At 42.1% G+C, this 129,393-nt stretch overlaps 5 protein-coding genes and 2 long non-coding RNA genes across 15 annotated transcripts; 3 read left to right on the plus strand and 4 right to left on the minus strand.

Moving 5' to 3' along the window:
- Positions 1-381: 381 nt before the first annotated feature.
- On the minus strand, positions 382-13,426 carry VDAC2 (voltage dependent anion channel 2). Of its 2 annotated transcripts, XM_087765109.1 has the most exons (10): positions 13,266-13,417; positions 12,603-12,657; positions 9,081-9,152; positions 7,975-8,024; positions 5,484-5,636; positions 5,343-5,395; positions 4,662-4,889; positions 3,293-3,443; positions 2,280-2,337; positions 382-1,450 (listed from the first exon to the last, which is right to left on the minus strand). In XM_087765109.1, the coding sequence occupies exons 2-10, from the start codon at positions 12,634-12,636 to the stop codon at positions 1,359-1,361; spliced, it is 891 nt and encodes a 296-aa protein (XP_087621235.1). In that variant the 5' UTR covers positions 12,637-12,657; positions 13,266-13,417; the 3' UTR covers positions 382-1,358. The 2 variants fall into 2 exon arrangements, with proteins under 2 accessions (XP_087621235.1, XP_087621236.1); XM_087765110.1 differs by lacking the exon at positions 12,603-12,657 and having other exon boundaries at positions 13,266-13,426.
- A 20,598-nt stretch (positions 13,427-34,024) lies between these two features.
- SAMD8 (sterile alpha motif domain containing 8) lies at positions 34,025-49,717 on the minus strand. Of its 4 annotated transcripts, none has more exons than XM_087765555.1 (6): positions 49,554-49,717; positions 41,326-41,933; positions 39,457-39,552; positions 38,630-38,747; positions 37,699-37,849; positions 34,025-36,745 (listed from the first exon to the last, which is right to left on the minus strand). In XM_087765555.1, exons 2-6 carry the CDS (start codon positions 41,904-41,906, stop codon positions 36,441-36,443), a joined length of 1,251 nt encoding a protein of 416 aa, XP_087621681.1. In that variant the 5' UTR covers positions 41,907-41,933; positions 49,554-49,717; the 3' UTR covers positions 34,025-36,440. The 4 variants fall into 4 exon arrangements, with proteins under 4 accessions (XP_087621681.1, XP_087621680.1, XP_087621678.1 ...); XM_087765554.1 differs by lacking the exon at positions 49,554-49,717 and adding an exon at positions 49,223-49,500; XM_087765552.1 differs by lacking the exon at positions 49,554-49,717 and adding an exon at positions 48,845-49,500.
- A 1,186-nt stretch (positions 49,718-50,903) lies between these two features.
- Positions 50,904-84,814, minus strand: LOC148054805 (uncharacterized). Its single transcript, XR_015706487.1, has 5 exons — positions 84,648-84,814; positions 79,785-79,929; positions 77,336-77,418; positions 56,546-56,629; positions 50,904-51,490 (listed from the first exon to the last, which is right to left on the minus strand). It is a non-coding gene; the product is annotated as an uncharacterized LOC148054805 (long non-coding RNA).
- On the plus strand, positions 57,412-59,428 carry DUSP13A (dual specificity phosphatase 13A). The gene is made up of 3 exons (XM_009469098.1): positions 57,412-57,572; positions 57,869-58,086; positions 59,229-59,428. Exons 1-3 carry the CDS (start codon positions 57,412-57,414, stop codon positions 59,426-59,428), a joined length of 579 nt encoding a protein of 192 aa, XP_009467373.1.
- On the plus strand, positions 63,035-85,709 carry LOC104016319 (dual specificity protein phosphatase 13B-like). 3 transcript variants are annotated; one of them, XM_087765735.1, is made up of 7 exons: positions 63,035-63,475; positions 66,175-66,381; positions 68,477-68,686; positions 69,425-69,449; positions 81,996-82,203; positions 83,317-83,537; positions 84,674-85,709. In XM_087765735.1, the coding sequence occupies exons 5-7, from the start codon at positions 82,043-82,045 to the stop codon at positions 84,898-84,900; spliced, it is 609 nt and encodes a 202-aa protein (XP_087621861.1). In that variant the 5' UTR covers positions 63,035-63,475; positions 66,175-66,381; positions 68,477-68,686; positions 69,425-69,449; positions 81,996-82,042; the 3' UTR covers positions 84,901-85,709. The 3 variants fall into 3 exon arrangements, with proteins under 3 accessions (XP_087621861.1, XP_087621862.1, XP_009467565.1); XM_087765736.1 differs by lacking the exons at positions 63,035-63,475; positions 66,175-66,381; positions 68,477-68,686; positions 69,425-69,449 and adding an exon at positions 71,324-71,450; XM_009469290.2 differs by lacking the exons at positions 63,035-63,475; positions 66,175-66,381; positions 68,477-68,686; positions 69,425-69,449 and adding an exon at positions 75,239-75,362.
- A 2,007-nt stretch (positions 85,710-87,716) lies between these two features.
- On the plus strand, positions 87,717-111,743 carry LOC104016475 (dual specificity protein phosphatase 13B-like). Of its 2 annotated transcripts, none has more exons than XM_087765734.1 (4): positions 87,717-87,797; positions 102,505-102,696; positions 103,248-103,468; positions 111,316-111,743. In XM_087765734.1, the coding sequence occupies exons 2-4, from the start codon at positions 102,506-102,508 to the stop codon at positions 111,528-111,530; spliced, it is 627 nt and encodes a 208-aa protein (XP_087621860.1). In that variant the 5' UTR covers positions 87,717-87,797; position 102,505; the 3' UTR covers positions 111,531-111,743. The 2 variants fall into 2 exon arrangements, with proteins under 2 accessions (XP_087621860.1, XP_009467681.1); XM_009469406.2 differs by having other exon boundaries at positions 87,726-87,966.
- Positions 101,987-108,339, minus strand: LOC148054806 (uncharacterized). 2 transcript variants are annotated; one of them, XR_015706489.1, is made up of 4 exons: positions 107,833-108,339; positions 106,367-106,696; positions 102,540-102,694; positions 101,987-102,014 (listed from the first exon to the last, which is right to left on the minus strand). It is a non-coding gene; the product is annotated as an uncharacterized LOC148054806 (long non-coding RNA). The 2 variants fall into 2 exon arrangements; XR_015706488.1 differs by having other exon boundaries at positions 106,367-108,339.
- Positions 111,744-129,393: the final 17,650 nt, after the last annotated feature.

The following is a 129,393-nucleotide window of genomic DNA, read 5'->3' on the forward strand; positions in this document are numbered from 1 at the left end:
ATCATTAAGGTTGGAAAGGACCTCCGAGATCATCAAGTCCAACCTGTTAACCTAACTGCCTGGTCCACCTCTAAACCATGTCCCTAAGCACCACATCCACACGTTTTCTGAATACTTCCAGGGACTGTGATTGTACCGCTTCCCTGGGCAGTCTGTTTTTTAATATATTCCACATTAAAAGCATTCACAGCTAGTTATGTTTGACCTTAAGGGATGTTATGTTCACAGACCAAATATCCCTTATACTTCTATTCTCTCTTAATTCTATCCTGGAAAAACATGGGAGTTTTTCCATTATTCTGCACGTTTCTGGACTTTATAGGTATCTGCCAAGACTTATTAGTCAAAGGGAAAGCAAAATCGCATGCATTTTCCTTGGTCTCCATTTAAAATTAAGCCTTTATTTCAGTCAGTTTAAGCAGAAACCTCTCACAGCAGTTGGGTAAGCAGGCTGTTATACACTGTTACATTCAGTTGCAGATACACGTCTCACTTCATAGAAATATAAGCAAAAAGTGTGTGTGTGGTGAGGTTTTTCACCCCTTGGAGCAAAAGCATCAAGGAGCAGTTCTTAAATGTTTCAGTGTGCCAAGTACACCATTCTGCAGTCTTTGCATCAGGAGGCCAACTAGTAATGCAGTAAATTTCACCCGTGGAACACAGGGAGAATTAAACCATTGCGTTATGACAAATCTTACCTGACAGAAAAGCACATTCAACTTGCTTGAGGAATCCAACTGTTCAGTGAAAACCACCTATATTCAGTGTTGTCATGGGTGGGGTGAGGATCCTTAATCGCACAAAGGTATAGAGCACTACTTCTTGGATCATTTTATGTTAAAAGTTAAAACTTAACTGAGCACTACCCTCATATCTTAACTCTTAAAATATCTGAGGCACAAGTATGTGTGTGTACTTGTTTTATTCATAATTTGTCTTGGGATACCAAATGTATTTCTACTTCAGGTGATTTAACAAAATTGTTGACCTCATTTCAAAACATCCACTGATCCATTTTTCATTCAATGGCAATATCAAATGTTAAAAGGAACATAAAAACAAACATGCACACAATTGTACAGTTTTCATAAATGTCTATTTCATTATTTGTGGGTAGCGCATTAAACAGTTAAATACATTTAAATAATGTTTAAGTGACTGCACTAATGCAGAATTTTAACTAGATGGGTAACCAATTTAACTAGAAACCAGCTAACAAGTAACTGTCTAAATACTTCAAATACAGCTCTTGTTCTAGGTCATCCTTCTTTGAAAAAAAGCCTGCTGGTCACATTGGAATTACATTTTAAGGCCAAATTCTTCCGATATCCCTTCTCTGCAGCAGTTTCTTCGCCTTTTTAAGCCTCCAATTCCAGGCCAAGACCAAGTTTATGGCCACCAGCATTGATGCTCTTTCCATCTATCAGGGCAGACAGTGTAAGCTTCACACCTGTAAGATTTTTAAACAGCATGTTTACAACATACAATCAGAGTAGCTTTCGTGCAACTCAACCTCCATCATTACAAGTCCCAGTTGTAGCTCTTTTTCTATTTCATTACTTTCCTCTAAAGATTTCTACAGAAGAATACATTTACCCACTAAATCTGTTGAAAGCTAGTCACGTGAATCGAGCTAGATGCTTTTTGTAAATACCGTGTTATAAAGTGGATATACCAAGTCTCCAATTGTTAAGTACACAAGAGCTCTCTTTTTCTACATGCAGGTGTGCAAAGAAGGAGGAAAATTATGCATAGAAAGACAGACAGTTGTACCAAGGAAGGGATGGAACGAAACTACAATTTTTATTGGTTTTCAAATAAGGAACTAAGCAATGGTAATATAGCATTAACAGGTGTTTTCATATTTAAGCAGAACAAGTTAAGTTCTGGAGGCTTTTTTACTAAATACGAAGAGCAGGAAGGTTTTTTGATAATTAATCATTATTTCTCAACCTGCTATCATTCAGTATGATATGACTGGAGAAAGCAATGCTAAAAAAAGACTGCTTTGCACAGCCTAACACTAAACTATCAAACACAATACAGTCCACTCCTACAAGAATCAATAAAGAATACCATTGGATACAATGGAATTTGTCTTGTTTAGATAAAGGTTTGATGTGCAACATAAGCTACTGTAAAACATGTACTTTGCCTTCAAGATAAAATTATTCTGAAGAAGGGAAACAGTTACATATAAATGCACAGATCTCAAAGATTTTCTTTGTGATGCATAAAAAAAGGTATGTATGTGATGTAATTCATGTGATACTACTTACCTGGCCTCAGGGTCTGGGTGTAACCCACTCCAACTAGACTAGAATTGTTCACTTTTGCCTGAAAAAAAAACAAGACAAAAGCAATTGAAATGTTGTAACTGATAGGTTCTTCGTCATCATTCAGAAGCTAGAATAACTATGGCAACACTGCCATTATCAACTTAACCATTTTACTTGTTCTTTCAATATCTCTATGCTTACCGGATTCTCTCTTCCCAACTATGCCCTTGCTCCCTAACTTACAGCTGAAGTAGTAACATATTTAAGAGCAGACAGAATGTAAGGACAGCGAGAACTGTTACTGGAATGTAGTTTGGCAGGTGAACTTCCCCATTTCCCCCTTTTCACAAGGCCATAGCAATTTACCACCACAGTCTCACAAAACAAGCCACTTCAGAAGAATCCTCTATATTCATATCATTACAAAAGAATTAGTATCTTGCAGCTCCAATCAGTCAAGCAGCAAACATTTCATAATACCATCATAAACAATATGTGCAGAATTATTTACCTCACTTTGCATCACTTCCTCTATAGGATGATTCTAACAATCCAGGTTCAATTCTAACTTTATAATATACAGAAAACTTTTCTGCATATCGCCTTTTTAAGCAGTATTGCCAGAGTTCTTGCCATGAGAATGTGACAGAGCTCCCCAAAAACTGGTTTTAAAAAAATTCTGTAAACTTATGGAACCAGACATGAAGGGTTTTTTCCAGTTTGTTTTTTTGTTTTGTTTTGTTTTTTGTTTTGGTTGGTTGGTTTTTTTTTTAAATAAATACATTAAGTCCTCTAGAGTAGCACATTTGACAGTCAGATTCTAAAAGAGACTTTGCTATATGCAACATTCCAGAATTTAAATGCTGCTGGTTTAATTATAACTGCCTGGATTGCAAGAGTAATTCCTACAAGACTTCCTGACCTATTACCTTCTTTTGTACTCATAAAACACAGACTCGCAGAAACTGAAAATACGCACTTAGCAGAACCTTTTTGGTTAGAGCCATACTTACAGAGATAGAAGCAGTGGAATCCAACTTGTATTTAGCAGCAATGCCAAAGCGAGTGCTGTTGCTACCTGCTGTCCAAGCCAGGTTTACAGCAGTTTCAAGGTTGTCACTCACTTTCTGGTAAATTGAACCACCAAATTCTGAACCGTCATTGCTGCACAAATTAAGAAAAAAAATTAGTTTCCTATATTTACATAATCGCGACTTTTTTTTTTTTTAACTACTTTAAGTTTTTATTCAAATGAGAATTCCAAAAGTTTGAGTTGTTTCACATTTTTTCACAGGAGAAGGGAAGATGAACAAAGGTTTTGGGGCAAAATTAAACTGCAATAATTCATGGGAAAAAAAAAAAAAGAGATATTCCAGAGTGCTACAGCTAATTCTCACACTAATGTTGAACTAAGTACTTGAATGTAATTCCAGATCACATCCTTACAAAACTAACAGATAAATGTTAATAGTTAGGAAACAGGCATTCTGAATTCTGTGATTATTGAAAACATACGATATTACTAAAGAATTAGATGACCTTTTTAAAAATCTTCACAATGTCTGACATTAGTAAACTGAAATGGAATTCTTACAGCCCAGACTAAAGTGTTTTGTAGCATCCTCCCATACCCCTCAACTTCCACAAATCCAGAGAGATGCAATCCCCATCCTCCCCCTCCAAAAGGACAAACTTCTACCTCAAAAATCAAGTTAGTTATTTCCTAAATAAACACACTAGAACAATGCCAATTTTTATTAACTTAGGTTGAAAACACCATGTTCTTTAGTAGGTTTTGATCAGCTTGCTCTGAAGAACATTCAGGATCTAAAGGCAGCAAGTCTGAAGAAAGTTCATAAACAAGATGTCTTACACTTGTTTAGTTACACTCTAAGTGTTTCACACACTCTTCATCCCAAACAGGCAAGATGATGAACCTACTCAAAAGACCAAAAGCAAAGCTCTAGTTTTGCTCCAGAAACTACTACTGGCCTACTTAAACAGTGCAATGCTAATTACTACCTCTAACAAATCTACTGCCCTTAAATTATAGTCAGGTACAATTCAATGTAATGCAAAAGCTGGAGAAAGCATTATGATCAGCTCTGCGTAACTGAACTACTGCACTTCCAAATTTGGATGTACTTCAGTATTTGATAAGGTGTAGCATATATTATGCTGTAAGTGTTAACAAGCCACAGGTATTTACTTTTTGAAAAAGAGAGATACAAGGTAACATTTATCATTTCTTTAGAGTTTCCTATGGAAAAATGCAATGGCCTTGCAAGCACCTCTTGGTATTTCAAGCACTTGTATTCTGATTAGAAGGAAAGGTAGAGAAAGCCTGCTTCTGTAAATCTAGACACAATTTTCAATACTTACACATTAGTGTGCAGTTGGAAGTCTCCAGTCTTGTAACCCACAGAGAAGTTATTTCTTGTCAATTTTGATTTGGCACTATCAAAAGTCATCTGATAACCAGCAAGCCAGCCTTCATAACCGAAGACAGCTGAACCATGGATTGCAGGTCCAGCAAAATCAAAGTCAACATCACAACCTAGGTTTAGGCATTCACGTTTATAAGCTGACTTAATTTTACCACTTTTCTTTCTGAAAGAGAGAAACAGTTATCTTAAGACAAGGCTTGATCTCCTCAATGAACTGTCAAATTTGAGCCATATGACTCTACACAATGTATCTAAATGCCATGCACATGCATCCTCTAGACTGGGCCAAAGCACAGCTAGCCCATCAAAAAAGCACAGGCTACCGCAAACAGGCATTTTGTGATAAATGTAGAGGCATTTTCATACCTCCTGCAATCTTCCAAGTATTTCTATCCCAGAAAATAAGAAAAAAGGGCTGTTGTAAAATGTCCAGTACTAATCCCATAGAATAAGATGTGATGCTAAAGAGCAGAAGCCTTTAGCATTGGGATTTGCTGATTTGGATCAATAGCAAGCCATACAAACATCACTGTCAATACAACAAACCAGATGAACATTTACTGACCGTGGGTGTTGTTACTGCCCTAAATAAGGTAAAAAGATTAACAATTCTTACCCTGTATTTGGTGAGAAAGTTGTATCAAATGTCAACTTCAAGCCTTTGGCAATCTAATTGAAGGGGGAGAAGATAAGATAAAGCTATAAATTCAGTTCTGCTAGTTAGGTAAAACAAATAAATACTCTCCCAATCTATTACCTGATCTTCAATTGCAATTTCTGTTCCCAGAGTGTTATCTGTGTTCCATTTTTCTGTGAAAGTCAGCCCATACTCAGCCCACTTGTATTTGGTCTCCAAGCTACCATTCACTTTTCCAGTGTCTGTGTTCGATGAACCCGATGTTGTGAATTCCTAAAAAGGACAGTGTCCATGTTATACAGAAGATACATGTGATCCTGAAAGCATTACAGAGTGTCAAAAGAGAAAAGACTTTTCTTCAGCAAACACTAAGATCTTGTTATTCTGTGCAACAAGTTCAGCAACATTAGACAACTTGGGGGGGAAAGGGTTGTGGACAAAATGAACTAGATGATTCATGCCCACATGGAGGCCTCCCCCACTCCTCATCTCAACTGCAGTGTTTCTGCCACTATTACGAAATGTACAGGTTTGCAACATAACTCAGAAGCAAGACAGTAGTTACCGTAAGTATTCTCCTTAAAAGCAGAAACAAGTTCTTGAAATATAAGGTTAGGTCCGATACTCCTAACGAGCAAATTAAAAATCAAACCAAGAGCCAAGAACTCTATAAGGTACATCATGCAACTCGAATAACGTTCTTTAAGGATCACATATGTATTTTCATTATTCCAGCCAACCACCTCCAAAGATAAATTATGCGCAACTACAGAATGTCATAGAATGGCATAATTTTTCAAATTGGGGGTGGGTGGTAGTTTGGTTTCTTCTTTGTTTGAGGGGGGTTTTTTCTGCTTTTTAAGAGAGTTCTCAGCCTAACCAATGCACCAGCCTTTCACATAAGCCATAGGCACATGTGTTTTTACTGACATCTATAAAATTTCTATTCCCCTGACACTTTGGTTTAATGACAAACAGGAAGAACATTCACGTTTCAATTGTGAGCTAAGGCAACAGTCTGATTTTAGGCTTCTGGCAGTCTTCCTTGGAATTCTTGAAAGTATTTAAAAGTTAGCAATACCACTCACATCTCCTTATTTAAGTAGTCCCTGATGTGTCTCACTATTTGGATTCTCACAAAAAACAGAATGAATAATTTCTGTGCACCACTATTCAGAAACTAAAGGCAATACCTAGTAGAAGTGGAAGTTTGGTTTGCAAATACACGTTAAGGAGCTTAAAATATTAATAAATATTATTAAATATTAAATTATTAAATATTATTGCCCTTATGGTTTTAAAAGTTTATTATTTCAACTTTTTAAAACATATAAATCAAAATTTTGATCTCTGACTTCCTTCATGCACAGTATTATTTTTCAAATCAACTCCTCACACTCACCTCCCCCAGAAGGAAACATCGATTTGAAATCACAAGTACTTAAGCATTCGTATTCTCACAGCCCAAGACCTACTGCACATCACAAGCACGCATGAGACTGTTCTTTAATGGTGGCTGATCAAATTTAACCATGGCCAAGACATTTACTTGCGTTTAGGTTACTGAACCACTAAACCATCCACACAGTTGCACAATTCTAGGAAGGTCTGTTTCTTGGCAAGTGACATGGACTACACAACTTCAAGTCCAAATACCTTCAGCTTCAACTTCTTGCTTTGTGCTATTCCTACTGCACAGGGTATAGGCAACTGCAACCATTGTGGTAATAGCTTCAGAAGCAGAAAGTTATTACATTATCTCTTATCTCTGCTTTAAAACATCTGCAGCACATACATGCCAGCACTTTCGCCTCCTGGGAAGGATGTCTTATAACCGATATGGGATTCACATGAGGGCTTGGATTTTTCAGAGAGTGGTACCAGTATTACTGGTAGTCCTCAAAAGAAACAAGCTAAAATAAGAACAACTGCATCTATAATAGGGCTCTTGCAAACTGTGCTTCAGCTGGGATACAGACTTCTAGAAAAAACAGAGCATATAACCTACAAACCTTGTTTCTAACAGCCAGTTATACTGTTAAAGCTTCCAGTTATTGGGGGAAGGGGGAATCTACCTTTATATCTTGCAAAGTCTGCTCTAGAAATAGACAAAAAGTTACAGGAGGCACTGCTTGCATGACCAAGACATCTTGCATGGAACATTACTGGAACACTTTAATACCTTTAAAGAGGAGTCAAAGCTTCAACGTGCTGATTCACTGCGAACTACTTCACACAAGTATCAAAATGCCAGAAATTTCCACAAAATACAAACAGTATCACAAGGTACTTCAGAAATAAATTCTGTGTACTATGATTGATATATTAAAATACTTCAAAAATGTGTCAGCTATTTGTCCACCTTCTAAGTTTAAGACAAGGGACAACTAATAAACCTTTTTATTTTATGAATATTACTAAACAGTGCGGTACCCCTGTTACATTCAGAATAAAGTCAGATCTTTAGGGGCTTCTGAAATTATTTTACGCCAAAAGCTTATCATTCATATAACCTATAAACTACTTCAGAGCATCTGGAAGGTGTCCTTTCTAATTAAATATCAGAACATATCCAGAAAAAATGTAATGAATAAAAGGTATTTAAACTCACCACTCCGCTTGCAGATTTTGTTTTCACATCCAGTTTCACCAACCCAAAACCTTAACAAACAGAAGTCAAAGTTACACCAGTAGGCTTTAAGCAAGACCATGCACATTTTCCAAGTGGCTGGCTTTCCAAGCAGTCTCAGCAGTGTGCCATGTATATACATATATAAAAACAACGACAGACTGACTTCAGTAACACTCAAAGTTGTTTAGATGCCACAGCAGGTAGAGGCAGCCATTCTAGAACAAGCCAGGAGTTCTGTTCTATCATCACCACATAGATAGGGGGGAGTAGCCTCTCAGTTGTACCCTGTACATTTAACTACCAAACACTGATTTCCAAGAGTAAATTTAGTGACAGAAAAAAAAAGCATTCCTTTCTGTTCCCAGGATGTCATCAGCTTTGTAGTCAATGCCATTTGAAGAGCCATCTGAATGCATAAATTTTTTCTCTCAGCACCAAGAAGAAATATGTCCAACTAGAAAACTGTAAAAGTGAAGTCGCTGGGAAATACATAGCCATTGGAACTGTAATATAAGTAGGTTTTATGGGAGCGTCAATTCACATTGTTACTCTTAGAGCTGAGCAATAGACTTGGTGAAAAAGCCCCCACATGCATTCCCAAAGACCAGAAAGAAACAGCACTGGAACAAGGTAGAATTCAACTATGCAACTGCCTGGTATTAAAGCATTTTAAATTGCTGAAAGATTCTTTATCCCAATAGCTATTCTTCTTTCTATTCAAAAAAAGGCTATAATGTTACAGTGGTATAGATCCCTTTCTATATCAAGAAATGTTGTGGCACAGATAGATTGGTAAACAAAGTGTACTCCTAAGTTAAATTACACTTGATGCTTACATTCTTGCAAACTTGTACACCTCTGACATTTATGTGACTAAAGCAGTAAGACTGAACAGACTTCACATCAAAACAGCCCACAAAAAGCCTTCAATGATCTGTTAGCTGACAGTAATGATATAAAAACAACACACCTTCCCCCTCCCCAGAAACACAGGCATTTGAGCATGCAATTTTACATACAGGCTTAAAAAGGCAATTCATTGCTGCACCACAAACACTACGTTTTATAAAAGGTACTATTCTTACCATATCCTTTATTGAAGATATCTCTGGCAGATTTGCCAAGGTCTACATATGACGGAGGAATCGCCATTGGAGCTGAAAGGTAATGGGCTAATTAATAGCGAACCTCTTACCATTGCGCGCACATAAAAAATGCTACTGTACAACTCTTTAAAGATACTCTTTTAGGCAGATTCATATATGAAGGCAGTTAATAGACAGATGGCTCAAACCATTATGGTATTCTGTGAAACACCTACAGATTTTCAGTGATGGTCACTGTGAACACTGAATGTTTTCTTGGCTTAGGTAATCTGCTTTTAGAGAAGAGGCATTACAAGACCACCCAGTTCTTAATTTTTCAAGTAGATTTCTCCGTACATCTTTAATTACTAGAAATCAACTAATATCTCACATTTCCAGAGTTGGCAGTTACCACCAAAAACCAGAAAACTGGAAATTTGAAAAACTATAATGCAGACAGTTATTTCCTGAAGTTCCACAAAGTCAAATTTGACAGATGCTTACGAAAATTACCTGAAAGGACCCACAAGGTTTTATTTTCAAAATGTAAAAAGAGTGCGTATCTGGTTTGCAACATCATTTGCCCCATATTTTAAACGCTAGACATACAATTTAAAAGGAATGTCTAATGCCATTAACTAGCAATCTGATAAAGAGTTTAAGTTTGGGGGGTTGTCTTGTTAGTTTAACACAAGTAGTAGGAGTGCTAGGTCAGCGAGAAACGCTCTCTTTACAAGTCCCTTTCTCAGACGGGGAGCCTCTGGCAATCTCACTGTTAAAGAACCTGTCATTCAAGACTGGCTATGACCCAGCCTCCCTGGCCCAATGGACAGATATCAACCTAAGGTCTCACACAGGCCTGCATGGTTCTCCTCCCTGTGAAGATACAGTCTATCTGTACCTTCCTTTGGTGACTGTTTTCCCATTATTTCAATGCAAAAGGCCACTGTTACAGAGGCACTGTATTTTAAAGTTTTAAAATACAGAAAACAGAGCATATTTCAGAGAGTTAATAACTCCCCCCATGCTGTGAAGGGGGGTGGGGGGGCGGCGGGGGCAAGGAGACTAGGTAAGCACCATAAAAAGGCTAAACACAAGCAAACAAAAATCTTATCTTTTCAAACTGATTGGTCACATTTGTTTTGCAGAGAAAGTCAGATTAACATAATCGACTGTTTATCTTGCTCTTATGTGGGGTTTTTTTGTTTTTGTTTTGAAGTAAATGGAAAAATATCTTCAGAACCTTAAAAGTAACAAGGGCAGTACCCTCACATGTTAACTTTCAACTGAAAGCAGAAAAGATTACTTTTATTTTTTATAGTACTTTTAACCAATATTTAAATTTTCAACACATGGCTATAGAATTACTTATCTTCTGCAGATCTCCACAAGATCATAAGTGTATTCAATGATACAGGATGAAGGCAAGCTTTTTTTAGTTCCCCTCTCAAAAAAGTTTCCTTCCATCTTTTCATGGCCTTTATCTACATAAAGGGAAAACTTTCCTGGAACACCCAATTCAGAAAAATTTCCTTTAGGGCACCATTCCACTAAACAGACTGTTGTTTCAGAATAGCATCCACATTAAACAAGCGTGCCCCCCCCCCCTTATTACACCTGCCATATACAGCCTAATTATATGAACTGCTACTATTTAAAAAAAAAAAAAAACCAAACATATTTTAGTAAGCAACGGTAAGGCACAAGACTGTTTCTTATCTTTCTACAGTTTCTAATGCAGGTTTCCAGAGTACCTTACTCCACCCCCCTAAGCCATAAGAGGATAGCTTCAACCTCCTCTGAGCAAAAAACATTTACATTCACAGTTTAACAAACAAACTTCTTTAGTAAGGAGTTCTATATTCTACAACCAGGTCACTACAGCAAGACATCCATCGCTTGCTCAAGAATATAAAACAAGTCTGTTTTTCCATAGAGTTAATGTAAACTGTCTCTTAAAATAAAAGACATGAAAATTACTTGGAGCATTTGAATCCTAATAAGGCTTAGCCCAAGTTCAAGTCCGTAATAAAAAGCGTAAGTCTTGAGAAAAAAAATTCTATAGCAGAACAGATACTAATCCCAGTGACAAGACAGTAAATGGTTCCTATTATTTATTCAGTAAAAAGAAGCAGGTGGTAGACCAAATTACAAGAAGGTGTGGGAACATTGCTCTTTCCCCTCTAAATTTCTGCTGTTCAGCAACCATACAATTCATTAGCAATTTAAAGTAATTTAGAGAAGGTTTAGCTATGTTTTTTTCCTTTAATGAATAGCTCTAACTTCTAACTAGCATCTTCAGAATAATAATTATTTCTAGTTCTGAAGTTTTATACTAGCCTTTAGCACAGACATGCTTTTACAGTATAAATAAACAAGCTTTTCACTTTTGTTTTCAATGTTTCCAATCTGACTAGACAACCATTACAGACAAGAGATTTATGCTAAGCAGTAATGTCCTGAGAAGTTAACAAACTGGTATCTGTGACTAAATTCAAAGAATTACTACAGTAAAAAGGACGTTGTCATTTTATCTGGTCTAGTTAAGCATCCTTCCCATTGCAAGGAAACGAACCAGTATTTGTCAGACATTCCAGCCTACAGATACAAATTTTGTGATAAAAAGTTAAAACAGGTCACAACTGTCACACTGCTGTTCTAATCCTATACTAACAGGGATGGATAAGGACAAAAGGGGAAACCAATTTTGTGTATACTAAATACCTAATAAGCCAGAGCCATCATCAGAATGCTTATTAAATGAAAACGGGGCCAAAAAAAAAAAAATTCCTGGGTCCTCCAATGTTGGCAAGTTAGCTAGGTTTGCAAATTCTTAAAATCAGGAGTAATTTTCTTTTAACCCTATTTTGAAGTGTCTTTCACTTAAGAAGTACTAACGAGAAGTGACTAAAATATAAGTACCATTTAACAACAAGAGGTTTGTTGTGAAAGCAACTATCAGATAATCTTATTTCTCATTTCAAAAACACAGAATCTACTTGAATCAAGTGGGAGCTCCACCTTGACCTTTGTTTCATGCCACCCTAAAAAACAGTTTAATTAATCTGTTACTGAAGAGCCACAAACATGCTTTCTTCTTCTGTAAAAAGAAAAAAAAAAAATCCCAAAACCAGAAAAATGTATTAACATTATCAGAATTATTACATCACAGTTTTCCTTCGAGGTAATATTTCAAAACTCTCTCACACCCTACAATTAAAGGAGTGCCAAGGACTTCCTATGAAGATTTCTAACAATTTTAAGATCTCAGGATATTGAATATCAGGCTATAATAAAAAAAACTAAGGATGCATGCAATCTAAAAAAAATAGCAATAACTACACCGAAATTGTATTCCAGTAGTGTAAACAGCAACAAAGAAATTAATATTATTCAAAAAAATACTTTGTTAAAATATACTGGGCACCCCACTGACCTTTAGACTTACACTGCTACTAAAGCTTAAAACAAAAAAAAAACCCAAAACCTCATTACCCTTGCTTCAACTGTCTCCCTACTTACATCTCGGAGGTGGACACGCTAGTTTAGTAGCCATAGCTAGGCCAATTTAGAGACTCTACGGAGAAGGGAAAGAGAATTAAACATCTGAAAAAGAGCTACGTGTTCAGAAACCGAAAGCAGGGGTAAAGCAGAGCTTCCCAGAGGAGAAGGACACCGACAGGGAAAACGGGGATGCGAAAAAGCCAGGCCGGGACGCACGGGGAGGCGGCACACCCTTCCAGGGAAGGGCCCGGGCGGCGGCGCCCAGGCCCGCCGCTCCCGCCAGGCCCGCCGCCAGGGCCAGCGGCGCCCGCTGCCGCTGCAAGGTGAACTCCTCCACGCGGCCATCTTGGGCATCCCGGCCTGACCCCCTCCCTCCCGCCGCGCCCTCCCCGCCGCCCCTTATGTAACCGCGGCCCGGCCCGGGCCCGCACGCCGAGGAGGGCGCGGCGCCCGCGGAACCACGCGGGGAGGCGGAAGGGGGCAACGCGTGCGGAGAACCCCCCCACACCCCCCGCCCGCCCCGCCGTTCGCCCGGGCGCTGGGGAAGGCGCCCCCGGCCCCGTCGACCCCGACCCCGTGCGGCCCCCGACCCCGCCCGCCTCCCCTCCGCCCCGTCGCACACGGGCGAGCCCCGCCCGCCTCCCCTGCTCCCGCGGGGCCGGTCGCGGCCCGGACCGGCACCTGGCTAGCGCGAGAGGGCGGCGGGGCCGGGCGGAGCGGGACCGGGGGCGCGGGCGGGTCTCGCCGTGAGGAGGCCGCGCTGCTGCAGCCGCTGGCACTGGAGGGCGAAGTGAAGGAGACACCGATCCGCCCGCCCGCCGCCGCCGCGCAGGACCCCAACGAGCCGGGGCCGCCCCGCCCGCCGCCTTCCCCGCCCGCGGCACCGCGCCGCTGCCCGGCCGGCGGGAGGGGCTGCCGCCTGGGGTCCAGAGCTGGGGGGCGGCGGGAGACGCCGCGCCCCCGAGCGAGGAGCCGGGCGGGGGCGCCGCGGGCCGGCAGGCACTCGGAGGGGCAGCCCCGGCGGCGGCGAAGGGTCCTGCCGGAGGGCGGGGCCGCCCGGCGTGGGAGGGCGGTAACGGCCGCGCCAGGCGCCCGCGGGGCGGGAGGGCGAGGCCTCCTGAGGCGTAAGGGAGGGAGGGGCTGCTCGGGCCGGAGCGGCCTTCGGGTGCCGTTTTTCGGGGGAGCGGAGCTCGGGAGCGACAGAAAGGGCTAGGGGAGCCAGCGCCGCCCGGGGGGACGGCGGGGCGGAGGGCGCCGCAGGTACCGGCTCCTCAGCGGGCCTGTGGCGGCCACACCCAAGGAGGGAGCATTTCTCCTTGGGAGAGGCGAAGTAGATAGACGTTTTCCTCCACCTGGGGATAGGAGGCTGGAGTGCGGCTCTCGGCAGTACCTGGGGCCGCTGCCCTTCCCGAGAAGCTGCTAGTCTTTCCTTCCAGGGCCCACCTGCTTCCAGTCTCGGCACAGCGGCTTGTGAAGTCCTTCACCCAGGAACAGCCGCAGACACCAGCTCCGCAGCCAACCGAGGTGGTGGTGGTGGCATTTCCCCAGAGAGCGCATGTTGGAGGCAGCCCTTGCTCCCCACATCCCCCAAGACCCCCACGTTGGCCAGCCCTTGCAGAGCACTGGATGCAACACACTGCCCAGCACCCCTCCACAGGGATGCTCGCTTTCGCTCTCCCCACAACTTTTGGAACACGTTGCACCTAACATGCTCTCTGGTCGCTACCTTAAAGCCCACAGGCACACAGCAACATCCAGTAGCGAGGCTGTCCCACAGCCTATCTGACAGCTTGTACTCTGTCTAACAAGGTTTGCTACCTCTTTCAGAGAAGTGCCACAGTATCTCCAATTGCCTAAACTCCATTTTAACCTTGCAGTCACCTCCCACCAGAAGGCCCCCCACAACAGAAGACAGCGTATCTCAGGTCAGGAGAAACAGCCTCAGGAAGCTTTCTTAGTGCTGTCCTGATCATAAATAAAACCTCTTGCAGAAAACAGTCAAATGACTGTTCTGCAGCAGTCGCTGCACGACTGCAGCAGGAATCACTGAGTCACCAATGCAGACCATTGCTAGGCCAAGGAACTACAGGATGGGCATTTCTGAAATTCATCGTTCTCCCCTGCTTACTTGGATGATGACATGATCAAAATTCCTCAAGAAAGTAAAAATAATTTACAAGTTTAAATTATATTTGCATAGTATGAAAAATACATATTATCATCCAACACTACCAATTTACCAGAACACATGGTACCACAGTAATTTTCCAGGTTATTAGAAAGAGAGCAGATTAGCAGCAAGGCCCAACCTAATGCCAGTCAGCACCTGCTAGTTATATCAAAAGATAAGCAACTGATTTTTTTTTTTTTTTTTGTGCAAGTCCAGTACTTTCACATCAGAAGACCCAACAGGTTAGTGTGTTTCATTTTGATATTTTTAAATAAGACAGCTTGGCATTCCACAGAAGGATATGTATTGGTGAATCAAGAAGGAAAACCACATGCTGAGAGAATAAATAGCAGTAGGAAAAGAAAATTAGTATATCTTATTGTGCATGGGAACATACATTAGGAATAAATAGAGGTCTGATTAAGTAAAAAAAGATTGTGGCATAAGTTGTTCAGTATCTAAAGACATGTATTTATTATTCATACCCATGGTATAAATTCATTCTGAATAAAAGTTCAGTTACATGAGACATCAGCTTTTTGCTTTTCTTTTTTTCTTTTAAAGATTAATATTTTAGTCATGGTTCAACTTTTTTTTTTAGCAATCCAGGAAACTAATTACTGCCCCACCCTGAGCAAAAAAAAAAAAAAAAAAAAAGCAAGCTATGAATCACTTGCTTTGTGAGACAAAGCAGAGACATAATCTGAGGCAGACAACAGCACACAAACTCCTCTGCATTAACATTCCATCCAAGCTTCTGTAGCAACAGCCTCTGCCTGTCAGTGTTTTTCACTCTCACTCTCCCCATTCCTCACCCCTACAGCCATGCCTTATTTCTCACAGCGCCAAGAAAGGCACACCTTCAGGCCTGCAATAGCAAGCCATCTAAATTATTCTGGACCTTTCTTCTTAGCGCTCCCCTCATACCATTCAGCGCACACACTTCCTGTGCGAGTGCGCTCACTCTCAGTGGGCTGGTTTTCCATTGAAACCAAGCAGCGCTCAGTTTTTGTGCCACTTGCAGTTTAACTATTACAGCTTCATATGAATACAGCCATGCGTATGTGTAACTGACATCATGGAGTCATATGTTTTACTGGTACCACTTGGAAAAAAAAAACCCCACACATCACTACATAAGTTTACTACAAGAACATGCCATTTGAACAGAAACTCTGCTTATCTCTGCATATATTATAACCATAATTACTTAAGTAAGGTATGTGACCAACAAAAAGGGAGCAAGTGGCTACAGTGCATATCAGTGTCCACCAAACAGATAAGTTTATGTTCACTTCTAACACGAGCCTGAAGTCGTTGTCTGCTGTCCCCTCCAGATGCAGACCTTCAAGTTGAAGATTTGGTGGAGAAGAAACCTTAGCGGAAGTCTAGCAATGAACAACTAAGTAAATTAGGACTCCTTATTCTGAAACAAGTTGACCTAAGGGATATAGCAGAGATTATGAAAGTATAACCAGCAGGGAAAGGGTGGAAAAGAGTTGAAGCTACCAAGTTCAAGTTCAGAACAAGCAAAACAAAGTTTTTTTCCACCAAAGGAGTGCCATTCAGTGGAATTACCTGGCACCTGAAGCTAAATATTTATATGGGCTCCAGGGGAAACTAGACAGGTTTGTGGAAGGGAAATCCAGTGAGGATTACTAATTATTAATCCATTCAACCATTACATATGACTATATGGCCTCTTTGGAGTCAGAAAATCCCTGAGCTTCAAATGTAAGTATCATTTAAGCTTACTCTGTTCTTACACTCTTAATTTAGGCATGCGTTGCTTAAGGCGTTGCTTAATTCATCGTCTCAGAGGCAGGAATATTAGGCTAGCTACACCTTTTGTTTGATACCATGCAACTGACCTGATGCAAACCAGACAGCTGGAAAGCCCTAAGAGGGCAACCAGAAGAGGCCCATACTGCCAGGGTCCTTTAGGCTGACGGACTTAATGCCTTTTACTTTTTTTCCCAGGCAGTTTTAAGTAGCCTTCTTTCAGTTTAGCTTAAACAATTGGGAGGAAGTTTAACTTGAACCAGATTCTAAGATACACTTAAAACAACAGGTACACACAGAAGCCAACACATTTAAATCATCTGATGCAGATACATATGCAGATAATCTCTTAGCTCAGAGGAATACCAACGAATATTAGCCTGCGATTCTAGAGCTGAGAAGGCAAACAGAAAGCAAATTTGAGAAAGCCAACAAGGGAACCAACTTGTTTGCAGGCCCTACTAAGGCTAATGCAGACACAGATCACCTTACAGCTACATAGCTAACAAAAGGTGATTGCCCATAGCTCCACAGCCAAAGCAAACTAAAAATTCAGTCCTTCTTGTTATGGCCTGTGGAGACACTGCACACTCTTCTAGTACATGTTCAATGCTAAAGCACCCTATTCCCAAATAAACAATAAAAGGGATGGTGAAAAGGTTCTGTTAAAGAGCAAGGAGAAACTGAAATTAAAACCAATGCACACAGAAAAGCCTGTACTTATTCTTTCTTCTGTAGTAATCTTTGGTTGATCATAAGTTCTTTCCTTCATTTTTCTTTATGTTACAGTTTCCATTGCCTCAGGATTTTTTTTTATCCTCAGTAGCTCAAGGAATAAGCAACTCTTTAACAAAGCTGACTACTACCTGACAGATCTACAAACCATCACGTTTCCTGACAGCCTGAAATAAGTAAATTAATAGGCTTCATTCCTTGGAGGAGATACCTCCTGGAAAGGGAGGGGCAATTAAGTAATCAAATGCTGATTTGTAAGCAAAACAGAACTATTCATGCAAAACTCACTGAGAAACTCAGAGATATGCCCAGTGTTCCTAAATCACTTAGGCGGAGCAATAGGTTTGAGTGATTGGTGCAACAATTCTCACCTGAAGTAAATATGAGAACAACTACTTATTTCTGCTTATTGTTGACATTTCTCATGCTCATGGTATAGCAGTTACTGTGCCAGATGGATGCATGGCACTCAGTTTTAGAGGCTGCAAATTTTTCAATTACCTCAAGTTTTTCATAAGAAGTTGAATGAGGATTACATGCCTCAGAAAACTCAGTCCATTTTACACCAAAGAAATTACTTTGCAGAGCAACAGGCCTCCAAGAGTCTACTCACCTAGCTGAAAACAATTTGGTTGCCTCCATCAAACTGATTGCTTCTCTCATTGCAAAGCTTGACCTGGTGAGGGACACAGGTGCACAGGATGCTGAACAATGTTTTTATGGCCATGTCTCTCACTGAAGCCACTCCAGGGTTAAACCTAAATTCTGCAAATAACACTGTGAAGGTGTGGGGGGAACAAAACAAAGCTGAGCCAGGGAGGAGGAGGAACACCCGGAGGGCTGTGCCCAAGCCATTGCAAGTTGTGTACTGTGTTCAAAAGTGCTAACAGGGGGCTTGGGGAGGGGGAATGCACATCCTTCCCTGACAAAAAAAAAAAAAAAAAAAGTGTTTCCCTGGCATCACAACCTTTTACATTATATATAAGGTGTCCTTATTATGCTCAGAGTATTCAGATGATGGTTTTTATTGTAAACTGCTCTGGATGTGCAGCTCCAAACCTGAAAATGTCTCTACAGTAACAGCACATGTTGTTGGCCATTTGATTTTTGAGAGACTAAGTTTTCTTCTTCAACACATAAACAATGTAAAAATCTTAATTATATTTGCTGTCATTCCAACCTGCACTTCAATCAGTTTCTCCCTGAAGGTAAGTCTTCCTTAAGGTCACCTCTCTTTCTAGGGTGCCTGTTTGTAGCAGGCTTTACAAACATAGCAAGTGATGGATGGCCATTTGCAATAGTCAGGCTGCTGTAACCTGAGCTCCTGCCCCAAATGGCCTCGGACTTCGAGGAAGCTGCAGCTGGGGACAGGCTGGCTGAGGTCTGACATGGTGCATGCCTTGGCTCCCAGAGGCTGTCCCCTCTGGGTAGGTAAGGCAGGGTGACTCGGGGTAGGGCCACACTGTGGGACATGGGTCTTTAAACAAGTGGAAAACAGCAGATTTCTGGAAGTAGACATGTTAGGGGTAGGTCAATGGTGCTGAGCAACAGGATGAGGCTGAGCTGGTCAGCAGGGCCCCGCACTGTGCTGCGGTGGTCGCTTTTTGGTTCTGGGTGCACCGTTTGGCTGCGGTGGATGGACTCAATGCCAGTGACCCCTGAGCAAGCTCAGGACTAGCCATCACCCACCCTTAAAGAGAGTGGGGTGGCCTCGATTTTATCCTATAGGCACACAGGAATAAAGTGTCTGCTGCATATGTCCACTCTGTTCTTCAGCCCCAGCCGTCAAGATTCTTTGCTGAACAATTAATTCCCTGGCTGCTGCCTTTCAGGAGCACAGGCAGTGGAGGGCAGGCTTTCCCGGCTGGTTGTAGGAAGGAAACTGAGCTATAGATGCTGATAAAGCCCAGAGTTTCACAAAAGGACCAGGAGGAAGAAAAAAGGCAGGGGGGTGTTTCTGCCACCGTTTGTAAAAGCAAACTGACATCCTATATTACACCGAGTGCTCATCGGTAGCTCCCGCACCACCCAGCAGCACATCCCATGGGGAAACAGCAACATAAACAGAGTTGGCCTAAAACTGATTGATCTGTGAACAGCTAGAGTTTCACCAGAGCAATCTGACACAGCTAGTTATCTGGGAGGAGAGGCTTATCTTGATAGGACAAACCTGTACTAAAACCTACAAGAAGTGATTTATCTACAGATCTATTTTGACAGCTCTCATGCTAACAAATACAAAAGTAGTGAATGAACTACCTTTTCCACCTCTGTGATTTCCTTTGAAAACTGTGTAGACCACACCCTCATGTGGCATGGGCATGTGCGAAGTGAGCAACCTTTGCCAACACATGTGAATTCTCCAGTCCTTCAAGCATTTGCATTTTCATCCGAATAGAAGATACTAGAACACAAAAAAAAGGACCTGCAGGGTAATCTACTCTCTATGGCAGATTTTTCCTCTTTTGCAGAAATTTGGCTATGTATATGTACAATCATGTTGTAGTTAGTTGCCAGATGCTCAGTGCAGGTCATTAGAGCTGCTGATAGTGATTCTCATAATTAGGTTTGCCTAACAACCCCCAGTAAAATGTCATATTTTAGTAATACATTATTTCATTGATTCCTTTTTATTTGCTCAGAGTAGAGGTTCTAGTCCAGACATTTGTGTCAGCCTGAATGTTTTTCAAAAGTTTTGATTAAAATGTTCAGTGCTTTATAAGGGAAAAATGGTGTTTACCCAATTGAAATAGTTCTTATTACGGTCTAATTGAGAACACTCTCTGCTTTTCTTGTTGAAACAGGTATTTCAGGACTGCCCTTTTGCTGTCTAGTAAAACTCACCCATTCAATCTATAACCTTCAGAAGGATGGTATGATTTGGCAATTGATTTCTCCAAAGGGTGTATTGATGGAGCATGCTTAATCTTTGCACTTAATGTAATTGGTCTAAGCCATCTCCCAGGAGCAACAGTGCATACTTCATCCCACAGCTGAAGAAGTGGGATGAGATTTCTTACATTCTTTTAACTCGGTATTGTAAACCTGACTGTGATTCTGAGCAGAACAGAAAGTCCCTACAGGTAACCATTCAGGAGCGTAAGAACCCCAAATGCCTCCTATGCTGAGAAGCAAAGAACAGAAAAGGGTATAGAAACAAAAGGCAAAACAGACAGAAGCACAAGTACTAACACAAGGGGATAATGAACTGTGACAGGAACAAAGGCTGTTTTGTGTCTGTTGACAAGAATGAAGAAATTGGGGCTTTACTGCAGATTTACCTGCAGCAATTAATTTCACTTCTCTTTAAGAGTCTTTGCCCTTCTGCAAAAAGGGAGTAATGATATTGACCTCTTTTGTAGAGCCCAGCACAAAGTGAATGTTGAAAAAAAATTGTCCTGCTTTCCAACAGTTACATAACTACAACTTTTTTTTTTAATGTCACATTGAAAAACTTGCACACCCAGGCGTAAAACAAACAGAGCACGTAATAAGACGGATAAGATATTGTTTAAAAATCTAAACAGAAAAAAGTCCTCCACATATAAAGGTGACGAGATAGGTACAATAAATGTGGCCTATCACAGTCTAAAGAGGCAATATTAGTTGTATACAACCAAACTACCTGGAGAAATCATGCACCATTCTAAATAAAACTAAACAACTTCTTAGCTGTCCCCTTTTCTTTCTGTTTGGAAGGAAAATGTGTCTAGGCATACCTATTTCATACCCTGAGAACACATTCACCACATTCTTAGAATTCAGGTATTTAAAAAATTTCTCCTGCACTATGGTTTGGAGAGACATTTGTCTGGCACTGCTGCATATTTGTTTTAAAATATATTCCCAGTGTTTATAACACAAATGCTGAGCAATTTCTAGAATAATGAAGTGTTAAGATAAATTTTAGGTCATCCAAGAGTTCAAGCATAGCAGAGGATGGACATACAGACGTGCTGCCTTATTAGAGCCACAAAGAGCTCCATCTCTCTGAGCTGGGAGTAGAGAGAAATGGTGGTGTTCCTGTGGTAGTAAGCTGCCATGGATAATCTGGACACTCACAAGCACGCACCACATGAAGGCTGATCCTTGGATCCTGTCACTGTCCCTCCTCATTTTCACTGCAGATTCCATTATAGTAAAACAATAAATAAAACAAGGGTAACATCTTAAAGGTATTAACCAAAATAGAGGACCCCATCTTTTACACCTGATGCTTTGGTTTAAATATGCACATGACTACTTTGGGTTAAATATTCACAAACGTAAGGTGAAAATTGACATTTACTCAGGATATACTTTATATAACCTTTGCCCAAGCACCCAGAAAAAGCAATTTTATTGTATAAGTGACTATGATCAAAGAGCATAAAGCTTGGTACATTGTAAGATTAAAAAAGGGCAAATTTTGCAAATTTGTATTTTCATGGAGGAACAGGAAGAAATACTTTTTATAAAGTACATATATTTTTATAAAGCGTGTATATATATATAGACAGACATATATATATATATGCCTGTATATAAATACGTTTTGAAAACTAGCCTAGACAGTATGCATTGACCTAGGAAAAATATCAAGAACTATTCTAATGACCACATTATTGTCTATGTGGCCTAGAAGGCTATAGGCATTAACGTTGTTTCAAAAAGTTATCTTGCGTTAGCTAGATATGTCATATGCAACATAAAACTAAGTATGAGCAGTCATTGCTAAAAATGACTGGCTTTCAGAGACGTTGTGATGTGGAGACTTGAAAAGCCTGTGTTGGGGAAAATGGATGGTATGTGTTTGCAGATGGGCTCACAGGTGCAGGTTGTGGAAAAATTCAATGTCACTTGCTTCATCAGTGTCAGTTACAACTGGAACCAAAGACAAATCTTTAGAACAAAGACCTGCAAGTAATGACCCACGAAATACATATTTCTTAAAAATAACATCACTGATGACTGGCATGCAAACAGACCTCTGTCACTTGATGGGTATTCACAGCAGGACACAGGCCAACAGTTCAATTAACCCAGCAACAGATTAAGGAAGTAATAAACATTAAGGGGTTAGCTAGGATCTATATAGAGAAATAGCACATGGCTCATTAATCATAAGGAGTGATCACAAGGAAAGAGTCCTTTCAGAGAGAGAAGTGAGCCTTTGCTTCATTTTTGTCATGTAGAGATAAGTTTTCTAGAAGGATGTTTTCAGACCCAGGAGGAAAGTCTCCAGTCTTCCACATAACTCACGTGATTCAAGAAGAAAATGTAACCTTAAGAAATAGAATATAACATAGAACTACAATTCAATTAAATGTATTTTAATACACATTTAAACTCCACATTTCCAGCTGCATTTTGATTAAAACTTAGGTACACACTACATATTTTAAGTTTATGCATGCAGTAAAAAAAGTTGCCTTGAAACAAGTTTAATACTTTTACTGGAATAACTTCCCACATTCTAGAAAATTATTGGAACATATTTTAAATCATATTGGTTTATACTGCTTGTCTACAAATGTATTATCAAGGTGAACATCAACAGCTGAGTAATGCTTCCTAAGTGACACTGAGCTTGGAGTATCACAGTCCTCCACTGCATCCATGGCTCTCCTTGTGTGACTCCACACACTTTTGTCTGACAGGAACTGTGAAATTGAGAAGTAGAAAGGTTTTTGATGCTTCAGTTACTAGATATCTTAGTGCATTTCAGAAGTTTACAAAACCAGAAGCTTTCCTTTCTGTTGTGTATTTGCGCTAAATCTGGCTTCTTATGTGTCTTTTGTTTTCAGTCCCATTTGCCAAACTGCTTTAAGTTACCGCAGGTATCCCTGTGGAAAGGATTAAACAAAATTCTCTTACTTTACTTCAACACTTCCATTCTTCTTGAAGGCAGCCTTGAAGATTCAACCAAACCAGAATAATAATAGTTCTGAGTCAGGCTTGGACTGTGATGCTTTCTTTATCAGTACAGTCTCTCTCTATTTCCCCTGGTAATAGGGATAAAATTCAAAATTTTTTATGAATGAAATAGAAAGCTACTAATTAGAATAACCTAGATATATGGCTACAAATGTGATATATTCATTCCTTCAGAGATTAAAAAAAAAAGATTATGCTGTACCAAGGTTGCAAATAATAGCAGTAATAGAGATTTAGCTATGCAGGAAGTCTCATGGCTGGTGTTCGCAATCCTGCCTTTCCAGTATTATTAAATCAGCAGGTACCTAAAAGTCATCCTTCAATATGTTAGGTTCATCTGCCAAGATTAGAAATTCATAGGAGAAAGCTGTAATGAGATCAGGAGATAATCATATACAATTTATTATACACTACGCTAAAAAAGAAGTTACATAATGACAAAGATTGTAAGATGCTTGTACATGGAGATCTCTCTTCTGTTTGGCCACAGGAAATCGGTCCATCAAGCAGCAGCCTAACATGCCTTAGCTTGATAACATCATCATCCAGGGTTATGCCATCACTGAAAATTCACCCAGCAGCAGTAAACAGAAACATCTACACTTTGGAAATGTGAACTCCACCCAACAAGAAGTTCTTTTTTTTTTTTTTTTTCAAACTCTCTTAAGCCAGGAAGGGCAGGGTAATCCAAGCTTTTTGATAGTATCTCAGGTTGGGAAAAAGTAGTAACAAACCCCAGAATAAAAATCCTAAAATAAAGATGACCCTTGCATTAATAAAACTGCAGTTTCAGACTGTATACCCACCAACACAGTCCAGGACAACTGACTCAGTGATATGATGGACTTCTGAACTTTGTGCTATTATATGGCTGTTAACATTTGTTCAGTACTACAGCATAAGATTAACAGCACTAAGTGGCAAATATGGCAAGGGTCATCTTGTGTACAACTTCACCCTGTCCTGGGGGATCTTAGCCGAGCTCTGGTCTTTCCCATGAGGGATACATTCTGTCTCCAGGCTTTTATGGTTCCAGCACCATTTTCAATATACTTGGCAGCTTTCTTCTGACACAGGCTGCAGTTAGTAGTATGAAGTGATGCTGTGGATGCTTTCAGATGCATCTGCCTCCCTGCATTTTCTCTGCAGTACACAATATGCCAATCAATACACAGCCTCGCCTTCTCCATGCTTCTATGACTGGCACTGCCAGCAGCTCTTAAGGTTTTTGTGAGCTGGCTTATGTAGACTGCTAGATGCATGGGACCAAGAATAATTGTGCACACATTGTTTTTATCTTTTTTTTTTTTTTTTTTTGTGGTTTTGGTCAGCTGTTCATTGCGGGCACAAACAGGGAGTTTTACTAGAAGCATGTTTATTTTCTTTGACTGCAGTTCTGATTTCCTGCTGCTCAGATAATTTATAGATAGGAGACTATGATTTGAAGATACTTTAGCTGTTTTAAATAAGCTCTCTGAGAAGCCAGATGCAGTATAATAGGTTTGTCTGATTAAGCCCATTGCAATCTTTGGCATGCCTGAGACTACTTCAGTGCTTTCATTTTCCAGGAAGATGAATTTCAAATGTGCTTTGAAATCCTCTGAGCAGGATACAGATTGTCCTGGTTTCAGCTGGGATAGTTAATTTTCTTCCTAGTAGCTGGTATAGTGCTGTGTTTTGGATTTGGTATGAGAATAATGTTGATAATACACTGATGTTTTGGTTGTTGCTAAGTAGTGCTTACAGTAAATCAAAAACTTTTCAGCTTCTCATGCTCTACCAACTGAGAAAGCTGGAGATGCACAAGAAGCTGGGAGGGGTCGCAGCCAGGACAGCTGACCCAAATCGGCCAAAGGGATATTCCATACCATATGACATCATGCTCAGTATATAAACCAGGGGAAAGCTGGCTGGGGGGCCGCTGCTCAGGGACGGGCTGGGCATCGAGCGGCAGGCAGCACGCAATTGCCTCGTGCATCACTTGCTTTGTATATTCTTTATTATTACTATTTTATTTTATTTCAAGTATTAAACTGTTCTTATCTCAACCCGTGAATTTTCTCACTTTTACTCTTCTGATTCTCTCCCCTGTCCCACTGCAGGGGGGAATGAGTAAGTGGCTGTGTGGTGCTCAGTTGCCGGCTGGGGTTAAACCACGACACAGATGTTCAAGTGACAAAAGCCGGTGCTCATTAATCTTAATGCACAAACATACTTCTTTTAGCAGGATTCTGGCACTCCAGCTGGCCTGCTGGTCGGCTGCTTTCCATTAATCACTTCTGGCAGAAGAAAAGGCCTTCCAAAAATCTTTCACCTTTGGCCTATACTCAAGCAGCAAAAAAGATGCTGCAACATATAAGTCTTGTGCCAGAAGGGATCATCAGCCTAATAGAGAGCAGGATTCTGAGTTTTTTTGCCATGAGATTCCCCACAGGTCCATCCTAGAAGACTCGGCAGTCTTGTCAGCCACACCACATCTTCAGTTTCTATATCTAAATAGGGTGTTAGTCCTCAGTTACCCTGCCTGTGTTTGTAGCTAGCTGACAAGTTAGTTCATGCCTAGCACAGATCTGGCAAGACAGTATTCACAGAGATGATGATTAGAAGACTGATAATGCAGCACAAGCTTTTTAAGACTTCTGTGGTTGAAGGGGAAAAAAAGGAGGAAAAGGAATCAAGAAGATATGGAGGTGAATCCAAGTCAGCTTCAGCCCTTTCTGCCCTGCATTTGGGAACATTAATGTACAGAAATCCTTAGACAACACTAAATTCCTCCTAGTGACCTAAAAAGGAGAAAACTTTTCAAGAACAGTACATTTCACTGAACATTAAGATTAAATGTTTAAGAAAGTCAGTGCACTCAATTAAGGAACCCAAACTACCTTTATTCTGCTTCTGATAAATGCCCTCAGAAACACTGATAAGTTTGTCTGTCAGTGCACTCTCATTAAGGTCCATCATTTCTTATCAAGGGAGGTAAGAAAGCCTTCTTCCTAAGCCAGCATCTCTCTTACCTGTCTCAGGATGAATTCTCACAGTTCTTCCACTGTTAGACTGGAGTTTGGGATACCAGGGATCTGCATGCCAACCACCTACTGCCCCAGGATCCAACTGGGTTTAAATTCCCACATCTTACACATCTGGAGACTGGGGACAAGTGCTCCCTCTTAAGAGCTGAAACAAAGAATGATATTGAAAAATATATATGCATTTAGTCTCATTTGGGGGATTTCTTAAGATCAAGTCAAAGAGCTGAGCCAGTTTCTCTAGGGTTGCTTAGTCTTTTTGCAACTCTAGGTGTAAACTCTTCCTGCATCTGATATGGTAGCATTTATTAGTATTGGATTAGTTGTCATTGGACTTTGAACGCCCAGATGGAATGTGAATACGTACACCAGGTAGCCACAGGTAAGCTCAGGCTACTGTATTCTCATGGATAATGTGCTCACCACACCACATGCTGGTAGGGAAGATCCTGTGACTTCCTTTTGTGCTATCATTCCTTGCCAGTTCCCCCATGCCGTAGGAAAAGTGAAGAGGGGATTTGTGCATATAAATAGTACGTGGAAAATCAAGGGCAAATCAATAGCCATCAGATGATACAGTCTACATTCCCCACTGAAAACCCAAAGTGAAAACAACACAAGTTGTGAACCATCCCTCAACTACCCCAGCTAGCGCAGGTTTGAATTTAACTCAGATGCGTTTGGACATAGTAGAGCTAACTCCTGAGTGGGAGCCTAACTATGGATTTAGCTGCTGGTATAACTCTGTCTTGTGGGCATCTATTCCTGGAATAAAATAAGTTAATTCTGGCATATAAACCCCCAGTCCACTCCCGGTGAGTGTGCACACCACATTAGTGGGACTAGCGCTGCTGTAACTCAGTTACGCCGTCACACCAGCCCATCCCTGCTTTGGCAATCTGAGTCTGAAGCAGTACCGGGACAGAGATGGCACCCGAGTGGTCTTTCATCTCGCCAGCTGGCCAGAAGCAGGCACCAACCTTCTGCTAAAGCTCTGCATTTCAATTACTGCAATCCTCAGCTTGGAGAAACAGCCTGGTTCAGAGAAAACCAGAACAACTAAATAGAAGACCACCTTTGTGAAAAGCCACTTTTGTGAAGGAGTCATCTTAGGAATGGAGGCCTTCAGCAAGGCCTACATTTAGCAGAGCCTGTTGCAAACCACTCTCCCTCTTCCTCTCCTGTCTCCTCTTGCTTATTTAATGCAGCCTGCAGTAGAGCAAATGCTTTTCTAGGTATTTCCAGTCTCATGATTGACGGCTTGCGATTGTCACATGAGGGGCTGTTGCGCCCCTTGGCATTAGCCAGGGGGATTATTTTTAGTAGGCAGCACAGAAACAGAGGTAGAGCCTTCAGCTGAGTACAACACAACCCTCTATTACTCACAGATTGAGTCACCTTCTGGCACTCTCATTAAGCATTTGGCTAACAAACTCTGCTTTCCTCTTCAGAAACACAAGTATCAGCAAGCAGTTCCCCCTGTAATACACTAGAGTACGGTCTTATCCTGGGGTGGGGAGCAGGAGAGCGCACCGTGCAGTCTCATCCATCAGAGCACCGTTAACTGAGGCGGCATCCCGCAGAGTCAAGTTAGTATCTCGCAAGAGAAGGCAGAGCTGGCTAAGATACACTGAAACCTACCAAGAAGCAAAATAAGGTCTGCAAGAATCTAGGCCTAATTTGGGCATCGACTACAGTTTAGTTTGGCCAGAGCCTGATCTGGTACAAAATAACATTTGCGGTTTTACAGAAGCTGGAGCTAGTGCTTTATGTTTTTATTGCCTTCTCTCTCCATAACTTTGGCTCTTGTTTCTAGGACAAACTGTCACTTCGTGCAAACAATTCAAGCGTGCCTCCAAAGGCCTCTTGGAGCCATAACCCTGCTCCTCAGGCAGGACCTACTCTTCTCTGCTTCCCGCCATAACACGAAGCACAGCTTGTGCTTACCCTGGAGCACAGGAGGATGAGGAGAACATTACTCACCTTATTTCTGGCAGAAGCATGCACAAAGTAGTTTTTGTGATGTGTAACTTTTTATGCATGTGTAAACAACAGCCAGATCAGGTTATTGTTCTGTACATAGTTGGTATTACGGGCCTCCCCCCAGTATTAAAAAGACAACTGAGGAATCTTTTAAAAAGTGCCATTAGGATATAGAAGTCTTAGCTTTGCCAAAAAACCCCCCCAAAACCCTAACATCATGAAATAATTTGAATCCAAAAACTTAAGCTCTGGAGGGGGGCTTTGTGACGAGACTTGTAACAAAGTTACAAAAGCCAGCAAAATTGCAGGTTACAGTTTTAATACCTCCTTTCAGTGCTTCCATTCATACACCAGAGAGATTCCTTAGCGACACAGTGACCTCTTGAATATTTTTTTGTAATCCCCCAAGCTTCATTCTCCGCTCTCCTTCACAGTATTTGTGAAATAAATTGCTTTTCCCTACATTTACTAAAAACCTTTCTTCAGTGCTATAGTAAGAATCACAACCTTGTTGCCTGCTGCTGTCTCCTCTTCCTCCCTGCCCCTTTCATTTTAGGGCTATTGCCTCCAATTATAGTATTTGAGAACCTACCAGTGATCAAGAGACAGATTTGGTTTTGAGGACTTCATCTAGCAGAGTGAGGGGAGAAAAGTTAATTGCTTTTTATGTTTAAATTGAATGATGCTTCTTTGAAAATAAGCATTCCCTATCTCCTTTCAAATTGATCTTGCTTGCTGTGGTATGCTAGAGATTAGAGCTTGAAAAGAGCCTTTTGAGAAAGGCTGTTAGACACTGTTAGAAAAAAACCTGTTACTGAATTGGCTGTCAATATTTTGCACAAGTCAAATGACTACTATGAACAGTCCAGTGAGTACCTATCCTAGTATCAAACGTCAGTACAGTTTCGACAGCAACAGTAATTATTTTAGTATTTGGCAGCTCTTCAGCAATCCAGAGAACCAGTAATTTCATCAGAATTTGTCATAGATCAGTGCCAAAAAAAAAAGCAAACGAGTCACAGACAGCAGCAGACTTAAGACCATAGCTGTAACCTTTACTTACTACACCACCCACAAGTTATTTCTCCAGAAATAGTTGGAAATACATGCACGTACTTATAACAGATTCACACAGTATGCGCCAACTATGTTTTGTCAGCATTACTAATTTCCATACTGGAGGAAGAGCTCATAACACCATCTTATTCTCACACCTATGCTTTAGGAAATCAATTTCAGTTAGTGAAAATACGCCCAGTCTTTATGAACTACTTTGACAGCTCTATGAAAGGCCAAGATTAACAACCCAATATACATTTTGAACGATGAACAGTAAACGAGACTGGCACCTGCACATTTAATAGATAGGAATAAACTACTTCCTTACAGTCAACAAGTTCACTGAAGAAAGAGATAGGATGCAATGATATAATTAAACAGTTTGCAGATACTAAAGGTATTTTAATCAGGAGAGTAGTTTCTGTTCTGTACCTCATTTCCTTATGACAGTTTTGAAAATAAATCTGAACAAAATGGTCTGAGGACAATCTGAAGTCAATTCTCCTCAGATTCTATCAAATAAGAGTGTAGGCTAGTGAAGGGTGTTTCACCTGCATTTTAACACCAAACTTAAGCCCATCTGCATAGATTCCATTTTATTTCTTCTCATTACAGCTAGCAGCAACTATTTCTCTTTCTAGCTGTGGTTGTAGGAGTAACACGGAGAAGAGCTAGTTATTGTGGAGGGGAAAGATTTTTTTTTTATTCAAAGTTCACATTTCTAAGCAGTATTGTAACATATTCTGGGAAGCAGGTGGTTATTTTCCCTGGAAGTGTTCCCCAATCTGGATTTACAACACACAAAGAACATACTTGTTTAAAGTTGCTTAGAACACAACCTACTGCTTCCCAGAATATTAGACCAAAGTACTCTGCAACTGATACACTGAACATTATTGCTTTTGCTTCCCCTTCTTCCCTGTAATTTTTTTTTTTTTTTTGAGAAAGGTGTATTGCCACATCCATTTTCCTTTTTGAATCTGGTCTTTAACAAGTGATTAAAAAAAGAAATCACGCTAAGGAAAGGCTTCATATTCAGGGTTCTTTCTCTAAATTATCAGATTGATCAAGATTTTAGAATACAGAGGGAGATAAATGAAAAACTTTGTAACAGTTCAGTACGCTGTTTACCTGGCTCACACTACCTAGAGAAAGTTTTAGCTGGCTTAAGGTCACAAAATATATTTCAAAATTGCCATTTACAATTCTGAACATAGAGCTTCAGGGCACACAGCATATCTGCTATACTGTTTTAAGTTTCTCCATAGGAATGAGTGTACATCCTTTCACATACCAGGTGACTGAAATCCGTGACTGAAAGTAATAACAGGCCTAACATACAAACGCATTAGAAGAGTATGTAAGTTTTCAGAAGTTAACTTTACTCTTCCAGTTTTTCCAACAGTTTTTATACTGACTGTTGATTTACTGTAACGCTATTCACCACCATACTTAGAGGCATTAAAGTTACTTCAGCTGAAGAGTCTTTGAAAGCCCTCATCATACTTAACTGACATCTTACAAGATGGAATAAATTTTCTAACTTTTCAATAACAAAAATATTTAAGTTATTTGCCAAAACAATTTACAACTGGCAAAAACATCACGCACACTGATATATGCATTATGCAGCACACATTTTCACACCAGTAAAACAGAGCTTTGGGGAAAACCAACTCTAAAACCTAGATTACTCAGGTATACTTTTATGGTCACAATGCTAACAGAGATAGTGAGCCATCATTTTACATATAAAGTAAATCAAACATTTGTAATCTTTCAAGTATTTTATTTTAGTACTTTTAAATATGTTTTAATACAACAAAGATATAAAACAATATATTAATTCAATCTGCATTTAGAATCAAAACAATATTTACTTATTTACAGTACTCATGTTAAACTTCACCGTCATACCTTCTAGCCATTAGGTAATACTATTTTCTCTGTCCAAACAAAATTGAAGTAACTGTTCAGTGTGTAAAGTCATGTTTCTAATGAAGTACCATGTACAGTGCAACTTGTGGTTTCTCACATTTGACAAATTTCTGATATTTGACAAAACTGAATTGAAAGAGCAAAACTAAGTTACAGTTAGTCTAACTACGCAGTCACTGGGCTAACAGGTCAGGTTATTGTGCTCCACATTTATCATCTGAAGTTCTTACATACCTATTACAAACTGGCTTTAAAAAATGTGCACGTCACTGAATTATGTACATAATACTCACTGCAAATTTCTTAAGATACAAATGGTAAGTATGCAGGATATTGCTATATGGGAAGTTCAGTGTTCACAATACTATAGTGTTTTAGTGTTATAGGTTGTGAGGGTTTTTTGGGTGTTTTTCTTTATATAATGAACAAGACATTAGTAGGTTCACTCCAAAGGACCTTTTTCCCCAGAAATACTGCTTCAATTATAATAGCGACAATGTCAAAGATACATCAGAAACAGTAATCCGTATGAATCATCAGTGGTCTACCAATTAACCCTTGATTGATAAAGTCTACATGTGGAAAACAATTCAGAGGGTAAGCTGGCTCATGGCTAGGACTTCTGCCAAATATACTTCCATCTTGATAAGACTATGATGATTTTTGCAGTTACAGGTCAAGTTTCTATAAAAGTATCCTAGAGTATTCAAAAAACCCAGAAAAATCAATATTGTCTGTAGATTACTGCAAATTCTCCCCAACTCTTCAGTAGAAGCTACATGGACAGGATGAAAAACTATGATAGTTTTTATAGGTTACTTTTGTTATACTCCAGGTCCACAAAACCTACCTTTTTTTTTTTCCTAAGACATCTGCTATTGCTTCAAATGCGTATTTAATGATTAAGACTCAGCTCCACGATAGTTTTGGTGCTTGAAACCCTAGTGGACTTTTGTATATCAAAAAACTAGCTCAATAGTAACGAAGAAGTGTAGCACTAAAGTATGCAAGCACTGCTTAAAAAAAAAAAATCAAGGAGATATTAACTGTTGCAAAAGAATTGTGATGATGTCTGAGTTCAACCCTTCCCTCTTTCCCTTCGATACTCTTTTTGGCACTACATAAGACACAGCCATACAGAAAAGATTATAGGAACCTGTGTTTTTATCCTTGTTGAAGGGTTTCAATACTTCTAAATAAGATTATTTAGCATGCTTGCATCAAAAAATATTTTTTTTCCACATCATTTAACTGACTCTTGCTTCTTGAAGCAGCTAACATCAAGGTTTTATTTTGATGCCTTTTTTTTTTTTTTTTTTTTTTTACAGATTTATTCTCTCAGAACCCAGTAGTAATTTTTTTTAAATTCTGCTGGAATGTTATGTTCTATAGTAGATGGGGGACAGGAAATGAGGGAAAACTAAAAAGAAGGTAACATGACCTATGCCCATTACTGCAGCAGTTTACCATGCACAGCATGCACTTGACCTTCTCCAAGAAAACACTTAAACTAAAATGGTAACCCTTACTGAAGTCAGAGTATGTAGTGATTTGCTTAAAGTTAAGCATATAATTTGCTTCATCACAAGCAGTATACTTACAGGATCCAATTCTTGCTAGTCTTGGACATTTAAATACTTCATGCTTATCTACATTTCTGTACCAACACTTTGTATAAGTGTTATCCTGTTTGCCAGAGGACACAAAGATAACTAACATATATGGAAGCTTCCTATATCATTATTCAAGAACAGCTGGAGGAACTGTGCTTAAAGATCCTTCCATAAGCTTTTGTCTGTAATCAGAATTTGCTAAAAAAACCCCCACATCTATGAAAGTTTAATTTCTGTATGCAGGTGTAATGTCATAAACCCACTAGTTTAAGGGATCTTCCAGAAAGGAAAAACTAAAAGCAAAAAAGTTTAGGAAAGCTATTGTAAGAAGTTGTGTCATAAGGTACAATGGAAAAAAAAAAAAAAGAAAGGAGGAGAGAGTGCCTGTATGTCTATCACTTTCAGGTATGTGCATATATATCCCCAAACTGGTAACAGTAAGGAAGAGCTCAAGACTATTGTCAAGTCTCAAATATTACTAGATTTGCTAAGCTACCAAAAAAATGTGACCATCCCCTTCTTTTGTATATCCAGTTTTTCAGTTAGGCTTTTCTACTTGATTAGTTTGTGTGCTTTGTAGTACTAGCCTAATGTCATTAGACACGTACACTTGCTGACATAATGCAATAATTCATTCATTACTCTGAATTCAGATTATGTGTGCGCTCCCACAGACCACAGAAGATGACTTTGCACAACATAGGTATAGCAAGTTAAAGGACAGGAAAAAGACTGGTGCATTAAACACAAGGGAGAAGGACAACCCTGAATGTATTTAGCACTAAATCCAAGGCCCAACGATGCTCTGCTGCCTTTACTTAAAAGTACTTGTCAGCAGCAGAGAAGCAGCAAAACGCTTTTAAAACACTAACTCTTTAAACAGGTACAGAATTTTAAGCCTGTCAGTTACCTGCAACTTGTTTCCATCTGATTAACAGTAAAGCTTACATGACCAACTTCACAGACTGACAGTGCTCTTTTGTGTGTGAAATCCGATTTTTCTGTCTTCTATCAATTTCAAGCCTTCCTCTTGCGTGTTTATAGACAAACAAAACTTCCACAACAGAAGACAACAATTATCCTGACAATGTTTTAACCCACTTCAATGCTCACAAAACCAACCTCTGTATATTACTTATCTTGGACTCAGACATTTAGCATCAAGGGAAAACAGCAAAAAAGAACAAGTTTCCTTTAAAAAACACTGATAGGCAATGCTGATTTAAAACATGGATTTACTCAACAGAATTTGAAAAAATAAATTAGAACAAAGAGAGAAGCCTTACGTTTCAAAATATATGAACTTCATTAAAAAAAAAGAGTACTGAAATGATAGCTTTACTTTATGTAAACATTGTTACACTGGGCTGTACTTGAAACTTCTCCTGCATGTCTAAGTTGCAAAATAATTTTTCAGTTTAGACACAGCTATGCCAGTTAGCACTGACATGGTTCTTTTCAGAATTAACAGCTTCGCAGTTTAATTGCATACCTCTCCACGTTACAATTCAAGAGTACAACTCTGCACATTCTGAGAACAGATGTTTCCTAGACTTTAAAAATTGCATTCATAACTGTGTGTGCATTGCAAAGGCAAATATAATTAACAAATAGAGCTCTTTGATTATAAAGTCTCAAGACAAATGTTCAAATTGCCTTTCTGAAATCAGAAAGGTAAGAACAGCAAATGAAGTGTCCTTAAATCTTTCAGAATATATTCTCCTTTTTTTTTTTTCTTAAGTGTAAGCATACTCCCCCAATTTGGATGGCAGGAGCCATTAGGCTATGGCAGATTGAACAATACAGTATTATACCTGCAATTTTGCTAAAAAATTGGAATGTTACAAATACAAAAGTCTGCAGAATAGTACAATATATGTGAGCTCAATACAGTTGGCAGAGATACTCTAAGATGCACAATTCCTCTGTGGAATAGGAGCTAAATTAAGTTACAAAAGTAATATACCACAAAGAGTGGAAGATAGTCAAGTTAGTACAATCCAGGTATATAAAAGGAACGCAACACGGCAAGGAGTAGGCCACAGTAGGTTACAAGCCTCCAAATACAAAACTGTCTGGCAAAATTCCAAAGGGATTCTTTTCCATGCAAACATAAGTACATTGTGGCCATTAAGTCAGCTTGTACCGAACTGGAAATGCTTTGCGTAACTTTTCCAAGGCTGACTTACAATACCTTTTGCACATACCACCTATTCTGAAATTCCAATAACCAAATTAAAAAGTCTATAACATTTTTATGATTTGCACCTTTTACCTATCAGTTTTCATTCAGCATAAATCTAATTTGAAGTCTCCACAGCCAACCTTAGCATTGTCCCCTTATAAACCACCACATAAGAGATCACCAACTGTTATACATTATGGACTCAGAGTGTTGGTTTGGGGTTTTTGGGGGTGTTTTGTTGTGTTTTTTTTTTTTTTTTAAAACAACCAAAACTCAACCGCTTATGGTACTTTTATCTTTCAGCATAGTAAACGAGCAACTTAAGAACTAGCCTCTTTTCATACTTGTTAGAAGAACATATACTGTGTGTGTTTATATATATAACCAAGTATACTGTGTGTATATATATCCAGAGATATTCACCATATTGTTGACACCAGAGTGCTAAAACATACATCAATATGAGCACTATTTCCAATACTCACTATTATTACTTTTCCCAAAAGAGTTACTACATGCATTTTCCCCATTCATTTATGGGACAGTAAGATATATGAAAAGAACTGTTCTGTTTTTCCAATGTTAAAGAGCTGCTCCTAAAAAACATGCACAGGTTTGGGTATAAAGCAATTAAAACCACACAAAAGTTATTTTGTGGCTTTAAACTCACTATAGCTAAATTAACTTTACTTTCCATGGATGTAGCATTTACTTTAACTAATTTATTTAAACACAAAAGGGAAAATTTCCAAGTGCTAGAACAACCATATAGACAACTGAGACTAGACTAAATAAGCTCTCATTAAAAAAACATCATCACTGCATAGTCACAAGGCAGACTTTCATTTTTGGCAATCTGTATGCAGACCATTTACACTGTCAATTACACTTTAAGACTTGTTATTTAACAGTTAAGCAACCCTTTTAGCAAGGAACTATACTGCTTTCCTCATTATGACACAGTACTCCTCAATCTTTAAGTATACACAGAGTGTGTTTCGAAAATTACATTTATGACTGTTTTAAAAGAAAAATCTTCATAAAGTTCTAATTTTTTTAGTCAGTATATGTAAAGGCCGGCATGTCAGGTAACAGAGATTATTTGGACCTGCAAAGGGTCTATTATATTCAGTACAAGCACATATTTGAGGTTAAAGTTCCTTAAATATTCACATAGAACCTTACTACAGGTAACAGTATTCTGGTTCATACTCATGATTCACTGATAGCCTTTACCGGTCCCTGCATTGTTTTCTATTTTAGCAACAAGAAAACAAAACACATCCCTGTGAAGTATGGGAACCCCATTTTATGGCTAAGAATCTAAGAAACAAGACAAGGAGGAGGAGATCGCAGAGTGAAAAATGTTACTTTATATCCCCCCCCAGGTAGCCCTGTAGGATCTTAGTCATAACGCTTCATAAAAATCTGAATTGACTCGCACACTCTTCAGCCAATCAATCTTTTCAGTATAGTAGGTTTTGAAAAGGGCCAGCAATACTCATTGGGAACAGTACCATTAACATTGCATTCAAAAAAAGAAAACATTGGAAACCAGATTCTTGCTCTCCTGCTCTGTTGATATGCTCTAGTATTAGCCAATGTATGGTAATACAAAAAGAGTCTTGTAGTGATGTAAAAGGCAATGAAGACATCTATAGAATAATGTTCATGCGCAGCCAAAATGAAGAAGATTCCAAAGAGATTCAGGACCCAGGATAAGGTATGCAAGAAGTTCCAGCTCCTTGGCGTATCTAGGAGAAAACAGAAAGTGACTAAACTTGAATATCTCAAAAATGTGGGTCCTTACGAAATCCAGGCCTAGACATTGCAAGTTTTTATACAGACTTTTTCATCCAAAAATGTGATGAAGTTACTGTCTTCACCTGAAAATTTTGTTTAGATCTACAGGTCCAATAAATCCAACAAAAACCACCACACAAGTTATAAACGTCTATCACTTTATGACTTCATTTACAAATACAGCTATTATGCATTTTTGGATTAACAGAGCATCCTAAAATAGTTTAGGACCATGCAAAGCAGAACTCTTTGTTCAACCAACTCATGCCTTTTCCACGTAATAAGGGGAAAAATGTCATAAAGCATACGTTATTCTGTTATTGCAGTCATTCCATCATAGGTGAACTCAAACTAATTATCTTAGCTTGCATATAATGTATCAAATGACACTTTGATTTAGAGAAGAGCACTATTGTTTCATATATTTTCACTCATTATGAGGGTTGGTATTTCAACTTTATGGATTATACTAAATGTACACCCACCTAGCCTGGTATTTTGCCTGATAGGGGTCACTAGCAGATACCTAGGGAAGTGTACAGGAACAGACAATCATAAATATCTTCCCTAGTGCTCTCCCAGTAGCAATCTAGAAGCCCTTCTAATTTTCTTGGCTCACATGTTCTTTCAAATGTGCCCTATTCATCCTTCAATTAACCTAGGTGGTGCTGCTCCTTTCCTGTCTGCAAGTGAACTGTCACAAATATGAGAGAGCGCACAGCAATCTGTATTTATATTTGTTTGCTTTAATGTTATACGCTGAACCTTTTGCGGAGGTCAAGCAGCAGATATTCTTAATGCTTAAGGGCATTTAAGTATTTACACTCTTGCATCCTTGGTTGACAGCTAGCAGTACATATTCTTAACACTTAAGGACATTTAAGTATTTACACTCTGTACTTACATTCTGTGACAAAGAAGTTGAGCATGGTCAGGACGACAGTGTGGCCACTGAACATATAATCTCCACACGTATGTACTCCAGTCAGAGTCATTCCAAAGCCACTCCATATTGCAAACGCCCGCTGGAGTTTTGCCCAAACATTGCCATATAACTAAAAGACAGTGACATTAACTGTTAGTAAGTTCCAACCCCACCGCCCAAACAGTATGTCCTTAAAGTTAGCTGTACACCAGTATGTATGTTTAACACCATTTATCATGTTGGGTCTTTTATTAAAATGCAGGTTAGCACATCTTTGGATTTTATTGTGGCAGTGAGTCACGTTAGTAACTACAATTATTAATTGTATTCATCACACCTCTGATGAATACTGGAATTTACAGCAAGTATTTTGTTGCAAGTGATTTACATACAGAGACTGCCACCTTTTTTTTTTTTTGAATGTATTAAACCTGCCAATGTGTCATTGTCAAGCTTCCAATAACTTTCAGCTCAAACGTCTTCTAACTAAAAGTTAGGATAAAGCCACAAAATCCCATGTTCTATGGAATATCCCTTATGAGAAGGGTGAAATAATAATAGTTTGGGTTTTTTGTTTGGTTTTGTTTTGTTTTTCAAAACCATGCATCCAACAAGGCAAAGAAGTGATTACTCCACTTTCAGCCTTTCTTCATGAACTCAGTATCTTAAGCGCATACTTCTTTGATGCATTCTCTCTGATTTACACTGTGAAATATTCTGAACACCCTTTCTCAAGTAACTATCTCCTCTCCGAAGTGGGAAGTGCTTCTAAGACCCCTAGTTCTTATGCTGTTCTTACAAACACACATCTAACATTATGGTCACAACAATCTTAATCATATCTTAAATTAAAAAAAAAAAAAAAAAAAAGGAAACAAGAAAAATAATTTAAAGCATTTTAAGTTTTTACCTTTCCAGTACACTGCAAGTGCTGGCCTGGCACAGAGAGTGAGGTAACAAACATTGTAATGCAACGTAATAAGAATACTGTCCCCATGAGGCTGCACAGCCTTCGCAGAAGTATAGATCTAGGAAAAGTACATAGGAACTGATTGCAAGAATCCTAATATATTGTATTTTTAAATCAGGAAAGTTACAATAAAAACATTTCTCCCTACCCCAACTTAATCCCATGAAGTCCCTTCATCATTGCTGCAAGTTTCACAGTAAAAAAAATTACTGTACCATCAAGGTATGGTTCCACATGACAGGGCGAGACACTTATTGTCACCAAAAGGTACAGCCCCACTCCTCTGCAACTACACTTGCACTACCTTTGGCACTCATGCCTTCTGTTGGCAAACTGCTAAAAATCAACAAACTGGTAAAAATTTAACTTAAAATCCTCACACACACAAAAGGGTTTTCTACCCTTCAGCGACAGCAAGCTGCTAGGCTGGCGCAGTCATCCCACGGAATTTCATTCTCATAGGATTTTATTATTTATGCACAGAATTGTTACAGTATGAAAGTGTATGCTGACAACTCTCTGAAATACATGTGTTCTGAAGGAAATTACACATAAATCTGGTAGAAAAGTAAATTTAGATTACTCCTTTGTAAGATTCGCAAGTCACTGTTCTTGATTAAATCCTCCCTAATCCATTTTAACAGAGACATATTAGAAGCTTACAAGTTGCTTATTAAGTGGAAAGACTTAAACAATCATCATAAATTCTTGTTACAGTCCTTTCTCTGAATCAAAGTACCGGTTAATTTGAATTTTATTAACTGTACCTGTGTTTGTGAAGCAGCAGAACCAACAGCCAAATGTAGCAAAGAATTACGCCACATACTTCAGTCATAGCAAAAGCCCATGGTATCCTAGGGACGCTAAAAAAAGATGAAGGAAGAAAGTTAACTTACAATACAAAGGCTTAGTTTTTCTTTCTAGCCTCAGTATTTAGAATAAAGGCATATAAAGTTTTAACTACAAAACTAACTTGCATTAATCTGACAACAGTTTAAACTACAACCAAAAATTATTTTGTTAGACTGAATTAAATAGAACTTGAATTAATTTTTAATTACATTATCTCCTTTCTAATAATGTATTTTCAGCAGACATTTACACAGAATTCACTAAGTCAAGGAAAATCTCTAGTATGCTCTCTTAATTTACACGTGTGATTTACTAACAGGATGTGTTCCTACCGTTGTTTCACAACAACCTTTTTCATTCTGACACAAACTTGCATCATGTCAATTATGCTGCTTATGCTTATAAGAATACCATGTCAACACAGTTAATGAAATGCTGCAAAGCCTAAAATCCTAAATACTTGTAATGAAGCAGAACTGCACAGAAAAGTTAGGAAAAATAAAAATTGTTTTCAAAGTTAAATTTCAAGGATAATCACTATATGCAAACCTTTTAGTCTTGCTTGTCAAAAAATTTAAGACTTTCTTGCACATGTATGGCACCAGTAATAATTTCCACTCTGCAATTTCACCAAAATACAGACTGACAGATTTCGATAGAGGCTCCTCCTCATAGTTTTGTGTTCCCCTTGACACAAAGGGGTAGCAAAGCCCTGCTCAAATGCTAGCTGTGTAGTAATCCTCTCGCATTGTTTTGTGAGCAGCTGCTTTCTGACCTGTCCCATCCTCCTGTCCACTCAATACCATGGTAGTGCCCTGGGAACAGTAATGCCATAGCTCCCGTTCTCTCTCCTCTTGTCCGCTCTGATGGATGTGGTCCATCCTTGCTGAGTTTTACCTAAATTCATGGGGGATTCTGCACACTTACTCAAAAGGTTAGACCGCTACTGACTTCACAAAAACCATTAATGAAAATGGAAATTACTGCCAGGAACGAGGAGGCCACAAAGACTGAAATCCGAAGCAGTTTATCTTGTCTTTTAAAACTCTCTAGGCAGTAAGTTCTCTATGGCGCAAGTACACTTGCTCAAAGGGAACATTTATTCCCCCTGAAATCTGTAGTCAATGACTAGAATTTCACCTTTGCCATTGTCTCTCTTTTCTGCCTGAAGTGGAATATTTTCTTTAAAAAATAAGCAGGTACTGTGTAAGTCACCACACTGTTTTAGTACACAGATACTCTACAGTTAAAAAAAAGATACTGGCCTATTCAGTCCACTTCAGAGTTTCCCTAAACCATCTTCAACAAGTTGACAATGGGGAAACAGCATAAATACAGTATCAATGCTATTCCCTTTCAATTTCCTGGCTCACTGGCAGACCAAAATATTCCTTCATCAAAATTTTTTCTGTATCAAGACATGTTAAGCTTCACAGCAGCATCTGGATTTCAGAAAAAGCATATGGCTGCTTATCTATGCCAGCTGACCATCACCCTTTTTACTAGAATGAGAGGATGGACAAATTAATTCCTGTGTTATGATAGCTAAAAATGTAGAATTAAATATAAACTAGGTAGAAGAACAGATCAATTTATTTCCCCGAGAGACTAAATCTCTGCATCTAACTGACGTGCATTTCAATCTTCGCAGAAGGGTTTACTACACTCTAATTACTATTTTGCAGAGGCATCTTCAAGAGCATATGAAACTTTGAGAATGAAGAAAAGACAGCCTATACTTTAACCATCAAGTTACTCTTCTGTTTTAAAAGAAAATTTCTTACCTATCTAGAAATATGTCTGGTAGAGGTGGATATGTTTGCATGTCAGGTACTCGCTCATGTACTATAACCATAACGAATGACGTAAAGCCAAACACTATGAAGACATACACACAACTTAAAACTGTCTTCCAATACTCTGGGTCCAGTCTTCGGGTAGAGTGTTTGTTTTTTCCATTTGCATATTGATACTGATCACCATTCAAGTCAGTAACTGGTCCATCATAGACCCGCGGTACTTCACCATTACAAAACCAATCTGTACCCTGTAGGGAACCAACACTTGGGCACGCTGTGCCAATGTAACCATCGCTGTTGTAACCCAGCTCTTCCAGGACATCAATGTGTTGCTTCTGTAGTTTGCGTATGGACAACATTAGCCTTTTGATATCCCCCAGGACTTTGATTTCCAAAGGAGGGGATCGTAAATCATACTCAGTAAGCGTCAGCAGTGTAATTCCATCTAGCCTGTGTCTATTGCACAAAACATCCACATATTCACAGAAGCCTTCTTCCTTCAGCCACTTGGCCACATTCTTGGTAGTCCAACGTCGAATGCAAAGCTGGTTATTGCCTGCCATCATCCTTCTCTATCCGCCAATAAAATTGACCTGTTACATGTTGGAGAAAGAGACAAATCCTGAACGTTTTAATGAAGATTACTGAAATGCCACTGTATTTTGTGTGATTTTAATGCTTGATTAGCCAAAGGCTTTTTATATAACAGCCAGCTAAAAACCAGACATATAATTTGTTAGGTAAGTAATATAAAAATGCTTTTTAAAACATTTTTTATTCAAGCAAAACTCAATTAAGATTGTCTCACTTGTTCCTAAATAGAAATTTAAAGCTACCAAGAGGCAGACTATTTCCTAGATGTACCCAGTCTACTTTTATTCTTTTGTTAAAAAAAATAAATCCAAGTTTGTTAATTACACTAGGCAATGAAAAACAAAGATTACTCTGTTTAAATACCAGCTTAATCATTAGTCTTTTCCACTGTTTGCAGTTCATAATCTAAGCAAGAAAGTATAGCCAGCAACAATGTAAAACTGAATTAAAGCTAAAATAATACATTACAGGTCCAATACTTTCCACTGTTTTAAAATATATACTGAAGCGTTGGTGGCATGACATTTCAAAACACACCCCCCACCAAGTAAACCTAAGACTAAGTATCTACAATAATGTTGACCTGAGGCATCTTAGTTGTATGTTGATGGTACAGCCATCATATGTCTGTCTTTGTTTGATCTCAGTAATTAAGATAGACGTTTATTGTATTGCGAATCCTTTAAAATATTCAGCTTTCAAAATAACATTACTAGATATTAAGCATTAGCTTTAATTCCAAAACATCTTCAAAAGTGATGTGGCAACAGATAACGTAGTAACACACCAAAACCGGGAAAGACGTATTGTCTTCATACAGATTTCTCAGTAATTGTTGTCTTCACTCAAGAATATTATTTCAAGGAAGACAAGACAGCTCAGCAACATTTTAGTCACATGGAGGTGACAAGTCACCAGAACAACTTAGAACAACAACCAGAAAAAAAATAACCACAGAATGTTACGTAGAATACATGAAAAAACTTTGAAAGGCTACCAGCCATGTAAAAGTAATAAAAAGCTTATCCAATATTTAAGACCCAGAGCAGTACAGAATGGATTTGTGCATAATTTATATTTGGTGGTTTATGTACAGCTACCATCTAAGAAACAGCTACAATTTCACAGCTCTTTTGTGCTCGAAAAAACAGTCTAATTAATTAGAATGCTTCAATCATGTCAACCAAATCTCAGAAAACACGATAGTACAATACACTAGCGCCACATACATCATTCAAGGTTTTCAGAATGAAAGCAAGGAAACCGTCTATTTAATCTATTATTTAGCTTCTGTATATAGTGAACAGGTACTCAAACCCATAATGAATATTCAACAAAGTTTTACATCGTTTTCAGGGGCACAGCTCTTCCACAAACAGAAGCGCTTTCCTTCTCACTCCTCTTTTTAAAGAGGTACTGTACCTATTGTTAGAAGTAGCTCTTATCATAATTATTGGATGCAACTTTTTCTTCCAGATCACATCTAATAGGACCATACATTATTTTATTCTATATCAGAGAAGATTCAATTAAACAAGATTTCCCAGCAGTAAAAAAAGAAAAATAGTTCAGAAGAAAAATGAGAGCACAAATCAAAGTTGCCCTTCTAAAAGAATTAAGGGAGTGGTACATCTGAAGATATTCTCTCTGGAGTTGATTGTTATTAACAACATGCACTTAATGCATAGTTTTAACTTCTCAAAACTCCATATACAGTCAATAGGTATATAAGCTTTAATACCTTGATTTAAATAGTTGCCAAAATGTCTGTAAACCACTGCTAGAATCTCTGCATTTACTATACATTTCCTTCTCCATATAAAAGGGTATTTGCTCATTTCTATGTTATCTTACTATTTTTTAGTATTGCTCAAAACAACTGTAACAACTACTTTGCTCACACAGCTATTAACAAAAGAAACTATTACACTTAGTTTGTAATTAATGATCAGTTAATTGATCTTTTTTGTACTACATATTTTTACCTTACTCCAGTAAAAACAAACAAACAAACTTGAGTTGCTTATCTGGACTTCCAGCTTTCCTTACCCAGAAATACAGCTGACATACTGAAAAAAAAATTGTTAATCGTAGCGGTTTTTTAGAAAACTTGTGATGATTGCAGTGTTATAAAGCAGTGAATTTAGACTCACCAAAAATACACTCAACTTACTGATCTGTCTTCTAACCAAAGCAATTTCTGAGGGCAAGGAAAAGAAATTCTCCCTAACCTACAAGAATTCTGTTCGTTTGTCACAAGTCAAGAAGCCTAACACCAGCCGAGTGTTTCTTCATCTGGCGTTGCAGGAATAAAAATCAACCCTTACTTTACATGCAATAAAAGTGACCTTACATCACTGAATACGCATACCCATCAAAGGTCACTACTGAATGGGCTGGACCTGGGAGAAAGTCTATACTAACCTTAAGATGCACCTGATAGTACTTGCTCCTGTTTTTAAATGCTGTCAAAGACATTTAACCAACTGGAAAAGACAAAGAAATCAAGAAAAGAAACAAGCACTTACACAAAACACAAACGTAAACCATTCCACACAGCTGGTAGCTAATTTTGTCACAACAGTTCAGTCTGGTTTTGATGACAAGGCAATTTCTTAAAACTCAGAAGCTGCCTTCTCCTTCAGACTACTCATTTAGTGCCACTTCTGTAGTTCAAAGGGTAAAAAGCACTTTCCCTAATAATCTTAGCACCTGGAATACAAGACAGATCTCTGTGCCCAACTGCCCCTGTTCATTTTTGAAACTTAAGAATGCTACATAACATTTCCAACACTACCAGTCTGCAACGCAAGACTGACTAATGTAGCAGAAGAGACCAAAGTCACCTAGATAACTGTACTTGTCTTCTGAAAGAAAACAACACTGGTAACTACTTTGCCCTCTATGTTACTGGTTTTATTGCTGAAACCAAATAATGGATAACATTATTTAATAATGAATAACACGCATGAGTAACACAGAGCAAGCACAGACTTAAAACGTCAGAGGGCAAAATATACTTTTCGCCCAATGTCAGCAATGTCTGTAGCTAGCTACTTGATTACTCTCCTGCTACTGTGACTTTATATTTAGCCAGCTCATCAGCAGTACATATCATGTGTCCCGTTTCCCCTTTTTCCTTTCCCAGCCTTTCAATTAAAAGCATGAACACAACTGAATATGAACTTCATGCACATGGGTATAAGTTTTTTTGTTGGTTTTTTTTTTTAAAGTTACTTTATGAGCCATGAACATTTCTACAATTTGGTTAGGGCATTTTAAAAAATAAGATACCTCTGAGAGGCTGAGTATACCCATAGCACAATATTTTTCCTCAATGTATATTTAAATATGGAAAATTAATCTCTCTCAAAATGATTATCCACAGTTCTATCATGCTTGCCTCTACTGAATTACTGCTGGTCAACCATTAAGTCCCTAACTTTCCTAGCATGCAGACTTTGAATCAGTATATTGAGGTAAAAATGTGGAAAGTTGAATATGATTATCCCTACTTTAGCCAAGGAAAAGTAGCATTAACATCACACTAACATTAGGCTGCAATCTTGTTACAGAAACAAAACTTGATTACACCAGAATCATAGCTGAAGATCCTAGTTATGTCCACAGCAGTTAGCGGAATGCTGACTGGATTTGTTTATTCCAGATGCACATGCAAAACACTACCAGCACCAGTATTGCGTCACCACCTGCCCTCACGTGCCTGGGAGAGCCTGTGGCTCTCCTTGCTGACGTGCTGCTTGATTTTTTTTCCCCAGCTAGGTTCAATTCTCATCATCCTTGAGAGGAATTTTCGGAAGGTCACTGAAGAACTATCAGATCTCAAGTGATGTAACTTATGTTTCTTTGTGGAAGGTTTCAAGCTGAAGTTTGAATATAGGCAATTCTGCTGGCCTAGCAGCACAACATCGCACACTTCAGGGGAAAAGTTTTTCTGTACAAAGGCTGCTGGTTCACAGTGTGGACAAGATCCAGGTTTGAGGCCTTGGCTCCCCAGCACGAAAAAGCCATACGCAAAAACGCGCACTGAGCCAGCCTGCAATAATAAGGCTACTGTCACATACCAACTTAGTAATGCTGTGCTGGAAAAAGAACATACAGCGCTGCCTTGTTATGCATCAAAAGTCTCCAATACTCTGCTGACGTGCATCAGAAGCTTGTCACTTGCTCTTGCTGTCACCGTATTTGTGCTTTTGTAGTGGGATTTGGAAGGTTCAGGGGGAGCAGTGAAACCCTCTCAGCAGCAGTCAAGAAGTAATCATCATCTGCTGTCCAGTCAGTAGCAGAAAGCACTCTTGCATGTGATGATGGGAAAATAGCTATCAAGGCGATAAACAGTTTCTCACAGAAACACATGACCTACTACTAACAAATATAGCACAAGTAGCTACCATGCTATACATAAAATCTATCAAACATAGAAAAATGCCCACCATGAAATAAAAATATTGGATAAGTATTTTCCTGAAGCAAGCATACAATAACTTCAAATGCAGAAATATTCCTGTAAAACTTGCATTCAATTTTACTTAGTGACTTTGCTATCAGAGTCGTTTCATAAATATTTCTAGCAAGTAAGATTATTGGCAGTATTCTACCATACCCAAAGGCTTTAGTGCTATTTATGAAAGCAACATAAGAAATCTCCTAAAGTAACACTCGTACAGTTTATTGTATGTCTTAGGTTTTAAACCATCAAGGAAGATGTGCTTTTCAAGAATTAGTCATTGAAGTGCTGCGTTGTGGAAAATATAGAACTGATACCGTAAAATCAAAGATTAGCTCCATATGCTTAGAAGAGTCTGGTGGAACACCTCTGTGCAAAACTGACAGCAGCTACTACAGAAAGTCCTGAGAGCTAAACATACCTGTCTTAAGAACCACTAAGTGCAGTTACATGTTGCAGCAAGCTGAACAGAATACATACTGCTCCCTGACTTTAACACCTCATTAAACCAAATGGGTTGTACTATACTCAAGTGAACACTGAGAGTGGCTCAACTCCTAATCTACTAACTGGCTAACAAAACATTTTTTATCCAACCACCATAATTCAAGGCACACACAAGTGATTTTTAAACAACTGATCAAGTACTCCACTACTTAAGATGTAATTCACAGTATTTCATTAATATTTGCACAAGATATTGAACACTTCACATGCTAAATGTCAAGTGTCAAGTATTTTTTCCTCCAACTTCAAGAAATAGTTTATCCATCTCATAACAGAATGTTTGCTGCTCTTTAACCTTATACAACTTAGCAGTAAAACAATTCAAGTTTGCTTTTCCCCTTTTATTTCTTTCTTTGCTTCCCACACCCTCATCTTATGATGGAAATAGGGGAAGACATGAACAAACTCTCCATCCAAATTAATACCAGAACAATATCTTAAGCGAAACTGTGTTTGTTCTTACTCCCCACAATCATTTACAACCTGATCTTTCTGGTCTAGTGAAAATCTAGGAGCCTTCCTCATTTTAGATGCATTAAAATAAATAAGAAATAAAAAAAACTTTTAAAAGTTATGTGATTATCAAATAAACATTTATAATGTAATACAGTTTATGGATCTCAAAGAGCCTAGCAAGCTGCAAAACTGAGCTCTGTACAAAGAAAAGTGATAGTATAGAGCCTGAAAGATTGCAACTCCTAGGCCAACCTGTGTTTTTAATTGTATACTACCCAAAAAACCCCTAACCATCCAGCAAAAAGTTCACATAGAATAACAAACAAGATAATTTAAAATTCTTGCTCTTTACAAATCTACAGAATGTTTCCTTCACATCTAGAGTAGCACTTTTGAAACAAAAACTTATGAAACTTCCCAAAGAACTTCCTTCCACTGGGTATAAAAATCACTTTGCCCCAATCCTGCAAGTTAATTCCACCTTTTTTCTATATCACAGAAAGCAAAAGGAAGAACAAGGCCAGGCATTTCCTTACCTATAATACCCAGCAAGAGGCACGCCCTACCAAACATGAGGGGCACTTAAATGCCAGGAAATGTCTTGCTGCGTTCTTGCCACTCCAGAGCACAGCATGATCAGCTGCTCTGTGGAGGTGGCACAGACACTATGTCCAGCTGCGTTAAGGAGCTCTGTGGAGATGCAGCGTACTTAGCACAAGCAGAATCTTCCATCGAGTCATCTTACAATGCAGAATATGTGTTGGGTTTTTATAAAACGAATTTTGCAAACTGCAGTATCAAATAGAAAACCATGAGACCACTTCAACTCCAGTTACAAACCAATAAACGTGAACGTGAAAACTGCCTCTCATTTGCCTCTTCCATTAACTTACAGAGCTGAAAGAAAACATACCCTTTTGAAGTACTATTTTTAAAAAATAGTGATCAGCAATCATTAAGTGAAGAGTCTGAGAGGCCACCTAATGTATTAGCAATGTAGATTTGAGAGACTGAGTGGATAGAAGCTCCCACAGAGTTTCAACTTTCTAAACACATGCAGGCCTTAAACTCACACAAAATCTGTCCCACAGAGGCAGACTCCTCCATTTAATCCTGATACTCGAACAGCATACACACAAGCCAGTAACTGCACTTTTCTATGCTGCCTTGTTAATTATCAAATCCTACATGCTCAAAAACTTTTTTACTCAAAACTAAATACTCTGCCCTCAGAAAACCCACCAATTTTACACCGTTGGCAGAGAAAACAGTAAGAAAGCTGAATACCTGTTTTGGCCTGGTACGGCTGTTTTGCTATCCAACTGTAAGACTGACACAGAGCACAAGTACTCGGCATCATTTCCAGAAACGATTTGTTTCCTGTGAAGGCTGACACAGGAATGAGACACCAAACGATTTCCCTCTCCTACCAGACCTGCTATAACGAAAAAGCACGGTAGCAGCACGCCCCCAACCTACCTGGTATTTTCCCCGTTCTTGCTGAGCACGCCGCGGATCCTGCCACCTCCCTGACAAACACGTTCACGCCCTGTCTGCTAATGAGGCTTTTCCCCCTCGTTCATCATTGTTGAAGCAGAAAATTTACACCGTTCAGAAGGAAATCGACACGACCAGGCACAAAAACTAAAACACTGCATCCTCTCCACGGCAGACGAAATAACGCAAGCGAGAAGCACGGGTGATTCCGAGCTTCTCAGCAGACCGGCCCCCCCAGGAGCTGGCACCGAGGCCCCGCGGCAGGCCGCCGACAGCCCGCCGACAGCACGGGGGGACGCTCGGGCCTCGAGATGCGTCCCTGAAAGATACGCGCATCACTTGCGGCGGAGCGGACCTTACCGCAAACAGACCGTACGGGCGGCTTTCCCCCGCCTCCTGCGGCGGGTGAAGCTGTTCTCCTCCGACCCAGCCGCTGCAGCGCACCAGCCCCTTCCCTCCCGAGGCCCGCGGAGCCCGCCCGCCGCCCCCGGCCCCGCCGCGGCGGGGACAGCGCCCGGGGACTCGGCCGCTCGGCGGCGGGCTCCCAACGGCGGGGCAGCTCTCCGCGTCCCCGGCCGGCAGCGGGGCGGCCCCCGCGGGCCCGGCGCCGGGCACCGCGCGACCCCCGCGGGGAGAAGGGGAGGGGAGCGCCGCCCCACCCCGCACCTCGCCCCGCCCCGCCCCGCCTCACCTGCCGCCGCGGCAGCCGCGGCAGCCGCGGCAGCAGCGGCGCTATGTGGCGGCGCCGCAGCGCCCGGCCCCGGGGCGGCGGCGGCAGCGGCTCCTGCGCGCCCTCCCTCTCTCCAGCGGCGGCGGCCACCGCCACCACCCCATCACCCGGCCGGAAGTGGCGGCCGGCGGCGCCAGCGCCTCGTGGGCGGCGGAAGGGGCGGGGCGGGCCAGGGCGCCACTTCCGGGCGGGGCGGTGGCGGCGGGAGCGGGGTCTTTCCTCACCGCCGGGCTTCCTGAGGCGGGCTCACGGCCTGGGGGGGGGTTGGTCCCTGCTGGCTTCGGCTTGCCTGCGGGCGGCTTTCCAGCCCGGTGCCCAGTCGTTAACCTCCCCCCTGGGTCCAGGCCGTACAACACGCCAATGTCTTGTTGGACTGCCTTGGCCCTGGATTCGTAGGCATGAGTCTGAAATACATGACAGTATAGTCACAGCGCCTTTGAGCTGTGTAAGAAACTCAAAATCCATAGGTGCTCGGTTGCATATTTTTTAGAGGTCATAAGACAAGAAACTGTCTTCCGTAATCCCAGCCGAGATCAGCTGAAGGGAGAGGCAAGGGTGTCTTGCCTTTGTAACTATCTTCCTTTTCTAACTGAAGAAGAACAGAACATGCTTAAAGCAGGGTAAGGGTATAAAACTGTACTCCTGGAAGATGCTGTGGTATATTTTTTTCCAGTATGATCTTTCTGTCCATCATTGGGAAGTACCTTAGTACAGCTTGGACATGAGAAAGAGGTGGAAGTTTCCAACCACACTAAATAGAATTTTCATTTTTTTTTTTATGAGAAATGAATAAACACATAGAGTGATCCTGCCATCATTTAAAAACCCACTAGCGTTGTCATGAAAATATCCCCATCCTTCATTTAAAGGCATATGTCAGGAGAAAATAGCAGAGAAAACTGGTAGGACCCTCATACTGTCAATTTTCATATCAAGCAATTGTTACAAAACATTTCTCTTCAGATGCAACATTTTTGCAGCGTTATTCTTTTCTGATGTCTGTAGAAAAAATAAATCTGTAAACTGGCAGCTTGCCGACAGCACCCTGTCAGTCGTTTATCCAGGGTGACCCAAAGCACAGATGTGAACAGCACCGATGACTTATGAAAGCTCCAACAAGGCACTGTAACTTCAGATGCTCCATAACCTATAAATAATACAAACGGAGGGGATAGAAGGAGACAGACGAATTAGAAACAAATTACTCCAGAAATAAATTTATTTTGTGTATCAGCTGACTGCAGCAGCAGTCAGCCCTTTACAGCAGCATAACGCAGTCTGAAGAACACTCAGAATTTGCTTTGTTGATGATGTAATTACTATGAGGTCCAAGACAAGTTGAAGTTGTAGCTTCGGTTGAAGTAAAAAGCAGGTGTCAATGTAGCTCCATTAAGTTAATGATGCTAGCCTTTTCAGAGAATTTGGCCTTGTATTCTTTCTTCGCAGAGGAAAAAAAAAGGATCTTTTGCAATCCTTACGCATGTGCAGCTACAGTGAAACAAGGAAATCTTGCATTTCGAAATGCTTCAAAGCTACATCAAATTGTCAAGTCATCAAGCAATGTAATGCAAATGTCCACGATTGTACAATCTCAGTTGTAATGGGCTATATACATTTTAGATAGATCAAATACTGGATATTCAGAACAAACTAGCTGTAAGAACTTCTGCTCATTGCCACATGGCCTGATACTGGTTCAAAGGTGCTTATCTCTAAGCAGTCTGTTCCATCCTGCTTTTTTTTTTTTACACCAAATGATGTGTAGTTTCCCAAATGAGTTGCTGAAGTTGGAGGGAATTTTCCACTTTCTGTGCCAGTTTAGCAGCCTCTGCAAACAGTGTAGGAATTAAGTGCAATTTCAGTCCTTGCAACGTTCCCCTTCTTTACCTTTACATGCACTAGATGAAAAACGGACAAGTCTGAATTAATCATTGACAAACCATAGAACACATACACGTGAATCTGAAAAAAACCTCCAAAACAACAACAAAAAATATCAAATGGACATTGTCTTCCTGTTAATAATGGACCTGTTAATAAAGCTGGTTGAAAGTCAAGGTAATTTTGCTTAGTCTGGGTCCACATATTCATATTCAAAATAACTAGCAGTTATCTGACAAGGAAAACAATATTGTAGGAGAGCAAAGCAATTTAGTTAAACAAGACTTTGTGCTTGTCTGCTATGTGCATTCTTCGCTTTTTCTGCCATAAATTTTTCTTCACCAAGTGCCAGTGAATCACAACTTTCTGCACACTACCAGGTGCTAAGTTGGTACAATTTACAATACATTGCCACATTTTCTTGTATCTGAAAAACTGCTTTAAGCTAAAAATGTAAAAATAAGCAAAAACTGAAATAAAAAATTGCTGCAAAAGTAACTGTAGCAGGCTACAGAGCTGTCTCATCACAGAACAGGTCACTGTGTCAGTGTCTTAAGCACAGTGTTAAGCTAACTCAGCTTTTGGGATCTCATTCTTAGTCTTTTCATGGGAGGTGCCAGGGAAGTGCTGCTTTGTTCGGAGTGCTATGGCTTTGTTGTGTGTTTTTTTAACATAAACATGCACTAGAGTCCACCAGCTCACCAGATTGCGGGAAGGAAGCAAAAATGAAAGCAGAAGTTTCCTTATCCTGTTTCCCTACACTGTTTATAGCAAGACCAGCAAACGACTTCCCAAATTCAGTCTCCAGACGTCAGAAGTCCAGGTTGGAAAATGAGCCATAATTACATATACATGTGAATCCAGGGCTATCTGAACTTTACAGGCCCTAAGGTGTGTTATATAAGCAATAGATTTCCATGCAGTGAACCCCTGACCAAGGGTCGCATCCACCGTAAAAGTGGAGAAGACAGAGCCTGGCCATGCGTCACTGGAGTAGCCCTGTGTCTGGCTATGGGGGCTGCTGGGCTGGTTTGCAGCAGTGATCTGGCAACCTCAGCGCTGGAGAAAGCCTTGACCAGTTGGTTTCTATCTGATGTTATCACTGCTAGTGGCATTTTTCTGCTCTATCTAGCTTCATCACCTAACAAATATTTTGAAAATGATCGAATTAGCTGGCACAGAAAAGTGATAAAGAGCACAGCTTAAAACTTGTAACTCTTAAATGAAAGTAAATGAATGTAATAGCTGCTTAGCCACTGCACTTCAAAGCTGAAAACTACTTCTCCTTACTAACATTTTATGTTCTTTGAAAGGGTGAATTATCTAAATAGTTTGTGCTTTATTTAACAGAAATTTCCAATAAACCTCATTCTGTCACTTTGAGTTATGTCACTTCATGCCATGTGACATGAATGCATTGATGTAAGTTTGACAGGCAGTGCCAATGCTGACATGTCAGTCTGAGAAGTTATGACAAATGATATGTTACAGATATTTTTAAAAATACTGCAGATTGCCAAGAAAAAAAAGTCTTTAAAATGTGTAATTACACTGGGTGCATCTTTAGATTGAAAACAATTTATTCAATTCACATAGTTATATTGATTCAATGTTCAGGCTGACACTTAATCAAAAAAAAAAAAAAAAGGAAACTTATATTGAAATTTCCCAACTAGCTCTAGTTACAATATATTATATACCAAAGGAAAATGAGATGTGTTAATGTAGGTTGGTTTGTTTTTTTTTTTTAAACTCTGTCATTAAGTAATACTGTTAGTATTTAATAATTTGAAATAATCAATATATCTCAAATAAAACTCAAGACTGTACGCAGGAGAGAAAGGCCCCAGCTGAATAGAGAACGAATTGCTTATGAAAATTCTCTTCCAGCAAAGAATACGACATGGGAAGGGGGGGTCTTTCACTAGAAGTACTAATTGATCTAAATCATGCCTTTTTCTTTTTCTGGGTTTCGGGGTGGGTTTTTTTCATAATCTCATTTTTGTACAGATCAGGTCCTGCCTTCTAATTTCTTTGTAATCTCTGTACTTCAGTTGAAGCATACTTAGATCAGTCATGTGTGAACTTTCAAGCATCTATTTTATCTTCAAATTTCTTACTCCCGAAATGGAAGAAAAAGGGACAGAATGCCTAAGAACTAATCAAATTAGTGAAACATAATTATTTTTTCAAGGCACAAAATGAGCTTATTAGAGGGGGGAAAAAAAAGAGTAAACTCCATGTGCTAATCAGACAAAATTGTTCCATACAATAAAAATACATTAATGTCATAGAACACCAGAAAACTCTGTCTCACTTAGTATTGACCTAAATGTACCAGAGTTCCAATTAGTTCAATTCTTCTTGAATAGCTACCCATCCCAAAAATCAAGTCCCAAAACCAGGCTGATGAGTGAAATGAGTAGATCTTTTGCAGTTGGAGATGACTGTATCTATAGAATGATAGCTAGCTGAACTTCTATGCTGTAACTTTTTCACTATAAAAACTTTCTTCTTTCAGGATATGTGAAAGGAGTTTGATTTTCGCCCAGTTTTCACTAGAGAGATGGAGGGGTGTCACAGACAGCATCAGTTAGTACTGGTAGCAGTATTTTCAACAGAAGAGCCTCCATGAATGTCCTGTGTTCAACCACTGCACATTTTCCTGGTAATGCCATGTTGCACACTACTAGAGCACTCCATGGGAGTTTACGCTGTTGCCACCTAATACGTTATTAGCCAGAGAGTGTTTGATTTAGATTATTGCACCAAGTACTACCTACAAAGTAATCACAAAGGCATAGTTCGCTGATTAAAAGGATGCCTTCTGTTGGGTGTTCCAAAATTAATCATGCATTAATTTAAACTGAAACAGCAGCTATTTTAAGATCATATATAAATGCACACAGATGTTTGGCTTAGAGCTGCCCACCATCCCAACAGTCAGGAATGTCCAAGTTTCTTGGAATCTCAAGAAGACCCTACTGCACAGAAAGCTGATTTTGCCTCTACAGTGTGACCGTATATAAATTTGTTGCTTTTTACATCCATCCTTAGTAGCTTTAAAAGGGCCAGGAAAGAAGCAAAGCTGTGGAGAGCCAAACCCTTCTGGACAAAAGGTTACACCTGGAAGGAATGTCCTGCCAAATTTGAGGACAAAGCTGAGTTCATACTTTCCACAGTTTTTTAGTGTTTGCATTCAGGCTACTTTGATACAAACTAAAATACAACAATTCTTCGCAAAGTCAGATAATCATGGCCTTTCCCTGAATGTTAACACAAGGACAAAATAAGGTGCTCCGGGAGCAAGGAGGCGATAGAACAAAGCCTTCAGCTTTACTTAGGGGAGTTAGCACTTCTGCTGAGAAGCGTCTCCAGCTGCCTGGGAGTTTCATGTCAAGCTACGTCTCCATAGAGGAGAGCCTGACTGTCCTGGATTGACCCACAGACCTGATGGCTAAATCCTGTGTAAACACATGGAAGGAGAGGTATATTCCGAGACATCCAAGCCCAGTGCCATGGGCAGAATGGCAGGTAAGGGAGAACATGGAGCAGGAAGAGATGGTCTTGTTCTCTCTAGTGAGGTTACATCCTGTGGGTTAATGCATAACGGTTCTGCCTCCTGTCTGTTTCAAAGATAGCTCCTGGCAAAAAAAAGCCAGTAACATAGCTTTACCAAAGTCATGTTTACAGACTATTAAATTTTTAGAAGATGCTAGGTGTGGAACGCCAGAGTTTTGAAGCAAATGGACATACGCCATACAAATGTTGGAGGCACGTGGGGCTTGGAGATCATTCTTCTGGAGTTCATGTTTTTCTGCTCAAAAGTTTTCATCCAGCAGGTGAACTCTGAATTCTTAGTGCATTTGAGGTGGAGGCCAATAGAAGTTTTACAGCTGAAAAGGGCCAGAATTAAACATGAGTGTCACATTTCTGACAGAACTTGATTGGCAATAAAAGGGCTGGGCTTACATTTAAAAGAACCTGCTAGTAAAGCCTCAGCTTGAGCCTCCACCCAGAAGCCTGAGAAAAGTAAACTAAATTAAATGACTTCACATGCTCAGTCAGTTAGTTTTCCTCATTCATGAGCACAAATCCATCAGCTTAAAAAGCACTAGTTTACCAAAGGAAAAAAGAACAACAAAACAGAAAAACAAGGTAACATATTAAGGATGTATATGTAGTGCTTGAAGTATAAGTTTAACCATTTCTGCAGTTCTCTCCACTGCTGGATCTGGCCAGCTGGTTGCCTCACTCACAGCAGAGCCTGGCTGTATGTCCCACTGCCCCCTCTAAATAAGCACTGCAGCACTGTTACTTGCAGTTTCTCTTATTTCACCTTTTAGGCCAGAACATACATGGCAATGCGAACTAACAGTCTCTTTGTATACACGAGGCTCCTAAACAGTTGCTTGTCTACATCCACAGAATTTTAACAATTTCTGCTTCATGAAAGACTCTAAACAAAGTCACATTTTTTTTTCCTTTTATTTTTTAACTTTTGCCCTCTGATACTGGAAACTATTGCCTTGTATTAGGGTGATCTCTCACCCTGAGTACTCCTAAGCATAGTTAATTAGTTCAGACTTTAATACCTGGTTTCAAATGGCTCTTCGTAGCATGTCTCTTGATAAAATAAAGCAAATCCTCTCTCCATCATAGTAAATCAGTGCATGTGGAATAAAGGTGGTTCAGACCTGACCAAGGGTTCTTTCCATTCATTGTCCTTTTTCTACAGGGGATAATATCAGCAGCAAGCTTCTCCTCTTGGGTCACCTTCTCTTCTGGACTCCTTTGATAGGGGAACTGTGCTCTGCGTGTCAGCTGCCAGGCTCACAAAGAGCATGAGTATTTCATGTGTTTTGCCCTGTATCTCTATCACTGACAGCTTTGCAGCCCCCTGCCAGAAGTCACACATCCTGCAGACCAAAAGCACAGGCACTGCTGTACTTGAAAGGACCCACTAATATTACAATTTGACATGATGGGTCTCCAATATGTGGCTCACCAGACCTTCCTATATAAACTAACTCAGTGGCTTACAAGTTTTACCTGACAACCATTATACTCACGTTCTTTGTTCTCTTTTCAACAGAGGAAGGTATCATACAATATGTGGCAGGTGTATTGTATTAACACACTGGTGAAAGCAGTGACTGCAATAGAAAAGATTAAACATATAATGTACAGTTAGGCTCAGGTAATTTTACTTGGTGAAAAATCAGTAGCTTCAAGAAATACATTTCTCTAGATTGTTGGTGATAGGCAAGACAACGTCATCCACTTGGTGTTTAATCTCCTGGTGACCCTGTCGGTAGGACCTGCTGGTGCACTTCTGACCCTTTTGCAGCTATGTTTTTAAGCACCTCAAAGTAACTGGGAAACAGTTGTTACTGGGAGATAGTTGCCATTCCTCTTGCACTGTACAGGTTTCTATTTTTTCTTTATCGTGCCTTTAAGCATTTGTGATGAATGGCCACATCTCGCTGCCTGCCGCTGCTGTGTCGAGGACACTGCTGAGGGCAGTCACAGCCATGTCTTGGTGGGTGTCCTGCGGGCAGGGGGCTGCTGCCACATGTGGCTGACGCCCCCGGTGCCACGGCTGCTGTGCAGCAGAGCAGTGCGGCTCTGGGGATGAGCCCTGGGGAGCCAACTGGAACCAGTAACGAACCAGTAAGGCCCGGTTCCATACCTGCATTTGTTTCAACTGGCTGTGTCTGTCAGGGCAACGCATAGGCAAGTGGCCAGCCCTGGGGAGGGGTTTGGGGGACACTGCAGCGCGGCGGGTGGTGTGGCCGAGCGGCGGGAGCTGCTGCCCGGCACCTGCCCCAGCCCATCTCCTGGCCTCCCCCGTGACCGCCCCGGGGGCTGGCAGCACCCCAGCGCACAGTGCCGTGCCTCTAGCCACTGGGAGCGGGGTCTCTCCCTGGCTCTCGGCATGTCTGGGGCAGAGGCGCTGGGCCCCCAGGGACCCAAAGGCACTGGGGCATGCACGGGGGATGTCCCCTCCCTTAAAGAAATCGAGCAGCTCCTGAACACTGGACGGCCCTCCTGCAACCACGTTGATGAAGTATGGCCTAATCTCTTCTTAGGAGACCTGTAAGTACAGCTTTACGGACACACCTCTGCCATACATTCTGTCTGCTAGTGTGCCTCATAGGTGCGGCTTTAAACAGCTCATAGTTTTGCTGCTTGATGTCATTTACCCTGCAGACAGCATGGTTTCTGAGATAAAATTATGACTAAGCTGGTACTCGCTTCTCGGTTAGCCCTTAGAAGAAATTCATGGGCTGACACCCCAGCAAATGGCTTGGGAGATGCAATCGCAGAGCTTCTCCAGCTCTGTGAATATCTCTGCACCCATCTCAATTTGTTTGTCTTTGTCTTTTCCTTAGAGTAACAGCTCACAACCGATTTGTTTTGTGGAAGATGGGTGTGACCCATGTTTTAAATGCTGCCCATGGCACAGCATACAGCCACGGAGGCCAGGACTTTTACGGAGCGACCATTGATTACTATGGTGTACCAGCCCATGACCTCCCAAGCTTTGATATAAGCCAGTTCTTTTTCTCTGCAGCACAATTTATCCACAACGCCTTGAGCACGCCAGGAGGTACGAAATTATTGTTGGTCGCATTTTTATGCGAGTTGGCAGCCTCTCATAACAGGTCATCTCCACAAGCTGAGTGGTGGACAAGTCAATCCATGGTCTCCTGCCAGCTGCTGTTCACCTGCACAGTGGGTGGTGGGAGGAGGGAGCATTGGGTACATGTGTGTAGCTGTAACTAGGTCCCAAAAAGTTGACATGAGAAAAAGGATGACCAGTGGAGGAGAGAGACCAGGACAGAGAGGAGAGGAGGCAGAGTAGAGAGAAAAATATCTGGAAGGAAAGGAAGGTTCAAAAATGGAGAAGCAAAAACGTACATTTAAAATGGACACCCTCTTTTGAGACGCTCTTAGGACAACTGTATTTGTAAGAACAAATGAATAAAGAGACAAAAGTCCTGATTTCTACAGCCACCAACCACATGAGGAGGCTCATATATTGCAGATGAGCTTTTTGTGTGAACAATGCCTGCAGGCCTGTGCCCCCAAGGAGATTTACTTTTACCCGAGGAGATTTATAGCGTGTTGCACAAGCGACTGAGCTGCTTGGCACTGGTGCAATAAAATACTAATTAACCTGTATTACATAAAAGACCATTTCTTAGCATGAGTAAACTGGCATTAATGGAGCTGTCTCAGTCTGTATCACAAGTGCTGCCTTCAAAAGAGAATTACAGTCGCGGCAAATTGCCTTATTATGCAATGGTACTAAGCCAGACATTTTTCTTGGTGGCTAATGTGTTAGTGCCATCCTTTCAGGCTAGATTTTGGCATTCTTCACCTAAGTAAGCCCCTCTGAAACCAATGGGTCTGATTTTCCTCTTGCTCACAACAGAACAACTTCATTACTTTCCCTCACTACAGAACAACCCTCATTACAGGGTTTTCTTTGATTTACCAGTGTTCCTGAGATCAAGTTGGGATCTCATGGCACTTCTAATACAAGTGAGTGTAACAACTGAAAATTAGACATAATTGTTAGCAGTTCATGTGATCTATCAGAAGGGTAGGAAATACATCAGTTTGCAGTGTTACTCTGACCAAGCTGGAGAAGGCAGAAGGGGTTTGCCTTCCCTTTAAATTAAACTTAATCCACTGTACTGCTTCTCTTCTATGGTAATAATTTATTTTTTTTAATTTTTTAACCAGCTAAAATTTTGGTACATTGTGCAGTTGGAGTAAGCAGGTCAGCTTCCCTAGTCCTAGCATATCTCATGATAAATCACCACCTCCCATTGGTTGAAGCCATCAAAACAGTGAAGGAACATCGATGGATTTCACCCAATCGTGGCTTTCTGAAACACCTGCGAAATTTGGATGTTCAGCTACGGCAAAAGAAGGACTGCTGAAAGGGCAAACCCATTTACATTCACTTTTCTGAGTTTCAGCCTTCATAGCCATTGTGCATATACAGCTTCCTATGATCAATGCATGTTGAAAAAAATGAAGAAAATTATGCATCAAAGAAAAAAGTCAACAGAAGTGTAAATGGATTACTTCTGATAGCTCCGTTCCTCCAGGACCAGCACAGCCAACACCAGCACCTTAAGCACTGTGTGCTGCTACCAGATGACTCCACCGGACTGGTTAAGATTGACCGAGTTTGTTCCTGGTTTGTACTAATGCCAGAGGCAAGTTCAGTAATTGCATCTAGCTGTACCATATGTTTGAGTCCCCTTTACTCGGGAGTACATAACCAGCTTCCTCGGTTTGGTTACAGTTCTCATGTGCATGTTCTCATAAGAAAAGCTTTTTGTCTTTCAGGCCTGGTGATGTGGTGAGGGCAATTTCTTAAGAGCCCAGGCACTGCTACAGAAACATTCCTCTTTCACTGATCTGCTAAATATTGCAGTGGTACAGAAAGCTGTGACAGCCTGAAGACCCATACCAGCAGAATAAACTTCTGTGCAGCTCTCTGCAGTCTCTGGGTCAGCAAACCCACAAACCTTTTCTTGTGTAAATATGTTTTCAGCAAGATAATGTATATTATGTAGTATATTGAGGACATTAAAAAAAAAATGTCAAATCTTCAAAGCATTTTGTAAGCTTGAACTTGTCAGTTCACTCTCCCTCCAAATTATCCCAACTCAGTTCTGTATAAGTGGCTTTGAATCATCCCTGGTTTAACATCAGGTAGGAACTTAGTTAGCTTACATCAATGGCTAGTTAATTGATACTAATTAGTTTTAAGCTGTTTTGAGGATGTCATTTTCCTGTTGCCGTTAATCAGTACTTAAACCAATATGATTTTTAATACAGCAACAGCATTTGAAATTCATGCTACCACTCTGCCTGAAAATTAGCTTGTTACCTTGTGGTGAACCATGAGGCGATAATCAAATCTATTTTTGCCCTGTGCTACTGGTTTGATTTATTGATTAGCTGACCTTATAAACCTTCCCTGCCAGATTAAGTAAATACATTTCAGCTTGTTTGTTTGCATTTGAAGCATCAGTTCTGATCATTTTCTTCTTTGCTGGAAGAGGCTTGCAAGGTTATTAGAAGACTTAAATAGTGGTGACTTGTGAGTTGAACCTCTTCTTTCCCAGACCCCCTATCCTCCATAATTCTTGGAGAGGTTATGACATGAATGCTGATTCTGCCTAGCACTTACGGGAATGTAGAAATCCCTCCCTGTTTCAGTGTACACAAATGCTTTGCAAAATAAGCATATTTAAGATCCTTTCAGAGGTCTATGCGACTGTCTGTTCAGATTTTCCTAAATCTTGTCAAAGAGCTCCACTGACGAGAGAAAGAGAAGACATTGTAGTGTAAAAAGATCAAATAGAAAATCACATTTAAAACCCAACAGTGCTAGGACAATCTTTATACCTCACAAAGCAGCAGAGTGGTGGAGGAGGAGCTGGGTTTGCTTTGAAGTTCTCCATTAGAGTTAACAGGGATTTATATGACTTAATATTTCATTATAATTTATACTTCATTCACATTACAGTAGATTTTAGTGTGGAAACCTTTTGAAGACATGGCATTGAAAAATCTGAAATTCATGTGAGTGAAATAATGCATCTTAATGGCTTTAGGCTGGGCAAAATTAGGTACATGTGAGCAAGATTAATGGAACCTCCCATCAGGATAATGCTTTGCGTGCCCCTGAACATCTGTCCCACAAAGCCACAGCTGTGAAAGCTGCTCCTGTTGTAAATTAGTACCTGCTTTCAAAGATACTGCTCATCCTGGGAGAGTATTGTTTCACCAGGCTAGAGAAGAGAAGAGTACAGAGCGAAGCTGAGTCAGTATGGCATCCATGCCACCAATGACATGGTAGTGATCTTGTACAGCAAGACTTACTTACCCCAGTGGACGGAATGAATTAGTTAGAAACTCTTTTCAAGGGCACTGGAAATCACAGAAGTGTTTTTAATCTGTTAGTGTTGCCTATATTTCCTGCCTGCCTGTATTGCTCCCTTCCTTATATACAGCTTAACTTTGGCTCCAGGTCTGCTCAGGGAAAAAGATTCCAATCAGCATGAGCAAAATTGTTAGAATTAGTCATATAACTTCATAAAACAGAAAACATTGTCTGCTGTGATGTGCTGAAGGAAAAGAGACCTTCTTACCTGTCACTTACACTATCCATAGTTCAGGTCATGATGTGACATGCCATTAGTTCTTCCCTGTTTTCCACTATCAGCAGGAAAACTTGTATTTCAAATGTAGGTTTGGCAAGTTAGACTAAGGAACCAAAACAAAAGAAAAATATTGCCTCACCAGTGGCACTTTGTTCAGAAAATGCACACTTGTCAAGGGGGTCTACACAACCCGGGTGACTAAAGGCACTGGATGTTAACTCCTAACTGACGAAGGGTCCCATTTTCAAAGATATTTAAGTACCCAAAGGTAAGCTGGGTACCTGCTGAGCTGGCCAGAGCACCTAGGCTCATACAGCAGTGCCTGTGTACCCTCCCAGGTGCCCGCAGGAACTGTCAGCCTGATGAGGAGCCCATTACCTGCCATCTCCACTGAAACAAACAGGCGTGCAGGCCTTCCTGCCCCAGGCTTGCCTTATCATGGGGTCTCTCCTCAATCTATTCTTAATTTCTTTATCCCTTTTCAACTTTTTTTTAGTGTTTAGCTGAAGAATGCATCTGACAAAGCTCACAGCAGGGTGCATATGGTTCAGGAACAAGCTCCTCCCATGGGAAAGGACTATGCCAGAAAGAAGAGTTACACCTCCTCCGAAGAGGATCTGAAAACCAATTTTTTGTTCTTTTGAGCTACCTTACCAAGTGGGTCATAAGGGCTAGTGCCAGCTTGGCGGAGGCTGCAAGTGTGTGTCTGTGAGCAGAGAGCACAGTGAAAGGGACTGTCCCAGCTACAGCTATGGCAGACTTAAATCTGCTTAAAGCAATTACAAAACCACAGTGTCACCTGAAGGGAGCCATGTAAAATTCCAGTGGAAACTTCCCTTAATTTTATTTTTGAGTACAAGAACTGAGGGCATCAGATGAAGTCAGTAGAGGCCAGGTCTGACACAAGAGGAGAAGGTTTAGGTGAGCTGTGTAACGCCTTGCCACAGGATGCTGCAAAAGGTAAAAGCCTGTAAACGTTCAAGGGGTAACTGGAAAACTTTATGATAACAGAAATCCATTCAGGGTTACAAATACTTAGAAACTCCATCCAGATCTGGAAGCTCGTGAGCTGCAGCTAGCTGGAAGAGTGTTAGATAGCAGTATAATTCATGCTTGTGCGCTCTTATTTTCTGTAGGCATCCACTTACAGCCACAGTCAGATGCAGGATAGTGGGCTCGATGGACCTTTGGTGAGGCCCAGGACAGCTGCTCTCATGGTCTTTATTTTGAACTCACCCCTAATGTGAGCTGTCCCCTCTTTCCTGGTAGCTTATTATTAGAACTGGGTCACATGAAGCATTTGGGACTGTGTCTCGGTTGCATTGACCGACATTCCTTTCACGGTGAAAGCTCTGTGCTGGCAGGCACAGCAATATAGCTTACATGGGGAGGGGAGTAGTGGTTTTTTGCATAAGATTTGCTTAATGCAGACTTTTCATTTTTATGGCTGTTCCCCGTTCCATCAGGGATGTAGCCCTGAGCTGATCTGGGGAGGCGTCAAGACGCGTGCCATATTTAGAGACAGCCACCTGCTTGGGAACATCAAGCGGTAGCAAAGAGCATGCTTCAACAAAAAAAATCCCCTGTGGATTCTGCAGCAGCGGTATCCAGCTGGCTCTCCCCTGCCTAAATCTACGTGTGGCCACCAAAGGGGTCAGCATCTGAAGCCGGTCAGACCCCGTCAGCCCAGGAACGCTCTGAGCCTGGCACTCCCCCTGCCCAGGAACTGCCAGATATTTTGGACAGCTGCAAGGTGGAATTAAGTCACGTGGGTGAAGAGTGGCCTAATCTCTACATAGGCAATATGTAAGTGTTATTTGAGGCTGAGCTGTTCTGGAGGGCTGGGGAATACAGTACTTGCTAACATATGCTGTCCAACTACTTTATTTAGTTAGCGTTGTTAAACTTTGTTGCCTTAAAATAGACTTAAGATTAGCACAGAAGAAAGCAAAAGGACTGTCCGTTAAAGAAAGAACCTACAGAACAGAATAAAATTAATTAAAAAGAGAATAAGACTCTCTTTATTGCTTTGCATTATCTTATAATTATTCAACATATCGTTTTTATAAATGCTGCAACATTTACAGCACTAGACAGCACAAGACAGACTCATGATCCTGGGTAGCCTTAAAATTGAACTATGATTGGTTTTTACCTTTTTCAGTTTAATTTTAACTAGAATCGAAATGTTCACATAAAAAAGTATTCTAATTTTTGTTGTTTGTATGACAACTTGATTTGCAGTTGAAATTTCTGACAAGAAAAATATGGATATTCTGAATGCCAGCAGACTTCACTGTTTATTTTGGAAACTTATGCGGGTGGTTGTTTCACTCGAGCATGGAGAAAGCACACAGTCATCTGCACTCAACAGGCCTAGTGCCCAATATTATACCAAAACAAGTTCTTTCCACCACCAGCAGGTTGCAAACTTGTTGAAATATCTGGAAAGTACAATTACAATTATTCCTAAATGAGAGAAGCAGGAGGAACTAATGATCCTTTGGCTAATTCCCCATTGATTACAGCTAAAAGTGGACATTCTTTTAGCTATGAAAAAGGAAAACCTAAAAATTAGCTAGATGACATTGGGGAAATAAAACCAGATTGTGTAAACACAGATTACAAATTGCAGCCTAAGCTCACTGTGTTTCTAATCAGGAGCCTGACGCCCTGCAGATGAGGCCTGTGCACAGCGGGTGGCTGCCCACTGGTAGGCACTGGTAGGCAGCCAGAAACACGGCTGTGCTGGTCTGGCCCTGGGTGGGGAAAGGCAGAAGCCAGGACAACATGCAGTAGTTCACTGAACTGCTTTGGTGACAAGAGTGGGAAACCAACCTTTGCTTTTCCAGTTAAACCTCGTAACTATACTTGGAAATTAACATTTTACGTTATTAGAACAAGTTGGAGAAATAAAGATTTGCAGAATTGAGCCCAACAGGTAGTAAAAGCACAGTTTTGAGACTCTATAAAAATCACTGAAATGGTATTGTCTTAACACCATCATTTGCTTTTAGACATTCTTCTAAGTGCAGTTTTAAGACTTCCTTTTAAAATCTGTGGGTATATATGCTCCAAATTATTCTTGCGTGTTTATTTTCAATTGCATTCTGTCTCTTGAAAAAAAAATGGTGGGGAAAAACATGTATAGATAACAACAATGTCTACATGTAGTAAGGAAAAGAATTTGGAGAACATTCAGCTAACAGGAATAAAAATGTAACCAGGTTTGTTTGCTAATGCAACAGCTGATCGCTAATATTGAGGTTAAATACAGAGAGTTACAGACTGCAACCAGTGAAACTGTAAGTTTATCAAGTGCTATAGAGGGAATGTTCTTTATTCTGCCAACATCAATAAGACAAATATGAACAAACCTGAGAATAAGGTTTCATGGGTTCTTTCTGAGGTGGAAATGGGGAATAGAGAGAGGATTTGCATTTAGGGCCCAACCCAATACTCAGTGAAGACAATAAACAGAGGATGTTTCTGTTACTGAGCAAACCCATGCCAGCAGCAGGACTTGTGCCATAGCTAAAGTAACCCAAAGCAGTATCATAAATTGTGACTGCTTGTTTCTGTGGAACAAGTTATGTGCAGTTTCTGAGGAACTACTTGGAAATTAAAGATCAATCTAGAATTAATGCTGTATTTTATAAGAAATATTTCACCTTATGACTTTATCAGTAATTTGATGATCAGCCACTTTAAAGAAGTTAAATATCTCTAGTAAAATAAAATAGGGATGGCTGACTTCATACATGATGTCTTTCACCCTGAAGGACTTTGAAGTGGTCAACAAACTGATTATTAAATATTTGTCTGGCTATCAGCCATTGCTGATAGCAATTGCTTGGCCAAGGCCAAGACCCTTTGGGTTGAAAGGTAAAATATTGTTAAAAGTGCTACATAATAAGCCACTGAGGGCACAAGATGTAAAATATCTTGCAGAAGTCAAACTTCATGCTGAATTTTAAGCAGGCAGGCTTATCAACTGGAGTTGAGCCAGATTTGCAAGGCTAATACCACTCCAGCAAAGAAACATTGTACAATTACAGGCTGAGGCAAAATGATTACAGGCTATGCTAAAACCTGAGTGTGTTCTTTCAACATGCATATTTCAAGTCCAATTCTAGGAGGACCTGAGCTACCTCATGAAGTGAATTCTTATAAGGTGTTTGGGCCAGTAATTCCCAGTAGTAAAAGGCCAGTAATGCCTTTGTAGCCAAATGGAGCCTGTAACGCTTGCTAAATTTGCAGGAAGTTATAGGCAGGAAACTGTCTTTGCAGAAGCGAAATACCTTGGAATTCTGCACTTTCCACATATATTTCGAATATATTCAGAAATCACAACCTTTTACCTTTCTTTTACTACATTACTCTTTCTTACGCAACATGTCTCAAAGTGTGGTGGGCACTGGGCTCTACAGACAGGAATACATTACAAGGCAACAAGATACCTTGAGTTGCTTTTTGTCGTGAACTTTCTACATGATTCTCCACAGCTCCCTAGCCCACAACAAGGAAGACCTGAGGAGGCTTGGTGTCACCCATGCACTGAACGCAGCACATTTTCCACGGGGAAGAAAAGGAGACCAAACTGTCCATGGCCAGGAAATGCATTGTTATGGACTACCTGCAGATGACTTGGTCAGCTTTCACCTCAGTGCACATTTCTGTACCGCCTCTGAGTACATTCACAAGGCCAACTGGTGAGTCCCTCTCCTGGTGGTAAGCTGCTGCTCTTACACAGCACTTTCATTAAGCAATCACAAATTACTTTAGCAGCACCTAAACCTCACTCAACCACTTGGGTAAGCCCAATTATCCACTTAAAGACATTGTCTCCATTGGCAGGTGGGAGGACAGCAGGATCCTGAAAGATTAGGAGTAACCAGCAAAACTATGTACACATCAGTGGCAAGGGTCACACGTGGTCTGTTGGTAATCAGAGTGTATCTTCTGTAGCAGGACAGGAAAAAAAAAGCAATTATAAAAGGGAATGATGCTGTATTTTAGTGAGTGGGGAGAAAGTTCTGAGTTCTCAGTCAGAAACCACTGATTTTTTAAGTTTTTCTGTATTGATTCATCAGAATACACAACACAAAAATTGTTACTTTCTGGTTTGAGAAACAGCCAAAAGCTGCAAAGAGCTATCATAGAGACATGCCAACTGGCCATTTACAAAGCCTAATGCCATGTGTTTTCCTGTCTTTCTGGACTCAGATCTCTAGTAACCAAAAGTGGTTCTTGATTTATGAAAGGGATAAATGTAATACCCTGGAGGCTACTTTATCTCAGCTGCTGTAAATTGGATCTCTCAGAGATGAGATGAGATGAGATGAGATGAGATGAGATGTGAGTGAGGCAGAAGTACGAACTTATGCAATCTGTGACCATGGCACTATTCCGTACAGCCAGGAACAGCACTGCATGTATTCATTTTTATTTTGAAGGGAAAATCTTGTTTCACTGTATTCTTAGAAAAAGCAGATCTGCTTCCCTTGTGCTGGTTTACTGTATGATCTTCTGTCACTTTCCTGTAGGCAATGCTATCCAAAGAGTTATCCAGTAGCAAGCAATTTCATCAAGCTGCAGGATTTAGATATCGAACTGAGATACAGTATATACCTATGTAAACTCTGATGAAATAAAAAAAGATTAAAGTGACAGGGAGAAATGTCAGATAGACAATCTGAATATGAGATAAAGATGAAAGGAACATGATCTAAAGCTTTGGCATCAAACCTATCTTTCCTCTCTGTTTAGGGGGTAGAGGGTTTCTGAATTTCGTATACTCCAGTCACTCCTCAGTCATTTGGTTAAATGGAGGCAACAAATGTGCTAGATATTCCTCTAGGATACATTCCTGGTTTGTTGTCCATTCTGCCCATTAAAACTCATAAAACTCAACTCCAAGAGAAAATAGGCCCCTATTTAAAGTTAAAGCTCTGAAGGATATCCCTGGACATAAAAAGATGCTATCCTGTTTTGCTGCACTGGGATCAGCAAATGAAAAGGGAGGAAAATGTTGTAGTCCAACATGTACAAGAAGTCACCCAGATAGGGGACAGTATTTTCTTACCCTGGTGACAATAGATGCTGAATGGCCAGGGACTTACCAGAGGTACCTTCGTCTCACCATGCCCTCTGCCCAGCTCTATCTTAGCTTTATGGACCTGAGATTTACAGCAAATGTAATAAATTTTCAGCCATAAATTAGCCTTCTCTTCATGCTCAGAATTCCCCATTCCCACCAAAATTCTCTTTACACAAACAGTGCTGTGTTTGCAGGGCTAGCGAACACAGAAAGAGCCAAGTTCTTTAATTTTACAGGAATATTTCATAAAGGTACTGGTCTTCTACCCTACTCTGCTTGCTCAGAAGACAGGTTTCTCCCAGTACCCTGTCTTCTGTCAATATCTTGCAAAGGCAAGGGGATTGCAAAGATAAAATACTAATCAGACTTCTGAAATTACTACCCAAATTGACAAGCTAATGTAGACTGCCCTTGGGTGGTTCTCATCTTAGAGCAGTCCTGGAAAACAAATCGTAGTTTTAGACCTAAGTCCTAGACGGGCAGAAGTAAAATACGTGGGGAAAGATGCTGGTGGCAATTCCAGCACCTCAGCAGAACTACGTAGCATTTGCCCAGAGTTCATTTGCTGAATGTATGCATTTCTGTGCAAGATAACACAGCACATCATCGCAACGCCAACACTGGGGCCAAATTAATCCTTGGGGAAACTCCCACCAAAAACCAGCAGTGCAACCCATGGCTGAATTCGCCTTCCTATTTCCAAACAGAGAAGTCTGCCAAGGACGGTATGGCCTAAGAGGCATAGAGAGCTGGCAGGCTCTCAAGTGTCAAAATAGAACCAGCATCGCCGGCTGCGTACATCCCGTGCTTCACAGGCGAGACACAGACAAGAAAAACAATCAAGTTGTCTGGTGGAAAAAGCGGCTTCCCAGGATCGCTCTAGCCACGGTGTAATTGTGATCAATCTGCATTGGCAAGTATCAGCTTTCCATGTGTGTTTCGCCTAACGCAGGCTGCCTGCGGAGAGCAGCTCGGGCAGGCTGATGCATGCTTGTTATCGCCGGCGTAAATATCTCTGCCTTGTGTTATTGTGGCACAAAGCAGCTGGACCATTTGAAAATCATTTAAAAAGCACTATAAAATTAGGGCTCCAGTGCTCTTATTTTATGACTTTCATGAGCAGCCATTGCCTAGAGAGAAATTATCCTCTTTATTTTCAAGGCTAAAGGTTCTTTTAACATTCATCAAAATCAAAGTGCACCCTTGGTAACACATTGAGCTGTTACTTATCTAGTACAGACTCTTTACCTTCTGCATAATATCACATTTGAGATCTCAGTTCTTCATATACAACTCATTTCATTGTGTCTGCTGTTGTTTTCACCAAGTGAATTTGCATAGTTTCAGGAGAGGCTGGCTGATGCCCTGAAACATATTCTTTCCATAATTCCTAATTTTTTTTTAATTTCTAGAACAATAGCCCGGAGTGTTTTTGTTACTGATCCTTCTATAAAAATGGTCAATTACCTCTTCTGGCAATGGATTTGCACAGACCAATTAAGCACTGTAAGCGCAAGATTTTCAAGGGCATAAATAGTACTTAGGTGCATAACCTGATAGACTCCCCTTTCTGCCTTTGAAAAATTTCTCCCCCATATATAAAAGAGAAAGTCTTTGATAATTTTCTTTTTTTCCATTCTTGTTTTCACAGACAGCTTCTTTACTAAACTCGGGAAAACGGTGAGTGAAACAAAGCAGCATGACAAAATGCAAACAGTACAAAGGGAAAGCCATTCTTTTTAGAAATGAAAAGAAGTGCAGCTGTATCGACCATACTTAAAGCTCAGATCTGAAGGGCTTAGGAAGAGACACTGCGTGAAATCCTCAGCCACAGAGGCTGCAAGTGGGGAGTGGTGAGGTCCTGCACATCCTCTGTCCTGCAGCTCAGGAAAACCACTGTTTTCCTCTGTGGTGTTTAACCTGCCTTACATTTCTGTAAGAGACTGGTCACCTTATTATCCAGACATCAAATACAGACTGGAGATAAACATTTAGAAAGTCATAACCTTAGCTCTGTTCTCATGATGCCCTCTTTGGCCAGGATTTTTGTCTTTATTATTTCCTCTGGGCATAGCAGGCTGCATTCCTGTGCCAAAAGGTGGGACGCTCTCAGAGCTCTGGAAGGGGGGCTGGTTGTGTTAATAGATCCCGCTGTGAAAGCATGTGTAGCCACACAGAGGAGCTGTAAAGTCGAAATGCAGCATCCTGCATGGAGGAGATGTAACTGGCCAGAAGGTAGGCTGCGGGTGTGTGAAGAGAGCCTCGCCACCATGCCAGCACCTCTGCTAGCAGAGGGAGTCTGAAGGGAGTCTGCTCCCTTCTGCGCATGTGCTTTTTCCCTCTCAGGTATATACACCTCACTCAACAGACCAGAAACAGAAAACTCTGCAAAATCCTTTCCACCTAGAACTTTCAAATTCCTGGACAGCCCTGATTTGCCTTTCTTTTGGGGATAAACTACCTGTGCTGAACTGTTTCTCGCTATTGTCTTCACTAAACAAAAAGGATGGCAAATTGACATTTGAAGTTAATGCTTCAGTGCTGAAAGAGGAGGATTTTCCTTTCAAGCATGGAAGGGGAACAGATGTCTATAGAGTGTTGTTTCCCCCATACACACACCTACTAAAACCTCAACGTGTAAAGGGTATGTGCGTGCTCACCTCATGTCCAGAGCAGGATTAAGTATACCCTGGAGGTGCTTTGACCTAGCTGATCAGTTGTTGGAAGCCTGGCAAAAGGACCCAGGTTGTAGGATGTCCTGGACGAGGCAGATTCAAAGTCATTTTGTGCTCTGTTAAACCTATTCATTTTCAGGAAGGTTTAATCTACTTCTGAATAGCAGGTGGGACCCCATAACTCAGAGGTGGGCAGCCAAAGGGCAAAAGAAAGCTTCTGGATGCTGACAGTGCTCTTGTGGTGTTGCCAGCAGCCACAGAGCTTCCATCACTCACTTTGCTTATAAGATGAAGCTGATTCCTGCTGCTAACTGCAGAACCACGCTGGGAACAAAATCATTTTACCAAAAGGAGCAATAGAAGGAACAATACCTTAAAAAGCCAAGTAAGATCAGAATCCTGAGGGGGAAGGTGTGAGGGCCCTGGGGCAAGGGTGTTTCTATCATTAGTTGTTTTTCCTCGTCGTTGCAGCAGTTGAAAGTTGTTTTAAACATTTTTCTTTTGCTTCTTCACTTCTGATCGATCCCTTGTCATCCTCCTCCTTGCTGTCACTGTGAAATGAATCTTGGGTCATAGTGACAAATGTATTCCCAGCCTGAGAAGCAGATGCTGGATGTTTGGTGCCCATGTTTCATTCTGTATTTAGTAACGGATATCGTGGACACCTCATTCACAAGACAGTCGGAAAAGGTGCCAAGGCAGGTTAAATCTGAAAGTCTAGCTAGTCAAGCATTCTCCATCAGCCCAGAGCAGAGTCTAGGGGAAGACAGGGTGAGAAACAAGGCAACTTTAGAGTGATTCTTCCAGCTTTTGACCTTCAATAGATTAGCTACTTCCTAAACCTGATGATGCTTTTAATTACTGCAGACCGGACAGAAGGTCTAGTCCTAGTTAAAAAACTCCCTAATTGCCTCCCCCTCCACCACCCCCAACGAGCACCTTGCCTCCATCAGCTCCAGGGAGGTTACTCAGGCTGTGGGAGAAAAAAGAAGAGGCAGGATGAAGGGTAGGTGAGACGGCCGGCGCTGCAGGGGGCTCTGGGGTGAGCCCGCTGCCGCGGGGTTTCCAGCACGGCTGCTGTGGCCGTGAGGCTTTGTCCCCTCGTCGGACGAGCCGCAAAGGCTACTGATAAATCGTCTCGATGCTTCATTCTGTGGTGAGCTATGAGCAAGTCGGCAGCAGGCGCCGCCTCACGCTTCCCACCGGCTGCGGCAGCCGGCGCGGTGTCGCGGGGACACCTGGCGGGCAGCGGCGGCGCCGCCGGGGCCGGGACCCAACGCCGGGAACGGGGCCGGGGCCGGGGCCGGGACCCCACCGCCGGGAACAGGGCCGGGACCCCACCGCCGGGAACGGGGCCGGGGCCGGGACCCCACCGCCGGGAACGGGGCCCCCCGGGCCTGCGCAGCGCTGCCGTTCGGAAATAACTCCTACCAGCTAATAAGCGCCTGATAATTTTCACTGATGCCCAATACCCTTTGCGAGCTTTCTTCCGTTTTCTTTTATTTTTTAGAAGGACATAAGGGAAATTATACAGCCTTCGATTAACTCAAAGCCCCCGACCTGTCTGATTATTGTAAATAACTTGCTGTATGCACTCAGGTCAATCCCAATTTAACTCAAACAGTACAGTTCACATTTTTCATCCATCCAGCCAGTGCAGTTTCTTGTACATCCGTAACAGCTCCCTTTAAAAGCCAGTCGTGAGTATATTGGGTATTTTTACATCATTCAAGATTGCTTTCTTCTGCCATCTTCTGGCAATATAAAAAATCACAGCGTTTCAGTAACGGTGTTGCTGTGCTGGTCTAAGGGAAGGGCTGTGAGTAAAGGCGGTGTATAATTAGATCAGTTGGCATAATTGGAAAAAAATATAACCTTCCTTGCTTATTTGAAAACTTGATTAATTCTACCAGCTCTACCAGTTGATCTAGTAGCAGTGGCTCAGGGGTTATCCCAGGGCAAAAATGTCTGTTTTGTAGACCTTGTGTTTCTTGAATGTCTGTGACAGCAAAGGAGAGTTGGATAATATGTGAGGCTTTATCATTTTATAACAGGACTTCATTGAGTGTACCCTAAATATTTTTAAGAGAGTCCTTTTTGCCAGTTTTGCTCTCAGGTCTTCATAGTTCCTTGACAAAATGCATCTTTGTTTCCTATGAAACCACAGGAAGATCTTGTCCGATAGGCATGTAAAGATTTTCCTTCTACAGCAACAACTATTTCTTTCTGATCTGTCAATGTAAACACCACAAATCATGCCAAAGCACCTTGCATTATTTGCTTAATTCTAAAACAAAACATTTTCAGTATTTTGTTAAAATGTAAATATTTAGATAACATTAAATTATGGTTTCTGGGTTTTTTTCCCCTTTTCCTGCAATCACACAGAGGTTCTTTGTAAATGACTACTTGTGATCCTCACTCTCCTGTCACAATAGCTTTTCCCACATACTTTTGCTAAAAATACAAAAGTAATGTATGATAATTAAAAAAGGAAAAAATCCAAAATGAGAAAATGCCAATATTTTTCCTTAAAATAAACTCAAAATTCAAAGCCAGTGAGAAAAAAAAACACTCAAAAAATTCCAGCCTGCAAAGAGAACATAAATAAAAGCTGTTCAAAGCTTTGTTCTTTTTCACTAGCACCAGCAAAAATGACTGCTTGGGATGCCAGGCATTGGAGAGAAAGGATGTTAATGCTATTTATAGCTCATGGGTGGCTCCCATTACCATTGTACCTGAGAAGCTCGAAGTCCTTAATGTATTCCTGCTCACAGCAACTTTCTCAAGCAAAGGACAGCCTTCCCAGGGCTGTGCTGGAGGCACTGGGGTTTGCTTTGGGAAAATGGACTGTTATATTTGCAGCCTGTTCCCAAACTGTCTATTATAAACCGCCTCCAGCAGGCACAGCCTCCAGAAGGCTGCACCCCTCCCTGCTACCTGTGCTTGACTCACCCTCTTGGGAGCCATGAGGCTGCTGCTTTGCTGGAGGCTCTTCCTCCCTCCATCACCCTACCAGCTTCGGCATCGATCTGCAGCCCAAACCAAGCCTCAGCAAGAAACAGCATCAGAAAAACAACAGCATAAAACCTGACAAGATAAAGGTGAAAAAAAAACCTTCAAAAACTTGCTGGCACATAACAGCCTTTGCTCCTGCCCTGCCTGACCAACTGCATGACACAGGTGGCATCAACATGGTATCTGGGGAGTAGGGCAGCATCGCACTGCTGGCTCCTTGCAGAGACAGTTCAGCCACAGGGTCTGGCAGGGAAACTCCTTCCCACAAGCCAGCAAATGGCAGGACAAGCTCTCCCAGTGACCCTGGGACTGGACATCTCACAGAGCAGCAAGCGTGCCCCCCCACCCGTGACCCCTCATCCATCACACCCCGGAGAGGTGGCTGCACATGCCGCTTTACCCACACCCCCTGCCTAGGCAGCTCCCTGGTTGCTTGTGCTCTACTTTACCTGGTACCCCAATCCCAGGGAGGAGCAACAGGAAAACCACCCCCAGTTTTATTTCTTCAAATTCAAGGTAAGAAATTAGGAGCAAATATTCATGAGACACATAATCAAAAGTTTGCAAGAGAAAGTAAACCCCAGTTCTACGTCTTAGTATCTCCTCTTAGCTGTTCTCATACACCATCAGTGGTCAATTCCTTTGATACAAACTATCACCCTACTTAAAAGATGACTTAATAAAAAAATCATGATTTTTAAAGTCAGCAATTAAAAAAAAACTAAAGAAAAAATATCCTGCTCTGCCCCAACAAAGCTCTGTGATTTGCCTGAAAAAACTTAAGTGCCAAAATAGATCTTCCACTGCAGAGTTTTGAAGTATTTTTGTTCTTGATTCCACTGCAAAGAGTTTGTACAGCTTTGTCAACCTTAGAACAAGGTACCTTTCTCATATGTACCCTTTCAAGCAAGGCAAGGCAAGGAGAGCACTTCACTGCTTATGTTAAAAGTGCAGGGCAAGACAGACAGCTCAAAGATACCACTGCCAAATGACTGAGGAATATCAAAACCCCTTTACTTGTGCCTTCAAATATTCTGAAATCTTGCAAGCTTGACAGCTTTGTCAATTTTGTATTGACAGCAGCAGTCAGAGAAAAATCATTTGAGGAGTAAATCAAGGAGAAGAAAAAAAAAAAAACCTTTAATCCACAGTCACACAAATCCATACAGCCTGCAGAAGGGCAAGTGCTTTGGAGCCTCTTTTAATAGCAATATATTAACATCCTTGTTTGTCTTTCCTGAAGCTTGCAAGACATTTTTCTCCCCCTCTTTGAGAGTCTGGTCTCTTCGACATCATTTGTGTCAGAACTTCCCATAACTTACACCTATTGACAGCCTGTGACAGCAATGAAATCTCAGCGCAGCACTGGCTGTGACGGCACTCACTGGGCTGTTATCAATATCAAGGTCACTTTGTTTTTCTTGCTCTTGCTAGAGCTCCTCTGCCCTCAGGGCACAGGCTGCCCAAGGAAGCTTTCTGTCTAAGCTCCTCACAAGCTACAGCCTCTCTGCTCCATTACTGGCGTTATACAAGATTAGAGTGAAGTTTCTACTATTAGAAGCAGTTAGCTGCATGGTGACTGCGTGCTCTCCTGATTATAGCATATAGCACAGTTATGGCTGCTGGCAGCAGGACTTAAAACTACAGCTATTTTAATTCAGGGAGAAGCATGAGTGTAGTCGAGATGTGTCAAGAAAAACAGTAGTTTTCAGGGGTTTTTAATTCCTAGCAGTGGTACCCTGGACAGGAGTGCCCCAGAAGACAATAAAAGGGAAAAGCATCACCCTAGGCTAGTCAGATATCCACAGCCGAGTCGGAAATTACGGTAGGAGCCTGTGGAGGGCAGCGCTGTCTTGCTGGGGATGGTGCATTGACTAGCTCAGAGATGCCAGCTGCTAAGGTAATACTTCTTTTTTTATCTCCTTTGAATCTGAAAGCTGCAGATGTAAAAGCTCTCGTCCTGCCACAGCTATGGCCTGTCACTGTAAGCAGGAATCCCCGTTTTTCCACCCTCCGCCCCTATTCTCCAAGCATCCTTTCCTGCAGCATTAGGCCTGTGCGTGGGCAGGTGCCTCTTCCTCGGCTGCGCGGCTCTTAACCGAGGCTTGGGGGAGGCAGGCTAGGGCTGGGGGGCTGGAGGCAGCGTGGAGGTTCTCCCCCCTTGGAAACATATGGTCTTGGGAAAATACGTGCAGATCAGTTACACTCAAAAGGAAAGGAAACGCTCTCCAGGAGCACTTCTGTGAGCTAGCAATAGCATTCTCTCCCCCAAAACCAGCAAGGCACAGGTGAAGCTCCCCCACTAGCCTGAATCCTGCTGGCAGGGCCATGAGCCTGGCTCGGCAAGCTCTGCCGCTCCTGGGGGCTTGCGCTGTCCTAGGACAACGGTTGCTGTGTGAGCTGGGATAGGGCTGCTGGAAGGAGCTGTGTGAGAGCCAGCGGCGGGAGGCCGCACTGGGGCTCCCCACCTCACTCAGGAGCCCATCTGAGCGGAGACACTCAGGCTTCATCTCCACCTGCGCTACCTCACAGCTCTGCCCTGCCTGGCCAGGCACCCCCTTGACTTCCCACTTCACCTGGGACCTGCCTCACCACCACGGGCTCTCCTGGCTGTCCAAACCCCTGGCTGAGGCTGGTTACCCTCACCTGCCCTGCCCTCTGACTGCTCCCGCTCCTGAAACAGCCTCGCGTGTCCCTGCCGTCCCCAGGTGCTCGCAGCTCCCGAGGGGCAGCGGCAGGCTGTCTCTGCCCTGCAGCAGCCCCTCCAGCCCCATGGGCAGCCCTGGGCAGGGACAGGAGGGCTCACAGAGGAAGAAGCCTTTTGCTTTCCAGCCCAGCTCAGGCTCCTCGCAAGCAGAAGTTGGTACCTTCCAGCTCAGTTTGGAGGAGTCAGAGGGCCCCATCATAAATGCGTCAGGATGAATGTGAACGGAGGTGTCAGGAGGGAGAGCAAGCAGTGAAGAGGTGTGAAGACTCAGATTTTCTCCCACCCAGGAAAACATGGCTGCCGGCGTAGGGCGAGGGGCATCTGCGAGCTGAGCTGAGGCGGTAGCCATGGAGGAGGCTTGCAGGGCTGCTCCTGCTCCTTCCCGACACTGCGGTTAAAGAGAGGGCTGTGTTTTCCAGAGCCCTCGATCTGGCATCTTTCCCGGGTAGTAAATTCTCTTAAAAACTGAACCAAACAGAGCTTTAATTGTACATTCTGCTTTTCTCTTCACTCCGGATAATGGCAATGGCATTAATACAGTGCTGCATTGAACACGTACCCGCACTGAGGCCAAGGGACCGATTCTGCTTTCCATTATTCAGGGGCACTGCCTCTGGTGAGGCACATCCGGGTTTAAACAGCGAGCAGGAGCAATGAACTTCTACTGTTCCCTGCTGTTTGAGTGTGGGCAAAATAAAAGGCCATAATATATGACGCAGCCAGCCAAGAAAGCAATATTGCTCTGCCATGTGCATGGTCTACACCAAGACGAGTCCAGGATCTCATTTCTAAATTCCCATAGGTGCCTCATTTAAACCATCAGCCATAACCTGCTTCTCATTTTCAATACCACTTGGTATTAGAGCTGCAGTGAACTGCTGGTGAGAGATTCTAATTCCTGCAAACAAGCCCCTGTAGGCTTGCAAGGAAAACAGAGAGTTCCCCTCTCGGTTGCCTGCTAGGTTCCCATCTGGCTGTTTTAACTTTGCTATTGCTTTTAAATGTGCCTGTTTCTGCACACGAGGCTTTCAGCTCTGCCTCAAGAGACTCCAGGGTTCTCTTAGCATCAGATTCTGGCCAAAATGTAGAGACACAGATTGGGTCTTCTTAACAAAAAGGAAGATCAGATTTCACATTACAGTATCTGAAAGATTATTTCCACTTACATGATCATTTCCCTGTGAACCACACTTCTTTCCATCTGGATTTTTCCATCAGGAGGACAAAGAGCTGTAGTGTTAAGCACTACCTGAGAGAAAAGAGCAAGGAGTGTAAAAGATGAGTGCAGAGATGCTTGCTGAGAGAAAAGAGAAGAAAAAACAGAGTAGAGAGCAATTTCAAATGCATCGAGAGGCTTTTTTTTTTTTTTTTCATGTGAATTATATTCTGATCTCATGCTTTGGTATTTTGAACCATTTAGTTTGTCAGGTTTTGATTCAGGGAATTCAGGCTATTTGGCTGCAGGAGCTTTCTGTATCATGTTATTGTTATCTAGTGTTTGCGTTATTGTTGTAACCACAGGTCTAGCCAAAATCAGTGCCCTGCTGTGCCCGAGGCTATCAATAATCTCATGTAAGACCTTGTTATTGAAAGACACCTGCCCCCATCTGGGCTACCACAAGCAGAGCTGTGCCAGCTAGGAAGGTGCTAGCAAAAGGGACAGAGGAAAGATGACTTGGGGCCCAACTAACACCCTGCCACAGACTCCTCTTGGGACTTCAGACAATAATTTAATCTCTTTACAGCTCAGTTCTGTCTTTAGGAAACAAGGTAACAACCACAGCAAAACGGCAAGAGGCTTTCCCCCTGTTGCAGAAGTGAAAATGAGAGCTAGGTGAATAAGTGGCTGCTCAGTTAGTTTGTATTCATTTTTAGTTAAACAAAACATGTTTTTCTCAGCCAGGAACAAGCCACTTCGTCTTGTTTTAATATTTTAAAAGATTTTATGCAATGCTAAAGTAAAATTCCAAAACAAAAGTAACTTTGAATAGAAAAATAGAAATGGTAATTTTTTTTGGAAATAACAAAATGAACTATTTCAAATCTACAATATTGGAGTGTTTGTATTTTTTCCAGAATTTTGCTGCGTTTTCTTTGACTGGAATCTGCAAATACAACACAAATCTGTTAAATGCTTTAGCCAATTCAAGTCAGTGGGGGTTGTGTGGTTTTTTTTCTTTTCTTTGCCAGAAAAAATCTTCAGCAGAAAACGGCAATTGTTTCCAGTGTAGAAAAAAAAAGAAAAAGCCTTGCAGACTGTAGTAGTCAAGTGGCTGGATAATATCAGTGAGATACAAAGCTCAGCTAGGTTGTTGTAGACGAGGTCCTGGAATGATGGAATCCCTTGGGAGCTGCACCCAGCTGCACGCAAACAGTGTGCGGAGTCACCCGCAGCCCATCCGGGGCGCTCCCTGCAGTTCGGCAATGCCGGCCCTACAGCCACCCGCAGCCTGTGCCTCCGGGGTGGCTCTGGTGCCCACCAGGGAAATCCAAGCCTCCGTGACACCTAGAGAGGTGACTCAGGCTCCACAGCTCAGACGTGGAGCCAACCAGGCCCTGGCATTTGGGGTGCGTCCCTGTGCTCTGGGTGTCTGGGAACTGATGCTTAATGACAAAACAGTGTTAAAGCTTGTGCTACCTTGTAATCTCCCAGGGAAGCAAGGAGGTTAATACATCTGGATTGCCCTTAAAATCTCTGTCCAGTCTCAAATGTCTCCTATAGGTAGAAAGCTTTTTTTTTTTTCTGTTGTTTTGGTTTTAACCAGAAAAAAAAAAAAAAAAAGGAAAGAAAGATAGAAAGAAATAAGCTAATGAGATGGTCTTTAGGTACTTCCAGGCTACAGTTTAAAAGAAAAATAATCCTACCCAATTTGCATGGTCTAGATCTCTGCAGAAAACTTTAGTGACCTTGTAAGACAGAAAATGTTTTTTTCCCAGTTACAGGGGCTCCTGCCCTCCTGCAGTCACTGGCTGTTTCCAACTACAGCAGCTTCTGGGAGCCACCCAGAGGGAGAAGCTTAGAGAAATGTAATCAGTGGCAGCACTTTTGCTAGCTTTGCAGTACCTTAAAGTAGAAGGGGTGGAAACCCTCAGCAAAGTCCCTGGCCTTCAATTAAAAAATTCATATTACTTTCCTCATTAGTCCAATCATCTGGTATAGCTATTTCCAAGCTTACCCCAAAAGCCCCGCAGAGCAATTCAATTTCAAGGCCAGCGCAGTGCAGGACGGAGCAGTGTGCTTGGGAGGAGCTATGCTTCATGTTGACACGAGGCGCTCACTTGTCTGGCATTAGCCATGTGAAGCAATGATGTTGACACACTTTTTGGAAAGAGGACTGCTGTATGAAAGGGAGCTCTGTTGCAAAGCACCTCCCTGGCTGCAAAGGCTGGAGTCGCCTGCTAAGTTTCAGCAGCACCAAAACGACTCAGTTCTTGGAGAACCTCCTCAAAGTCAGGTCCTGAACAAGAGGCCTCGCAATGTAATTCTCTCTGCCAATCATCTCTTTCTCACTCTCTGCTAATCATCTCCTTTACTGTAACTAGCTGACAGCCTACATCAGAAGTTTAAAGCAGAGGGGGCTAGGAGAACTGAAAGTTTAGTATCCATCCACTTACCTCCACAACTTCAGCCTTTAAACATCTGCAGCGATTGAGAGTCAGCCACACTCCTTGAAAATGAGCCTGTGATCTTATGAATCTCCTGATGTAGAAGCTGTATTATCTTTTTCTTGATTTCCTTCTACTGCTTCAGCTTAACATCCTGTGTCAGTGAAAGTACAAACAGGTCATCATGATGACGTTGGCAGTAGCTCTTGAGCCCAGTGCATGACTTCCGCCAGGCAGTAAAACTCATGGCGCAATGCACAGTATCTTTTTCTGTGCTATTCTTCATGCTAATCTGTGCTGGCATTGCACAACATACTCCTTTACCAAGGCTCTTGGTGTTACATTATCTGCCCTGAAAAATTTGTAGGCTTTTATCCTTATGTTCCTCTTTACTTCCCTGCAGTTCTTCTCCTTCATCATTAAAAGTAAAACCAGTCAGCTTTTTTTCCATCTCTCCCACCATTTTTATTGTGCATTTCATATTTTGCTTATTAAGTAGTTACCCTAAGAAGACTTCCTTTTTAATGGAATATACAAAAAGCTATAACTGCTCTTAACATTTGTGGGGAGGAGGAGGGGGCAGGGGAAGCAAATTTAGGCTGAGGTTACAGAAATATATGTGGTGTGTTCAATAATATGCCTTGCATCATCTCTACTTCTTTTTCCATAAGCAACAAGATTCTCCCTTGCTTTCTGCTTATTCCCCAAATCAGCCTACACTGTTAAAAATAACGTACTTGGATGTTTGGACAAAGTTGTTGTTGTTGCTTTAGAAGCAACATCCATCTGGCTGCTGTGGGGCAGGGGACAGACTAGATGACTTCCAAAGATCCCATCTGCGCTTGTTTTCTAGAATTGCTGAGAAAATAAACCCAAACTCTAGATTTAGGCATTCAGGCATTAGACTGAAAGCTGATGCCACATCAGAATAAGCACCGGCCACCCCGCTTTGGGAAGAGTTCTAGTGTGGCTCCCTCGTTGATTATGGCTTTAATGCCAACAAGCAACCAAACAAAGCTCATCAATGTTCTCTGGGGGCAAGAACAGCAATTCAGGATAATGAGATCCTGGCAGGAAAAATGCTCCTAAAGTCTCAGAGAAGGGACTGCTTAGATATCTTTGAACTCTTGCTCTCAACTGAGCTCTGCTTCAGGCTGGACCAGCTGGCCTGAGCTTCCTGGTTTAAACCAACAAACAACATGGCAAAAGGGATGCCCATATTCCACTGCATGATCTGTGAGGGAGCAAAACAGTCCTAGATGGGATTCTCAACAGGGCAACAAAGCCAGAACTTTCAGCTCTATAATTTCCCAAAATTCAGATGCTCTTTTTTCTCACATCCCAGGCAAGTACCCTACCCCTCCGACAAGAGAAACGGCCTCTCTCTGGAGGCAAATAGCTATCACGTTATTTATACAAAGTGGAACAGCTCCCAGAGGAGAGACTGAGACAGACAGATGCAAGTATACCAGTATAGCTGAGTGTTCAGGGGTATTCACTTGGGAGAGAGAAAAAACTAGTTCAAATTATCTCCATTTCTTTTTATATATGTACAGACATATAGATGTGTACATATGCATGTGAAAATCCATTCATATGTATACATGCATGTATATGTATGTGTATACATATGTTTAAATACATCCCTAGAAATGAAAGAAAATTGTACGCACATACATTTCATATATGTATACACATACACTATATGAATATATGTCTTACATACACATCCTAAGATTTCCACCTTGGCCCTAGAAGCTTTGTAAGAATAAGTCAGTCCAATGATTCATTATGTCAAAAACTTCCAGTTTTAAGTAACCAGAATCAAGTGTGCACAAACACTTTGGTAACTCCAACATAATGTACCGGAGCTTTCCTGCATACACTCATCAGCACTATAGTAACAGAAATAATACCCACACCTACAAGGTTCAGCCACTGCTGCATTCGGGTGGCACAGGATGTTCTTTTTCAACAGCATTACTTGACAAGAAATTAGATCATATCATCTTATGCTGCTGCTTTCTCAGGGGATGAATTACATGCCTGTAGAGTCCTACCACAGAGTCAGTCCTGCTCTCTGGATGCTTTTAGCAACACCTGCAGGCCCTGCTGCACACACCAGTTATAATAACGTAATGCTATTTAGAGGGTAATGAACAGGACTACTTTCTAGGGAATATTATTTCTGTATGAAAATTTCCTCTTAATTAATTTCAGGAAAGCTGTCTCTGATATAGCCCAAGTGCGTGCAAGAGAGGAGCAAGATGCCCCACACCCGAGACTCTTCATCTCCGACTAGCAGTGCAGGGAGCAGAGCTTCCTATGAAACACCAGCGCTATCAGACCTCCAGCGGCTCATTTGGTTCAGAGGAGGGTCTGATAATCATGTGGACCAAGTCTGGCCAAATATTTACCTGGGAGATGCGTAAGAACATATGGTCCTATCATTAAGCTGTTATCGGTCCCTGGGAGGAGGAGGAAGGGGTGTGGTACACTTGGGAGCAGCTTTTGAGTCTGGAAGGCTGTATCTTTTGCAATACAGGCTTCCAAAACTGATAACATAAGGAGTTTGGATGTCACGAGAAACATGACATACAAAATGGTGACTTACTCATGGTGTGTCTTAGTTGGGTTTTCTATATTCCGTGAACCAGAGTGGATTTGGCAGGGTAAGAATTATTTGTATTCTAGACAGAAATCCTTGAAGAACCCATCCCAACTCTGAGATTCATTATCTGCCCTGGAAACTGTGCTCTAAGGCAGCAGACAAGAGCACAGTAGCCCTCACACTCAAATAGGAGTAGCAGGATCAAGAGCCAGATGGAGTAGGACCCAAATGAATTATACAATAGGAATTTTGCCAGTCTGAATCCAAACTTTCTTTCAAAGATGGTAAAACTGAAAATATCAAACAGGAATTTTCATACAAATACCTTATTCTTGTGACCACTTCTATTTAATGCCATTTCCTTCTATTTGGATTACTGCAGATTACATAGATCATCAGCTCATTTTTCCCAACTCTTCCTCATCAACACATCAGTTAAGGATCACAGTTCTGTGGAATAACTTCAGTCCCAGTTTATGGTGGGAAGGGGGGAGAACCTGGCTGGTGAGCATGATGCAGCCGCTTCATGTCCGAACCAGGAACGAGGTGCTGCTGCATCTGCGTGGGTTCTTGCCCTTGAGACCCGTGCATGCTATGAATGAGAGATTAGCTCTAGAACTTGCTAAACAACTATTTAAAGGAAAATCTTGACCACTTTATACAGTAACCCATGTTCCCAGGGGTTAACTGCTGGGAGGCATTTGCTTAACTAACTATCCCACCGGCAAGTCTGTGCTCTTACTGCTCTCCACAACACCATATCACATTTTTCATGTGCAAAGCACTGTGGGCTTCTCGAAATTTGCTACTCTGTAAGCAAGCTGCAGTTCCTGCATCCTTCCCTAGTGGGAGCAGGCACTAACTTTAAAGCATGCTATTTTAGCAGAACGTTAGGAGCGTTGCCAATGAGTCCTTCATGTCTTTCAACAGGTGGGCTGCTAGGAGCAAAACTACTCTTCAAAGCCTCAACATTACTCATATCCTTAATGCAGCAGATGGGCCATATAGCATCAACACAGGAGCCAAATATTACAAAGATCTGCAAATAGAGTACTACGGAGTAGAAGCATTTGATGATCCTTCCTTTGATTTAAGTATCTTCTTCTACGATGCTGCCAATTTCATAGGCAAAGCCTTAAACACTTCAGGAGGTAAGAGGGAGGCAAAGAGAAGCTTTGGGAAGAAGTTTCAATGCGAGCCAAATGGCTTCTCCTTGCAGTAACAGGCAGCCAGCAAAGCTCAGATTCAGCATACGGTTCGAGAAGGCACACGCAGAACCGCTGCGCGGAGGATGGGAGAAGGGTGCCTATGCCACGCGCTACAGGGAAGGTGGCCGTGGCCAGGTCCCCGGGAGCTGGGGAAGGCTGGCTGCCCCAAGCCCAGCATGGTGGGAAGAAGGGCCAACTCTAGGAGCAGAGCGAGAGGGAAGGGCAGAGGTTATGGCGCTGCGGGTGCTCCCCCACAGGGCCATCCCACAGGAATGGGCAGGATCTGTGCGCCTCCACATGCACCTCGCACACTGGCACGGGCTCCAGGCTGGCGATCCTGCCCCACGTAGCGCAGCCCTGTTCCCAATGCACTCAGCTGGGAGCAGCGGCACTTCAGCGCTGGCTTAAATGCTTCACATGCTTAAGTGCTTTGCAGTACTAGAGCTTTATTTAGACTGTCTATCTAGAGAAGCAGCAGAAGTTAATGAACTAAGTCAAAACCTACGAGCCTGACCCACAGCCTGCTGAATTTTTGTCAGCAGAGTTTGGATTATGGCCTAGTTATCATAATTTCCATTTGTTCCAGAGTTTGCTCTGACTCTGACTGGCTACGAGATCTGCTGCTTTCACTGGAGTGCTTTATTAAATCCCCAGTTATAGCTCACACTGGGCTGCTGAGATACAGTAAATCATGAGTCCATTTTTACAGGCAGACTATCCTACAGAGTTTATGGGACTTGTCAGTGATCGCAGTCAGGGCTGGGCCAAAATTTTCTGCCAAAACTTTTTTTTTTTTCCACAGAAAACTGTACTAACAAGTTTAGTCACAGAAAGCTTCTCCTTTCACAGAAAATTTCAACTATTTTAATCCGAGGCCTAAGTTAGATGCATGAGGTCAGTATGAAATACCACCTTGCCTGAGATGTACGGCATGATTTTACACTAACCGTCCCCAAAAACATGAGTATCCGCTAATTGTTTTCCCGACTTGTTTCTAGTAGTTTTTGTCCTCCCTGTGTCTCTCTCACTTTAGAAATGCTAAAGCCCACTCACCTTGCTGTGCCTCTTTTTTTCTGCAGGTAAGGTGTTTGTTCATTGTGCCATGGGGGTAAGCCGGTCTGCGTCTTTAGTGCTTGCCTTTTTAATGATCCATGAAAACATGACACTCGTGGATGCTCTGAAAACAGTGAGTGCTCACAGAGACATCTGCCCAAATTCAGGGTTCCTCAGCCAGCTCCGGGACTTGGACATTAAACTAAACGAAGAGAGGAAAGGAATCAGAGCATCTGCTACCAAAGAGCTGTAAGAGAGTATTGCTGAAAGAGAGAGGACAACATGTTATTTGAATTTCCTCTATCTCTTTTAAATGAATTGCATTTGTAAACTAAGGATGCAAGTTTATGATACACCAGAATGCATGTTATTTCTAAAAGTAGATTTCATTTGATCTTTCCATTTTGCAAAGCCCTCCTAGATTATATGATTGGTTGTATATTGTATCCTTCCCTCTCCACCTTAAAACATTGCTCTCTGGTGGTAAAAAAAAAAATAAAAAATGATATCAGGTTCCACTTCAGAAATAGCTGTGTTTCAGCAACTAGTGAAGCTCATATCACTTTATGAAGTGTTAGACTATTTGAGGTGAAAGATGCCATATTATTTTATTTATGCTACAATAATGCTTAGAAGTTTTCTTATGAACCAGTCCCCCACCCCTTTGCTCCCCATATCTAAAATGGTTTGTATTTTGAGACTTGGGTCTGGCACTGGTTAGTTCTTGCTTTTACAATTGGTGGAGCCCCTGAGTTGGGGGTAGGAGGCTGTCTAAAGGTAGAGCAGCTGGGAAACAACATAGACCACTCTTTAAGAAATTATTCCAGGTCTCTCTATAGTGTTTTCCCTTTGACTGTTCATCAGATTTTTTTTCTTCCATGAAAACTACCCTTGTTTGAGAGGGTATTCAAATATTGTTCATCTTCCCTAGTAAAATTCATCCAGGAGATGCTGTGAAAAATGCTTCTGAAAAGGAAGGTGGGTTCCCAGCTGAGGTTCCAAACAGCTGCATGGGCAGTGGGAGCGGGTGCAAGAAAGCATTCGACAACAACGTATCCCAAATTTGTCTGACAGTTCAATCTTATAAAACTTGGGATTTTCTTTCTCAAAAATAAAGGTCATTAACATTGCAACATCGTGTTCTGTAGCATTTGCTTTTGTGAGGGGACTCAAGTGAAAACTGAAGGGACACAGGAATGGCAAGGGAGGTGCTGACAGGCATCAGGCTTTCATCTTTGTGTCTCTGGGCCACCATAAGAGCACTCAATAGCTACTGTCATCTGATGGATCAGTGCTGCCTGGAAACTATGTGAAGCACATCTGGCTCTCGGTTCCCAGCGGACAAACATTCGCAGCACAAAGCCAGCTCGGGGATGGCAGTTGTTTGCATTCCTAGTACCAAAGTCAGGAATGCAAAAGCATGAATACTCCCCACCATGTGAGCTGGCTGCTCAAGAACAGCACAGCGAAAAGGGAAAACATTCCTTGCCATTCCCAGTGCTGTCTACAAGGCAGATTTCTGCCTTCAGGACAGACAGCTCAGCACCTTTTATAATACTCTTTGGCGATGTCTGCATCTGCTGTGTGGGCCAGGCTATAGGAGCAAGAGCACAAAGCAGAGCATTTGGCACTGAGGACATGACCCTCATACCGAGGGCCTCTCAGGGGGCTTTGCTTAGGACTAACCCTCTGGGCTGGACATCCCCAAGCAGCAGGAGAGCGGTGCTGGAGCGCTTCTTTGCCTTAGTTACCTGCATAAGGAAACCTGCTCATGAGCTCCGGGGCTGCTCTGCAAGGTCAACAAAAAGACAGCAAGTAGGAATGGGCAGTTTAAAAGCACGCTTCAGATCCAAACCAGAATTTAATACGCGTGTGTCAGTTACCAATTAACTCTAACAAACTGATTTCAACTTACAGAACAAGTGGGAAAAAAACCCCAGTGGATCCGGCTATAGAGATGCCCCCAAGCACAAGAACCGCATTTCCTTATGCTTCCCACCTATAGGAAAACTCTCCCCGCCTTTAGCAGCAGCAGCAGGCCAGCCAGCCGTTTCCAGCTGTAGAGCGAAGGGCACAGCTGAAGATGCACTCTCTGTAGGTACGAGACCTGCAAGTTGCACGCATTTCATACAATAAAAACTTACTGCATTTTTAAAATACTGGTTGGTGCAACTGGAAGACCTGCCTCTTACTCTGATAATAAATTACTGTAAACGCTGCAGATAACACACACAATGTAATTTCTCGCGCTGCGATGTAGCACGCGGCTCCCCCACCAACGGCCTGGCGCACGGCGCATGCGCGCAGCCCCAGCCCGGGCTGACGGCGGGCGCTGCCCCCTCGCCCGGCCGCCACCTCCCGCCAGCCGCCGCACCGGGTTGCGCCACCAGGTGGCGCCGTCGGCCCGGCGCGGGCGGCGCCCCGGCCGGCAGGACCCGCAGCGGCGGGGGGGGGCGGAACGGGACCGGCGGGGCCCCGCCGAGCGGCGGCCGCTGCCCACCGCCCCCGGGCCTCCACCCCGTATTGGCCCTTTTGTTCCGAATTCGGGTCAAACCCCGAGGGCAACGGAGCAGCCGGTGCGGGGGGGCTGCGCTTGGGAGCGCGCCCGCCCTGGCACGCCCGTGCTGCCCGGGAGGCTCGGGCACAGCCCACCCACACTCGCCCCGCCGAGACAGACCCCGGCGGCCCCGCGTCCAGGGTAAAACTCGACACCCCCCAACACGCGTGCCAGCGGTAACCCCAACCCCGCACTGGGGCACACGGCTGGGGTAAAACCCAACCACCCCACTGACGCCTGCTGCAGGGATGAACCCCAACTGCCCACCAAGATGGGTGAGCTGGGGGTAAGCCCAGTCACCCCGCAATTGCTTAAACCTGGGGTAAACGGCAACTGCCCCGCCAGCCAGCACACATGGCAAAGCCCCAGGTCTCTGGGGTAAACCCCAGCCACCCCAGCACCATTCACAGTGCAAATCCTAATCTCTCCACCAGCATCGGCGTGCCCGGCGTAAACCAGTGCAGCCCCAGCGAGGCTGGCCAGGTCACATCTGCTTACACCACCTGACGATCGGCCTCTGTCAAAACTCAGCCTCCCACTGCTGCTGCCCTCCAGTTGCCTCGCTCTGGCTGATGCTTGCAGGTCCAAAGAGGGTAGGGGATTATGGTTTATAATTAACACAATTAAAAATAGACTTTGAATAAGCTGAACACAGAGAGGCTAGAAATCTGTTGTGCAACTGGCACGTTAGGAGGAAACTAAGTGGTATTATTCAAACAAAGGTAATCCAACACACCGCAGCGCGGGAGCTTCGACTACCAGGCAAGTACTTTTAAGCTTGTTTACAAACCAGCCCCCAGTGAACTCAGTACATGCACTGAGCAGCATGAACTTAACCTGTTCAGCAAGCGATGAGACAACTGCAGGGCTAGGCCAGATTCTCATCCCTGCCGTTGTACTCAGAAACTCTAATATTTGTGAAATTCTAGTTTGCTTTCCAGCTGGATTCCCAGGCTGAGGATCTCTTACTGGAAAAGATGCTTAAATTCAAGGGGCTGTTTTTTTTTAAATACCAATCTGGCTTGTATTTAAACTTCTTACAGATCTATCTTTAAGATAATAGCCATGAAACACTGTATCTGGGTTTCCTTCTTCTCAGCTGATGTTCACAAGAGTCGTTCCTGGGAAGGAAGAAACTGGCCAGCCAGTTACACTGGAGAAAATGTGAAACAGACTATGAATAAAATGCTGTGCAGTTCAAAAACAAAACCTGGGGGGAAAAAAAAGAAAGATTAAGAAGTTTGGGGGGGGTTCTTTTTTTTTTTTTTTAATACTAACTCTTTATAGTTAGGAGCTTCTATGGATTATTTATAACTAGGACAGAATTTTCAGACAGAAATGGGATTTTTAATATCAGCAGCCTTCCTCAGAACATTTTTATTGAGGAAATCTGTTTGTACGGCTGTGGAGGCCATCGGGATGCTTGGAGTAAAAGAGTACAGAAAGAGAAGACTGGGTTAAATTAATTCCTGCTAAATACCTACTAGCAGACTTGCTGTCTATATGGGGAGCTGGAGACAGAATTGTACCAGGGTAAAAAGGATACTGTCTATTTATAGCATTGCCTTCAACACCATAGGAATTCAAAGGAAAACTCCAACTCAGCACACAGTCTTCTCATCATCTGCTTCTGTCAAGATTAAATTGGGGCTGAGATCATTCCCTTCCCCTGCAAATCCCTGCTAGGAAGGATCTGTTCCTTTCTGCAAGTAAGGAACTACCATGGTACAAACCACTCCAGAGCTCATATGGTCTCAGCTCTGGGAGTCGTCACCCAGCCAAATGTCACCTCTTTCCTCTTGGTAGTCAGAGGAAAGGGAGAAAAAGAGCCCCACAAGGCTCAGCAGTTTAACAGCAAAGACCAAAGGTGTTTCACCTGCTCTGCAGCCCTGCTCCCGGTACTGTCCCCAGCCCTTCTCCTTACACCAGATGCTCTGGGGCACTTGCAAATAAAAGGGTTGTGTAGCTCCAGCATGCTCCCAGCACCAGGTGGCAGGGAGGGGAAGAGAAACAGGGTCCTGGCACATGGTCATGGTCACTCATGGTGTCACTTACTGAGATGAGGCCCTTACCTGACAGGGGTACGTGCCCCTCTTGCCACTGCAGGGCTATCCATCTCTGGGAAGGAGTGGGCTCCAGCAGGGAGGAGTAAGGAGTGGGGCACCTATTTATCAGTAGAAATTGTCTCTGATGTTAAAAGTACAAATGAGATCAGCGTTAGAAAAGGTATTAGCAAGAACCTGACCGCCTCTCTAAAAATAAGGCAGGCTCCTGGAGTTCCTTAGCTCCACTCTTCTTTTAGCATCATGGTGCCTCAGATCTTTCCTTCTCATCTTCCACCTTCCAGTTTCTCTTTAATAAGAGCTGCTCTTTCGTTCTTCACAAAGCACTACCTACTCTACTCTCTTGGTGCTCCTCTTTGTACTTCCATTATCAAGCTGGCTGCTAGGTGGGGAGCAGAAGGTGCAGGACTTGGTGCTGCCTTTGAGGTACAGGTAATTATTATGTGCATCTGTTATTGTGGTTGCTGCCTCAACAGGTGGAAAACATGCTGTTCTCTGGTAGATTTGCAGCAGTCTCCGCTCCTGCCTTGTCTTTTCTCTAAAGCCAGTCGTGTGGTGTTTCTAAAATAATAAACACAGCCTCACTGCTGCCACAAAAACCCCTGGTAAATATATTTTTATGGGAATGAAATATTAAAGGATTTGAACAGTTATTCACTGAAAGCAAAATATGAGCAGTAAGGTTGGGTAAAGATTCAAAGGCTGGTTTCCTTCCTTTCCCTAGGGCACATCAAGGCTGTACTGTTTGCACTTTAGAGATGGATAGTGGGGAATTACTTAACCCAAAATGATGGAAACAATTCAGACTATAATAATGTAGCATGAGAGTTTCTCACATTACATCTATTCCCCATACTGCTGGCTATATTCTGCCTTCAGATTCACGTGAATTGGATTCTGGAGGAACTGTATTTGAAGCCAAAATGCATTTCATTGTCTTTCTGAAGTCTCTCTATGGTTTAGTTGCTAAATCCTGAGCTCAAGGACTGGGGACAAAGCTTGTCTAAACATTTCCCAGTGTCTGTCTCTGTGAGATTCCCATCTGCTGTGTTTTATTTTGAACTTCATCTTCATACTTTCCTAAAAACACAAAGCAGAAACACACACTTCCTCTGCCCTGGAGTGCAGAAATCACCAAATTTCCCAGCAGGTTCTCTCACAACATATGATGCATCCAAGTTTGTCTAAAAATGCTACAAGTCCTTTGTGGAGTAGAAAGGGAGGAGACCAGAAACGTGGGCCAAGTTTCTGAGTGTTATGAACACCCTCCATCCCCCAAAGGGACTCCATATCCTGTTTCCTCTCTCCCAAAAATTTCACCTGGCTTTGGGTTTCATTAGGAGAAATACACATTGCTCGAGTCCAGGCTCTAAGTCTTCGATTTGTGCTTCCTGCTGACACTGCAGAGACTACAAGACCCACGAAAGCTGAGTCTGACCTGGGCGCTTCAAATTTACTACAATAGCAGAGCAAATTAAATGGAGAGCACGTTAAGTGAGTTGGGAGATTGTTGTTGACCAACAAATCTTCATTAAGTTCCCACACCAAGCTGTGCTGCACCTCCGATGAAACTGATTATTGTGTCTCCATCTGTGTTTCAACTATTTCTCCACCAGGCTTAAAGCAAATTCAAACTTACTTTAGGTCTAATTAGAAATAAAACAATATTAATCCACCTTGCCCCACACCCGCAGCTAGTTTGGAGGTGCTGGTGCATCGTTCAAACAGGGCAGGTTCCACTCTGTTCACCACCAGTTATTTACTGCCCTGGTTTTTGCTACCTCTTTTATTTACTGCCAGTCTCACAGAGACTTTGTTCACTGTTTTATGATGACTTTCTGGATTAGTTCCTGGCACTTCCCTCCAGACCTTTCAGCTCAAGAACCACCAGCATGAACCCCAAGAGTTCATACAACTCGCATGTCCCCACAGCAAAGCCTGTGGTCAGTATAACAGCAGTTTTCACAGGATTAGAGCAAAGCCCTTTTCTGATATTCATGACTGAAGGGAGGCTACCACGACTGGAGCCTCTGACAGCCTTCCCCCCAGGCCACCACTAGAATACAGCACCACAGGTAAAACTCAGGTGCCAAGCTACTCTGCTGTATGGGCTTTAAAAACACTCCGCTCGATTTAGACCAAACAGAGAAAGATTTGAGGAAAAAGTGCAAGGAAAGGAAGGGGAATTAAACAGCAGTACTGAGAGTTATATAGCTTTAGCATCTGCAGTGTACATGTGGAGTGGGACCTTCTGCCACAGAATGTCCTTGCCTTAAGGTAACACAAGAAACAATTATTAGCTATTTATACAAGGTAAGAAATAAAAGGTACACACAGATACACCACGAATGAGGGAGTTAGCCTTTAGTATCATTCTTTGCCAGATAACATTTATGGTGGCCAAACTACATGTTGGCCATGGAGACTGGCCATAACCCATACCATGTTGTCCTCAGTCAGACAACACTTGAAAAACACAGATGGGACTCAACCTTTTCTGTATCAAAGAGAAAGCATCAGTTATTTGGGTTTATGCAGCAGCACCTCAGCATGCAGGCTGTTACTCGTTCCCGGCACTGGGGCACTGCAAGGCAACCGCCCCTTCACAAAGCCGCCTGTTTTGTCCCAGGCAAGACTGAAGAGTGCAAACCACAGCAGCTGCCTTCTGATGGGATCTGAATTATGTTTTGCTAGTGGTTAATTGGTTTCCAGCTCTAGAAGAAAACTAGTTCTGTTCTTTTTGTACCAGGTGATCTATGACATTTGGGGGCACATATTTTTAACTGCTAGTTTGTTTTAGAAATATGGTAAGAGTTAACCTAAATTATTAGAAATACCTGTAATCCCAAGAGCTAACACAAATGCTGGAAAATTCTAGACCTCAAATCAGCTGTGCTACAGAATATGATGAGTTCCTGTTGGTTTGTTTTTTTTTTTTCCCTTCAGCAGACTTAGTAGTGAGATTTTACAATGAGAAGAAAGCAATTTGCTTAGCTGACTTGGGATTTCACCTCCTTCCATTGCATCTCTTAGACTATACACACATCAGCAAGCAAGTCTCAGCTCTGTTCAGTCTCAGTCTGACCTCTGTACTGACTTGATTTATTGTTTTTAGTTCTCAAATAGTATATTACGTTATACCCCAAAGGGTCCGATTAGAACTGGCCAGTATTTTAATGATTTATGAGGGGCATCTGGGACTGCATGAGTAGCATACGTGTTGTGTCACTGCTATAGGAGGAGTCTGTATTGATCCATACCAGTGTGCTCCAAGACAAAAGCGTGTCAAATTCCAATAAGCTTTAGTTCACAAACCTGATTTGACAGGTGGCCAAGCTTGCACTGGGACTGACCGTAGTTCTCATGGTGGGAATAAAACAAAACAGCTGGATTGCTTCTAGCCATTGCATTATGAGAGGATTTCCATTCCTTTCTCTTGTTCTATTTCTATCTTACAGAGCTTAAGGAGGTGTTTATCCTTCCCAGTTCTGTAGCCAGGAACCTGGGCAACAGGAGCTTGCTATCAGCTCTGTGGTTTATCTTTCTGCCAGAAGATATTGGTGAGAAATACAGGCTACCAGAACTAGCCTTCCAAACCTCTCTGAGTCCTGCCATGGCTATCACATTGCTAGAAAGTCTCAGATCATAGAGGCTGGGGTGAGAGAAAGGAAGATGAAGAAACACTTAGAAAGACAATGCAGTTGTTCTTAAGCCATAATGTCACTGCGTTTAATAAGGGATTGTGCTATTTTTTTTTTTTAGGGTATCTCTAAAGGAGGACTTTGCAAGCACAGAAAGAAGGGTATTGGGAGCATAGCATGGTGACATAGGGTTTCTGTGTCCTCGGTTTGATTTTGCATGTTCTGAATTCTATTTTGAGCACCAAAGCCAAAATGTGCCACAGCATTCTTAGGAAACCTTGTCCCCCAGCATGGAAGTCCAAACTTGACCATGACTTTCACCTCATAATGTAAGCTGCCTTTGACTCGCTAGAGGCGGGCACAGCTTTTCACCCAAATTAAACCCAAGGGTGACTCTTTACCCTGGTTCAGCTATCACTACAAGTGTCTGGCAGCCCTCTGCCCTGGGTTACCTCCCAGCTCAGACTTGTGGAGAGATGTAAAAATCTCATCCAAGTTAACTTTACCATCTCCACCTGTGCAGTTTGAACAGCAGTGTCTTCCTCACAGGCTCACTGCGATAACATCTATAAAATGCATTCCAGCGCTCAAGAAACTCCAGGGAACCAGCTGCCTACCTCCTGCTGTTTTCCATCTTCTTTCCTAGCAGGTTGCTCAGCCCTCCTGCTATGCCAGCATAGGGATATGTCTGCTGTCTCCTGTAAGCTGGGTAGCATAGAGCTATCTTCGTGGTGCTGGTAGAGACCACAGGGCTAGAACAAAGAGCAGTGAAGCTGTCAATGTCCCGAAACAGAACAGACCCAAAAAAGAGAAATATATTGTTTTTAAGATAGAAGAACATACCAGAGCTAGTCACAGGGGAGAAGGGCTTTGCATTGTGCCATCCTTTCGGTTAAACCCTTGGGGCAGAAACCATTCATTTGTAATGGGATTCTTTGAATTCTGAAGCCTGATGTTTCCAGCGCTGGGCTGGAGGACACTGCTTTATTAGTTATTGTTAAAGCAGCCTCATACACCTTCAGATGTGGCCTGCTAAACTCTGGTGGGAACACAGGACACTGACCTAAGGGACTGCATTATAACTGGGGCTCTGTGCAAGGCACAGCACAGGACATCCTTGGCCTCTGAACAGTTATTGCTGAAGCAAGAAACAAACATGACTTCTGCCTCAGATCATTTTGGAAGTGACCTGGGAAAATTAGATCAGGCTAGATTAAGAATATGCAACCAGACTAAAGCTGAAGAATAAAACCACAGCTGAGAGACTGGAAACAACACCCAAGTGACACTTTTTCTTTCATTAAGCTAGATGCAGTGTGCCCAACAACCTGTCTGTGGCTTTCTTGTGTTGTGTTCCTTAGAAAGCGAGATGTCCAGATTGACGCCCCTTACAAAGGAGACAGTATGCAAAAGAGTGTAGCAGTTGGGCTGCTTGGCAGTTGCAGTTTCACCCCAAACAGCCACAGAGAGAGAGCAGAGAATGTACCCTGTGGTGTACAGCACTAACAGGTTCTGCCTCCCACACAGTGACAGTGCTGAGGTTGAAATGCATCACTGCAAATGTGAGCCTCCAGTCCACTGGATCTGCTTCAGAGAAATAGACTCAGCACATTTCAGGCAATCTGTGAATAAACCCAAGCTTGTACCTCTCCGCAGGGTCATGCTGTACTAACATCATCCAGTAATGAGAGCACCACATGCTCTCTGCAACTGCAGGCTGCAAATATTGGTAGAGCATTACTAAAAGTCATGAAAAAGCAACTAGGATTTATGTTGGTCAGGGAGGGTGAAGGCTTTGCAGTGGTTGTACCAGAACACCAGTGTCAGCCAGACAGTAACCCAGCTGGTTACTGGCAGCTCCAAGAGGAAATTGAAGTGGCACACATTACTCCTGATTTACAGCAACCTGCATCAACTTGCCAGCCTTTCAGAAATGTTTCATCCTTTGAGTTTTTCAGTAATCTTCTGAGGGTGCTTCCAGAAAAGAAAAGAGTTTACCCATTCAGAGAATACCAGCTTTCACCTCGAACAAGTTGTTGCTGGAGGCAATAAAGCTGTGTAACAAACCTCGCGCACAGGAGAAGACAGACTTACACAGGAAGAACTGAATTTTAGGCAAGCTTGTCTTCAAGTGGGAGCATAGGGATAGCAAGAGTGTCTCATGAATGTAGCACATCCAAGAGCTGTTCAGTGCTACAATACTGTAGATTGGGATTTTTGTTTTCTCAAGAGGGAGTGAAAAACATCAGTACTGAATGGAAGAAGGAGTTACAGACTGTCAGAACCAATCATCGGTCAAGTCTACTGGCTGAAGTCCATTGCAGAAGAAACTAGCAATGATGTTGGATCTAGGAGCAGTAGCCTGGCAGGGAGCTAGAGACACTCTTAAATATGGGCGTGCTGTTGCAGTGACAAATAGCATGGAGATGTGGTAGATGCATTTTGGACCGGCTACTGTCTTTGGGTCATATGCAGTGTGTCCGATTCTCTACCAGATAAGGTTGGGTTAATGGGTATACAGATGCCCTTGGCAGCTGAGAGCACAGGAGTACCAAGGTGCTCCAGAGGGCCCAATTTTGCAGCTGAACTTCTGTGCTCACAGCCAAAAGCCCTGCATCTTTGCTGGGACTAGGGCTGGAGGGGAACCGACTTTCCTTTGCTTGCTTGCCAAGAGCCAAGTTCAGGTCCTTAGAGCTCTACAGTGCTCTTGCTCCAGCTGATGACTTCATGAACACCTAGCATGGGGAGGAACACAGCTCCCTGCACAGCTTTAAATGTTTGTGTTTCCTTGCATATGCAGATGACATCATTGCCACCTGAGGGCCTGAACTCTGGTCTTGGCAGGTAAAAGCCTTTCGGGTCACCTTACATTGGGGTTCTTGCTCTCAATGCATATTTATGTAATGATTACTAGATGGATATAATTAAATGACTGTAAAGCACCACCTAAAATGCACTAGTAATAAATTCTTAATAGCTGATGCTATACAAGCAGTTACAAAAAAATATATTGTAACATGCAGATTGTTAACAGTGTCTGGGCCTGTTTAATGCCCAGCTTTAAATAGTTACAATGCACACTGTTAAAATGGCATGTAAAATTTGTAACTAGTAAATAAAAGGTCCAATTCAGCAACAAAATACACCCAAGCTTCAGTGATGAAGAAGCCACAGAAAAGCTTGGGGTGGAGGAGCTATCTCCTCTTATCTCTGCAATCCTTCTGGTGGTGCTAGCTATCAGCCATGGTTTCTATAAAGCATACTCCATGTGCACAGTCCTGCCTGATACAGGCTCTGCCCCTGCCTCTGTCCTGACTCAGAAACATGGTTAGGATCCCATTTATATTACAAAAATGCAACTGTGTCCAGAGAACCCTTGGTTTTGCATTCCATGAGGAAGGGGTGGGTCAGAGAAAATCCATTTAGCTGCCCGTATTTTTCACTTCTCTCTTATCCAGTCAAAGCTGCAGTGTAGGCAATATCTCTACAGAGATGATTTCCCATGGCTAAAGAATAAAATAGATATACATGCAAGACCCAGAAAAATTAGCAAAATCAGAAGGTGGCGAGGTTTTGCACATTTGGTACAAAACTGCTGCACATGAAAGGATGGCTGCTTCTGTCTAGCCACTGTCAGGAACCACACACATGGATGGTAAATGCAAGTGTACTAACCAGCTGATGACAAGAGAATATTTTATACTACAGTTACGGACAAAAATGAGGCCACCCTGCCTCAGGGCCTGCATGCTGATGTACATCCTGAAACAGTCAAGACCATCAGGTCTGAGCCCTGCTGGCTGGCCCACAGATTTGCTATGAAAAAATGAGACATTTTTGAGGCTTCTGAGGCCTGGCAACCCACAACATCCATGGAAGCTGTGGTAAATTCAGCGTATTTGAGAACTAGGATGGGTTGATTAATGTCTTCCTTACATTTGAGTAGTGTTTTGCATGAGAAATGTCGCTGCTGTTTTCCCTGGATGTCACATGAAAGAAACTTCTACTTGGACTGAGGAGAGGTGTTATGATCCCTCTCCAGTTAGGACAGAAAATTTGGTACCAATGCCATACTGAGGGGGAAAAAAAACCAAAACAAACCAATCAGTTGTTTTCCTCTTCCTTGTGCTGCTAAAAGGTGTCCAATACAAAGATTAATTTAGCTAGTCTGCTCCTTAACATAGGCTCTGCATGGTCTGTTGAGAGCAAGGCCATCTAAATGGATTTTGCCAAGTCACACCAAGTGGGTGCCTCACCCTAAACATATAGCCAGGTTAAAGTTGTGGGTCTGGAAGCATCTACTAAATTTGGAAGTGCTGTTCAGATTACATCCTCCAGCTGCTGAAGAGATTTTCTTACAAACAGTTGGCTACTCAAATACCTCGTGCCTCCCTGGAAACCGCCTCTGTCTCAGCTTTCAAGTCCAGCCAGTCCTACCTCAGTCATCGCTGTATTTGATTCATACTATCTATATCCTGTAGCGCTCCTAGCAATTGATAAATTACAGCTCCAGCGAGACTGTCGGGTTAAACACCAAGGAAGAAAGAATGATGACAGTAATACTTGTCATTTGTGTGGAGATGTAGCAACACAAAACCCTTTCTCAAACATATGTTATCTTGGAGGAATCTTTCCAAGGGATAGGCTTTCTGAGAAACATTTATGACTTTTGAATACACGATAGGCATGAACTTGACACGACCTACTTTGGCCAAGCCCTGGGCTTCAGCCTGGTCTTTTACCACCACAAATCAAACAGTCTATTTGAAGTCCAGTCAGCCTGATATCTTCACTGAGATGACAAGGCTACAGCACATACCGGCTTGAGAAAAATAGGATGTAGAGCACTTTGTTCTCAGGATTTAAAAATTCAGAAAAATTTTTACTAAAGCCAGAGAAAAACGGCTACGTTCTACCCATACACAAAAGCTAATACAATGCCTGGGATGGTTAAGATATTCATTACATCATTGAAATGAAAGCACTGACATCCTTATATTATACTCAAATCCCTTCACTATCCTGGCATTGGAAAATGCAAGGAAAAGCAGAGGATATAAAGGCTTTCTACTAAGTATCCTAGACACAAGAGCTGTTTTTTCCTCCTGACTTTCCACAGCTGCAGGGTTTTGTGTCGCCCCATCTCAGTCTTCACACCATCCTCTCAGCTTGATCTCATATCAATATAATGCCAAATTGTCAAATTACACTGACTTTTGAGTTTGTTCTTATTTAATTAAATACTCTGGTGTTGGAGAAATTGGATACAAGGTGGCACATGTTCCCAAGGACTGAGACACCTGTCAAGGGATACCTGTCTCTAAAGGCCCTCTCCTCAGCATGGCACTGAACAGCACTAATTATGTTACGGATAAAGCTGTAGTCACTGAATTAACTGAAAAATAACCAAAGCATCCACAGTATGTGCAGTCCACAGGGGCATTCACTGCTGGGAAGAGAGGAAGCCCAAACATTCAGGCCTAAACATTGAGGAAGGAGATACTCTCTGTGAGCTCACACAGGACCACTTTCCTTTCTTCCTGGGACTTTCCCTATATAAGGAACCATTGACCTGGCCACTCACCTGCAGCAAAGCCACTAATGGGTTTCCAGAAAGGGGGCTTCAGGTGCAGGCATGGTGTGGTGACACGTATGGCCTGTGTCATACTCTAGGTCACTCTAGATGATCAGAATGACCACCTGCTCTGCAAAAGGCCTCTTTGATTGCAATTCTCCTGCTAGTCATAATTAAGGAAATTCTATTACACAGTTCAGATACAATTACAGTTGTAGTACAAACCAATTCAAAATTAATCTAAATATAATGGTAAAATTTATCCTACATGATTGAATAATTACTGCAATACAACTCCAGTAGGGCAAAGATCAGGAACATTTCATATGAATAACATTCAGAAACCGGCATTTTAAAATTGTATTGCTCATTCATACAACACATGACAGAAACAGATCCACTACAAAGAGCGAATATAGAGGAACTGAGCTGAGAATCATTAAAACCATATTTTTAAAATGAAGAAGCACCACATTATTATATATAATCATTTTCCTTTCACACTGATTTGTTTTAATCTATTCGTGCTCCTTATAAAACATTACACAAAATTTTAATCATAGCATTGTTTTCTTTAAATATGTGCATTTCAGTAAATGACACTTGCATGTATAAATTTAGTGAGTTAAAATGTTAGACTGATGCTAGAACTGAGCAGTCATTTATTCAGGAAAAAATTGCCTTGTTTTCCTGCCTGTAAATTTTCTATGGAAAGCTATTATTTTTTTCAGTGTATTCATTATTCAACATATTAGTTGAATAGTCCTACAGAGACTTCTCTTCTTTTGAATCATTCACAGCCTGTTAGTTCCAATTATTTCACATTTGAAATTTGAACCCCAGTCCTTCGTTTTTATTGGACATAGAGTTTACATGAACTGATGCTGTTCTACAGTTGAACAAATGTGACCAGAATGCAGATGGAATAAGTTCTGCACACAGTGTCAGCAGTTCATGTCTGTGTTTCAATAGGAGTAAATTCCTTAGCTACAATACGAGATCAATGTGAGCACAATCTGAAAGTCATCTTAGGATAATTCTGAAGCAGCACACCCATCTTATAAAGAAAGACCATTATTCCACAACTTTTGATATCCACATAGCACACACTACCTTCTTTTGCCAAGCCTACGCCGTTATGTTCCCTTCTAGAAAGACAACTTAAAAAAAAAAAAAAAAATCTCTGAAGGAGCACTTTTCCTAAGGTGTGCTATGCTTCAGAGTTGTCCACCCAGCTGTGACAGGGATGCTGTTATGGACCTGGAAAGCATAGCTCCCAGAAGAGCCGTGACTGAGTTGCCGCCTGCCCCTCTCCATCTTAATGACAGCCTGAACACTGCAATGTTACCAGGACTTTTGGGCAGTGCCCTGTAATTCTCCACTCCCATGAGGCTTAGGAAAGCAAGGCTGACAGCAGCCTTCAGTCTTCTGAGGCTAGGTAATATGAAAATCAAAGTATTTATACAGTGGAGGGAGCGAGAGGAAGGGATAACAGGCAGTAGTAAATAAGAAAAAACCCGAAGAGTTGAAAGCAATTTTATAGGGAGTGAGAAGTGCCCTAGAGTGGTCATTAGCCACACTGCAAGGAATGAGATACATCAAAAAAGGGGAACATTTGCTGCAGATATTATGAGGTGGGAAGGATTGGAGGAGGCTGTTATTCTTGAAAGTATTTAATGAATTGGCAGATGGCCCTGTGGTCAGGACACAGGAAATGCAAGTCCCACTTCTGCTGCAGACCTCCTGTGTGGGATCAGAGAAGTCACGCTGGTGTCTGAGATCACCAGCGGGAGCCGGGCAGAGCTGGCGCAGTGGGCACTGGGGTGGCCAGCGTCAAAGAAGCTATCAAAATTGATGGGGGATGTCTGTTCCAGTATGGGAATTCCTCCATGCTTCCTCTTGCATAAAGCCATCCAAAATGGGCAAGAACATCTGCTTTTGTTTTCACAGTAAAAGCTGACACTGGATGAGATACGCATATTTGGGAGGGGAGCACATTCCACAGTGGAGCTCTTTGTGTTACAAACAATGCGAGACCATCCTGGGAACATCATTATTCGGTGAAAACTTACTGTATTCAAGAGGACAAGGCTGCCTGTGAAGGTGGCAGAAGAAGGTGTACTGACAGAAGAGAGGGCCCCTCTTGGCAGCTGGGTGGCAAGGCAAACCACCCAAGTGCACGGCAGAGGGGTGGCTTCTAGTCAACGTTCTGTGGCCTAACACCACAGTCACTGCTTCCCTCCTTCATTTCTGTGGACATTTCGGGGACTTAGTTGCTCCATTTGTCCTTCAGCAAAACAATGGATTAATACAAAGGTGCAACAAGCTCCCAAAGCAGGCTAGTCTTCAGACTCTCTCTCTGTCTTTGTGGATCCAAAGACAAATATTTTTAAACAAAATTACACCAAAATGTGAACGTAGGGCTAGTGAAAGTACCTTGATGGGAAACTAGGAAAACCTTTCATCACAGTTAGCACTTGGAAAGAAATTGTCAATGGAGGTGCTTGAATGTAAATACAACCTTTTAGTAAATGGCAGAGCTGTTCAGCAGAAAGATGAAAGGTTTCAGGTTTTCTGTCCTGGACTGTTCTACCCCAAACCACCCCTCTAATCATTTATGCAAAAGACATTTAGCAGTCAGTGGCAGAGCAAGACTTGGACTCATTGGCTACAACTTCATCCATGTCCTAGACAGATGCTTGTGTTCTAAAGCTGCCTGAGTTGACAGAGTTCCCAATATCTCTGTAATACAGATACTGGACTAATTTTTAGAACATAGCTAAATATATATATTTTTTAATGATTTCTTAAAACTTAACTCTGGTAAAAAGAGAGTTTCTATTCCCCTCTTCAAAAATCCTCCCAACAGTTCAAATCTGTAGCTAACACAAGGAACCACTATTTCAAAAGAAATGTATCACATGGGATCAGAGTAGTTGCAGAGATAAATTGATGCCTAAAGGATGCCTAAAGAAACTGTTTCTCCTTGTAATTAAAGTTCTTACTTCAAGATCAGAAATGGGACAGCTCTTGAAGGGGGCAGAGAGGAAAGGAATGCAAATTAAAATCTATTAAAAAATATATTAATGCTCATATGAATGGCAGAGGGAATCATTATAACTTAGTCATGCAGATTCTTTCTACCATGAACATTTGTCATCAGGACAGCAAGTATGGCTGGCATTTACTATCAGAAAGAACCAAAATACTCCTTACAGAGTTTCCCCTGTTGAAGCTGACAATTAACAGTTAACCAGTGAATAAGATTTTGCACGACCAATTCTATTCAGCTCAGCTCAGTTTGTTGAGCAAATTATAAAAGACAAATCAGATAAAGTATATATAAGTAAGCCCTGGTTACATGGTTAAAGGAAAAGCTCAGTCTACGACATTAGTAACTTGTTTCTATACCCACTGCATAGCTACATTTACACAACACATTTTCCGTAGCATTACCTCTTTCCATTTGAAAGCAGAACTCTCATGCTGGCATACTGAGAACGGTCTGTTTCACTGCGGTGGTAATAGTGTCTAGAATTCCAAATAGGAAGTGGGGAAGTTCATACTTCTATGAAAAAAACTTTTAAAATATAATCATGACGTTTTAATTGACTGTTTGACATACCTAGAAAGAAGGGCTGAGTAGTCAGGTCAAAATAAGCCTGCTGAGACCCTGAGCCTAGTAGTTTGAAAAAGCTTTAGCTTCCAATTTGCCATAATAATATAAATAAACTTTATTTAAGAAGCACAGGCTTCAAAATCATTGTCTGAACCACAACATGGGACTATGGGAGCCACTGGACTGTCAATGTTTATATTGCAACGGTATTCCCAAGTCCAGTCATGGCCTCTGCTATGATAAGTATATAAACACATGAGAAAAAGACAATCTTTGCCCCAAAGAGCTTACTACCGCAACTGCAGGCAAGCTTTGTGAGGGGGTAAGGGAGGGTGTGAAGAAGAGAGGGAGACCTCAGAAGTGTCTCTGGCTGGTGGTGAATGTCTGCCCTCCACCTTTCAGGATGGCCTGGGACTCCCTGTGCAGCAGGGACTTACTGCGCCCCAAGATAAGAAGTGCCTCAAGCCGGATGCCTGGCAGACAGAGCAGTGCCGAAACACCATCCCTGGAGGAGCTGCAGCGCCTTCTCTGGACACGCACACACCCCACGGGGCACGTGGACGAAGTCTGGCCAAACCTTTACGTGGGAGACCTGTAAGAGAGAGGGAAGGGTTGAAGGTGTTAATGCAACTCTTATCCCCCTCCCTATACTCCCTGAAATCATCTACTCTTTATTTTAAAAGACAGCTAGGCACTAATTTGGTGCCTCACAGTAAGTCTAAGCATTGATCAAGGCTGAACTGTGCTTAGGATCCTGCAGCATAGAGAAAAGGCATCCTAAGTATCCCAAAAGAATAGTTCCTGAAATGATGGATGATCAGCAGAGGTGACTTGGTGAGGAAGCAAACCAGAACACTCTTGGCTTGTGCAGAAATGTCATCACCACCACCTTTTTATTTTTTGTCAGTTGAGAAGAAGAACCTAAACTGATGTTTGGGGGAAAAAAATGCAGGAAACTTAAAAGTGAGTTTCTTAACAAGCCAATTCTGTCTTGAAGCATTTTGGTGGACACTTTGCACGTGATCAACCTGTCAGAAAATAGCCACTACAACTTCATGCAGTTTTAACAAACTGCACCATCAGCAGCATGTTCTACCCCACATTGCCATGCAGCAGGCAAATATAATCCTCCGTCCTTCTTGCAGGTATGTTGCTCGTGACAAAGCGCAGCTGAGCCGAATGGGCATCTCCCATGTTGTGAATGCTGCTGCCGGGCGATTTCACATCGACACTGGACCCAAGTTCTACAAAGACCTGCTTGTGGATTACTACGGAGTAGAAGCAGAGGACAACCCAAACTTTGATCTCAGCATTTACTTCTACCCAGTTGCTCGATACATAAGAGCAGCACTGAATTCCCCAAGAGGTAACTAGACCATCTGTGCATGTTGCATACCTTCTGCATAGGAGCCAAGTAGGGCAAGTTATCAAATAGTATTTGGCATAAACCAGCCACCTGCAGATGTGTGTAAGAATGGAGATACCCAAACCAAGTAGCATCGCACGTGCCTCCTGAACTCCCACAGTGAGTAGGAGTTCCCCTGAAACAGGGAAGGATGCACTGAACAGGCTTTCAAAGGGGTTTTCCCTATGCCTAGTGCTATTCATTAGCAAAAGACAAAATAGCAAGTATCCCTTATTACCTATAGAATCATAGAATCACTGACCTGGGAGGAGGCACATACACTTGGTCTTTTCAAATTAGCAATGGGGTTTAAAATAAAAGCTAGGATGGGGTAAAAAGACAAGGGCAAGCATCATATTTGAGTAAGAAGAATCAACTATAACACTACAATCTGTGCAAGTCCTACAAACACAGGATAGGGAAGAACTTGCTGGGAAGCAATTCTGTAGAAGAGAACCGAAGCAACACCACCAGCTGGGAGATAATGCCATGCTGTTGCTAGAAGGAATATAACCTTGAAATAGGAAGATAACCCACAAAATCCTTGGAATCACTAAATATAGGCCAGGTACAATGCCAGAGGCCTGGGGCTAGTGGGGAATCATTACTATTAAGGACAAACCTTCACAAAAGCAAGTCTCCACTGTGCCAGAAAACTGTACAGATACCCGAAGTAAGTGATTTATTAAGCAAACAGTTATACACTAAGCAAAACTGTTTTGCTTGCATCATTGTGAGCTTTAACATCAATGAGGGTCCTAAAATACTAACTACCCAGCTTTATCATATGCAGCTAGTAGATCTGATCTATGCCGTACAATCTAGGAAAGGGAGACAGAGTAACTGAAAACAGTGCACCTCCATGCTAGATACCTCAGTGTTTACTGCTGTTTGGAGGCCTTGATCCATCCTGTTAGAAAGTATTTGCCTTTGTGAAACTGAGGGCTCCATTTGGATTTCAAAACCACTAACATATTTGGGGAATTTGGAACCGCACCCACTTCTATTACAGCGTATGCTATTTGCAATTGAAGTCATTATTGGTGGTGCTCCAGAGAAAGGTAAGATCCAGAATCTTTTCATGCGTATTTAAACAAAAAGAGGTTCCAAATCAATTGACAAAGGACAGAAAACAACAGATTAATTGTGGTGGCCACAAAAGCAAACAAAACCAGTGCTTTGCACGATGCATGCCCAAATACTGAAAGTTATGAATGCAGAACAAGTTAAGGCTCAAGGCAAACACACAATGAATTCATCATGTCTAGAGTGCATATTTATCCCTACTCCCATGCTTTTAGATATTGCTTTACTGAACTCCATATGGAAGCAGGGTTCTGGGAATGGAGACAAGGTGAAATTCAATCATACACAGTCCAGCTGTTGCTGACATTCATAATTTTAAGGAAAGTGCAACAGTTTAGAAAATATATAAACAAGATGTTCTGGAAGCATAATTTCCTGAGGTACAGAAATTTAGCAGCTAAATACCCATAACCTATGCAGGGATAAGGCAGGGAGGGGATTGTTACTCACATCATTTAGAAGAAGAAAAAACCCAACATTTATTATAAGCAGTGATGTTGAACAAAAAATTATACCAAGTGACAAGAGGCCTGTTCATATTAAACTCAGGATGTAACGAGGTACTTCTGTTTGATTGAGAAGTCATTTAAGACTGCTGCTTAACTATTACAAGCAAATTCAACATCTTTTTTTTTTAATGGAATTAAATTATCTTTTTCACCTGGGAGGATAAGTCAAAGTTAAGACTATATGAGGCACAAACATATTTAAAACTACGAATCAAATACTCATTAGAATTAAGTAAGAACTGATACTCTCATCATGCTTGAAGAAAAATTCTGATGCTTTACACCAGAAGTTCGGAAAAGAACACGGTCAGATTTATTCCAGATTTCTACCTTTAGCTTTTACCTTCTAACAGGATATGTCTTTGGTGATGTGAGGAATTTATTTTTAAGGCAATTTCTTCAAACCCAGATGCCAGAGCATAAACAAAAGGAGGCAGGGGAGCGTGCACTCACACACTCCTAATTGGGAGCTATTCCTGTCACAGTGGTCAATGGCTGCATCACACCCTGAATGACTGACTTCATCATCTTTCTCATACAGATTAAGAAATACAGGCGCTACTATTGCAGCCATGCTATATAAGCATTATTTTATGAACTCTGCTTCCTTGGCTGCCTTTCCTTCAGCACAGCCCTGCTGTTCCTTTGCCCACGTAACAGAACTGTTTAGGAAGGCTTAGCCAAGAGCAAGCAGATGCACAATCTGCCCCCTTCTCTGCAAGGAAAAACACAGTGTCAGGGAAGTACTGGCCTTCTCCCTCATGCTTATGCTCAAGGGGCAACACCGTGAATATCAGTCTTGCCCCTTTGCATGGCCATCTGTACAATTTGCATTTTTCTGGAGTGCAGCTAAACCTAAGCATAAATCAACAGGGTTTGGTAAGGTCTAGCAGAAGACTGAGGGAAAGAGAATTTGAGCAGATGAAAGCATGCCATGCAAAACTATTAAAGTAACACCATGCAGAGAGAAAGATTCCCAAGTAGAGAGCTTCTCCTTTTATTGACCTCCAAACCTGTTTAAAACAGGCAGGTTAAAAACACCCATTAACTTCCTGAAATGGCAACCCCTCTAAAAGGCATTTCCCTTCTTCCACTTCACTGGAGCAAATGAAAAGCTAGGCTCCCTCTCCTGCCTTCTTCTTGGTGGTGGTAGTTATGAAAGAAGCTTAACCTAGGAGAAAGGGGTCCTCTCTCTTGACTCTGCTGTAGGTGCATTACATACATCAGTTTCACCTCCCACTCTCCAGAAGATGACAGCCCTTACCTGTTCCAGAAGGCGTGGGAAGAAGGGACACGCCACCATTTAAAGCTGTCTGTAGGCTTCTTGCTATTTTCAGCTGTGACAAAATAGACACTTGATTAGTCAAGGAATAGACAATTGATTCTGCACCTGGCTACAGGACAGTGGCTAAAACGTAACAGGAGATGAAAAAACCGTGGTGGGGTGGGAAGAGCCCCAGGGTCCCATTAGCCCAGCTGAGCTCTCCTCCTGGTGAGCAGCATAATTCTGCTGGATTCAGTGGAGCAAGGGCAGCTGGGGTGTTCACTCCGGGTGACAGTTTGGAGCCTGGTCTTAAGCCAAATTGAATCCATCCTGCAAGAAAGCAAGGGCTAGTTCAGGACATTTAGCTCAGTTAATGACGAGTAGCAAAAGGACAATAAGATATTATGTGTTTTAATGACTGATTTGTTCAACAACATTGAATTTCCCAACTTGCATTTGGCCAAAAAAGTGGAATGTGCAAACTTTATCCCTAGTGCAAACCCTTTGATGTCAGTAGAGTTAGAGCAGGCATGAGCTGGATATAATATCCATAATCCGTTGTTAAAAACCAAGTGTTATTGTTCTGCACAAATCCCAGCCAGATGACAGTTATTGTCTGCCTCTGCAAAAAGTAGCTTGAGATGTGCGGTGCAACATTTCAAATAAGGATTGCAAGATTTAATAACGCCAGAAGCTAAGTGCCCCCACTTCTCCTCAGTTAATCCCATTATTCCTAAGGGATCCTGTTACATGCTCAGAGAGAAGGTTGCAACATGGCCCTCTAATGTGGGATCAGTCGAACTTCTCTTTGCACTGTATGTTAAAACAAATGGGGGCGGGGAAGGCAGATTTGGAGAATGTTGGCTTGCGGCATGGATTCTGTAGTACAGAAGATCTGTTTATAACCTCCTTGCCCACCCCATGACAGGGGCATGCACCACAACTGCCTCTGTGAATGCTGCTTTCCCAGACTGTGGTCCAGCAGCCACTCGGGAATCTGAGCCTCAGTGCTGGGACGGTGCATCCCGGCTGCCTCCTGTGAGAGGCTGATGCAACACACTGTTATCAAGACCCCTGCAGTCAGCCCACATGGTGCAGATATGCTTCAGGTGCTATTCAAATGCAGTGTATCATGGTGGGTTCAGAGTGTCACTTCACCAATTTACAGCTACTGCTAAAACACAAGGGTCTGAGCCCGTAAACAGAACCAGATAGCAACACAGCTTTTGTTTCCTGACTCAAGTTTAACATTCAATTTGTTTGCTACAAATAATCACATAGTAAATTCAAATTTGCTTTCATTAAAGCAATTTTACGTTAATTAAATCATTTCACATGACTGATTTATCTGCAACAAACAGTCATTTTATTGTCAGTGTACCAGCATTTATCATAACCTCTGTGCATGGTGAAACAAAAGCTAACAATGTGGAATAGATACTGCACATGTAAAAGAGATAATATACCTGCATCCTCATGGGAACAAGTTTATTAGAGAGCCATGCAGATTAGGTCCAAGGTCAATAGTTGGGGCTTGTCCAGGTTTTTGCTGAGACACCTTCTAAAGCTAGTTGCTGATCTAGGAGGACTCTTTTGAAGTGCAGATAAGCCAGAGAAGCAGGGAAGAAAATTCAGTGTGCTCTTACTTGCCACCTCCTCCTCTCGGACACAGAGCTAGATATAAAATGGTAGAGAGACTGCCTGTACAAGCAGGAGTCCGGAATTTGTTCTGCTTTCTGTGGCCCCAAAAAAAACCACATCAGGCAAAATTTAATGGCAGCATCCATACCTGTGCTCAGCTCGGTCTTCAGTTCCAGATTGCAGGTGGGGCTGAGCATTTTCCAAAGCAGAAACCCCCATCTGGGTGGGAAAAAAAAAAAATGGACCCAAGAGCAATTTTACAGAAATTAGGTTCAGAACAGCAAGGCTCCTGGCCCCCATCCAATTTCTGGCTAAATTTAGATTGAAATTCAAAATCGAATCCAACATCAAGGCCATCTCTTTTTGGTGGTTGTTTGTTTGTTTTTTCCCCTTCCTGGTGCAGTTCAAACCATAAATATAATTTCTTTTTGTTTCAGTGGTAGAGTGCTGATAGCTTTGAAGTTTTCAGACAAAAAAAAGAAAGCAGTTCTGATTCCAAGAAAATTTTTTAGGACATGTTGTTCCTTGGCTTGTTATCTGGGGTGTGCATTAGGGTGAGTGTCTGGATTTCCCCAGTCCCTGCCACTACGCTGCAGTTAGGCCTACTGCAAACTACTGAAGATTTTCCAAAGACTTTTTGGACTTAGACCTATTTGCAGTATTTCTCAAAGAGAAATTGTGCTCCTGACTCCTTCACGTTCCTCTGAAAATCTCAGACCTGGGTTATTTGGGTCTGAAGTGCCTCCTCTGGGGAAGATAATACAGCATACGTATCCCACAAGGTTGGTGTGAAGACTAGTGATAGTGCAGCACATTGGAAAAAAAAGTCTAGTGAAAATTCAAATTAGCATTATCTTTTAACAAGGGTGCAAAGGACTTCTCCATATTCCCATAAAAAGTAGGGCTTCACTTCCAAGAATCCCCATGGAGTTAATGGAATTGACAGATAGATGTAATTTAACTTGAATAATGGCATCAGTATCTCAATAAATTCTGTGAAGTTGTATCTGAATGGGAAAACACAAACAGAAATCACTTGATCTTCTAATTCTGCAAAACTGACATTATGTGGGAAAAACCTCTTCCTTCCCTGAAAAGTTTCGATGCCCAGTCCTAGTCTGCTGTCACCAGAGCTGTTTTCGCCACTTCCTTGGAGACTATATTTGTCCCTTTATTTCTGCTGAAGACATGTCTATCTTTAGGTCAGAGCTCAGATTTCTCATGCCAGGATAATGAAAGGTGGCTGTGTCACATACATTGTGGAATTCAACACTTCTCTCAACCTGCTGGCCAGAGAAGGTTTCTACAACACATGCTCGTGCTCTCCGAGCATGTGGCTATGCCATCATCATTAGCCAGAACTGGAACGGTTGCTAAATAAATACTGTGTCACAAACAAAATGGGACTTAAGATGAAAAGCTGCGCACAAAGTACCCAGAATTAACACCCGGGGAGATGGGGGCAATCAGTCTGAGGTTTTTGGCTGGATCTAGGCTCAACATGCAGCAAGGATATTTTCGTCTCGCTCCCTGGTAATAGAGAAATTAAGATGCTGTAAGCACAAACAAAACAAGGAACTAGCCCTGAAAAGCTGTCCGTTCTTTCTACTCCTCCTTACATTTTACAGAGTAGCAATATCTGAGGTACTTTGTTCCATCTCCAAAGGAAAAAAAGCAACATGGGATTGTTTTTACTGATTTTCATCTTTTTCTGGATATAAATTGTATTGTTGTTAAATTGCATTTTCATAGAGCATTATAAACATAATAAACAAGAGACTACAAATATGACGGTCTAAAAAATTTTTTTAAAATGCAGAAAATATTTAATTTCAAACTTATGAAGATTTCCAGTTCTGAAGTTTTCATGCTAAAAATACATCTTTTTAGCTCCTTTAATGAGAGACAGAGCTGTCCATTAGGTGGTCAGAAGCTCAAATCTGATTCTAATCAGTGGCTACTGCAATAATGCCCAATTGCTGAGCCATGGTCTCTGGGGAAAGACTAGATCTGACTGCAGCAAAGGACAAGAAAGTTTGAAAATTTTCAGGCATGGCTATAATTCAGTAGAACAACAGAACATTTTTTGTCCAATTAAAAATTTCTCATCAAATCATACCATTTTTGTGAAAGTTGAAGCATTTTACAATATTTACAAGAAGTAGGTTTTCAGATTCCAGAATGAGCTCTTTGCTCACACCCAGAGTGAAAGGACTACAAACTTGAATTTTTCCATCTGAAAGCAATCCTTTTGACAAAATTTCCTTTAATTTCACATAAGACTATTAAAAAAAAAAATGGTTATCTCCTTCCAGCATGGGTCAAAGACACACATTAGAAACCTGGGAAGCAGTCATGATAGAGAATTGCATTTCTCTGGCTGCTTCCATTAGTGATCACAGCAGAGAAACCGAAAGCAGAGCAGAGGGAAGGTGGGAGCTACACTCCTGGATCCCTGGAACCCTTCCCTGAGGCTCACTTACAGCAACACGGAAGGACTCACGATATTACTCTTACTGAAGATGCACACCTCACATTGAAATCTCTAGGGAACTCAAAACATTTCATAAGCCATTTTTCTAGTGATCACCCAACACAGAGGGAAGACAAAGGCATTAGGGAAGAACAGTGACTATAGATGTACAGGGTAGGCTATAGAAATAAAAAAACATAAGTAAGCTGGTGCAAATAGCATGTACGAACAGGCCGCTGTTCTTACTGGTAACACCCATTTTCCAACACGCTTCCAACAAGGTCTGGGCAGCAGTCAGCACCTTCAGAAAGCCTTACTGCCCTAAGCAAAGAAGAAAAATAGAGCTTGAGGAAAGCCAGGAGCCTTCTTGTACTAACAGTGAGCACTCCTGAGCATTGCACATTTGAAATCCCAAGTTTCCAGGCCCTCTGGTAGTAAGCAACCCACCCAGGCTGCTTCCCATAGCATGACCTTCAAGTATGAAAACTTGAAGCTTCGCCAGCAAGTACATCACTCCCAAAGCTATGTGTGAGCAAGCAGGGATGCCATGGACAACAAGCTGGGCAGGAGCGCTAAGGGCATGCCATCAGGCTAGCAGCTAAGCCCAAGCAAGCGCAATCATGGGTCCTGCAATACAATTCTGAATTTTCTGTCCCCAGCCATTAAAAACCCCATTGCTCCCCAACCAGCATTGCACCAGGTCTGCTCTGCAGGGCTGAGAACACCTGCTTGCTCAGCCCCAGTATCAGCACCACTTCCATCTCTGCTCCAGCACGATAAACCACACCATTTGGCCTCCTGGCATAATTGCATTTCTCTCTCTCCTTTTTTCCAGGCAAAGTACTAGTTCACTGTGCAATGGGAATCAGCCGATCTGCAACTCTTGTCCTCGCTTTCTTAATGATCTGTGAAGATATGTCCCTCGCTGACGCAATTCAGACTGTGCGGTCACACAGAGGGATCTGCCCCAACTCCGGCTTCCTCAAGCAGCTTCGGGAGTTGGACCTCCAGTTAGGAAGAAGGAAAGGCAGAGGAGCAGAGGCCTGCTAGTGCCAAGGGGGCATGTCTCTTGGCACCAGACCAAGAGATGCTGCCCTCACTGAAGACAGTGCAAGGATGCTGTCAGGACTGCTCTGTAGCCGCACTGAGAAACTTCTTGGGAAACATCTGAGCATAAGCAAGCTGGTAGGAGTTCAGTATGTATTTTTTTGGATAAGCCCACTAATTGAAAGAAAATGAAATAAAGAAGGACTCAAACCAGCAGTTTTGCCCACCTGGGCCTGTTTATTTAACTGCCTGTTGGGCAGGGCACAGGGAGCAGTTGGGTTTTCATGCAGAATTAAAAGGCAGCACAGTCAACTTGAAAAAAGACTTTTTACTTGCTTATAATTGCATTTATATGGCAAGAGGGAAAATGGCTAAACTAGTAAAAGGAAAAAGAAACCATGAGCTTTTTAAGCAAATCTTTAACATTTCATATCCAGCTGGCATAGGGTGAGACTTCAGATTTTGCAAGCTGACATGCTCCTTTAGTCTGACATGGTGACACTAGTCAGGATCCAACTCAGACCTTGGTCTCTCTCTATTACAAGCCTTGGAGGCTCTTGCTGGGACCTTCACAAGTCCTTTCAGCTTCAAATCTATGGCAAATACTCAGAACTTAAAAAGACCATGAAATCCTCAGGAGCCGGTACTGGAGGTCCCAGCCAGACGCTGCACCCTGGGGGATGGCTATTGACAGCTTCACTGCTGGTCAGAGGGAAGGAAGGTGTCCCCTTGCACGCATAAGGCAAGGGGCACACTCAGGGCCCACTGCTCGCTGAGGCACTGCGGGGTGGCAGCAGTGCCAGACAGAAACATCCTCTTGGCTTGCAACCCAGCGCTCCAAATCACATTCCCTAAATTTCCCTGTTTTAACGGAAAGCCAGAACCTGGTGTCATCGTGTCGGAGCAAAAATGAGCAATGCCTCTAATAAATCCAAAGCAGCAGCTCTGCATTTCGATTACTCTTTTACGCCCAATTGGCCACATTTAATCTTGTGAAGAACTCGAAGCAGATATTTGCTTCAGTGCAATTACAGCCACATACAGAACATTGGCAAATGCAAACAATATAGAATTTCCACTTGACGGCAGATTAATTTGGTGTGATGTTTTCTCTTGAGAGGTCTTAAAGGCTTGCAGTTCTGAAAGTACCCTGCAGTTTGTATTTATAGCACTATGGATGTTGAATAGAAAGAGAGAAGCATATACTCGTTCTGAACTGAAGTTTCTTTTGCCTCCATACATGAAAAAAAATTAACTGAGCATAGCACACTTTCACTGCATTTCTCATAATGCAATATGGAAACATGAATTCCCTGAAGAGCCTATAGAGAAATTCAGGTGGTGTTTCCACTTTTATAAACATAGTAAGTCGAACACAAGCAATGCTATGGACTAATTTCCTCTCAGGGAACAGAGAGATGGGTCTTCCCTAAAGAAATGGTCCCATCCTTTGAGACTGGCGTAAGCAGACAGAAAGGAGGTCATAGCTAATGATGGAAAAATCAGTGAAGTTATAGCTTTCACAGACCTCTTACTGGCTGCCACAGCAAGGAGATTAGATTTCAGTGAGCATGGTGGCTGAACCACTCCTGGCACTTGGGTCTCCTCCACCTCAATCTGTCTGGGGATCCTTTTTTATTGCAGACCATGCTGAAGCTGTTTTGTGAGTAGTCTTTTCAGTTGCCTTACTAACCACTCCCTTCAAGTCTCTGTAACTCAGCCTATCCCAAGCCAAATGGCACTATATTAAAGCACAAGGGGCGTATGAAACACAACGGTCCGAAATCTCTGTGCACTGAGCCCGTCAGGACAGGTCATAATTCCCAGCAAGTTGCACATCTGGAAACATCTGTGGTTGTAGGGTGGAATTTAAAGTGAACAACTTCTCTGAGTGACTCAGCCTAAATTTACCCCAGCTGAGGCCTTTTAGCCACTGTGGGAGTATTTCAGCTGGCCAGGGACAGCCATAGATTCCCCTGCCATGCGTGACTTGCAGCCGGGGGCAGTAAGTCTGGCTGGAGCTGCAGCCTGCCAGGAAAGCCAGGGCACTGGCAAAGCAGGGCTGCTGTCTGGATGCCACTATTACAGGTGTATAGTGGAGGCTTCCTCCTCTCCGGAAAAAAAAACCCAAACCAACCACCCAATGAAGAACAAGAGGCCAAGACACTGACCCAAAGATCATAAAGTAGTTATACAACTGCAGGACATAAAATTCCCATTCTAGAAGAGCCTGGGCTGGTTCCAGCATTTGCATTGCTGCAAAGTTCAGACAGCGGGAGGCAGGTCCCCCCCATCTCCTTGCAGTTTCTCCACCCTCCAGCAGATGACAGTACCTGAGCCCACCATTACCTTCCCTCAATTATGCAAGGGCTGCAGCCTCATGGAGGTGGCCTGGCAGGGGCACAGGTCCAAGCTCAGTAGTTGATGACAATTAAGCAGTCCTAATCTCTGACCCACGTGTTGCACACTGAGGTGGCTTATTGCCCCTGTGCTTAGTTAAGCAAAAGCCTCTTAAAATACAGACAAAGAAAATGAAAACAATATTGGGGGTGCTTCCAGGTGTACCTTGTGCTACAATTTCCAGATCCAGAGTTGCTGGCTCTTTGCAAGCTGCCAGCTCAGCCCAGGCAACAAGGAATAGCTTCTTTCCACCACAGGCCATCCTTGCTAACAACAAGGCATTTGTTCCTGGCGAGCAGTTGTCAATTTTGCTGCTGCTGAGTCAGGCAGAATGAAGCCCCTCTCACTCCCTTGCAGGTGTACTGCCTATGCAGCGCCAGCTGTAATCACACTTGCCCAGTGCCCTAGCTAAATATTACCTGCCAAAAGCAATGTCAATTGAGACTGCAGGCAGGGTGGAAATGATCAGAACAGCAGATTCAGACATATTAATGGACAGAGCAGTGTTGATGCTACCATCTTTTCCATGCCTACTTCTTACCCAGTACAGAGCAAAGGCTGAGGTTTATTTACAAACACCTATCCATTCTGCGTGCTTATGAAGGAGCGACCTCCAGCACTGTGGCAGAGCTGGTGTACTTCCCACACAGAAGCCGGCAAGGGAGGATGGGCATCTTAGCCCCTTTTCACAGACAAAGCACCTGGAGTTTGCCTGACCTGCAGCAGGGTGTTTGGGGAAAAGCACAACAGGATTGCTCTCCGCCTCCAGAATTGGCACAAAAGCATGAGAATAGTTTTCTCACATAAGATATCTTGCCTTCACCAGCTTTTCCTCCCAGACTTTCAGCAATGATAAATACAGAGAATATTGCTGCAGGCATGTCTGCACTGCGTTATTTATCCTTTGGATTTGCACTTAGGGTTTTATTTGTAAAAGGAAAGTGGGACCATAAATCTGCTCTGCAAAGAGCCAAGGGAAAAGAGGACAGAAATTTTCAACAAGTTGCACGGAAGGAGATGCTGCCAAGGACAGGTTTCCCATGGAAAGAAATGCCAGCCAGGGTATGGCCCAGGTACACACCACGCGTAGTGGCGACAGTTAAAAGTGTCAGCCTTTTTCTGGCAGGTGCACCAATTCATGCCTCCTTGCACAGGTAGCTTTAGGGTTGCTGCTGCAAGGATGGCCCTCCTATGGGACCTTCTTAAGTCATAGCTTTTGCCCTTTTTATCTTGGAAAAAAAAAAAATCTGAACTGGGACCAGAATAAGCCACAAAGCTAAAAAACTAAGTGTGACCAAGACTAACTTGTCAGGGTTGAGTAACAAGCCACTAGACAAGCCTAAGTTGACCACATTCCAGAGTAACCATTTTGTTCATCGCCTTCAGCGTACACATGACAGCTCTTTGGGTACAGTGCGCTAAGTAATACACAGCGCCTGTAGGTGAGAAGGGAGCCAGACAGTCTCACAGGCACATCTCCTGGTTCTGCATTACACTAGCCTGTTCCACTTTAGCCAGTGGCTCCCACTTCTGCTTTAACTTCGGCACTGCCCACCAAGATCAGGTGACTTTCTTCTGCATAACCCTGATGTCTAGATCAGATGTGCCCAGCTCCTTCCAGCCCCTCCAGAAGTGCAAAGCACTGTCAAGTCCACTTGCCAGACATTATCCTCCTCCCGTTATTTTTCATGTCTTGTGTTTTCCTGATAACAAGGCTGAGCTACATGTTACTGTGGAGAGGGGCTTCAAAATAGCTTGTGCTTTGCAAATTTACTTCATAGTCTGACGTTCAAAGAGTATATGCAGCTCCTGAAGCCAAGTCAAACAGGAACCTAGGGCCTGCGAGGCTTTCAACAGTTACGTTTTCTTTAGGCTACAATTATTTTGCTTAGAAACTAGACTCTTGATCTGTTGCAGGAGGCTGCAGTTTAATAAAGTCAAACAATTTCCTCTTTGCAATGTACTATTTGCTGTACAAGTATCATTGAGTTATACCGCTCCCCCTCACTGGTGCCTCCTGGAACCTTGTCTGTTTACATACAGAAAGCACTCTCAGGAAGCACTCCTAAAAATACCCAGCAATGTTAGCTGAGGATCTGGCTCTGTCTCTCCTCCTCCTGCTTCTGCCTCCATAACATCCTTCCATCATCTTCATGCTCAACAACCCCGCTGTTCAAACAATCTTATTCCTGTCTCACCCTCTAAAAAATTGTTCTTTTCCTTCCTCCTCTGCCAGCAGCCATTCTCCACCCTGTCACAGAGCACCTTCCATAATGTTGCCATGCCATGTCCCATCTAGTGTTCTAGTGAAGCCCACATTGTCTTTATTAAATCCTTGAGTACACCTACATGGCTCGGCACCTTCTTATTGTCTGAAAAGTGGGCAAAGTCGGGGCAAAAATAGTATTAGAAAAAGAATAGCATCTTTTATGTTATTTGAAGGGGGGCCATTTGAAGACTGCAAAACAAGATGCAGTACTTTCCATAGACTAACTTTTAAAACCATTCTCAGTCAAGTTACCCTGGAGACAAAGCATCTCCCAATGGAAATACCATTGCAAATAAAAATATTTTCATAGTAGTACAAACAGAAAATCTGCACAGTAAAAACCCAGCCAGCTGACAAAAACATCAGCTATTAAACTTCAGGTAAAATTCAAAAGCAGGTCTGGAACTCAACTCACCCTTCTGATCTGTCTGTTGCCCAAGATGGGGGCAGAGCCTCCCCTCACGCAAAATACCACTTTTTAAGGGATAGGGTCTTCCAGCTGCTGCAGTCTGATCCTGCTTGTTGCCAGCAGTCCTCATGACCACGAAAATCTTGAGTGCATTCGGCAGGCACCCAGCACAGACTGAGATTCATAGCAGCACGAAGGATCTTTGACCACTCAGGTTGTCCGCATGCCACCAATTGACTCAAATGTTTCTGTTGTGTAGGCGTTTAGCAGACAGATCCTGAAAATGAAAGCTCAACTTTGCCATTGTTGCTTAGTAGTAGACAACATCCACTCTTGTGGTTATTCCCAGAGTAAAACTCTTCTGACAGACAGTTGCTGCTCTACAAGCCCCTTTCTATGAAAACAAAGCATCTAATTCATCTAATTCCTCCTAATTCAATAATAATTATAACTCATCAATTCATCTAATATTAAATCTCACCAATGAGATATTCACAAAAATTTACAATGGAAATGATTCGCCAAAGCTCTTAAGATTGCTTTTGGAGGACCAACAGTTTTTAGACAAAAATTACAAAAACCTGAGGAGCACAGAACTGTAAGAAGTGAGACACTGATAACTTGTCCACTAAAAACATTTAGGTTGCTTACAATAAATAAATAAATAAATAAATAAATAATACATCAGTTCTTTACAAAAACCCCAGCCATCATTGGAAAACCATCAGCCAGCGAAGAGCGAGCGAGGAATTATTTGCTCAGCTCTGGTGACAACTGGCTGTTACTAGAGTTATTCTGACACATTGTTTTGGAGAACATCTGTTTCCACTCCGACTCCTTTAACTTTCAGATGTGGAAAACAAAAGCTCATTTTCATGCCATGTCTCCCATCTTTAGTTGGCAACAGTTGCGTGATTATGAAGTTATTGTTATGCTGGATGATCTGTTTGTCAGTTTATATTTTCCTATCATATCTATTTTTAGCTGCTCATTAGTATTACTTGGAGCCTCTCCTATAAATCTTAAACATTTATAGCACATCTCGACAATTCATCAAATGGAGCCAACCTCCAAGGAAAGGAAACCCAAACCACTTCCCCCTGCTCAGCTGAATGAGATTCAGATCCTTGTCTTTTAAACTTCAAACTCAACATTTTCCCATCTGCTCTTTATACACAACAGCCCTTTTGCTCCGCACCAATATTTTATTCTCCATTCATAACTTTTTACTTCCCTCCAGAGGTTTCCTGATGCTTTTAGTCTGCTGGACTCATAGAAGACTTGGATTTTGGAGGGTTCCCCCCCCCCCTCCCCCCCGCCCCACTCCATTGAAGGGGAAAAATAATCATTCAGCAATGAATGGCCACTTTTCATTACTCATTCACAAGAGAGACACAGCAGGATCCCAGGGCTGGACTCAAAGACACTTTTCTTTGCCGTTCTCACAAGAGGAAAACGGCATTTTATCAGAGAGTATTTAAACTAAGGATATTTGGAAAATTAAATTTACTTTTTACTCTCTGTTCTAATCATTGACTTTCATTTCTAATCCTCTGTGCATGCATGTGTAACTATCAATCAGCTGCACAATTTTTGTAGCTATGACCATGCCTGGAGGTACCAGTACATGTGATTTGGCCAGGTCACCCTCACAGGGAACATTTCTAAAGGGTTCAGACTATAATGGCCAATGACAAGACGATTTCAAGAAATAATAACCAGAAGATGTTGCCTGGCCAAGAGTTTTGCAGAAGAAAAATCTCCACTTGTGAAGAAATGCCATCTCCTGCCAGGCAGCGCTCAGCTGCCGGGAGGAGCTGTGCAGCAGCTCCTGGCTGGTGGGACCAAATACTGCCACAGGCCAGGGGAGATTGCTCTCCTCCTCCTCCTTCTCCTCTGCTCTCCTGGGGAAATCCCAGTCTTGCACACTCTACACATTTGGAGGCTAGGCAACACATTTCCCAGATGCAACTGTTAATTGTCTGTATGTAATTAGCTGATACCTGACTGGAACGCACAACTGATTAAAAATCAGACTGACCGCCTTTTTCATTTCCTACATATTTGAATTAATCAAAGGAGACATCATATAATAAGAAATGAAAACTGTACCAAGGAAAACAGTCCTGGCATCCATGTTAGTCTTACAGAGTGGCTTTAATTTAAACAGCTCATCTGATCAGGCAGAATAGCTGTCTGTTGCTTTTTAGGGAGGTAAGGAGTGCTTGGGAGAAGGCAGTAACAGCAAGGAGTATTCAGATTTTTACAGCCACAGTTGCTTTCCATCAATTCACACGATTCTCCAGTTCACCTGATGCCTTTTCCTACTGTCAGCTTTCATGGAAGAAAAAAAACAAAAACAAAAAACAACAAACAAACAAACAAAAAACCAAAACAAAAAACCCAACTAGTTTAGACTCAGTTACGCCTCCATGTGGTTCCACCCTGATTTTACCTATAACCTCCAGGAAGTCCTACAGTTTCTAACCCATCCTGCTTCATGCCACAGACATACATCAACTTACCTGCATCTCTGCTGTCCCAGATCCTTTTGGTCAGATGTCAAGTATCAGTGCCATAGCAGTCTGTCTGGCCAGTCATCCAAAAGCATTTCAAGAGATGAATACTAATATATCTTTTCCAGGCTAGTCATGTTGACAACAGTCAGCCCAATGCTCAGAAATGCCTGCCTGCCAATAAAGGTGCCAGCTTGTTAAAAAATAAAGAAATAAGTTTTGAGCTATTTGGGAAAGAAAAAAAAAAAAAAAAATCACAGGAGGCTAAAAATTCTGTATATTCTAGTAGTTATCCCATGCAGTGTACTGCATGAGCACTTCTGGAGTGCTGTGATTGTACTGGCAGAATATTGCACCACGGAATATCAGCTCACGATGTGGAACAGGCATTTTGAAAAAAAAGCAAACTGTGCAGGCACAATGACTCACAGAGATGAGAGATTACAGCAGCAAACCCAAACAAGTTAAAGAAAGCACCATCATATCAGGATCCCCTCCCCACCCAACCAGTTTTCCCATGAAAAGTAGTATGCCAAATCCCTTACAATTCTTTCAAATTAAAACATAAGATTAAACTGAAGATTGACACAAACTACAAGGCTCAAATCTTATCCAGATTTCCCTTAGCACTAGACACTTACAGACCTGGGATCTTAAAGTTTATTATGGTAATAGCAACCTTGGATCCAGAATCACAGCTAGACTCAGACACACATACAAATCACCCCTTTATCCACCTAAGCAAGAACTGTATTTCTGCCAGCCCCAGATGTTCAGAACTCCTGTGTCACATCCCCCCACTTTCCCATTGTGAGACTGCCTTTATAAAACATGGGATTTTATTATTATTTGTCTTAAGGTTCATTGTTTTCGTGATTTTCTTGACAAGGGCAATAAACTTATATTCCTCCTCCTCTCCCCTGCCAGGGAAAGCTGAGATTCTCTGGTAGATTTAGGAGTGCGTACCATGTTATAAGACATGGAAAAAGCTATGAGAGCTAGAGTACTGCCACCTGGTACACCACAGCCGTGTCCTAGGGCTAAAGCAGCTGGGAGCACATGCTGTTTCATTTACTTGGCTATGCCTTAAAGTGAGCAGTGCCAGGGAAAGATGTATACATACATATATATTACGACATCATCAACATCCATGACATTGGGACATTTAACAAATCTCTTCACTTACCAGCAGCTCCAAGCCCTGCTCTGTCAGCTTTGGGAAGGAACAGCCATTCGTGAGCCGTCAGTCACGCTAAGATCACTACTCAAACCAAGATGATTCCCACCAGAAAGTGGAAATTTGACCAGGCCCTGTGTTATCACATACAAACTGATAGAAAAAATCTGTCTCAGTTTGAAAAGGAATCATTTACTAACAGAGCCATAACAAATCCTTTTTTTAACTTTTCTTACTTATTTTTATTTTAAACATCTGGAAAGACCATATAATAACACGATTATACAAGGCTTTAGTCTTTCGAAGGAAGATTTAGCTACATTAGCCCATAAGATGCGTGACTTGCCCGATTTTGAAGCTATCCTTTTTGCAGTGTTGTATACACATACTCAGATGAGAGTTTGGCTGTAAAAGCAGGGAGAAAGTCGCATGTCACTAAAAAGTGAAGGTTATAAGATGAACCACTGCATAGTCCAAAGGAACCTATCTGTAACAATGAAAACATCATTATCTGGTTTAGTAACTAAGGGTATAAGTATTCCATAGCATCAAGAAACGCAACTCAGAAACAGAAAACACTTGTAATCCACACTTAACACTAGCGGGATGCAAGACACAGGACCCATGACGCAGCTGGGACCACGAGCTTGCAGCAGGCTGGAGTGGCAGGCAGCCTGATGTGTGCCAGGCCACCATCCCTTTGTGCTTGCCTTTAGACCCTCCTCAGATGCTACTGCTCACCCCCACAGGGGCAGAGGGATGCTTTGGCCCTGAGCACATCTGCATGACTGCAGGGTGGCTGAAGAGAGAGAGGAGAAGGGGGCAGGACGTAGCAGGGACCACGGGAGAACAGGCACCCTGAGTCGCCCCAGTGAGCTGCAGTTCATCTTGTCCAAAGGTCTGAACTCCCACCAGCGCACAGTGGTGCTTCACACAGGTTGTTTCTCACAAACATTAATATGGGCTTGAGGTTTTCACTGTCCTGTCATGGCTGCCCAAAGGATTTAAAGTTCAGGCTGAAGACTTTTAGTAATTTCTGCCACAGCAGCATAGCAGGGCTCTGGAGACACTGATGGTATTTATAGCAGCCTGAAAATTGTACCTCTTCTCACCAGCTGAACGAGTTTCCTTAGCTGAATGCTACAGCTAATTGAGAGAAGACTGTCATATACCATCAGCTAAATTTACTTCTGGCCCTCAAGATCAGGTTGTGCTGACTGCATTGTGACAGCAGTGTCTAAAGGGAGGTCATCTTCATTTCTAAATTTTCCCTCTAGGAACAAGAGTTTCTTCTGCATCTGCACTGCTAGGTTTCTATTTATAGGCTTGAACCCTGTGATGTAATCTTCCTTTTTGTTTCCAAGGAAACAATATTTGATGTATTCTACTTTCAAGTTTTTCTTCCTTTAGGTGTCGTCGTTGTCACACAGCCCCCCCCCCCCCGCCCCCACTCTCTCCCTCCCTTTTTAAAGAGATAAGTCAATAGGTAAAACCTGTACTTACTTATCTCTGGCATGCAGCATAGTTCTCTCTCTCTACACCCAGGCTTATTCATATCACTAAAAAATTCAAGACATTTAAAAAATATGCTTAGCAGTGATTTTATGCACTGTTTATACATATTACTCTTCCGATAGTAAATGAGCTATAATTACAATAGGCAGCAACTCCTGTTGATGGCTCAGTTTTCCTCAAAAACTTCAGTTCTCCATCTCAGCTCCAAGTCCTCTTTTCCTGGAAACCTTTTTTTAAAAATTCTCTCACTGACCACCCATTCAGCTTTCCCACAGTTTTACTCCTCAAGCAGGGGCTCCTGATGGCCAGTCCTATCCCCTGGCACTCCCTTTCTGGTGGCAGGGCATCTCCTGACGCCTCTCTGCACACTCCTCTCTGGCACAGGGCAGTTCTCTCAGGTCAGTTGTGACTCTGAGTTCATTTTCATTCACATGAAAATCCTCTACATGAACGTTCTTTTAAAACAATTGGCTGTCACTTCACTGTCTGTAAATTAGGAAAGTGCAGGGGATTGAATCCATAATTCGTACTGAAATCAGCATCTGTAACAGCTGGAATAAAGTGTGTTAAATGGATTCTTGGAGAAATGCGGGTGCTTTGGAGTCTTAATGGAAAAGCAATGGGTCAAGCTAAAAGCTTTCCTTAAAATCCTCAGAGCTAGTGTGTTTATATGGATGGGTTGAATAGTATGGGAGAGACCGGCTGGTTTCACAACAAGAGACTATTTTAACACTGCGTAAAAATTAAGAGTAGCAATGCTCATAAACACAGTTGATTAATTCTGACTGGGAAACATGCACTCATTTGTTACTCTCCTGCCTTGTGCCTCAGTGATATAAAAAAATAAATGAGCTCGACTGATGATCATCTGCTCTACATACAATGAAGTTACAGCCAGAATTTTTTTTAGGACTACTCATTTTGGAACACAAAAGGGCAGTAAAATCCCAGCCTAGATGAGATGATGTGGATCAAGAATACTCAATAAGAGTTTGTGTAGTGAAGGGGCGAAAAGGTGATAAAGCACATGCTGGATATACAGTCAGCAAATATTACAAATTTTACGTTATCAAAGAAACTATCAAAGTGAGCACGGAAATTATCTGCAGTCAGCATCTTCCGTTTTGGGTCATACAGGTTGTAGACTAACATCCATCAATTCCTGTGTCAGCTCCAAAAAAGGCCAGGCTCTTTTCTGAGGTATCTGGTCTTGATTCAGAAGCTCCAAGTCATTCCACAAAATCTCTGACTTGGCAACGGCAAGGGACATGGGATGACTTACATGATCTAGACTTGTGCCAACATCTCTGGATCCTTTTCAAAAATTCATCACAATTTTTCCTCAAAACCCTAAAATAAAGGTTTCCCACATTGCATTCCTACTGGAAGCTGCTCCAGGAAGCCACTTCTCTCCTCCTTCCACCTCAAAAGGCTTCATAGTCAGTTTTGTCCCAGTCGATCACAGTTATTATCAAGCCTTCATATCTCCCCATCCAACCATGGCTTAACGACTTGACAACACTGTCTCCTTCCTAGTGGTTACTCAGTCTCTTGAAGAACCCTCAGTAAAAATCCCATTTGACAGGAAAGGGAACAGTAGCAAGCTTCAAGTGTTTGTCACTAGGTTTTGTTAGTTTATTTCTGAAGCAAAACATTTCTGGTAGCTAAAATGCAGAGCACATTTCATGGTCTAGCAATGTATTGCTTTAGAGATTGTTGTTCTGTAAAGAAAGAGCTTTATCAAGTTTGGTTTTTTCTCAAAGACACTCCTTGGCACCGGACAGGTCCAATTGGGTCTCAGTAAATCAAACGCTTATTTGATGTCAGTGAAACTAAGATGCAACTGCTGTTTTGCTCAAGGTTGTCAGAAAGCTTTTCAGTAATCACTTTCAGCCAGAATAGATGCTCAATTGTTCTTCTTTCCTGCTGCAAGGGGGAAAAAAACAGCAGCTTGCTCTTCCTCAGTAATTCCCACATATTTCATTTTTAATCTCTTAAGCAAATTACAAGTGAAGACCTTTGATGTACGTGCCAGCCAAACTCATTCATTTCTCAGTACTTGCTGGACTAGAGAGGATCTCCCGTTCTTATGCATGTGGATGATAATAACAACTTCAAAGCCCCCAGGCATGTGTTAGCTTTCCCTGATTTCCTTTCTAAGTATGCACTTTGTGGGCCAACACCAGCTAAGACCCATAAACAGCTGCACTTGAATGCCATCTATTAAGGCAGTCTTGCTATCCCTCATAGTGTAACAACTCTATTTCTACTTCACAGAACTACTCGGTCTGGCTTTTGTATTTTTCCTGAAATAGAGTACCTCATTTCAAACATTTATGGTGTTCTCAGCTTAAAAGAGTCTGGAACCTGATCAAACTCGGAGCAAAAAGCCGTTACAAGGCACTTGCCCTGAGGTAGCGTGGAACATTCCTGGTGGATTATGAGGCATTGTTTTGCTGTTGTGGGGTTTTATGACATGAAGTATACTTGATTACTTCTAGGAGGATGGTAGGTCATAGCCATATGGTACCACAGGACCAGATGTTCCGAGTACGGCAGAACAGCTGCACCTGAGCAGTGGTCGGGCAAACTTCCCCCAAGCTGGCTCATGAAAAATGAAAAGGGGACATATTTCAAACCAGATAATGTTGTAAGTTATAGTTATTATCATTATTTAGTCTGTTGAAGTCATTATCAGAACACTTGGAGGCAAAGAGCATAGAAGAGTTAAAGAGAATATCAGATAGTCACATAAATAAGAAAAAACACTACCAGAGACAATTTACATTGGAAGAAAAGAAATAGTTTTGGAAAAGCTGTAAAACTTCATGCTTCAGGCTTCCAGCCAAGCTTTATCTAAGGAGGTGGAGTGGGGAGATTAAACAGATTTTCTGTGGGGCAGAAAAATTATCCTATAAGTGGGGAGCACAGATTTCATGTACTTCCCTTTAAGGCATTTGTTACTGACCACGGTCAGCAGTACAGACACGGGACTAATGGCACCAGCACGGCAACTCTAGTGTTTCTCCATCTGCACTGCCAGCAAGCCAGAAGCCTGTACCAAGACGACAGCAAACATCAATCCAATTTCTGGCTCTCAGCTCTGTTTAAGTCTAGATTTGGCACTCAGTATACCATTAGATTACTCTGACCTGAAACCTGCTCTCAGCATGTCTGGACAAAACTTTCTGATCAGAGTTACATACCAAGTGTCTATTATTTTTGTTTATTTTTAAAAAACACACTATGCTTAGGGAATAGGTTGGACCACACGTTTCTGGAATCTCTGCAGCAACGTGTTATTAAGGATATAGAGGAGAAGAAAAAAAAAAACTTTCTTATCCCAATGAACAATAAAAGTAGAAACAGACTGTGGCAGTTTCCCAACTTGTCATGAAGAAAATTTAAGTGCAATCCTGTGTGTGATACTGTGGTATGTTAGGGACAAAAAGACCTCTAATTTTGGCAATGCCATTTTCCTTGTAGGGCAGTTTAAATGCTATGAACGATTGGAAGTGCCTGAGATTTTTGGACCTCAGGAGCATGTCAGGATGCCCTGCACAGCACAGAATGATGTACTCACTGGTTAACACTCTCTCTGTAGGATTTCTCTGGTAGGTGCTCTTCTTGCAGGGCTTCCTCTTGGCACTGACCAAGAAACAGAGGGGTAAGCAGTTTGAGGCCCCAGGCCTTCCTGTTCCTAGTGTTCTTCAGTAAGGGGAGGTTACAAGTCCTCATCCTGTATTTTCCACGTTACTGTGCCTTGGGATCTCTACTCCACTTGAACACAAATCTCCCAGAACATTTTTTCTGCTGACAGCGAGAGAAAAAACAGAACAGTGAACAAAACGCCTTTCAGAGCCCCAGCCCTAGCCTCCCCCAACAAGCCCAGGGAAGGCCAGGGAACCTCATTCAGGACTGGGGTCCTTCCTTCCTTCCTAGCGCCCAGGAGCTTGCTTCGTCCCTAGCCTCAAATACTGTCTTATAAACACAGCCACTACTGCTGGGTTATTAGCCCTGTCAGAGATGTAGCAAGAGACGCACCAGCCAGTAAATTTGACTCCTACCAGGTCAAATCCAAGTTACCCTCCTGACAATACTGCCTAAGAAGCTCATAAAACAGTATTTCTACCTATTATACTACTTGGACAAACAATATCAACTGTTATCTACAAGAACACTTGCTTATTGACTAAAAAAAACAACATAAAAAGTAATGTACCATGAGTCTATCATTTCTGATGGACCTTTCAGTTCCCCCTATTTTCAGAATTTCAGAAATGCTCCTAATGTGTTGACTTAAAACATTCAGACACTGAAATCCTTGCCCTGTGAAGCAAAGCTGCCCCTTTGATTTGATTTACAGAATTGTCTCATGAGTCAACATAATTCTGATTACCCCACTGATAGAAGCTAGCACAACCGACATCTAGCTGAAATACAGTAATGAACACAACAGACAATGCTTGTTAAAGAATCAAACAAAACTCTGAATACATCAGTCAAAAATAAGCATACCACCAATATTTTCTGGTAATCCTTAACTAGGAGATGAAGAGAGAACAAACTCAAGCTCAAAAGCTAGGTTACATAGGGCAGTAGCTGTCCTTTTTTTTTTATGGGTTTGCAATGCCTGCCTCAGCAGAGCCCCAAGCCCTGATGGGGGCCATTAAGGAAAACATCAGTATAAAGAGAAATTAAACAAGTAACGCCCAGCTAGATACTCACGCATGCAAAGTATTGTCAAACAAGTTTTATGTAGTGCTGCTTAAACACCAGTTGACTTCAGCAAGAATCAAGGGCACACAGCATTTTGTGAGGAGGGTGTACAGTCATTTAAAACATTTCTCTCTATCTGCAGTAATCAAAACAAGTTACAGCCAGGCTACAGCTATACGTCTAGTTTGAAGACTGCTTGTCTGTGCAAGAGAGAACCATCTGGATTTACTTTGCAGTTAACTTTAAAATATATATATAAGGTTTCTTAACTTTTGCCAAACAACTGGAAACATAATGGTTTCTGCATGCTGTTAGCATCTCAGTACAGCTGCAAATGTCCATTAGGACAATCTTATATAATTATATACTTATTCTTCCCATGCAATTGTTAAAACCCCAGCTTTTCCAAATAATAGTATATTTTGTAGCAAAAAGGAAACCTTCCAGTCCACCAGGTTGGAATGGGGGAGGGAAGTCTTCTAAAGCAGAACTTTACTCAAAGCTTTTATTTTAAACTAATGTAAAAATTTCAAGCCTTAGAAAGCAGAGTGTCAGATTTTTCCAACTGTACCCCTAGTGTGGTCTGGCCAGAAATCTATCATTTCTCTCCCTTCTCCTTTTCTTTATCCAGTGTTTGTGGAAGAAATTCAGTCCTTCTAAGATTTAAAAAAAAAAAAAAAAAAAAAAAAAAAAAAAGCTTTGGGTTTTATTCACTCTTTCCACCCCCTCGCCCCTGAACGGGACTTGAGCTCTCATCCTTCCCACAGCTCCATACTCTGTGCCACAGAAACTCCAACATATGAAGCTGGTCGGTGGCATTTTTTTGGCCACTGTCTTGCTCATTCTGCTTGGGTGTCATCCTTTTTCCCACCTAAGCCTTTGTCTCTTCTGTCTAGAACATCAGCTCTCAAGGCTAGGACTTGCGTTTTATCATGTATCTGAACAGTGCCTGGCACTGTTCTTGGTTGGCCCTTTGACACACCCAGAATACATGTGAAAAAGGGACACTGAATTTTTGCCCAGGGCCATGTTCTGGGGCTGGGGCAGTTGCTTTGCTAAGACAGGCACATGGGGCCAGTGGGTGACCGCACAAGAGAGTGGACCACCGCAACAGCAGGGACCTGCAGGCTGAACAAGAGAAGGCTGAATGCATGCAAGGCTCCAGGAAGGGGGAGTGATCTGCATGTTCAAAGCACCATCAGCTTAGCCAAGATTTTCAGAAATGACCAATAACATGGCAAACATCTGCTTTTTGGAGCCCAAGGCAAGTATTCAACTTTCCAGAGGGCAGGTGCTTACCCCTTCCAAAGTAAGAGCCTTCCTGCTGTGTTTCCCATGTGTCCAGGCTCCAAAATACTCTAAGTCATTGGCCACTCTCAAAACATCACAGCAGCTAGTATTTTTCACTTAACAAAAGAAAAAGTAATGGAAACACACACAACTGGTCCCAAAAATAGAACATTTTTCCAGGAGGTGAACGATCCCTCCCTACGTGTTCTTGGGACCCTATGGAGAGAGGGGCACAAGGGCTCACATTGTTTTGACAGCCAGGCAGACAAACAAATACTTCTGTTTCAGCTTAATATTCCTGGAACTCAAAATGCCAGCCTGAAAAAACAATACCACAAAACATTGTCATACCATCGATCTGACATCAGGAAGACAACCTTGGGGAGTGACGGCCCAAGAGAAGCAACAGACCACTGCCCATCCCCACACCATGCCACCCGGGGCGCACAGACCTTCCATTGCACACCTTACATAGCCTCCTCTCACCAGCACTGCCGGTCTGCTATATCATCTTACCCATATTCCCCCACGCTGGGTCGCCTGCAGGGATAAAAATAAAACAACCACTGCTAGTTTCTGTTATATGGGGTCTGTATCTCCTCCTCCACAGAGTTTCTCTGTTATCAATATAGAATTAATTTGCACAACAACCTTCCAAGGTAACTTAGAAGGCACAGCAGGCTTCTAACATCTAAGCTCTTTCTCATTTTAAGAGCGACTATCTGAATAATTGGCAGGGAGGAGCTTGGCTGCTCTGTAATACAGAAACTTGGCTAGAGTGATGCTGTTAGCATGAAACAGCAGCAGATCCAATGCCCAGAACTTGAACTGAAACTGTTATTATTTCACATCTCTACTGCAGTATTAGCCACGGGCCATGTTACCACCATGAACCAAGTCCGGTTCTGGTCCTTCTGGGATGAACTTTTGTCTTTTAAACAGACAGGGGATGACAAAGGTGTTGGAAGGATTTGAAGTAACATTAAAAATAACTGACATAGTCAGGAACTTGTGTCCCACTGAAAATTAAGGGCACCTACCGTGGGACTTGGATACTTTGGAAAAAACGCTTGGGCAACCTGAAGCTTTGGTCAGGCACAGGCATTGGCAGTCACAGCAGACTGTTTCTGTTCCTGCAAGAAGATGATGAAAAGAGTTCCACAGTAGGTATACATCAACAACTGGCTGCTTTTTGCATGCACTGGGGTGAGAGTAGGGAGCACCGTGAGCCAGAAGGACAGGCAAGCAGTGCATACAGGTCTGCTCAGAAAGATCATTTCCAAAGTGGTCATCTCAACAGAAGGGGCCAGGAGGCCCCAAAAAGCAGGTGCAGCGACCAACGGGCTACTTCCTGGTATCATGTGCTTGTCCTAACTGGTCTCTTTGCCTCCTTCTCCCACTCCCAGGCAGAAGGCAATGGATCTGAAGAATTTCCCCTGAGAAACACCAATACTTACGTGACAGCTGGAGCTTCTTTTGTCATTGCAAGCCTGGCTCCAGCAGCACCAAAATCTCATTACTCCTAATGAAGTTGTCTGAGTTGCCAACACTGAGGAATGGTTTGCTGCAGA

The sequence above is a fragment of the Nipponia nippon genome, unplaced genomic scaffold (genome assembly GCF_047370975.1).
Source record: "Nipponia nippon isolate SJK-2023a ecotype South Korea unplaced genomic scaffold, ASM4737097v1 scaffold_3, whole genome shotgun sequence".
NCBI classification, from domain to species: Eukaryota; Metazoa; Chordata; class Aves; order Pelecaniformes; family Threskiornithidae; genus Nipponia; species Nipponia nippon.

Coding starts and splice junctions, on each gene's coding strand:
- VDAC2 (XM_087765109.1), bottom strand. CDS start 12,636: ATGGCTACTAAACTAGCGTGTCCACCTCCGAGAT. Junction 9,153..12,602: donor AGCGTGTCCACCTCCGAGAT/GTAAGTAGGGAG, acceptor ATTACCTTTCAG/CTCCAATGGCGATTCCTCCG. Junction 5,396..5,483: donor AAATTGCAATTGAAGATCAG/GTAATAGATTGG, acceptor CCCTTCAATTAG/ATTGCCAAAGGCTTGAAGTT.
- SAMD8 (XM_087765555.1), bottom strand. CDS start 41,906: ATGATGGCAGGCAATAACCAGCTTTGCATTCGACGTTGGACTACCAAG. Junction 38,748..39,456: donor CTGCTGCTTCACAAACACAG/GTACAGTTAATA, acceptor TACTTTTCCTAG/ATCTATACTTCTGCGAAGGC. Junction 36,746..37,698: donor CAACTTCTTTGTCACAGAAT/GTAAGTACAGAG, acceptor GTTTTCTCCTAG/ATACGCCAAGGAGCTGGAAC.
- DUSP13A (XM_009469098.1), top strand. CDS start 57,412: ATGTCTGGGGCAGAGGCGCTGGGCCCCCAGGGACCCAAAGGCACTGGG. Junction 57,573..57,868: donor AATCTCTTCTTAGGAGACCT/GTAAGTACAGCT, acceptor TCTTTTCCTTAG/AGTAACAGCTCACAACCGAT. Junction 58,087..59,228: donor CGCCTTGAGCACGCCAGGAG/GTACGAAATTAT, acceptor TTTTTTAACCAG/CTAAAATTTTGGTACATTGT.
- LOC104016319 (XM_087765735.1), top strand. CDS start 82,043: ATGCCCCACACCCGAGACTCTTCATCTCCGACTAGCAGTGCAGGGAGC. Junction 82,204..83,316: donor AATATTTACCTGGGAGATGC/GTAAGAACATAT, acceptor GTCTTTCAACAG/GTGGGCTGCTAGGAGCAAAA. Junction 83,538..84,673: donor AGCCTTAAACACTTCAGGAG/GTAAGAGGGAGG, acceptor TTTTTTCTGCAG/GTAAGGTGTTTGTTCATTGT.
- LOC104016475 (XM_087765734.1), top strand. CDS start 102,506: ATGGCCTGGGACTCCCTGTGCAGCAGGGACTTACTGCGCCCCAAGATA. Junction 102,697..103,247: donor AACCTTTACGTGGGAGACCT/GTAAGAGAGAGG, acceptor TCCTTCTTGCAG/GTATGTTGCTCGTGACAAAG. Junction 103,469..111,315: donor AGCACTGAATTCCCCAAGAG/GTAACTAGACCA, acceptor CCTTTTTTCCAG/GCAAAGTACTAGTTCACTGT.